At 47.9% G+C, this 141,867-nt stretch overlaps 1 protein-coding gene and 2 long non-coding RNA genes across 5 annotated transcripts; all 3 read left to right on the top strand.

The window, feature by feature from the left end:
• Positions 1 to 40,090: 40,090 nt before the first annotated feature.
• RYBP (RING1 and YY1 binding protein) lies at positions 40,091 to 81,863 on the top strand. 3 transcript variants are annotated; one of them, XM_068202313.1, is made up of 5 exons: positions 40,091 to 40,388; positions 41,215 to 41,340; positions 73,581 to 73,757; positions 73,872 to 73,970; positions 77,889 to 81,863. In XM_068202313.1, exons 1-5 carry the CDS (start codon positions 40,357 to 40,359, stop codon positions 78,139 to 78,141), a joined length of 687 nt encoding a protein of 228 aa, XP_068058414.1. In that variant the 5' UTR covers positions 40,091 to 40,356; the 3' UTR covers positions 78,142 to 81,863. The 3 variants fall into 3 exon arrangements, with proteins under 3 accessions (XP_068058414.1, XP_068058413.1, XP_068058412.1); XM_068202312.1 differs by lacking the exon at positions 40,091 to 40,388 and adding an exon at positions 40,481 to 40,607; XM_068202311.1 differs by lacking the exon at positions 40,091 to 40,388 and having other exon boundaries at positions 41,035 to 41,340.
• A 14,600-nt stretch (positions 81,864 to 96,463) lies between these two features.
• On the top strand, positions 96,464 to 101,452 carry LOC137480866 (uncharacterized). The gene is made up of 2 exons (XR_011003140.1): positions 96,464 to 96,587; positions 101,162 to 101,452. It is a non-coding gene; the product is annotated as an uncharacterized lncRNA (long non-coding RNA).
• A 2,534-nt stretch (positions 101,453 to 103,986) lies between these two features.
• On the top strand, positions 103,987 to 113,853 carry LOC137480865 (uncharacterized). The gene is made up of 4 exons (XR_011003139.1): positions 103,987 to 104,206; positions 112,028 to 112,116; positions 112,602 to 112,668; positions 113,517 to 113,853. It is a non-coding gene; the product is annotated as an uncharacterized lncRNA (long non-coding RNA).
• Positions 113,854 to 141,867: the final 28,014 nt, after the last annotated feature.

The raw sequence follows: 141,867 nt of genomic DNA, 5'->3' as shown, positions 1-141,867 counted from the left end.
TAAGAGTGGAGATTTTTTTCCAAATCCAGTGTTATTTGCTGCATTATCTGTAGACAACCTTCAGCATAATTACTATAAATGGCTTTAGGTTTTAACCCATCCCTGGGTGTGCTGAATGAGAAGGAAAACCAGGCAGCAAAGTGGCAGAAGCTGGGGAAGGAGATGATGGATGTGCTGGGACCCCACGGCCCCAGATCTCTGGGGTCTGTGGGGTGAGGGGAGCTGAGTCCAAGCCTGACCCAATTCACTGCCCATGGTCATCCCTGGGGACAGCTGCCCTGGACACCTGCAAGGTCCTACATGAGCACTGGATGTCTGAGTCCTGCAGTCCCTGCAGCGACAGCTCTGCTGGCCCCCCTGGGACCAGTGTTTGGGGGTGAAGGCTGTGGGTCCATGAGCAAGGTCTCCCCAAGTCCAGCCTGCCCTGCCCAAAACCCTGCACGGGTACAGGTGTCACCTCTGCACCCAGGGAGGGAACCTGGGCCACCATCCTCATGTTTGGGGTCAGTTCAGCACAGTCTGGCTCTCTGGGATGGATATTCCTGTTCCTTTGTTGTTGCTTTAGCCTTTACCTTGGTAACTCCCAATTTTCACCAATTTAAGCCAGAAAATGATGGTTTTTCATAATAATTGTCTGCTGCCCTGCAGAGCTCTGTTCCTTGGCTTCCTGTGCCAGAAGCATTGCAGTTCTGGCAATAAAGTTTTGGGATTTCTCTGCTCTGGGAACCACCTGTGCAGCTTTCACTGACCCACATTTTGCTCTTCTCCCTTTCCTTTTTTTTCCCTATTAGTCATTACTAAGGCTGTGGCTTAGAGAGTGCTCGGATTAAGTTTTGCTCTCTTCTGTAGCCAGCTCCCTGGAAAACCACCACGTCCCCTTGTGCAGCCCTCAGTGACAGCAGATGGAGCTTTCTGGAAACTCAACGAGGTGGAAGACCCCTCCCCCCAGCCTTGCAGCCCCCAGGAGTGTTTATCTCTGCCTCTTACCTCACTAAATGATGACAATCTCCTTCACCAGCATCAATGTTCAGTTTTCTGTGCCACCAGGCTGATGCAGGGAACTCCTGCAGCTCACCTGGGCTGGGGTGGCTCTGCTCTGATAAATGTCCCTTGCAGCCACCTGCCACAAGAGCTGGATCTAGATGGCCTTTAAGGTACCCACTAACCTAAACCATTCTCTAATTCTATGATTCTGTGCATTTGAAAGTCAGGAAATGACAAAACCAACCCACAATATTTTGAATTAATTGAAATATTTCTGTTTGTGAACAATTTTTTCTTGTTTTGTTAATAACTACAGAGGTACAGTTAAAAAAATAGCTCCTTCATGATATTAACTAGGAAGTTAAGTCTTTATCATAATATTAAATAGAATAAAATTTTGTGACTGGATTAAACAGTCTTTAATGCATTTATTCCTTTACAGTGGATTTCACCTTTTGGAGGTGGACATTTGGTAAGGGGAATGAGAACTAGAAAAAAAAAACTTTTAGGAAAATATTATAACTGCCTAAAAATAAACCCACTAGTCCTGAAATATTTACAAATACATTGTTGGTATTAATGGGATGATGCATTTTGGAGGAACTGAAGGAAGGAGGAATTTTCCTGACCAGTGTGCTGGGAGCCTGGCAGGTGATTTTCTATTCTAGATGCAGCTTTTGCAGGCGAGTGCAAGCGATGAAGGGCATTAGCTAAATAAGAGATGATTTAGTGGTGATGGCACTGTTGGTCCACAGATCCCACAGCTGCTAAATTTCAATATAAACTCCATAACTCTGGAGGCAGAAAGAACTGAACATGCACAAGAGACTGTTTCTGAATTTATTTTTTCCCCCTCTCTCCAATAAAAGGCACAAATAATAGCGTATTTTTCAAAGTGCAAAGCACTTTACATTGCAAATAGTTACATTAAATTTACATTTCATGGGTGAGTGGCCATAGCTGCTGCTTGCCACATCCTTGCTGGTGACACTGCAGCAGTCGTGCATGATCTAGTGCCCACTGGGCTGTGTGTGCCTGGATTGTCCAGGAGCAGAGGGGGCTGAGGGCAGAGCACTCTGGAGCTCCACGAGCACCTTGCACAACCTTGTCTTCAAAGCCAGAAGGGAGAGGAGTGGGAGCTCAGGGGAGCACGTGCTGGGAGAAGGCCTTGTGCAGCAAGGCACTGAATTCTGGGCAAAGCCAAGGGGAAATCCACTTTTCCAGTCCTGGAGGGACATGATTCCTGTGCCCTTAAGGCCGGGGGGAGCGAGACAAATCCTTTTTCCAGGGTAACAGCCAAGCCGCGCGCTCCCGCTCGGCAGCGGCCGGCCCGCGGATGCGCGGTGCTTCCCTGGAAAGGTCAGCACGCTCGCCGTCCCTGTTTTCTCCAGAGGTGATCGATGAGATGCAAACACTGTGCTGACAGTTGTTGTGGCCATGGAAAACTCATTTTCTGCTGCTCCTCACTGGGAGGTGCAGGATGGCCGCCGTTCCCTCGATAACGGCTGTGCCCCTCCTGCCACGCGCCACCTTTCTGATTTGTGTTGGCAGAGACAATTTTCATGGAATCACAGAATCATTTAGGTTGGAAAAGATCTCTAAGACCATCAAGTCCAACTGCTAACCCAGCACTGCCAGTGCCAGTCTCCAAGTGCCACATCCACATGTCTTAAATCCCACGTCTTCAAGTGCCACATCCACGTCTTCTAAATCCCTCCAGGGATGATGACTCCAGCAATGCCCTGAGCAGCCCGTTCCAGGGCTTGACAACCTTTCAAGTGAAGAACATTTTCCTAATAGCCAATCTCAGATAATTTCCTGTATAATATCCAATCTATGATTGATTTTCATGCCCTCCTTTGAGGAGCTCCCTGTTGAAGCCACCCTGGCAGTTACATGCTCCCTGATTATCCTGCCTAATCAGAAAAGGTTGCCCTCCCCTCCCTATCCCTGCAGACAATTGCTGCTGTGCCTGAGGCCACTGACTAAAACCTGGGTGCTCCCTGGGGCTGGGTGGGTTGTGGGGATGGGTGTGCAACCCCCTTGCTGTGGTCATGTCCCTCTGCAAAGTCCCTCTGCCACCAGCACGTGGTGTCAGACAGGAGCCCAGCGCTGCTTCACTGCCATAAGAAAATGTGGGGATTTTTTTTTTTTCTCTCCTTTCTTTGTTTATCTACAACATCCTTGATGACTTTTCTGGTCAGTCCATACTGTGACCTTCTCACTCAGTGCATTGTTTCATTTCTAGTCTCAAGGATTACAGTTTGCCATTTATCTGTGTTGGCTTTGGCACCTCTGAGCCCGGGGTCTGCCCCTGAGTCACTCCTCACCTGCAGGGACGATTCCTCATTAGTTTCTGTGCTGGCATTTACCATCCTGGCAGCCTCTAGAGCCTGCCTGGTGTGTGAGGCCAGGCTGAGTCACAGCTGGGTTTGCAGCCATGGAAAATTAGTGGAAACCTGAGAAGGCACAGTGGGGTCCGATCCCATCTCCAGAGAGCACAGCAGGACAGGGGTGCCATCACAGGGAGACCTGGTGGGAACCTGTCCACTCCAGGCATGGAACAAGCCTTGTTTCCTGTGGGATTTATCCTACTGTGGGTTTTGCCCACCAGTGTCCATACTCACAGATTAAAAACCCACATAGCTTTGCCAGCCTGTGCTGCAGCCACGACTTTGCTGATGTGAAACTGTAGCTGCCTGCTGGGATTTGCTCTTCTGGATTTGTTTGCAGGCTCCTGGGAGAGATCCCCCATTATATGAATCTTTTTCCTGCACACTGTGCTCCTGTTCCCTGGGAGCAGCAGCACAGCAGCACTGTGTCACTGAGCCTCACGCTGTGTCACAGCCTGTGCCACATCGCGGGGTCAGCTCCTGCTCGCAGCATCATCATTTCCAGAACGGTCCCTCTAGGAAAAAATCTCAAGCAGTTCCTTAATAAACTAGTTCAGCATATAAAGTATTTAACTGTTGTGTAATTTCCTGGCAAGCCAGCGGGTCCCCTAATAAATGCAGGAGCGTCGTGCTGGCTCCTGGCCAGCGCTCAGGCGTCCCTGGCCGCTTGCCCTGTGCCAGCTCGTAAAATCCTCCCATGCTGGCTCCCCTTCCTGCCCCACTCCCCACGCCAGATCCCTGTGGTGGCCCAGCCAGGTAGGGGGGTTCCTGTGAGCCCCAAGTGGTACTTAAAGCTCATTGTCCTGTGCTCTGCAGGGAGGAGGCTGGACAGTGTCACCCGGCCACCACGGCCCCAGCTCCTGTGTGACAGATCCAGTTTTTTCTCCCGTTTGCACACACGGAGCCCTTTCCCCGGGGTCAGAGGGTTTCTGGCGCCTGCAGCAAAGCCACAGGAAATATCACCGACTTCAGGGGTTTCTCTGGGTTTTAGCAGTTTCTCACCTTTCCGGGCAGGAGGAAAAGCGTGGAGAAGTGATTCATCCCACCCCTGAAAACCAAGCCAAAACCCACCAGGGAGCCGACCAAGGCTCAGGCAGCGAGTCAAACCTCCCCATGCTCTAATCTAAGCCAAGGTCACGGCTGTGGGGCCTGACTCACACACCTCACCCTTTAGGGTCTGATCCCAGGGGCCTTATGCTTCACCACAGTGGCCATGCCTTCTTTCTGTTTACTAATTCCCTCAATAACCCCCCGGCTCTGCCTTCCCCACAGCCTTCTCCCTCGAGGCACAGCTCCTGCTGCCGAGTGCCCGCGGGTCTGTTGGGGTGCTGGTGCATCTCCTGGGGTGTTGGTGGGTCTGCTGAAGTGCTGGTGGGTTTTTTGGGGTGCTGGTGGTCTGCCAGGGTGCTGCAGCTGCCCATCCATGTGCTGTCCCGATGTGCTGGCCAGCTGAGGGAGGCGTGCAGGCCATGTTTGAACCGGGAGGGAGGTGGGACCGGGATGCAGCTTCAAAGGCTCTGAACCGCTTGCCAAGAAGTTCAAAGTGGCAGATCTGGGGCTTGTCTCAACTCTTGACACCTTATTTTCTGAGCTGTTGGGATGCTGTGATGGGGTTTGGGAGGCTCTGGTGGCCTGGCTGGGTGTGTGGCTGGGAAACAGGTCCTGTGTTTGCTCAGACCCCTCCAGGCAGGGGATGATGCCTGACCCAGTGCTGCAGCCCCCAGCAAGCCTGGAGGAGAGAGGAGGAGGAGACCAGATGCCTTTATGTGTGCGGTGAATCCATCTGGCCACAGACAGACAGACAGACAGACATCCAACACCGAGCTGTGTGGGCCTGGGTGGGTGGCAGGGGCTCTCCAAGAAAAAGGATGGAGCGAGGAGGACATGGAGCTGGGCTGCCTGGAAACACCTGGGCTGTAATGTGAGAGGATTATTACTCACCTGGTGTGAGACTGGGCACACTGGGCACGCTGGGCTCCTTGTGACACCACCACAGAGGACAATGCTTGCATGGCAGGGGCAGCTGGAAGTCCTTCCTCTGCCTGGAATCAGTCGGGATTGTCCCCGATGATCTCTAGGGTCCCTTCTAAGCCTTCTAATGATTCTTTGATTCTACATTTTGCGTTTTTATTCTTCAGCTCCTCCACCTTGCTACAGGAACATCCATTTAGGGGTGAGCAAAGGTTAAGTTCCCACAGCTGTGCGTGGGCCTCCCCTGTTCAACCGCATGAAAACAAAGAGTGAAGGAGATCTGCTGGCACCAGGCCCTGTGCAAAGCTCACTGAGGCTGATGAGTTTTCCTGATAACTTTGAGGACTTTGGATGCTGCCCTTTGGCACTTGTGGCTGAGTGCCTTTAGAAGGAATTGATGGGTAAGAGAGGGAGCTGCTGGGAAGCCCCTTCCATTTTCTCATCCACAGAGGTTTTTTGTATTAACAGATGTGTTTGGGGTAGGGCAGATTAAACACACGCAACATCATTATCCATATTTCTGAAGGAGAATCACTTACAGGCTCTCTCACAGTGTTTGGAAGGATGTGCTGGCCTGAATCCGCTTGAGGGTGCAGTTATGCTGGGGGTAGTTTGGATCTGTTTGGATCACTTGTGCCAAGCCAGAGAAGCAGCAAAATCATCATGCTCTAAATGCTTATTGGAAGGATTTTGTTCTTGTGAGATTTCTGTTAATTGTCTTAGAAGAGGGTGGCATGTTTGAATTTGGCAGTTCCTACACTAAATGCACAAGAAGGCAAAATCTGCTGGCAGGCCTTCCCCTAGAAATGCTCCCAAACACCCACCTTGAACCATTCCTCATCAGTCCAGGTGATCATGGTCACATTTTACTCCTGTACATGTACGTGACTGGGACTTACATGTACATTCTGCCCCCAGGGAAGACCTGATCACCTGCTCAGTACCCTGCGGAGTCGCAGCTTCAGAGCACAGCTTTTGGCTGTGATACGAATGAGGATTTTATTCACTATTTTATACCAGAATTATCTGTACCTTGCTGCCTAATGTGGTGTTTTTCTCTCTTTCCAGGCCAATTTCAGACCAGTTTCTTTGCTTGCTTGTCCTGCATCTATTTGCTCCAGCCAGCTTCTACCATGGACGGTTTCGTTTGGAAGCACCATCCCACGAGGAAATCAATTGTGTTTTTGTTTGGAATTGCACAGTTCTCCATATTTCCTTATCTTTAGTTAAGTGGCCATCACCTCCTAATTATAGTTTCCTCTTTTTTTAACTACTGTGCTCAATGTACAGCCTAATTACTCTTACCTTGTTTGTTTAATGAAGCTTATATAATGATTCCTGTGATCTTCATGAAACGTTACGCTGGGATTTTACTTTTCACTTTATAAACTGTGATTTTATATTAATGTTTTTAACCTCAGGTTTCTAATCATAAAGTCATAGGGAGTTTAATTGATTTGAAACTGGCCATGCCCTGAAGTGTGTACATGTCAGATTGATTCAAATTGATCCAACGTGTTTAAATAAAACTGATGCCAAAAGCCCCTTGCACCTTATGCTACCAGATATTTGCCCAAAGCCCTCCGGTTACTTAATTATGCTGCCATCTCAGTGTAATAAATTATTGATTAGGATGTGTTTTTATGTGTGTTTGTTGTAGTTTGGGGAGCCAGAGAAGTCCCCCAGTCCCACAAGGCAGCACAGGCACATCATGTTGGAGGGAACTGGTGCAAATCCATGTGGTGCTGGAACTGGAGGCTCTGATTGCTGCTCACTGCAGCAATTTGCAAGTGTCTGGTCACATCCTCATGTCTGCTCACAGTTTGGGTCAGTTGGGGGGCTCTGAGAAGCTACCCCTGCAGTTTAAAGAAAGGAACGGGAGGCCAGAGGGAGAATACAAGGTGTGGACCCAAGCGGACACAGCAGCAGCATCTGATTTCAAACCCAGTGGTCTGCCTGGAAATCCTCGGTGTCTGATCTGCTGGGTCTGCTTTGCACATGGACCTGCACAATTTGTTGAGATCTGACAGACCCAAATGTTGCCAGCTCACAAACACTCAGCTCTCTCGTGACAGACACAGAGGCTGCAGTCCCCAAGGCAGCCCTGCAAACTGTGACCACCTGCCTCCCACAAGATGCTAAATTTGGTATCTCTGGCTGAGGGATGCAGCAGCCATTCCTGCTTTTGAAAATACCCAATAAATACCAAAAATCACTGCTTCATGGTGAACACCTTGAAGCCACAGAAATGCCTTTTGGAAAGTAAGATTTGATTCAAGAAACCCAAGATGTAATCAGCAAAATCAAATGCTGCATTTTCACCTGAACCTGCCCAAGCAGTGCTCAGGTCATGTCACCATCACCAGGGTCCCTATCCCTCCCCTGGAATTGTTTACATAGCTAGAAAAGCCTGATGAGCTGATTGACATGAGTACAAATCTGTGAAGTAAAATGAAGACAGTTCAATCTAGAAAGATGGCAACAGATTTTTCTCTTTAATTAGACCTCAGTATTACTATTGGATTTCTTATTTATTCTGTAGTTGGATTAGATTTTAATAAAATAGCTACATGTGTCAGTACAGATGAGCAGAGACAAAACTGCTGAGTGGCCTAAAACATGGCAAAGTTGATTACAGTGACTGGTACAGTCAGAAGTAATGAAGTCAGTTTTGGCTTTAACCATCTTGGATTATTTTATTAAAATTTATGCCAAGAAGCATTGGCTGAGCTATGATATATATTAATGCAAAGGTGCGTAAATAAATTTTAAAAAACCCAACAGGTGGATGTTGAAGCCCAGTAAATATGTCCTGGCACAGCCCTCTGTCACTGCCATGCCTCCTTCCCAGTCCCAGAGGTGAGAGGTTGTGCCTGGGCTGGAGAGTTTGAGCTGGGTGAGGAGAATCCCACAGAAAAATTTCCCTGGAGTCCTGGCCTTTGCTGATGTGCCAGGGCCAGCAGAGCAGGGGCAAACAGCAGGGGTGTAGTAAAATACAAAAATGCTTTTATCAGTCAAACACCTGATTTCCAAGTTTTGGGGTAGTTTTCCTGTGAGTTTCAAGTCTGTGCTCCAGAGTCTGAGTTTCAGAGTGCTCTTTTCTATGTAGATGACACTAATTAACTAAATGAGCTCTGTTCCTCACAGACAGGACTTGTGGATTCAAAGAAACCAGAAACTCGGAGCTCAGAAAAATCATGTTTGTTTGCTTTTATTTAACTGTTCATGCCCTCGAGACCACGGGTAAGGAAAGGCTTTGTGCACACAGAAAGTGCACTGCAGGTGTGACTACCTTGCTTGTGTGCTCCATGTGCCACCTTGGCCCACAACAGACAAAACCCACAAAATCCTGGCTTAGGTTGTCGTTTCTCCACAGGCCAAACAGAGGCGTTGTGCCTTGATTCCAGGGGAGAATTCCCCATGGAGCACTTGTGCTTCTGTTGCCCATGCCGGGGCAGCCCTCTGCACACAGTGTGTAAATCACACAGCTCTACGTTGCCTCGCTAGTAAAATACTGGAGCTCTAGAAATAATGTGCATTGCTCTCATGAGAATATTTTTTATCAATTGGCCCATAAAATCCACCAAGGAATTATGTGAGTACCAATATATCTCTACCATCCTCCCACTGATGAGAGCGTTTATTTGGTATAGACGAAATTGAATTTTAATTTGTTCTCCTTCACGCGGGCAGTTTTTTTCTCTGGGTGTAAATACAGTGCTTAAACAAAGCAATGAGTCTTCTGGGACGTGGGTTATGTGCATCACTCCTTCTCATGCCTTGGTGGCTGATGGCAAACACAGCAGCCTGTGGCCAGCCAGCTCTGTTTGAGCCTCCTGAGCAGCACACTCCTCGTGACCACTGCTGGACACATTGGAAGGGACAGATTTCCCTGGGTGGCCGTGGCAGCCCTTAGTGCCCTCAGCGCTGTCTGTGCCCACACTGCGGAGTTACGCGCGCTGCAGGCGGTGGCTGTCTCTCTCTGTTTGCACATCCTGAGATTTGCAGCAGGTTCTGGCACCTGAGGACATCCCTGTGCTGCCTTCATGGCTCTGACAGTCCACAAGTGCTGGTGGTGACATCGCCCACGTGGGGCCTGGGCTGCTCTGACAGCCCAGATGGTCACCGCTGTCCCCCAGCCCAGATGATCACCACTGTCCCAGATGGTCACTGCTGTCCCCCACTGCTGTCCCCCAGCCCAGATGATCACCACTGTCCCAGATGGTCACTGCTGTCCCCCACTGCTGTCCCCCAGCCCAGATGATCACCACTGTCCCCCAGCCCAGATGGTCACCACTGTCCCAGATGGTCACTGCTGTCCCCCACTGCTGTCCCCCAGCCCAGATGATCACCACTGTCCCCCAACCCAGATGGTCACTACTTGTCCCCCAGCCCAGACGGTCACCACTGTCCCCCAGCCCAGATGATCACTACTGTCCCCCAACCCACATGGTCACCACTGTCCCCCAACCCAGACGGTCACCACTGTCCCCCAGCCCAGATGATCACTACTGTCCCCCAACCCAGATGGTCACCACTGTCCCCCAACCCAGACGGTCACCACTGTCCCCCAGCCCAGATGATCACTACTGTCCCCCAACCCAGATGGTCACCACTGTCCCCCAACCCACATGGTCACCACTGTCCCCCAACCCACATGGTCACCACTGTCCCAGATGGTCACTGCTGTCCCCCACTGCTGTCCCCCAGCCCAGACAGTCACCACTGTCCCCCAGCCCAGATGGTCACCACTGTCCCCCAGCCCAGATGGTCACCACTGTCCCAGATGGTCACTGCTGTCCCCCACTGCTGTCCCCCAGCCCAGATGATCACCACTGTCCCCCAGCCCAGATGGTCACCACTGTCCCAGATGGTCACTGCTGTCCCCCACTGCTGTCCCCCAGCCCAGACAGTCACCACTGTCCCCCAGCCCAGATGGTCACCACTGTTCCCTAGCCCAGGTTGTCACCACTGTCTCTGCTCCACACCAAGCACAATGCCAACCCTGCCAGCCATGCTTTGGGCTGGAGCAAACCCTCTTTGCCCCAGCAATAGGGGAGGACCATGGAACCACAGAATTGTTTAGTTTGGAGAAGCCTTCTGAGATCATTGAGTCCAGCTGTCAGCTCAGCACCACCGTGTTCATCACTAAGCAATGTCCTCAAGTGCCACGTGCACACATCTTCTGAACACTGCCAGAGGTGGTGAATCCACACTTCCCTGGGCAGCCTGTTCTAGTGCCCGACCATCCTGAAGAAATTTTCCCGAATATCCATCCTAAATCTCTCCATACATTTGGAGAGATTTAGGTTGGATATTTGGGATTATCCATTTTGGGAATATCTCATTTGGCCCATGTGGTTTTCTGCATCTCATGGAGGGTCTGGGGCTGTCAAAGGTCTCAGGGGGAAATGTGTGTAGTGGAGCCAAATGTTTCCATGGTGTCCAGTGGTACAGCAGAGCAGCATCAGGTGCTGGGGGAGCTGATGGACATGGGAACCATGGGACCTGATGGGCAGCCAGGCTGAAGGCAAAAAGGGACAGTGACACCCAGGGAGCTGGTGATGGTGGTCTGCAGAAAAACAGGTATTGCCCAGCCAGCTCCTGACATCCAGCCTGAAAGCCAGCTGGTCCAAGCACTGGTTTTCCTGGTGCACATATTTAAGCTGCAGTCCCGATGGCTCTGTAGAACAGGGCATTCACAGCTGCGCTGTAAACTGAGCACTCCCTGCTTTCCCTCCCTGCAGGGAGAGCCCCAGGGTGATGGAAGCAGCCCCAGGCTCGCTCCGTGGCCCTGGCTGTGGCAGCTCAGTGGTGTGAGGGCTGGAAGGGGCCAGGCAGAGGTTAGGCCTAATGGCAGAGCGAGGACAGGATGATTTATCCCGAGTCCCTGCTGGGCAGGGGGATATCTTCATCTCTGCCGAGCCCCACAGCTGGCTGATAGAGCACAGCTCGCTCTCCTTGATAAGCATGTGGGCAGCATATATAATTCTTGCAGAGCTTTCCTGCTAACCTAAACAGAGATTCTGGAAACTTTATGTGCTTGGAAGATAAAAGGTAATGAGACTCCATACATTTCCTGGCTGAGCCCCTTTACCAACCTTTCAATTGCTTCCAAAATGCCCTGTCGTAACCTCTCCATTAGAAATAGATTGGCGGTCTTAATTCTCCTCTTATCACAGACAGCGCCCAGGGGAAAGAGTCATGTCCTTCCCCTGCTGCTCTCCGGGAGAGATCTGCTTCCCGATGCAGCTGTAACCCCGAGCAGGTCCTGTGCTGTGGCTGTGCCACACAGATGGGGAGGCGGCAGGGATTTCTGGCAGTTCATATATCTGCACTGATGGAGAAGAATTAAAGGAACAGGGGAGCATTGAAAACAGACAATTGTATTCCTGAGGTCGGGCTATTACATTTTATTTATCATTTTAAAGTACTGTGTCTGCTGCCCTTTGGAACCTGCTGAAATCCAGCCCTGCTGGTGCTGTCCTGGATTTGCAGAAAAGAGCAATTTCTGTTCCTCATTAAACAAAGATGCCATCCGCTCCATCAGCTTTTGGGTTTGGTTCCAAGCAGCTCAAAGCTATTTTATGCTTCCTGATTTTTTTAAACCATGGCTGATGACCACTTTTTTTTGCTCCTGACTCCCTGGTCAAGCCAGCGAGCAGAATCACATTGCTTTAGCCTGGTCCCATACTGGCTCAGGAATCCAGGGGCACGTCCCAGCCCTGAAGCAGTGATCCTGCTTCTAGCACTGAATTCTGTAATTCCTGTTCTGTTTCTGGAGGTAAATAAGCCAAGGTGAGGTAAATAAGCTGGTACCTGTGCTTTGTGCTCTGTAGTCTTTCTGGGTCAGCCTGTGGCTGATCCGTGAGCTGGTCCTGGTCCTGGGATGCTCCCTGCCTGCTCTCCTGCCTGCCACAGAGGCTCCAGGTACCCAGGCTCCACACTGGGGCCACCTGTTGCTGGTCTAGGCTGGGATGTGTTCCATATAAATCTGACATTTAAACCTCTCAGGGCTCTAGTGAGGCTGATGCGAGGTGTGCTCCCTCTTTTCCAGGACTTTCAGGATGGGTGTGCTGGGAGAAGTGGGATGTGCTCTGCCCGGATGGGAAGGATGCAGAGAGCCCAGGGGATGTTTCCAGGCTGCTCTCTGCCAGCTGATGGGCTGGGGCAGCTCCTTGGACAGGCACAAAATGAGACTCCTGAAGGTCTGGATGGATTTATCAGGCTGTGCTGCTCAAATGGCCTCAGAGTATCTGCCCAAGGCCAGTCTGACTCTTGCTGGTTTCTGCCTGCTCGGGAGGCTGGAGAATGGGAGCTGCTCCTCCCAAGGCATTGCGATGCAGCCAGCCAAGTGCCAGACTATCACCAAATGACTATTGATTTTCTAGCAGGGTGTCTGAGCAAGAGAACTGCTCTTTAGCCTGGCTGCCTGTGGTGAAGAAGAGGAAATCAGCAAAGTGTCACTTACAGATCCAGCGTGCCTTGCTGACCCCACACACCCTGGGTGCCAAAGAGAGTGTTACTCCCAGGGGTGGCAGCAGGCATTGGAGATGTTCTGTATCATGTGGATTGAACACTCTGAGGCCTGTGCAGGCAAAGGAGGCACATGGTGTTTTGCTTTTTTTGGGGGTTGTGCACACAGGCGGCACTGTGAAAGTGGCTGGGGAACACCCAAGGCTCCTGAGGCAGGGGTGCTGCAGGAAGGGGGCTCATGCCACAGAATCACAGAATGGTTTGTGTTGGAAGGGACCACCTCATTCCAACGCCCTGCCACAAGTAGGGACACCTTCCACTGGACCAGGCTGCTCCCAGCCCTGTCCAACCTGGCCTTGGCCACTTCCAGGGATGCCCAAGCCCTTGCCTGTGGGGTTTTGGTGGCCGCTGCTGCTCAGAGGTTTGTGCAGCGAGTTGCACTCTCTGAGGAGCAGCTGGGAGTTGTGTAACTGCTGCCATCAGGACGGTGCCTGTTGCTATAACTACAGCTCAGGATCCTGCCTGGCCAGCAGCACTCCCAGTGTGGAGGGAGCAGGAGGGCTTGTTTGATTCCACATTTATGGTATCAGTTATGGTGGAACTGCATCCTGAAATCAAATTCTAATAGATTTGTATCTGTGCTTCAGAGACCCCAGGAGGAGATTGGATCTCCAGTGTTTGGTGCTGGCTGGCACAGCTGGGGGTGTCCCACAGCCACTGTGTCACAGTGTTGGCAGCTCTGGCCCTGGTACAGTGCCTCCCTGAGCTGTAGGGCTGGCCTCCCGCAAGAGGCAGGTTCATCCACCAGGAGAGTTGTCTGTCTGGGTCAGGACACTGGAGCGATGCTCCTCCAGCACCTTGGGAACTGTTTGTGTTGCAGAGAGTGCTGCCTCAGTTTCCCTCCGTCTCCCCAGTAATCTCACACATACCCACGGTACAAACACAGCTCCTCCCCTCTTCTGTTTCTGAAGTGAAGGCCACTCTGACAGGTGTGGACAGTCCTGTCCTGGCTCCTCCATCCCCACTGCCCCCAGACATCCTGGAGAGCCCTGCCTGTCCCTGCCATGGCTGCTCCTGCTCAGGAATCTCGGCAGTGGGTCAGAGTTCCATTCCCCTCGGGCTGGAGGGGTTCCCCTGCAAGCCACGCTCCCAGCACGGTCTGATCACGATGCTCTGGCCCAGACTGGTACCTTTTGTGCATCCTGCTCCGAGCCCTCAATCCCAGGCATCGTCCCAGGGATGTTTTCCAGCAGGAAGAGCCTTGCGGCAGAAGGAAAAAGTCAGTTCTGCCTTGGCAAGTGCCCCATCAGGAGCGATGGCCAAAATCCACCACCATTTCTTCCACTCATTCTTGAAGCTGCAGCATCTGGGGCATGATGGGGGCAGCAGACAAAGCCCCCCAGGGCTGCTGCACCCCAAAGTGCATCCCTTGCTTTATTCCCATCTGCCCCAGAGCCCCAGAGTTGGCTGTGAGGGAGGTCAGAGGGCGTGAAACCCTCTGCAGAATGTGGCCAGGCTGGGTGAGGGTGGTTTGGAGCAGGGTTGATCTGCTCCCATCAGCTCCTCCTGCGCTGCAGCAGGATGAGGTGGTGGCTCTGCAGGGCCAGTGATTTGCAGCAGTGCTTCATTTGGGGCACTGGGGGTTTCTGGGATGAAGAAAGCCTAGCAGAGCACCTTGAAGAGATGTGTGTGCATCCTCTGCCGCCTTGCAGTGAAGATCTCAGGCGGATAATGACTTTGCTTGGCTAATTTAGCCCCTGCCCAACTCTGACTAATTACAAGCCCTTTTAGCTTTATTCTTGCATAACCATTTAAGTGTTTCCTTTGGAAAAGGCGTTGCTTGTGCTAAATGCAGAGCCTGTGAGCTTCTCAGAGCCTTTTTTCCAGGATAGCATCAGATGCAGGCTGCCAAGAAACCAGGCTGCAACACGTGTGGAAGTGCTGCTGAGCCAGCTCGGGAGTGCCCGGGGCAGGGATGGGGCCAACAGCAGCCAGCAACTTAATTTTCCTCCTCTCCTTTAGACAGAGGGAGGGAGGAAGGAGGAAATGTGTTGGACATCTTCTGACTGCACTTTGAACTGAGTAATAAAACTGTGCAGAGGGATTGATTTCTGGTGCCTCGAGGCATCTCTTGCAGGAGAGGTGTGGGATGTAAATTTTTCTGTTGGGTCAGGCTTTGCAGCCAGGCAAGGAGGGAGTGTGGGGCTGCTGCCCTGCTCCCTGCTCCAGCCCTGCTCCCACATCTGCAGGGTGATCCCGTGCCCAGGGCAGTTGTTTGTCACGGACTGGGTGGGGAAGTCACCAGCAGCCTGAGAAGCTTCCTCTCCCCCAGCTGTGCTCATGTAGGGCTGCTCCATGTGCAGAGGTGGGGGCTGCAGATGTGCACCCTGCATTTGGCAGTGTTTGATGAGCTGCAGGTCATTTAGATTAATTTTATAAATGAGATGGAGCAGGAAAGGGTCTCCCTGGGGAATACTCCCTGGAGGGAGCAGACCTTGGCTGTGGCTCCCTAAAACCAGCAGCCTGAGCAGCAGAGTCTGGTGCTGCCTCCTGCCCAGCACCCTGGCACGGGTTGGGGCAGCTCATGCCCACATCTGTCCCGATTTGGCAGCCTGGGGAGGCAAAGGCTGGGCAGGGAGGGGAGCTGACAGTGCCCTCCTGCTGGGCACCTGCAGGCTGTGATCCATGCATAGCCCGGGAAGTACACGGGCAGTGAAGGTGTTAAAATAAAAACAAATTGTGTGACATGGGCAAAGGCGATTTATGGCAATAAGCAGCTACCAGAGTTATGAGATGGGTCTGCCAATGGCTCGGTGTAATAAGCTGTGAGGGGAAGACGCAGGGGGGAACACGTGGCAGAGTTATGCAGGGATCAGCAACCCCTTCAAAATTCATTAACAGCAAAGATTCAGTCTTGATGTTTTAATTATCTGCTAGACACAATGCCCTGGACAACCAGTGGCTTATTTTCTCTCCTGGGCTCTAAAACAGGAATGGTTTTCTCTCTCTCCCAGTTTAAGAAGGGACGGAGCGCTGTCGGAAAAAGGCAGCATGCAGGCTGGGGAGATGGGGAAGGAGCTGGGTGTGTTCCCAGCATCACAATGTAACTTCTCCTGCAGCCCCGTGGAATATCTGGAACCCACCACACTTACAGGACAGGGAGGTGTGTGTGGCACGGCCGTGACAAGGAGATGTGTTTGTGAATGTAAAAGAGTTATTTAGCAAACTGCCTGAACTGGAGGCTAAGTGATGGTAAATGGAGCAGCTGTTGGCTTCTATTTTCCTCCAGCAGCTTATCAGAGATCATCTCTTCAATCAAAGGCACTTAAAAAATCTTTGACAATCAATTCATATTCTCCTCTGTGCCTGGGAGAGAAGAAATACTAATAAAAGACCTCCCATGATTGCCTCTGTAATTTCCTTTGTACAAGATAAGTTTAGGTCCCAGTTCATAAAGTACAACACGTAGGACATTAAGTTGTTGTTTTATTCAGAAAAATGCTGCCAGCCCCTAAAGAATTCAATTTTGTGATTCATAAAACCTTTATTCCACATCTCTATGTCACGCTCTTTGAATACATAATCCCAGACAGACTTGATTGGTGAAAAGATAGTCCTATTTTTAGCTTGGAGAAACATCTATACAACAGAAAGGAAAACTTTCCTAGCAGAGCAAGGAAAAATTTAAGGTCCTGAAACATTAGGTAATAACAAAACACTCATTAAAACTGATGGCTTTACAGAAGCTACCTGGAGCCAGGGAAAAGCCCGTTCATAAGTACTTGAACGGTTCTTTGTTGTGGCGTTTTCCCTTGTTATCCATGTCCTTGAAGTGTCTCCTGCAGGAGACAAGGTGCGTGTTGGGATCCCGTGGAGATGTGTGAGGCTGGTGCTCCCAGTGCCGGGGAGGATCTGCCCGGGGCACGGGAGGGGAGGGGAGGGGAGGAGCTGCTCTGCTGCTCACCTGGGCCAGCCAGGCAGCGCTTCTGCCCAAGGAGAGCAGGGGACACGACCCGAGGGGCTTCCAGCTTAAGATGTGACTATGCAGCTCGTTTTAACCTTTGCACCCCAGTGAAACAGGTTTGCAGACTTTGTGCTGCTCGGGGATCTGAGCTTTCCTCTTGAAGAATGGGATGGGGTCTGTAGTTTTATTGCCTTTTCCTTTTGGTCAAGGTCTGCACAAGAGGCTGGCTGCCCCAGAGCGCCGGAATTGGGATGCTTGGGATGCTTCAGAAAGCAGCTCCACTCCACCGGAGAAACAAGCCTAATAGGAAAATGCAAATTCTCCAGAGAGCAGGTATCAAGTGAAGATAGTCTCCCTGTCCAGGTGTTTGTGGTTAGAATACAGGCATTAAATGAGCCAGCTTGGATTTTGCTCTTTCTCCTAATTGTAAGTAATGGGAAAGCAGATGTTTAGGGCCATACTCAACAAGGCACTGAGGTATCTAATGGCCACTGAAGGGTTTGTGAGCCCCAAACACACATATTCAACTCCCTTCCTCCAAAACCTCAAATCCCAAAATGTTGGGGTTTTTTTTCACATGATGTTCTTTCATCAATTTGAGATCAAGCTATTGAGCAGATGGCAAAACTGCACCTGCAACACCTCTGCCAAAGCCTCCCCTGGACCCAGCTCCTGAGCCTCCCCAGCTCCTCCTGACAGATTTGGGGTTTTACTTTGTGATTTGAATTTTTTGACGTTCGGCAGCTTTGGGCAGACCGGTACAAAGGTGCCCGGCACTCCCATCCTGACCAGGACACCCCGTAAATCCCCAGGATCCCACTTCTGCCTCGCTTTCTGCCAGTCCTGCTGGGAACAGAGCTGTTTGTGTCTCCTGATTGATGGCAGGCATAAAACGCTGCCGCTGAGACGAGCGTGGTTTATTGCCCGGTAATTCATCCCCGGGGGGAGGTGGCTGCCCTGCGCCCCGGCCGTGGTACCCGGCTGTGCTGATGGATGCCTCGAAGGCCACCGCGTGCCCCGCGGTCCCCAGCTGTGCCCCGCGGTCCCCAGTTGTGCCCCGCGGTCCCCAGCTGTGCCCCGCGGTCCCCAGCTGTGCCCCGCGGTCCCCAGCTGTGCCCCGCGGTGGGACGGGGCTGGCAGCGAGGGGAGAAACCCCTGGCACTGCAGGTTCAGGCTGCTCGGGCTGGAGCTCTGCCATGCACAGTGCCAGGGGGTGCATGTATGCATTTTTATATATTGATGCATACGCATACATTTAAAAACCCTCTGCTCAGGCTGGGGGGGTCGAAAATCTCCCAGTTAGCTGGAAATCAGCCCCCGGGCCATGCAGGGAGCAGCAGCCTGTGGGCATCCGCAGCTGTCTCAGGGCAACAGGTAGCAGAGGCAGCGTGGTGGAGGAGCATCCCATCGCCTCACGCCTGACCTTTATCTGCCCGAGGAAGGAGAGTGATAACTCACCGGCAGCACTGCCACCTCCGGCTTAATTGGTCTCATCTCACGAGTGAAGATGAAGGTCGCCTCATGGCTGAGTTCAGCCAATATGTTCTCCATATGGACAAGAAATGTTGCTTTTGTGTTAGCCATGCGCTGAAATAGGGCTTTTTTTTTTTTTTCCACGGGGTTTAAAACTTCGATGTAGCTAAGCACCAGTCATTAAAAGTAGCTCCAGCTATGAGAAGAACTTATGGTATTTATAGGCAGTTAAAAGAAATCGCTGCTTCCCATTTAATGCTGCAGTTCAGTAAATCACTTAAGTGCACGTTCAAATTGCAGCGTGTATGAATCCTCCCCACGCTGGGCATGTGTGCACCTTCCCGTGCTCTCCGAGGGACTTAAGTGTGCTCTTAAGGATGGAAAAGCAATATTTATGGGCTTTACTCAGAGCTGGGCTGAATCGAGGCCGTTTTATTAGGAGAAAACGTAGCGATATTACATCAAAGCTGATGTTATTTATAAAGAGAAACAGTCCTCTCCTGATGACAAGACAATTGTAGGGAGTGATCAGAGAAGGTCTGAAAGCTACGGCGAAGGCATTGTTTGTGGTACACGGGAGAGGACTCCTCACCTCCCGCTTATCTGCTGCTGCTGCTCCCAAGCCAATATTGACACGGGCTCCCAAGCGCCGGCTGAAGGGCACCGCGTGTTTAAGTAGTGGCATTTAACATAACAAACACGCTAATCATGTATCAACACTCCTGCCGGGGAGATCTTGCATATCTGAGGAGGGCTGCAGCCCCCCGGGGCTGGCTTTGTCACGGTGAAGGGGGTGCCGGGGGCAGGGGAGCATCCTCTCCTGAGCCGGCTCTCGCACAGCGGGGGAACAGAGGTGCTCAGCAGCTCTCCATCCCCCGCCACGCTTCTCCAGCAAGCCCTGCGTGAGCAGGGCAGGGGCATCGAGGGGAACACGGATTTTGGATTCCTGACGCTGAGCACCGTGTCCCTGCCCTCCGAGGGGCATCGCTCCTCCGAGCTGGCGCCAGCAGCCGGGAACTGGAGGGTGCTGGGATGCTCATGCCCCGTGCAAGCAGCTGTGGGACATCTCCCACACCCTGCTGCCGCTGGGAACAGCTGAAACCTGGGCTAAAAAGGTGAAGTCCGAGTGCTAAAGCCCGTCCTGGAGCAAGGAGGCAGGGACAGGGTGAGGCATGAGCTGACATGGAAACGTGGGGTCCCTGGAGCCCAGCCCGGCAGGGACATTGCCTGCGGAGCCCCAGCGGCATGGGCCTGCCGGGACAGCAGGTGGGAAGGGGTGGGAGAAGGCAGGGAGGGAAGCCAGCCACCTTGTGCTGGGGAGTTCCCCTTCCATGTCCCAGGGTGCACGTCTAGGGATGGCAAAGCATTTCTGAAGGCTGTGTTGTGAGCCCACCTGCTCTGACTTTCTCGATCTTTTGCAAAAAAAAAAAGGGGAACATTTCCTCTTTTGGATTTCCCCCTGCCTTTTAAAGGATTTTTCCCTTTTCTTAGAGTGCTGGCTTTCTTCAAAGTATAAATGCCTGAATAATCTCAGCTGATCTTTCTTCACTCTCCTCTTGGGACTGAGGTGTGGAAGATAAAATTCCTCCCCCTCCTTCCTGGAGACACAGTTTATCCAAAGAAATCCTGTTGTTCTCTGAAGAAATGCTGTCCAGGGGAGCTCAGCACTGGTGCCCAGAGCAGGTGCCAGCCCTGGCCAGCCCGGGGAGGTGGGAGCAGGGCAGCACCCTGCAGGGATGGCCCCGGCGCCAGCCTGGGCTTTACGGGGGTTGAGGTGAAATTCGATTGCTTCCTTTGCAGATGGCAGTAAGGCTGTGACCCGAGGGCTCGGGAACATCTCCGGTTCCTGAATTTGCTTCCCTTCCAATTCTCAATGCCAAAGAAAAAAAAAAAAAAAAAAAGAAAAAAAGCAGCAAGATCCCAAGATGTTTTGGTCTCTCAGCACTGGGAGCTCAGAACCATTTGTGTGGGAGATGGTGAGGGCAGCACCACAGGGGTGGCGGGGCAGAGCCGCCTGGGAGGAGAAGCCTGCATCCAGGACCACTCCTCCTTCAGATATCTGTGAAGGCTTTGAGCCCTTGAAATCCATTATTAAAAACTCTCTTTGGCTTCAGCAGGAGCCGGATTTCATCTTTAGTCCGAGTTTTGAGCAGAGAAGGGATTTCAGCTTGGGGAAGCTGGGCTGGATTAATCTTTTGTGTATGAGCTTCAAACATCTTTCACATTCACTTTAGCCTTACCTGTGTTAAACCAGGAAATAAATAATGGATATGGGAAGTAGGGTAATGCATTGTGGCACTGAAACCCTGGAGATGGCTGAATAATAAATAAAAGCCTTTTATCAGTGGCTTATGTCCTTGCTGGCTGAGTATCAAGCTGGGCAGCGAGAAGAGCAGTGCAAGGGTGAAGGGAGAGGAGAGGAAAAGGCAGCAGGAGCACAGCGGCTCTGGGGGAAGCCCCTGGGACAAACCAAGAGCAGCAGCAGGCTGCCAGTGCACTGGCGAGGATGGGGGTCTGTGCCACAAAGCAGTGTCCCCCTCTCAGGGGGCTGTGACTGTTCACAGGCAGGATCTGGGGAGTTTTGCTCATTGCCTGGCTGGGAGGTCCCACTGAGCTCTGCCAGGGGAACACCAGCACCTCCAAAATTTAGAGGGGAATTCAGTTCAGAGGGACTAGTTTAGAGAAGAGTGGTAACTCCTGACCTCCATCAAGCCTGGAGTAATGAATTGCAGGAAATGCTGGGAGGGACCATGAGCGAGGGGAGGGCTGAGGGGGCAGCCTGAGGCTGAGCTGAACCCCAGGAGGAGAATGTGGTGTAAAGACCCCAGGACCCTTTTCCAGGGAAGCCTGTGGTCCCAGACCATGCTGCTGGGAGCTGTGTGTGTTTCCCAAGAGCCATCAGCTGCTTCACACAGAGATGCCTTGGAGCTGAAACGAGGCGTTGGCAGCTACAGGCGTGGATTGCTTCTCTCTCTGCACATCTGTCTCCAAACCCTGTAACTGCATTGTTGCTATTTGCAGCAAAACCCCCCTGTTTTCTACTTAATGTTTGTTTCTGAGCAGTGATCCCAGGAGGGCCGGCAGGTTTCTGGGGCCTCTTGCCCCTGTGTGTGCTCCTGGAGGGTTTGGGACATCTGAGAGCAGGAGCAGATGGGGATTCGCCCCACAGCACTGCTCGGGGGAGGAGGCACAGGGGGATGAAACCACTTCCCTACGGAGAGAAACACGTGGAGGAGTTTGTCTCCGTGAGACCTGCTGAATCCCAGATAATTCCTGCAAGTCTCCATGGCCGCTGGAGTTAATCGATGCCATTTGTTTGCCTTTGGGGCAGAGGGTATCGATCCCTTTGTCTCCCTCCCTCCTTGCGTGATGCCAGGTGTCTGAAACACGTCCAAGTTGTGCGGGTGCCAGGCCGAGTGGCAGCTGAATTATCACCTGGGTCACTCGGTTGCTGTTGGAAATGCACAATAAGCTCCCAGCCATGAAAGAGAGAGAAGAAAAAGCCAAACAAAGCCCCCAGCAGCTGCAAGCCCTCTGTGCGGGCTGGAGAAAAGCGTGGCCAGAACAATGCCCTGACCCGTGTGCTGGGCCTGCTGGAGAGGGTGTCCCCATTCCTTTGGGGCAGGGACCCCCTCCACGAGGGCTGCTGGCAGGGGCTGGCTCCATGTGGGTCTGCAGCCCTGGGAGGTGGCTGTGGCTCCCCAGCTGCCCCTTGGCATGGCTTTCCCTGCTCGGCAAGCTGCGGTGGCTGCGGCACAGCTCTCCCCCTGCTCCCCCTCCTTCTCCTCCTCCTCCCTGCAGCTCTGCTCTCATCCATAAACAGCCTAATGCAATTCCCTCCAGCCTGGCTCTGCAACAGGTACCAGCTTTAATGAGGATAACTCGAGGGGCTGTGTGCTGGCTCGTGAGCTGACTGAGCCTTCTCATTGCTGGGCTACTGGAGGTGTCCCTGCCATGGCACGGGGCTGGAACTGGAGGATTTTAAAGGTCCCTTCCAATCCACACCATTCTGTGAGTCTATGGTTCTGCTGGCTCGCAGAATGCCAGCTTCCCTGGCAAGGTTTGTGCAGCTGAAGGGGTCCATGGGCCACCTTGCTAGCAGTGGAATTCCACCCTGCCCAGCCAGAAAGGGGAGCAGGATGAGGCCATCGGTGCTGGCCCCATTAAGTGAGTGCTGTCTGTGATGTGTGTGGCCAGCTGTGTACGTCAGTGTGTCTCTGTATACGGGCTCTATACTGTGCATGTGCTGAGGGCACAGAGCAGCAGCAGCAGCCTCCCACCTCGGGCTGTTGGATCCAGCATGGTGAATTTTCCTCTGACCGTGAGGACTTTGCCAACTGCTTAAAACTATAAAGTGGGCGCTAGAAATGATCTAAGATTGGGATTCAAAAAAAAAAATTATTGCTACTTCATTCTTTTGTGCTGTGGTCAACTGAAACTCCGTGTGGACCAGGCTTTTTGGGGCAATTTGGAGAAGCAGAAGAGAACTGTACACAAGACAGAAACAGTCACAACACTGCTGGAGATGGAGGCTTGGTGCAAGGTGATTAGCATTAATTTCTCAATCAGCTAATGAGAGACAATACTGCCAGTGCCTTTTCAATGCTAGCAGAGCTGGTAAGAGCCAGGTCTGGTGGCTCCTCTGGTGCCAGCCAAGCCTGAGTGACCAGAATGGCTCAGCCCACATTAACTGCAGCTGGAGTCTCGCTCCTTTTTGAGCACAGGGATGATCTGGCAGCATCACAAAGCACCCAGCCTTTGGATGCCGGCATGTCTCAAGCTGGCTAAGGCACCCACAAGAGTGCTCAGAAACCCATCCCTTGAACAGCCCTGATTCAGTGGGAGTTGCCTGCGCAGCTCCGGGAGCGCAAACGAGCACTGAAGTAGCAAAGCGTGTTATTCCAGCAGAGCAGAAACCATCAGGAGTGCCCCTGCTAGGGCTGCAGAGGCAGCTTTAATGCCTTTTTTGATACACAGCAGAAGCATTAATAGGAAGCAAGGAGCATTTATCAAACACCTGAAGCATTCGCCTCTGTGTGGCTGATGGGAGCCAGCTGCAAATGTTTATATGTGTGCCCTTGCTGGGGAGCAGAGAGGGGTTTCTTCTGGTGCAAGGAAATGGTGTCAAAACTGTGAGTGTGTTTGGGCTGGGGCTGCTGGGCTCATGGATCTGTGATCTGTGACCCTTGGGCTGGGCAGTGGATGGGACATTACAGTGAGTCAGTGCTGAACTGTGAATAAATGGCCAAAGAGAGCTCAGCACAGGCTGGTTCTGGAGCTCTCCTCAGGTGTTACACCACGCTGACTCCGTCACCCCAGGCAGCAAGGGGAAATCCCAAACCAGAGATGAATTTTCACCACAGCAGATGGAATGCTTGCACTCACATTCCTCGATTGCTCCTTTTCATTTTCCTGTGGGAAATTGTAGAAAATGCCTTCCCCCTGTGCCATGTGCCACTGGGGAGCTCCCAGTTTCCCTGTGCAGCTGGGAACGTCTCTTAGCAGTGCCAGGCATCTCACCCCCACAGCGTGGCCCTTGGGTACCCGTGCTGTGGGAGGCAGGAGCTGCAGGGCCCTCGGGAGCTGCAGGGCTCTTGGAAGAAGCATCTTGCAGATGTCATGTTAGCAGCCTGATTTGCACTGCCAGCTTCTGTGTCCCCAGGCACCTTCCCTGTAAGAGGATGTGGGGGGATGAGTGACACAGGAGCAGCAGCACCCACGAGTGCTGGGGGTGGTCACCACGTTTGTGCTCCTGCTGCTCAGCCAAGCATCGAGTTCCACAGCTGCTCTCTAGACAGGGTTTAAAATCCTGAGCACACGTTATTGCCATTCACCAAAAGGTATTTTGACAGGGCTTTGTGATACACTAATTAGAAACAGTCACTTAAAATCCACATCTGAAATGCATTGTGGAATTGAGGTTCAAGCAGTGCAGGTTTGCTACAGACACCAGATTCCTAAAGAACAATTTCCCACACCTAAATAATGATGTTTTCCATCATGTTACATCCATTAGCTATAACCTGGCAGTTGCATCCATCATAATATGGTATTTCAGAGAAATAAATGAGTGTATTTTTCTCTGTGAGAACCAAGGCAAAAATATCTGGCTGCTGAAATATCGAGCAGGTTTATACAGTGAGACCAAGTGCAGATTCCTGCTCTAATACATTGATTCAGCCATTAACATGCAGCATAGACTAGTCTGCTTTCTCCTAATCCTGTAACTTCAAAACTAACATTTTTGTAGTTACTTCTTATTAAGGCTGCTTTTAAACCATGCAATCAGCTTTCCAGCAATGTTATTAAACAATATCATGACAGAAGCAGCCTGTATTTGTGGCTGTTCCCAGTAGCTGAAGTGCTTTTTAGTCTCCTTGTCTTGGGAGGGTGTTGGCTTTCCCTTTGCTTTTTAAAAGCATTTAAATTGAATTTTCCAAGTTCTTTCCCACCATACGTATGTACCAGCAGGTCCCTGATTTTCTATTTCCAGAATGGGGACTGGGTGGTGCATTTCAGGAAGAAGAGTGACACAATTCCACACACATATGCTTCCCCTGTTTTCCCTGTGCTGTTGATGGGAAGAGCATTGACATTCCCGTCGTCCTCCGTCAGCGTCACTTCTGCTTTGCGTTGGAGCGGGATGTGCTGCTCCGGTGGGATGAGCCAAGGAGGAGGAGCAGTGGAGGGTTTTGCTGTGCCCCGAGCAGCACCCCTCACGTGTGCTGCCCGGCTGTCCCTGGGTGCCTGTCCTCTTGCATTTTTCCAGCTGGAAACCGGGAATGCAGGCAGTCCTTCGCGGGAGGGATTAACAAGCAGCTGGCAGCACAGGGAGCGCTGGTAAAAGCTGCACCTTGCCAGGCTGAGGGTCTTCCCCAACACCTCGGAGGTCGGTGGGATTTGAAGGGGATTTACCACCCCTTGGAAGGAGGAGAGGGATCATCTGGGCTTGATTTAAAACTGGCCCAGGCTGTAGTTTAACAGCATCCATGAGACTGCTGATGTGAAACTGCTCATTTGGGAGGAGAAGGAGGAGGAAGCAGCAGCTGCCAGATGGGCACTGCCTGTCCCCTACAAGCCTCTGGCCCTTCAAGGGATGGTACATCATGTGCTGGGCTGCAACTGAGTTGTGGGTGAGGTGAACAACACTGAACAGGAATGAGCAATCAAATATAGCACTCCTTCCATGCTCCAGCCCCAGAATTTGCCAGCTGGGAATCCTTTCCCTGAACAACAGTGGGGAAAAAATGCGTTGGAGATTGGGGATTGTAGTGGGGTGTCACTCTATCTTGCTCTGGGACTGGCACCCAGGAAATGTTGTATGGAAACAAGTGTGTTGAGGGATGGAGAACCCTGGGATGATTGATAAACAAACCACATACAAAGAGCACAGCCTTTGGAAAATATGCCAGTTAAAGATTTCCAGTGGTATAATCACAGGATATTTAAAAAGCTTGATTCTCAGCAAGCCTAATAAAAGGGCGGTTCCTGAACCTCAGCTACAAAGCGAGACCACATGCTGGAACAACACGAGCACTAATCTCAGGCTTTAATAGACTACAAGAGCTAAAAAATGCTCCTGGGACGACGGCAGCAGATACCTCATGGAGCGAGTGAGCAGCAGAGAGAAACAGGCTCTGGAATCAGCACCTTCCTCTCTTCCACCGGGTGCTGATACAGGAGATGGGGAAACACCAGTGGGATCTTCTGCTTCCAACAGTGCAGCCCCCATTGATTGCTAAAGCAATAAAATCAGCCTTTAGTCAAGCACTGCAAAGTTGCATAAAGCATATTTGATGGATTACACCTATCAAAACTTTTAGCGAGAGGAACAGTTACAATTAACAGGCTGCGAACAGGATCTTCTCTGCAATTTTTTCCTTGACATCATCAGTAATTACCTGCACTAAACGTGCTGCTGCTGCTTGGCGGGGGCTTGTCAATCAAGAGGCAGCTCAGACCCAGAAGATCATAAATTTGCTGTCGTAAACTTTGCTGCCAAACTGAGGGAGAAGCACTGACAGAAGGGTATGAAGCATCTGCAGGGCTTTGCATCTCTCCCCGTGCCCTTGTGGTTGAGGATGAGGAGCGAAATTACTCCAGGGCTGTGCCACACACATGGGCTGAAAATGCCAGTACTTCCAGCTCTCCAGAAGAGCCATCCCACAATTACCTTCTGTGAGCCTGGCAGTTCCCTCCGCTGGAGAGATACAAGGTTATTAAGCAAATATGATTAATGAATAAAAGAACCTCTGGCATGCTGGAACGAGGCCTGTTGGGCTCCGGGAGGATTCATCGACTTGTGCTTTGGGAACTGCGTCAGATTTCTGCAGTAATATGATTAACACGCTGTGTAATGGGCTAAATCCATCCCAAGTGTCCCTCCAGTTAAGCCTCTGTGTGGACACCTGGGATGAATTTGGCCCTTTTACAGTGGATGCACTTGACAGAGCTGGAAGAAGGAAGGTACTGAGTTACTACTACAGCTGGGAAAGGGATTGCAAAAAGGATGGAGAGGAGGGATGGGTCTGGGAAGGGATCCAGAGCAGCCCCTGCCCTCAGCACCCTCCTGAAGCACAGGAGGGCTGTGGGTTGGAGCAGATGTGTGTGGAGCCTGTGTGCCTGCTCTGCCATCCCCATGGACAGCTGCCGCTCCGTGGCACCTTCCGGCCAGAGCCGTGGGACTCGGCCACGCTCTCGCCTGCCACGTGGCGCTGCCGTCCCCAGCTCCAGAAAACGCGGAGCTGCCAGACCTCACCGGCTGCAGGAACGGGAAGGATGGGGAGCGCTGCCTTCCTTATCTGCGGGGCCAGATTGCGAGCAGCTGCGGGCAGATAAAGAGCGATGGAGATCGGCTGGAGGAAGGCGTTTGCTTCCCCTGCGAAGCACACTCGCTCTCCCTTTTCCCAGCGTACCCTGGCAGCAGCCAGGCTGCCTTCTGGGCAGGGAATCTTCTCTGCCGCAGGGGTAAAAGCAGGGGGTGTGTGATGTAAGAGCCGGAACCTGAGTGACCGATCTCAGTTTATTTGCAGAGTACTGCTTTATCTCACCCTGTCTGGGTCGCTGCTGCTTCCTATCTGCCCCAGGCCAGGATGGGTGTCCCCCAGCACACTTGCCAGGCTTGGCCGCAGGTTTTGCTCCAGTACTGGAATGCTGTTTCATAGGTAGGCTCTGTCTTGCTCTCATGTCCTGCACTGCCTTAATTGCAATATCATATTTCTTACTCGTTCCGATGTACCTTCCATTCTGGGTAAGTTCCATATTTTTGTGCTGTTTTAATAATTTCCAACGAGTACCTTTGTTTTCCATCCTTGGATGGTTTCATCTGTGTGTTCATTGTGGTCTCTTACAGTTCACTTTAGTCTTGTAATTCCTGAGCAAGGAATGGAGTCTTTAGAGGAGGTGCCTAGAAAGGGATTAATCGCAGCCAGACCTCGTTAAAATCCTGTTGCCACACCAATTCCCCACACTCACAGAACCTGACCACAGTGTGAAAATTAATATTTATGCCGAGGAGTGTCAATGCACTGCCTGTGCACTGTTCCCTGATTTACTGTCCTCTGGGGGTGTGAGCTCTGGGGACGCCAGTGAGATGTGCTGGTCCATTTCCAAGCCCCCAAAAATGAAATAACTGCCCATCTGGGCCCTTCAGCACCAAATGTGATCAGCACATTAATGCTGCTGGATTCTGTGGATGATCAGCCTCCAGCTTTATTGCCTGATTTCTTGCAGCCTGGTTCCTGCAACTTGTTGAACTACTGTTGTAGCAGTACAGCCAGATTTTGCAATAGGGACTGAAAATCTGCTTTAAATTCATTTCTCTCAGTCTGTGTTCTCCCTCTGTTCTGCTGGATAATGGGGTACAGCCTTGGCACATTGGTGATCGATTTCCAAGGAGACCCAAACCACTGGGGAAAGTTTTTCCAGAGGGGACATGACCCTCCAGGATTTGTGGAGACTTGTCTTTTCCCTGGGCACCACATCCCGTGGCTGGCTGAAGAGTGCTCCTCCCCCAAGGTCTACAATGGGTTCCAGAGTTTGTTGAAACTGATAAAAATCTCTCTTAGCTACCAGGATTATGACACAACAAAATAGAAATTTTTGTGATTTTTCTCTACAGTGGAAAAATTCTGCAAAATCAGTGTCTGTTGGCTTTGAAAGTCCCTCGCTCCAATACTCTTACCAGATGGCCGACGGCTCACAGGGATGCGGCTGGTCCGTGTTTGCAACCCTTTAGCTCCCGTGGAGACGTGGCTGTTTTGTCAGGAACAGCAAGATCTGCCTGAGATAGTGGCTGTGGCCTCTGTGGCTTTTCAGGGTGCAAGAAGGGAGCATGGGAACCCCACATACCACACCTGGCAGGGCACAGCCTGCCCAGCCCCGTGAAATACCCAAGGCACTGCTGTGGCAGTGACACCCTGCAGCTTTTCCATGGGTTGCTGCTGTGGCCTGGAAGAGCATCTTGCCAAAAAGGATGCCCGGGCACACACACTGGAGTAGGGGCAATAGGTGCTGAGAGTTCTAATGGTCCTGGTGTGACCAATAACGGATCTGTTAACATAGTGTCTGCAACTAGGAAAGACAGGCTTATTTCTGTACCTCCCAGGAGACAGGCTGCAGCTATTATAAAGTTATTAAGCTATTATTATACACAGGTATTAAGGCTGAATGAAGAAGTCAAGTGATAGGAGGGCATAAAAAAGAGAAACCTCAGAGGTGTGCAGCAGAGTCAGGCAGAGAGATGGGGAGGCATTTGTTGTGGGAAGGGGCTGGTGTATCTGTGGGATCAGCCAGAGCCAGAGGAGATAAACCGTAAGTCACCTCTGAGCTCCTGACAAGGTGTGTAAACCATTTTCTTCTGCCATATGGCTGATTTGTGAGGATTCCTGCAGGGAGCTGAGCCAAAGGGCCCTTGTGCTGAGGACATCCTAGTCACCAGAGCACTAAATGCTGTTGTGCTCTGCAGCATGAGCTGGGACCAGCCAAGCTCCAAAACCCAGGGGAAAGACCACCTGGGATTGTGTTTGTTATGGGCCTCTGCAAGGTTATGTCATAGTGTGCAAAGCTTGTGGTTTTGGTGTGAGCAAACGTACAAAGCCTTTAAGATCTGAATTCAAGCAGCCAGCTGGAGGAGGGAAGCTCAGCGAGAAAGGAAGATGCCCCAAAACCCAGTGTAGGTAGTGTCCTGGATCCACTCAGAGCTTAGAAGTTCTAAACACAGTGAGATACAGCAGCTGGATCTTTTTCCAGCAATCTGAGCATCTACCACAGGGAACAGAGCCAGGGCTGTGACAAACAAGTGCAAAATGTTAGTCAGGACAAATGGAATGTGAAAAACCACCAGAAACTCCCAAAGTGGGTCAAATTCCTTGATGCATCTAACAATAGAGGTAGGATGGGAAGGACAGGGTGGATTCAGTTGCGTGCCCTCCTGTGCCTCCTAAAATTTGGGCTGCACTGTGGGCCTGAGTCTGTGGTGCTGAAGTTCAAAGCAGGTGGCTGAAATTGTGGAAGTGGAGGCTCTGGCTCTGCCTCTGCCTCCTCCACCTGGGCCTGCCTGGCATAATATTATCTTCACGCCTGAGCGAGGAGGACTTGGCTTATTAAACTTGCAAACCTGCCTTGCGCTCGCCCTTGGGTATCCAGGACTGCCGGGTCTCTGGGGCAGCATGTTCTAATGCTCCTTTTATGCCACGTCTACCACAACGAGGCCTCCTTAATTGGCTTGTGGTTCCCACCAGCACTGCCAGCACAGAGCGAGCGATGCAGGAAAAGCTGCCAGCCACAGCTCCCGCTCGGTGTTGGTGCATCATTAGCTCACATGTTGTCTCTCTCCCCAAAGACAAACACACTGTGTAGCCAAAAAGGTCTGTGGGGAGGATGCACAGCAAGATCCAAGCACAAGAAGTAGTGGGAGCACAGGTAGTTCTCGTTCCCTTGCCACATTTGGTTTCTCCACTCTGCCAAATCCCAGATTTTCAGTGGCTTGGGGGAGACTTGCAGTGAAACATCCTTTTTTTTTTTTCTCTCTTTTTTTAAAAGTACTTCCTCCCCCTTCCTTGCTTTAATCACTTTAAAACAACCCTAGAGGAGCAAGACTTGGGTAAATAAATGTGGGAACCAGGGGAGTTCTTGAACTGTTAAAGAAATCAATATAAATCAGAGTAACCTTGCCCTGATGTCTTCCTTATCACCTCTGAAGCTCTACCTGCCTTTGTCTAACAACAATCTCAGTTAATTAGATAATTAATCTAATTATCTAATTAGGTGGAATCACTAATAGCTATTCCACCTAATTAGGCCAGTGGCTGTATCTCAGCAGTGGTGGTTCTCTCTTTCTGGCTAACCCTCCACCTTCTGCCATGCCTTGAAACCAGGCTCTGACACAATTCACAGCTCTTTGTTTGTTTTAACCAAAACCACCTGGAAGCAGTTTTACATTTTTTTACTCAGACTTTCCTTGAATGAAAGCAAGGTGGCCAGTTGGAAAGTAGAAAAGGAAGCTCTCAGAAGATTATTTTTTTTTTAGCAATGAATGCAGGAAGCTCTTCATTGTTTTAATTCATTCTCCTGGTGTAAGATTAATTTTAGCTCTGAACACAACAACCTGTTATGAATTGATCCTAGGGAAGTATATTGCTCTGAAGCTGGGGAAACAACATAAGTAGCTTTTCCCCCCTCTTTATTTGGACAAGTTTAGCTAACTCATGGCTGCAGTCCTAACTACAGTCTCTTCCCTGCGGAAATGTGGATTGTGCTCCTGCTGCAGCTTTCCCAATCCATCCCCTGCATGACAGCACGAGGGAGCCGGCAAGAATTAAAGAATTAAAACCAGCCTAAGGCCATTGGTCCCCTGGCAGCAGAGTCCCACTGCTCCTCTCTGCAGGGATGCTGTGGTTGGCAGCACCGACCACGATGGCAGCTTGGTTTGGATCACCTCTGTCCCTTCACAAGCTGTAGGTGCCTTCGGGGCTGCAAAGCTGCCATAAGGCACTCATGGGGTATTTTCCCTTTAATGTCTAAATTGGATTTCAGGGTGTTTTGGTTCATTCCAAAACAAATCAACATCTGTCTGTAAAACAGCCAGACTTGGCTCTGAGAAGAGATGGATGTGCTCACCCCTCGCACCCAGAGCTCTGCTTCCCTGGGATCCCACCTCATGCATCAGGAAAAGCCATTCAACATCTGAGTGGTCAGGAACTGAGACTCTTCCAGCCCCAGAAATGTTAAATGGTTCACTCCATCCCTACCTGTCACTGGAGAGCACTGCTGGCTCTCCTCTGACACCTACAGCCTTAGTGGGCATGACTTGGAGCACCACTCTGGTTGGGCTCAGTCACAGAGACCATGGGAACCCTGGCTGGTGTCTGGGTGAGGTAAAAGGTCCAGGTAGGTTCTGCAAGAGCATTTATGCAGTGAACCCCTTCTCTCACCTGGAAATGCTTCCTTTCTGTAGTGCTCTCAGGTTAATCTGCTGCAATAGCATCCAGATCTATGATCTGGTTCTGGGGAGAGTCCTGTTCCTGCCTGACTGGAATGATGGGCAACTCACAAATCCACAGCTTTTCATTTTGTTTTATTCTGTATTTGGTTGGGTTTTTTTTCTATATGTATATGTAACTGAAATACCATAAAATGTCTCCTTGGGGTAGTTGGATTTTTCTTTTTAAAAAACAAGTTATATATTATATTTTTTTTTTTTGAGCTGCTTGGAGCAAAGTTGTCTCAGCATTCTCATTTTGAAACCCCCATATTGAGGTGTTTATTACAGAGTCGTGTAAATCCACATTTAGTTGAAACTTGGTGAATGTTTTTTGGCTTGAAGCATGTTTTCTTTGAAGGAGTTTACTATTAAGTGTTTAAGGGTTTTTTCCCCTTTCTCTCTATTTTTCTTTTGAAAATGCAACACCTTCCAGAACTGGGTTCAGAAGCAGAAGGCCAGCTCTGCAGCAAGTGTGAAATCTATGAGCTGAGCACAGAGCTTCAGCCATTCATGCTTTTTTCTGACATCTGTTAAGAGAATGGGAGGAAGGGAAATCAGCTGTACTCTATGAGAAAAGAGGCTTTTTTGTTGTTGCTGTTTTGGTGAGCCATGAGTAGCTGCACTCCCCCAGATGCTGCTGATCCCAATGCCAGCTGCACAGAGCACAGCATCTCTGGCTGCCTGGAGCTGGTGCCTTCACACACCCCAGAGCAAGCCAGATCTGCTGTACCTGGGAGAAAACTGAGGGTGCAGCAGGCTTGTTGCTGTTGTGTGACTTAGATGTGTATTGAACAACAACATTCCTGACCTGGGCTGGGATCATGTTGTTACAGTTCCACTGGAGTAACACAGCCAGTGCTGCTCTGGTTTGTGCTGTGGCTCGATACCCATGACAGTCCATACCTGGCTTTATGCTCCCAAGCTTCTCTGCTTTTTCAGGTGTGCAGACCCATTGTTTCCAAAGTGAGGCTGTGCAGGTGGATAACCACGTTGATGCAACCCCTGCTAGCAAACTGCACATCCCACAGAGCCAGGAGCAGGAGTCACTGGTGGGAAATGGCTGTTGCTGTCCAGGGAAGCCCTGCCAAACTCCTCTGCCCCTTTTCAGCCTGCAAGCTGGGAGACAGGTGAACATGTGGATGGCCAGAGCAGACAACCAGATCTCAGGCTGCACATCAGCAGGACCAGCCTTGACCTTGTGTTTGCTTATGGAAGTGGACAAACATCTCCATAGAGAGCCAGGACCTCCCTGCTGCCTGAGCTGGTTCCTGAACTTGAACCCAAATAGGACGGCTTCTGAGATTCTGAAATACTGTAGACAAAGCTGACTGGGGATTTTTCCCCCTACTTTTTCCCCACTTCCAGTTTCTGGCAGCAGCTAGAAGTGGGAGTACCAAAGTCTCCGGAGTGAGCCTGCTTTCTCTGACTCTACCTTGCAAACTCAGGAAGTTTGAGGAGGTCTGATAATCACCCTTACCTTGCTTATTTATCAGCTTAGTCTCCACCCAAGGGCGTTCCCAGTGCCCTACCTGAGCTGGCTTTGCTCACACCACCGTGCTGGCTGGCTGCCACTCCAGTGCTCACTGTGGTAGGAATACACAGCATCGGTACTTTTGGTCCCATCCTCCTGTGCTTTTTCCATTTTTGCTCTCCTGTTGAAGGTGCTTCAACAAAATGGTGTTTGTGCTGTGGAGATAGCAATGGACTGCCACCACTTTGTATCACAGATAGGAAAATTTCACTGCAGCATTTAAGGTGCCTGGCTCAAATACTTGTGGCTGGACAACTGTGAATTTGACTTTACCTGTACTGGGATTTTTCAGCCCCTGCCACAATGCATAATTCACTTAGGTGATTGAATTGCAATGTTGACTTCCCTCGCTCATGTCATCCTAATATTTTTTAATACATTTTATCAGGAGTTATTTTTTGATACTGTGCCCCCACGGATCATTGCTGTGCAGATGTTACACAGATCTAATGACCATTTTCCATTTGTTGGGTGTCACCAGTCTGTCCTGCAACTTCGTGTGTTTCCTTATCACAGGCTTCAGTGTTCTACAAACAGTGTGGACCTAGGAGATCACAGTGCTTTTTCTTGGTTGCCAGCATCTAGCCCAAAGGGGGAGGCAGGTTTGGAGATGTTGCTTGTTTCTATGGATAATAATCAATAAGACCCATTAGGGAGACAAGTACATACATCACTAAACTTTGACCTCTGCTCTCCAGATCAGTCCCAAGATGCCTATTCATATGCTGGTGACATCCAGATTGCGCTGTTGCAAAAGCCTCTTTGCTCGGGAAGGGATTACAGATTTAAATTGCACAGCCTTTGCTATCTGTAGAGTACAGCATGCAGGATGCTTAGCTAGAGCCTCTAGTTTTTGTTGGCTTTCTTTACTGCTCAGCCGAGTTTTATATTTAACGCTGTTGCATGCAGAGTGTTTTATGCTTCTCTACCTTTCAGGCTGTTTTTCACTCCAGTCTGTCTGGCATTTTAAGGGTTTACAGACCGTGGGGATTCCTGGCACTGGCTGCTGCTTGCATATTGCTCCTCATCTTTCAGATCCTTTTTCTCCTTGCTCTTCGGCAGGCTGTTTCTGATAGAAAGTTTTGGCTTGCTGTTTGAAGTTCCTGATAGTCGGCATTTGATCACTTGCTAATTCAGTTCTACAACTTTTTTCCAAAGAAACCATGAAAGACTATCTAAAAATAGATTTAAAAAAAAAAAAAAAAAAGAAAACTTTAAAAACACCCTTATTTTGCTGAATACAAGAAGTTTTAAGTTTTCTGGGAGGAAAAAACCCACATACCAAATTTAGAAGCAAATCAGAGATCCCAGGATGTTTGAGAAATCCATTTCTAGGCACGAAAGCTGGATGAAGAGTTTTCTTCTCCCTGTACATCTTCCCTTCCCTTGAGAGAACATCTACTGGAATCTGTTAGCTGGGAACAAGCCAGATGAGATTCTTTGGTGTGGGTGGGTGAGAAGGGAGAGACAGGACTCTGGTGACAGCATCGGGGCCTGACCTCAGCGGGATCACAGGGACTGTGAGCTGCTCTGCCGGGTGATTCCTTCTGCAAATGATCAAGGTCCATCTTTACATTGAGTGCCTCTGCTCCTCCCACTGCAAAGCTGTTTCTGTTCTGTGTTCCTCTGAAGGTTAGAAACAGATGTCTAGTTTCCATCCCACATGTCCAGCATGGATCAGTTGCGCTCTTCATTCTTGTCTAAGAGCTCTTTCATTGCTGCAATGTGCTGCCTCCTTCCCCAGTGTATTTTACAGTGGCCATATCTCCTTCTTTGTTTCCCCAGGCTGAGAAAGTTGAGTTTGTAGAGACTCCTTTCATAAAACAGGTTTTCCATTCCCCTGAACATCCTAGAAACTCTTCTCCATGTTTGTTCCTGCTTGAATGTATTTTTGTCTTCAACTGGAGAATTGTCTGGAGAATTCCAACAAGATCTTGCCTGTGCACTGTTCAGTGGTGTTAAATGCTTCCTTGTCTCTATTCATTGGTATTTCTGACACCCCTGCTTGGCACTGGCCTTTCCAGGAGCTAAGTCACACCAGTGGCACTCAAACACCTGGGGCAGGTCTTCTCCCTCCTGTGTGCCACACCAATGAGCTTCTGCTCCAGGTGAGAAAGGCTGATTACAAGCAGCCAGCTGTCAAAGTCAGTAGCAGCATATTTCACCCCATTTCCATTTTGCTCTGTCAAAGTTGCTCTCTTTTTCCAGTGTGACACTCTCATCTTCATGTTATAAGCACAATCCCTCCTTTTCCTAATGGAGTCACTAAAGGAAGTATCAAGTAATGTTCATCCCAGGCAGTTTTATAAGGACCTCTACCAATTATCTCTCCAGCTCCTTCTTGCTTCATCCCTTGCCCACTTTGCTATGCTTGTGCTCCCAGCACAACTAAAAATAGCCCATCTGACCTTGCATCCAACTCATTCCTGAAATCTGGAAAATGGAACACTGTGTGATAACTTCTGCTTATTGTTTCCTCACTGCCTCAGTTATCAGTGGAGTCTCTGAGTGTCCCTGCAGTAAGGCAAAATGGTTGTTAATTCAGTAAATTTTGCTGGAGCATGCATTCATCTCTGTGTTGCACCAGGGCCATCCATCTGCCAGCTCTGTTTACACAATCCCTAGTACAACGCTTTTCCCAAAAAGCTTATGAACTCAGTCTGGGCCATATATTCAAAGGTGTTGTCAAGTGCTAGGTGAGATTTCCAAGAATATTTTCCTCCCGACTTCTCTCTGGCATTGATACTCGAACCCCATGGCAGTTAACGTGCTTTGAAAGCAAGAGAGGGTGCAGTATGCTGGCCACCAGTGCCTCTGGGCAATGCTTGTTTTCTGGTTTGGTATTTTATTTTGTGGTGAAGACTTCCAGGCTTCTGAGCACAGGCTCCTGCCTGCCTTGCCAAGGATGCTCTTATGTATGGCAAACATTATGCTGCTTTGTGTGAAGTCTGCCGGCTTTCACACAGCCTCTTTTTCTTCCACCCCTGGACGGCTTCTCCTCATGCTGGAAACCTGCGGAGGCTAAGCACATTTAACCCTCTTCAGGAGGACACAGCAAAATGAATGCTGGCTGTTAAGGCGCTCTTGTGTAGCTGGTTCACCATTTCTACCCTCAATTGCTAATTTCCCTTTCTACCCACTTCTACTAAAAGGTGCTAATTGTGTGGTGATACGCAACTTCCCTGCCCCGGAGAGCGGCAGCATCACTTCTGATCCTTTTAGGTCTGGGTAAACTAATAGAGAGATCTGTGTCCTGAGCCTGATTCCAACGCCTATATAACAAATTCTTTATTAAATCCACAGAAAAGTCACTTACTAGTGGTTAGACTTTGGGCTGTTCAGGGCAGCAGCCACTTCTGAGAAATTACACATGTCTGATGCAAAATTACAAAAATGTGTATTTACCACAGTGACCAAGGGGGCTGAGAAGCTCAAGTTAATATTTATATTTGGCATTGAACCTTATGCAAAAATAGTGACTTTGGCTGGGTGCAGCGTCCCCATTTATTTTTAAATCCTTTTATACTGATGGTCCAGGTGCAGGGAATTACCTCTGAGCTCTTGGCACCCCAGGTTTTGGAGGTCTCGCTGTGCTAAGAAGCTGCTAACAGGGTGTTTATCTCAGGAGTGCATCTCGGAGCATCTCTGGCCAGTTGCTCTGGGGAGGGGTATGGGCTGCCACCCTGTGGGTTTGAACTGTTGCCTGTTTTCAGGGCTGAAGCAGGGAAGCAGGAGTAGCAGTGATACCACTGGGGAAAGGGGAATGCTGAGCTGCAGAGGGGGAATGAAGCTCCATCTGTTTCATCCCAACATCTCCGTACAGATATAAAGGATGTACTGAAGTAGTTTGCTCTGGACCTCCCAGCATAGGCTGTGGCTGCTGGGTTGGCCCAAGAGGTTTGTGGCCTGTGCTGTGAACCTGCCTTCCCCACTGCCGTGTCTCTTGTGCCCTGCAAACACCTGCAGCCAGCGTCTCTTTACAAGGATTTTGTCATTAAAAATCCACGTGGTGAGGGAAGGGTGGGAAGAAGTAGGTTAACAGGGCCCTCTTGCAGAAGAGAGTACTCTCAAACAACACACATTTGGCATCAATGAGAAAGTGGCATCTTCTGGAGGCAAGGGTGGGAATTCCTTCAGGCGGATTTAGGACCTGCTGAACATCACTGTGAAGTTCAAACCATTTAGCTGGAATGAGTTTGAAAACTTGTGCCATGTGGGAGCCCAGAAAATACATTCCTTACAGTTTTGAAATCCAGACTACTGGAGTTAAGAAGTGTTAAATAACTTGCCCAAGGCTGCCTTGTGAGGCCATGAGTGCAGACTCCATTAAAAATCCTCAAATGCTCAGAGGGATGCACTACCTGTGCCACCTCAGTGAATTTTGAGGCTGGCAGGATAACTCACTGTGCTAATACCAAAGTGTGAAAGAAATACCCCCACCAAGGCAATTGCCCTTTAGGTTTGACTATATTTTCAGCCCCGACTTCTGCCAGTGGTTCCTGTCTTGGTGTGTTGGTGTCTGGAGAGGGCAGCAGGGAAGTGCTGCTTGCCGGACTTCCCAAAAGCATCCCAAAAGCTCCGGCTGGACCAGCCCACCAGTGGCCATGGCACTCCTCCAGAACCCTCCATGAAGGAAGAGACCCCAAACTGTGGCTTGAAGGGTGTTTAACAAATTGGGAATGATCACCTCCTGATGGATGTATGGGATTGAATGAAGTCATGCTGTGCTTGGCTTGCCAAGTTTTTAACACGTGACGTTATTTGCCAAGGAAGGAAGGTTTCCAGGGGAATTGATAACGAAGGATGTAGCAGGTTTTTGGAAAGAAAACAACTTTTGCTATGAAAACAGCAACCCTGAAACTTTTTTTGAGGAGATAAACTGCTTTCTAAAAATGGGCCACAGCTCCCTGCTGTTTCCACAAAAACTTACTTTATGCCTGTGGTGGCTGTCACTCTGCTTAACACAACACTGGAGCTAAGGGCAACACCTGTGGCAGAAAATGGAAGCTGGGCCATGCCTAAGTCAAAATTTCAGTGCTTTCTGCCTTTCTGTGCTTCTCACCTTCTCCACCGACCTTGTCCCCGAGAATGGTGCTGTTCTTGTCCCCACACTCTCCATTGTCCCAAAGGTCTGGAAGTGATTGCACACCAGGTCTCTGCTTACCAGACCCCACAAGCACTGCCGAGTTCCTGTTCCCACACAGATTCCCAAAGCAAACGTTACAGCTATAATCTAAAAGAGCAAAAATGTTTGGAAAACAGCAGATGCAATGGGAAAATGACACTTCCTACATGTGATAATTGTGCAACCTTAACTCTGCCCTTGGAGTATGTCTGCGTCTTGCTGCATTGTTCAGGAACTTGTGTGGTGAAGAAAAAAGTCACTGGAAGTCTGTCTGGAAATTAAAGTGTTTGGTGGAGGTGCCAGCAAGGGTTAAATTACCTGTGTGGGCATGGGGGGGCTGGGTAGGGTAAATGGATTACACAAGGCTCTTAAATACAGGAGGGAACTCTTTCAGCATGATTTGACTGTTAAAATAGGCATCGGTGGAGGGAAAAACCCTCTGTGGCTCGTGAGTCCAGATTCCTGAAGCTTTAATGCACAGGACACAATGTTATGTTCCCTCCTGCCATGTAGGTGCCTATCCTCTTTAAGCCACTTACACTGGTTTGCTTTTAAGCAATTTTTTTTTTTCCCCCTGGTACTCAGCCATGGATTAACTCTGCTCAGACTGTCTCCACGCTCTCCCTGCAGCCCCACTCACCACTCTCTTAGGTACAGCCCTGTGCAGCCCACATCCCTCCTGTCTGCCCTGTGTCTTGCCTGGGGATGAAGTTTGCTGTTCACTGATGGGAGGCGTTTGCCTGGCTTAGTCACCACTGAGAAAGTGGGAAAGCACAGTGAAAAGCACAGTGAAAGAATGCCCGCACTGCAAGCCGTGTGTGGCTGTACCAACTTTTTTGCCTCCACTCATCGCCCCTTGCGCCATCGTTCCTCAGCTGCTCACGGCCCCCATCCCCTCAGCTGCTGCAGAGGAAGCAGCCCCATGTGAGAGGGGCTCAGCAAAGACTCTGACAGCTCACGCTTGGCATGTCACCATCCCAGCCCGCCCTGCCAGCGCTTCCACAGGCCCCAGGGGGCCGCGGGGAATCTCAGGGCAGAACCGCTGCTTTTCGGGAAACGCCACTTTTTGAGAATGCCACTTTTTAGGGACGCCACGTTTTGCCACCTCAGGAGTTTTGCAGAACCACAGCTCGTGCTTGGTGGAGTCGACAGATCACTGAGGGACTGATGGGAACATTTCTGGAAGCAGCACTACAGCAGCGCTGTCGAAACACCTTGGCCTCTGGGCGGGCCGCTGCCCTGACCCCGAGCCCGAAGCCAGCTCACAGAGGTGGCAGCCGAGGCATCCGTGAGGGCACCGGGAGCCCGTCCCCGAGGTCAGGGCACGCAGCAGGAGTTGTCTCCCTCTGCCCAGCCGCTCCGGCACTCCCAGCGCAGCCACCGGGCGGGCGAGCCGGCTCTGGCCGCCCTTCCCCTCACGGAGCGGGCCTGCCGTCCCCCGTGCGCCGCCGTCCCGCCCGCGGCAGCCCCGCTCCCCGGGGGACAGGCGGGCGACGAGCCCTCCGAGGGGGCAGGGACGGGAAGGGAAGGGGCCACCCGCGGGCTGCGCGGAGCCCGAGCCCGGAGGGGCCGCGGCGCGGGAGAGGCGGCCCGCGGGGGCTCCGTGCGGGCGGGGGTGGGACCCGGCGGGGCGGCGCAGGGGGCGCTCCCGGCTCCCCCCCGCTCCCTCCCCGGTAGGGCCGGCGGCGGGGCCGCCCCCATTGGCCGCGGCGCGGCAGCAGCTCCGCCCGCCGGAGCGGCGCGGCGCGGGGAGGGAGAGAGGGAGGAGGAGGAGGAGGAGGAGGGAGGGCGCCGGGCTGCGCTGCGCTGCTAGTCCGGAGCGGAGCCTGGCAGCGGCAGGATCGGCGGCGCGGGGTGCGCAGCAGCCGGAGCCTGCTGGACGGAGGCAGCCCCGTCCCCCCGCCCTCCCTCCCCTCGCCTCTTTCTTTGTGCGCAGGGCAGGGGCGGCCCCGATCCATGGTCATGGGCGACAAGAAGAGCCCGACCAGGTGAGCGGGGGCGCGGGGGCGGGCGGGGAGAGGCGGTAAGATGGAGGGAGCGCGGCGCGGCCGCCTCTGCCCCGGCCCCGGCCGAGGGGATGGCGGCGGGTAGGCCCTGGTTGGCAGCCGCCGGCGTGTGCTCGGCCCCGGCGGGGGGAGGCGGCGAGGGGCGCCTAAGATGGAGGGAGCGAACGGGGAGGGGGCGGCGAGCCCGCGCCGCCCCGCCAGGTACGCGGGGGGCCGGGGCGGGGGGGGGGGGGGGGGCCGCGGGCGGGGAGAGAGTGAGGGAGGCTCCTAAGATGGAGGGAGCGTGGAAGGGCAGCAGGAGGAGGAGTGCCGGTGTCTCCCAGCCTGCCGCCGGTGCCAGGGCTGGTGCGGTGCGAGCGCAGCCATGGCGGCTCCGCTCGCTCGCACTCCCCGCTCCGCGCACTCGCCGCTCCCAGACAAAGGGAGGTTTAACAAGGTGGAGGAGGGAACGCGCCTCCCAGCCAGCAAACTCGCCCACCCACCCTCCCACCCTCCCGCCGCGGGCGGGGGGACGCGGGCGGCCCGGCCCGGCGGGTTCGGCCCGGCGGGGCCGGGGCGGAGCTCGCGCCCCCCGCACCTCTCGGGGCCCGGCCCCGGTCGGGGTTTGTCGGCTGCTCCCGGCCCCGCGGGAGAGCGGCGGTGCGAGCAGGCGCTGGGTTTCGGGGCTCTGTAACATGGTTTCTCATGTGTGTGTTTTCTTTCTCTCCTCCTCCTCCTTCTCTCTCTCTCCTCCTCCTGCCGCCTCTCTCCTCCTCCCCAAACACACACGTACACACACACGCTTCCCCTCTCCCTCCCCCTCCTCAAGGCCGAAAAGGCAAGCCAAACCTGCAGCCGACGAAGGCTTTTGGGATTGTAGTGTGTGCACCTTCAGGAACAGCGCCGAAGCCTTCAAATGCAGCATCTGCGATGTCAGGAAAGGCACCTCCACAAGGTACGTCCGCACCTTTGAACGCGGCTCGTGCTCCGCGCTGGGCTGCGCCGACTTGTTGATTTTTTTCGCTGTTGCCTGGATATCGGCTGCTTGCATCCCCTCTCTCCCCCGATGTGGTCCCTTCTGTCCCTGTTCAAAAGCTTGCGGATTTTAAAAATTCTCTTTCAAGCGTTTAATTGGAGCTGGAAGACATGTTTTGTGGATGTGGCAGCAACCTGAATCTTTTTGTTCTGTGCTTTTTTTTTTTTTTTTGTTGCTGGTGTACAGAGAACCTTTTGGAGATGCACAGCCAGCCAGAAATGCTCTGGCTGTGGTTTGAGTCAGACGGTTTTTTGTGGTTTGGGTGGAGGTTTACCTGTGTTCTCTACAGGAGTAGAAATGATTTAGGATTAGGGAGCGGGAAAGGGAACGGCTGAAACTAAAGATGCAGTGAGAACAACTCTCTCCCTGAGATGTTGATCTCTCGGTGACTGTTGTCATCAGAAAGGAATCGGCTTTGTGCTCAGTGTGGGAATGGTGTGGGTTTTTGAAAGCTTTAGCTGTCAGGTCTCTCTGATTGCCTTACTCTGAGAAACTGGAGGTCTTTGTGAGGTGGTGAGTCTGACATGCAGTAGTTAATTTAATCTCAAAAAAAGCCCCCAAACTTGCTATTTCTCAGTTAGAGGGTTTGGAAAGTTTGTCCTGGTGGTATCAGTTGATGCTATAGCAGGCATGTGGTGCTGTGCCTTTCCTTGATTTCTGTGATTTGTTCTACCATGTTGATTTCTGATTTTGTTCATATTGTACCGTCCAAATTTGAGTTCCCATTGCAGTGCTCTGCCAAAGAAATAGTCTGTGAGGTTTCCATTGTGAGAGGCGTTGTTTTCCTTGAGTGCAGCTCTGTATTGAGGTGCTCTCATCAGCAGGCTGTTTGCATGACTTGGCTGTCTTGGCTTGATTGACAAAGGAGGTGAAAGCGTGTTGGACTGTTATTGTTCGCACTGTGCTTTAGACAATGTGAAGTGCCTACATTTTTAATGGGGAGCATGTTTGCGGGCCATTGAAACTCTCTGAGTTACAGTAACAGAGCGCTGAAGTGCTTCACTCTGCGTTTTGTGATGCAAGTCAGCTAGAAGTATCTGTGCTTTTTACAAAATGTACAGAGGTGTTGAACTTAAACCAGTAAATAGTATGGTTAGAGCATTGAGTAAGGTGGAGCTTTGGGACAGCAGTGTTGGGTGTGCACCTGGAGCTGATTCTTGAGTGGCTCTTGACTTATTTAGTCTGCAGCTGAACCTTCCCAGCACGTTTGATTCCTCTGGGCAGGCTCCGGAGGAACGTGTTGCTCCTGCAGTCGCCTGGTCCTGAGCCGCTCCTCCAGAGCGTGGCCATGCCGTCCCCACACGCTCCCAGTGTCACACCAGTGACACTGGTGACCAGTGAAAAAATTCCAGTGTCAACACCAGTGACACTGGTGACCAGTGAAGAGATTCCAGTGTCACACCAGTGACACTGGTGACCAGTGAAAAGATTCCAGTGTCACACCAGTGACACTGGTGACCAGTGAAGAGATTCCAGTGTCACACCAGTGACACTGGTGACCAGTGAAAAGATTCCAGTGTCACACCAGTGACACTGGTGACCAGTGAAAAGATTCCAGTGTCACACCAGTGGCACTGGTGACCAGTGAAAAGATTCCAGTGTCACACCAGTGCCTGGGTGTCAGTGGGAGCAGAGCCCTAATGAAATGTAGGAGCCCAGATGGGATCTATCCTGTATCAGACACTATTATTTTCATTGGCCACCATGCTGCTGTTCATTTGGAGAGCAGCAGCCTGCTCTCACAAGCCCTTGCATTTTTTTAAGATAATTTTCAAACTGTTTGTTGCAGTAGTATGAGGGTTTGTCTTTTAAAGGGCCATTAAGAGCGATAGCAGTCGATGATTTCAGGTTAAGAGCTGTAGCCTTACTTGCAGATGTGATCCTCGGGTCTAGAACATTGTAATTCTGTTTCGCTTTTAATGGACCCTTATGAATGGCTTCTAATTTTAATTCATTTAATTCATCAGCTTTCTATTCATTTTTGCTGCTTTTAAAATGGCTTTTGTTTGTAGAATTTGAGAAAGTATTTAAAATATTCAATGGCCCATCATGTCTTCTTGCATATTTGTATAATTTATGAATAAATATAACAGAAAGCAGGAGTGATTGAGTGTTGTGAGAGAGCATTGTGTATTGGGAAGTTCTGGGAGGTCAGAGCTATTTGTGGTGTTACTTTGAATTTTATAGTATGTGATGTACGAGTCAATGCTGGGAAATTATTCCGAATTTTTAAAATAAATGACTGATGTAAAGATACTTAATGAGTTATGATTGATAATTTATTACTTGAAATATAAGGTGTCTGATGAGCTTGACTTTTAAGTTGCAATTTGACAAGTTGATGACGCTTTTCCACAGTTAAAACTGCTTTGCTTCATTGTGACTTACTTCAGTAACACTTACGGAAATTTATCAAACTCACTTTAAAAAAAAAAAAAAAAACTCAACCCAGTAGTGAAAGACATGGTGAGGCAACTGTTTCTCATCAAATTATTGTGTGCAATCACAGCATGCCCAGGGATTTTTTTAAGATCTGATATGACCTACTTCCCCCCTCCCTCCACTGTGAAGCCAGTTATTTGTTGTGGAATTTACTTTGGCTGATAAATATTCTCTTATTTAAGAACTGGTGAGGCCCTGAGCTAATTCTCACTGTGTGTATATTTTTTCAGACTCAATATAATCTATTGGTGTGTGGGAGGGGTGGCTGGCAGCAGTTAGAAGTTTTATCTTCTCAGATCCAACTATCTCCTTTCCCTAGGATCTCATAAAAGGCGCTTCAAACAGCAGTGAGTAGAGCTGACCTGCCAAGTCAAGATCATTGTAGATGCTAAACAGTTAAATTGCACTCGACTGTTTTTTCAAGGAGCTGTTTATAAATATTTCAGGTGCACTTTTAAATAAAAATTAGGTCAAATCCATCTCTGAAGAATTGTTGTGCAAAGATTATATTAAACCCGTAGCATTTGAATACTGGATTTGTTACAGTATGTCACCAACTTCGTTTTCTCACCTGGATTCTTGCTATTTTATGGTTAAACTTTTATTACTTTCTATCTAGGCAAGTATGATGAGGTTTTTTACTGTTTTCCTTCTGTGAGGATGATGGCAAAGACACTAGCTCTGTTCAACACAGAGCTCAGCTGGGTGAGATGATTTAGCTGGCTGCAGAGTGAGCAGTGGGGAGCTGTTTGCTGGGGCTTACAGTGCCTTATTCCTTTCCTGGAGATTTTTATTGGTGTTAGAGCACAGGGAACTGGTGCTGGTCATCACTTTCACTTGTGTCCTGTGGCTCTTCTGGTGGTTTGCTCTGGTGTAGCAACACCAGCTCCTCCACTCAGGAGAAGACTGGAATTGAAACTTCTGTCAGGAAGTTTGCTCCACAGACACATGTTCCTTTCCAATATCCATTACTTCTTCAAACACGGAAGGAAAGTTTACTTTGGATTTCCTAAGAATGTGAGGGCAGGATTTGGCCTTGTATTTCCTGTCAGTTCCTACTTGAGGGTAGGTGATGGCTCTCTGTTTCTATTTGTTTTTCTTTAATGGCAGTCTGGCTCCTCTTCTCCTTTGGTTTGCTGATAGTTTACGTATATTGTGTTCCTGTACACCTCTTGTAACTTCCTCTCTCTTCCCAGGCAGGGCTGTAAGTGTTTCTACATGGGATTGTTTTCAGACTTCGTTGTGAAGGTGAATATTTGCTCCCCTCCTTATGATTTCAGGGAAACTGGTTTTTGAAACTTTCTTTTTGGATGAATAGGCAAGTGGTGCGATGTGGTGGAGCTCCTCTAATGTTAATTTTTCTCTAAATTTGGGAAGAATGCTTTTCTTTTCCAAACTCCATATCTTCTTATGAATGTGCCTTGAGTACAGAGAAATTCCACTTAAAGTCAGTGGAAAATGTGAAAGCAACAAATGGATGTCTGATATGCAAATTAACAAAACAATGGGAACTTTTACTACAGAATTGGATTGAAATATGTGTGTCCTCTGCAAGTATTAATTGAGCAAGAATTTCTGTTTTACTTGTTGCTAATACCTGTATGCTTGAAGTGCAAGGTTTGGAGTTTGCATCAAGTGATGTGAATGTACACTTCATTGTGGAGTGCCCAAGGACTGATGACAGTAGTGCTTCACCGTTTTGCCATCCTTATTTTTGAGGGGAGGCTGAGCTAAAACTGTTTATATACTGAATTCTCTTGTATGGAACAGATGTCTCAGATACTGGCTTTTGTTTCCCTTTAGTTCTGCTGAAAATTTTCATGTTTGCAGGCTCTGAACTAACACCTTGAAGGATGCAAACTACTGTCCATGCTACCATGGAAAAGTATTCTCTTCTTCATCCATGCTGGGCTGACCAGAATAGGCACCAGATAGTCCTGCTATTCCTGGAATGAGGAATCAGGCTTATGATCCTGACCTTCATACAAATAATATGTGCTCTGCTTATTTGCTGTGTGTTTGCAGGACTGTTCTGAAAACTCTTGAAGTGATGTGTGGCTGTGGTGTAGGTTGGAAGCTATGTGTTTTAATTTGGTTCTCTCAAATTAGTTAGCTTTCACTTGTATAAAGGTGGGTTTTATTTAGCATCAAAGCTGGTCTTTAAATGGCTTGATTTCTATAAAAATGGAATATGTAACTTGTCTAAAAAAAGCTGTTGTGGAAGCAGCGTTGGTGCTTTTAGTCTGGAATATTTGTTTTATTATTTGGCTGTTTGACTCTATTGTTAAATCATCCCTGTTTTTCCTGTTGATTGCTGAATTTAAGTGACTGTTGGATTAGGAGGAGTGAGGCATGGGCTGTACCAGCCTGGAGCTGTGGCAGTGTTCCACTGGAGCATCCGCATCCTGAGGATGTGTCCCCTCAAGGAACTGCTGTTCGGGTAGGGGAGGGTGCAGTGTAACTCTGCCTTGGTACTGCTGGGTGCTGGAATGCACAATACCTATTTGCAAAATGTTTGCCCACGTGCCAGGAGTTCTCGAGATCCTTTTTGTCTCATCCCTTATTCACCAGCACTGCCTAAAAGTAAGTGGCTGTTACTTTGTGGATTTGGGGAGTGCTGCTGCTAGGTCTGGCAAACCCACCAGGGCAGAGGAGCCAAGGGCAGGAGCAAACACCATCTGACAAGCAGACAATGCTGATGGTTCACAGCAAACCCTGAATTCTGGGGCTGTGGTTTGACAACACACCAAGTTTGAATCTGTGACTTGTATTGCAGAACCACATGTGTCTCAGCCACATGGCTTGAAGTATTGATCCATTATGAACTGACTTCTGGTACAGATTCATGCTGCACTTATTTTTTTAAACCAGCTTGGAGTTAGTCTTTGAGTCTTCAACTGAGCAGATGAAGCTGTTCAGCTTCAGATCAGCTATTATCTGTCAGCCTGGTGCAAGCATAACCCTGGCATAAGATCTGTGTCTTGTACTTTGGCTGTTTGAAAGAAGTGAGAGTTGTGTCCTGATTTGCTCTTTGCGGTGTTTGGCTCTGATTAATGATCTCATTACCATCACCCCAGGATTTCTCTTAGATCTCAGCACCTCTGGGAAATCATTCTCAGCAGGGAGAATCCTCAGTGTTGATGTGCAGCACCAAGGCAATACCCCTTTGCTATGGTTGTCAGATTTGGGTACCTGAGAAGCTGTGGGTGGCAAATTCAGTAAGGGACTATGGTGGTTCTCGTGACTCACTTTGCTTCTACCACTTTTTTTCTGAATGTCCTACTAAGTAACAATAGCTATACCTGGTTGTTTTCCTTTTTTCATTAGAATAAAAAGATCTTTTGGTTAAAACAAATAATAAAATCTTCAACATGGAAACGGGATGTCGATAATATTTATGTAGCGTACGTTTAGATTAATTGTGGGTGGTAGGGTTTAATCTCTGATTTCTTGTGGAGACTCTCTGAAGATCTAACGGATAAACTGCAACACCGAGTGTGTTAATACATCACTGATAATATGCAGCGTGGATATTATTCATTTTTCCCTTCCTCCATAGGCTGCTTTTCTGGGAGATGGCAATCTAAATCAAAGTGTGTATGTGCGTGTAGGAGGAGAGGGCATGCAGCTCTCTTTTATTGCTGTGAACAGACGTGGTGTCCACTGGGATGCTGACCCCTGGCTCCCAACAGGTCCTGGTGGGGAGCTGGTAGGCAGAGGAATGCAGAGCAACTTTCTCTGCATGCCTTTCTTAATTGCCCTGATTGTTTCATGTTCCCATCAGCTGCTGCTGCCTTTGCAGGGCTGGTGGGTGTGTTTGCACCCTGATGTGGGGTTTGTCTTGTAAGAGGAATTGGTTGAACTGGAAATAAGACAGTGTGCAGTGCTGCCCAGAGTGATAGTTGAGAGGAGGGAGGTGGTGGATGCAAAGTGTGGGTCCCTGTGGCATCCTGGCTGAGTGTCCTGTGCTCAGTGTTGGCATTCCCCAGCAGCATGCAGCACTCTGAGACTCTGTTTTGGCTGAATTTTTAGGTTCCTGAAGAAAGTGCATGAGACCCAAGACCCTCATGAGGGGTGAAAGGAGTCGAGAAATGTGCTGTGGGCTGGATGGATTGTTTTGGCTGGCTACACCTGGCTTTTGTGCTGTAGTCTGCACACCCCTGCCTTAACTCCAGGCGAGTTCAGTGCTCATCTTGAATCGGGCGTCACTCATACTCCAGCTGCTTTGTGGTGTTGGTAGGCTTACTGTTCCTTGCCGTGGCACTGCTCCTTTTCTTCCTGCTCCATTGTTCTTGAGCAGACAGGTCCTTTGAGGGTCCCTTGGTGAGGAACACAGAAGTTCACAGCACTTCTGGGGAGTCCTGCTGTCTGCAGGAATATGGGAGCAGAGCGCGACACACGGCTCCTGAGTCAGGCAAAGCGTGTGCTCTGCTTGTCCTTTATTTCATGTGCATCTCTCCTTGTCTGGGGAATTCTAATTTGGAGGAAACCCACTGACCTATTTTGTGGGATTTCAGGTGGTTCTGTAGGTTAGTGGGTTCCAGTCCTGCAATGTAGGTCACTTGCAAGGTGTGCTGGAGTTTTGTAATACATAGCTCTGACCTGAAATAGGATTCATACAAACTCTCTCTGTGGCTGTGTCTTGCAGCTGTACTTTGTCTCTTTGCACTGGGCCATTTCTTCCCAAGGTAAAAGGAGGTATTCGGCCATTTCCAGAGGGAAGGGGTCTTACAGGAGGGTTTATGAATGTTTATTTAAAGCTGTTTCAGACAGGTAAGGGCAAATTTCCCTTATTGCCACTTATGTTAAGGGCACAGCAAAAAAAGCAGACCAGGAACACTGAGTAGCCCATCCATGCTACCTAAGCAGATGTCCAGGATTACAGGATACAACAGAAATAATGTGGAAATACCTCCATTACGTTTATGTAAGTTCCTTTTACAGCTGACATATGCTAAATACATTGATTGTCTCTTTGTGCAGACAGATTTCCTTTACATCAAGCAGAGCTCCTTTTGCACTTTTTGGTGCATCTGGAGGTACAACCAGATCCTTAACATTGCTCTTCCCATAAACCAGCTATTAATTAGGAGCATGTTCTTAGTAGCAGAGTGCTAATTGGTACACCAGCAAAATCACTGCCTGTTAAACATGGGAAAGGTAGTAATTCTGACTGGCTCAAATATAAGTGAGAGAGAAAAGCATCACTTGTTTTTGCTGGCCCGCTGGGTTTTGTTTGACTGTTCAGTAACTCATTGTATTCCAAATCATGTGAATCTCAACTTCTCCCAAAATTAATTGCTTAAAACTGGGTATGGCTTTGATAATATTTTATTCCTGAAGTTCTCTCTGTGTTTCTGAAAGTTCAAAGTACACCCACAGCCAATCTGTTAAATAGTACTGGAAATTCACAAGGAAAAGGGCTTGTAGGGATCTAAAATATGGATCATGAAACCAGGAGACCTGATTTGAACTATGTGTGGTCTTTCCTGAGACACTGGCTGGGGACTGTGGAGCACATCCTTATGCTACAAGGATAAAGGTACTAAAAACTTGGAGAGGGAATTTTTGCAAGGGTTTGAAGGTACAGGACAAGGGGAATGCTTCAAACTGGACAGAGGGCAGGGTTAGGTTAGGTATTAGGAAGAAACTCTTCATAGTGAGGGTGGTGAGGCCCTGCACAGGTTGCCCAGAGAAGCTGTGGATGCCCCATGCCTTGAAATGTTCCAGACCAGGTTGGACAGGGCTTGGAGCACACTGGGATAGTGGAAAGTGTACCTGCCCATGGCAGAGTGGTTGGAACAAGGTGATCTTTAGAATCCCATTCAAATCCAGGCCATTTTATAATTCTCTGTTCAGAAGTTCCAAAAACTTTAGTTTTAGGATCATACCAGATTGGTTGTCTTTAAATAAAATGGAAGCAAAACAAGTCAGTTTTGGATTTTGTTTAGGGCTAAACAAGGAATAAATGTTTAGACATGTTTTCTCGAGCAGATTGTTTATGGGGATTTCAGAGTTATAATGAATTGTTTGTAACATGCAGAGGTGCTAAGTGAGATGAAATATCTTGCCTGAGATAAAGCTGTCTTCTTCAGATTTATATTTTTGAGTAGACAGAATTGAGACTGATCATAATCTAAAATACTTTATCTGAACTAAATTATTTTGTGCATGTGGAACTGTGTCTGGGTAATTCATGTGCAGCTTCACGTGGTTGATTTGGGGAGGTGGACAGAGGATGCAGGACTCCTGGGATTTGGTGGCTTCAGTGGTGTAAAGTTGATCAGAAAACTGCCCCCAATGAGTGGAGAGTGTGGGTTATTCCCTGCACCCCAGTCTCATATGTGCAGTGTTTTATAAATTATAGGGATACTTATTAATGGAATAGAATTGCTGTCTTTTTTTTTGTATTGTTATCTATGTAGCAAATAAATTCATGGCGGGATTCATATTTTCTTTCACTTCTGTTTGCAGATGACAGTGGGGCTTGTATGATGTTAATGTGATTTAAGCCTGTGTAAGAGATGCTGGAATTCACCCTTTAGCAAGTCAGCTGGCTAAATATCCTCAGGATGCCATTTTTTAATCTGTATGATTATATTCACTGTCTGTATTATAATTTCATCAAGAAATTTATGTCTGTGGTACGTGTTTCATTCCTTTATTTAATTAAAAAGAAAAAATATCTAGTTTAGCAGAAGGATGTAAATCTTACTTGTCTTGGGTGGACAAAGCATGCTGATCTGTTCAGGTTGCTGGAAATGTGTGTCCCTGCTGAAATATTTGGCTCTCATTACATATCTTGGAGCTCTTATTCTGAAAGTGCTTTCACTGTTTTTTTCGGAAGTGGCACAGAGCACTTTCTCTTCCTGAGATGAGATTTCAATAAGAGAGGCAATACATTGATGGATGATGGCCCTGTGATGGAGTCAATCAGCCAGTGCAGTCATTTGTCTCCTGGGGATACAGGGTAGAGCACATCATTAGCAACAGAAGGGGAGGCTTTCCTCTGTAATGCTAATAGGGCCAGGGAGCTGGTTGGTGCCTGTTTGCTGCCATTGCTCCCTTATTACAGGTGCCCTGAAGAGAAATAAAACCATTTTCATTTGTTATCTATGGGTGTGGATCAATTTAACAGAAATATTTAATAAGCTTTAGGAAATGTTTGTGATTCAGCGTAATCTTAGCAATTTGTAAACCTGCATCATGTAAAAATGCTGCCCATAAAAATGTTGAATTATTCTGAATTATTTTTCACACAGGTAGCTTGACGAGTGGAGAAGAGACAGGCAGCTGGCTGATTTGAAGGGCAGTGGGTCTTAATTGCAGGAGAAGTGTTGAAAGGGAAGCCCTTGGGTTGCAGAAGTTACTGCAGCAGTCTGGTGGCACTGAGTTTCTGTCAGAGCAAAAGGCAAAGCACGAGGCAGTGAGGGAGGGTGGCTTGTCCAGAGACAGCTGGGGCTGTGCTGGTGTGTGACAGCAGCACTGAACTGGATTCAAGGTAGCTTGGTGTGCTGGACATCATCCAGCTTTGCCCAGGGAGGGTGAGTTAACCTGCAAACCGCTGTTCTTTCATGGCTACTTTGCTCCTTTCTGGGCTTTTGGGAGCCACAGCAATGATCCCATCAGGAGCAAGCATGGACTTCCCTGAAGGTGGGCAGGAGTGCTCCTGTTGTGGGATACAAGGCTGCAAACCTCGTGTAAGCAGAATCTGTGTCCAGAGATGGTCAGTTCCAACAGGGCACACACAGAAGCTGGGAAACGTTGGGAGGACAGGGTTGTTCTGAGTGGCTGGTGGGTGTTTCTGTACCCTCCAGCACTGTGAGCAGGGGCCTGGCAGCTTGGACATGACTTTTTTTGGGGAAAAAAAGCTTTAACTTGCTGTGAATCTGGACATTTAGGTCACTCACCTGCATACATCTACCTGTCTGTACAATAAATGCACTGTGAAGTCCACATACAGACTGTAGGAGGTAAAGTTCATTTTTGGGAAGCCCTTTAGGTTCTGAAATGTCTTCTCAAAAACTGCATGTGAAGTCAGACTTTGAACAAACAGTGTTTATCTTCCTTTCTCTGAACAGTATAGATAATAGTTATTAAAAAAGAGCAAGGGCAGCCAGAAAGCAACTGATGTTGAGCTGCTGGAATGGTGTGGTGGGTACTTTTTGTACACTTCTTTTCTCTCGTGTTTGCTCCTGAAGAGGAATGGCTTAGCTGTGTGTTACTAAAGGCATGGGGTTGTCAGAGTTGTGCAATTTTACATAGGGGTTAGGAGAGCATGCTTTGTCATGGGATACAGGGCTCTGGCAGCAATTAAGAGTCATTAATTAGGAGTACTTATTGCCGGATGTGAGTCAAGTTAGTTGTAAGTTGCTTAACTTCTGAGGTCAGGAAGATCTGATGCATCTGAGACATGCTTTGTTAGCATCCATGGGACTGTGGGGCTGTCCACAGGGACGGGCTGGAATAGCAGAGCTCGAACTGAAATTTTGAGCTTCATTAGATGAATTAGTGACAGTGACAGTTTGGCAGCACCTCAGGCAGCTGGGACCACACATTTGCATTCAGAGCTGTAGACCTCTGAAGGGTTCCTTGAGGTTCCTGGCTTCCATCAGCTGGGAATGTACAAGGAATTTACACTGCTGGGCTGAGACACCTGAATCAGCATTCAAAAAAGCAACAGTGAAACTTTGTGGTGAGGAAAAGCTGTTCTGTCTCTATGAAGGGGATGAATTTTTTTCCAATTACAGGTTAACAAATTGATAGAAAAATCAATGACAAACAGAGCATGGGTAGGATATCATGTCCGTGTGCTGCATACCTGCTCTGCGAGTGCATGGACAATCACACCTTCATGTTCAGCCTGTGCACTTAAAAAGATGTAAAACATGAGGACAGTCTCACTTCTTGTGCCTGAAAGCGGCATTTGTGCTGCCAGTGGCCCAGCATGTCAAGCAAGTAATGGAATAAGATCTGTAATAATGTACCTGTTATAGTTCTCAGGGTTTTCCCTAATGCGCAGGGACAGTGAAGGATAGCACTGAGCAGTAGTTTGGTTTTATTTCCATCTCTCTAGTTTTTCCTGTCTTGCCATTTTTTTTGGGTTTTAAGTCAGACTAACTTTCCCACTGGCACTCTGAATTCAAAACTCTGAAGTTGTACAGCTGTGTACTGCACTTACTAGTTTATAAAAGCTGTCACAAGCATGAGTGGTTTGTTTTTTTTTTTTTCCCACAAAGGTGTAGTGTGAGGAGGAGGTTTATTTCGTCACGGGTGTGGAAATACAGACATTGTGCTTAGAAATAAATTTAATAACAGTTGGTTGCTTTATTTCTGAGTGTGCTGGCATCTGCAAGTCTGTCTTGGTTCAACAGGTAGTTGATGCTTGGGGAGAATGTGACCTTTTGCTCCTTGCATTGATTTTTTGAGTCATGTCCAGAGGCTGCAGAAGTCAGCGCAGCACTTTGCTGTCAGCTGCAAGGGCTGGATCAGGCCTCTGGGATTGATGCACTGAGAAGAAAGGGAGTAAGTTGAGATGAAACTTAACATGGTTGTCTTTTGTGATCTTGCTTTTTTTCCCCAAGACTGTTTGTTCACGTAGATGTTTTTAATAGATAAAAAAGATTTGAGAAATGTGTTGAATGAAGCCCTAAACAAAAACTTCAGGAAATAGCATTTTCTGTGTCCATGTAAGCAGAGCAGTCCTCAGACTACTCTTTGCTCTTGGTCTTCCTGGAGCCTCTTAAATCTGAACAGGGCCTGAGACTGCTACAATTCTGGATCTGGTTATTTTCTGTTTGTTTTGGGGTTTGTTTTTTTTTTTAAAGAGAGCACGTCTGTGACCAAACATTTTCTTGTTTTCAAGCAGAATATAACAAAATACCCAGAAAAACCCAAGAGATTCACCAAATTTTGCAGAGCTACAGTTTTCAACGAGCCTCATCTATGTGTTCACTTGTATCAAAAAGATTACATTCCTTCTCCCTGGAGTTGTATCCATGTCTCTGCTTGTATAGCCAGCAGATTCTTAGTAGGTAAGACAGGTCGATTATCGTGACTTGCTGCTTGTGCCAGTTCAGGGTATTATTGTTAACAGCTTTTAAAGTGAAGTTCCTCCTGGAAGAATTGCTGGCTCCAGGCAGAAAAAGTTTTCCAACCAGTTCTGAACTACTGGGACTGTTGAATTTTTTGAAATGCTGCTAACTGCTTCGAGTGCACCTTGAATCATGCATAGCCTGAAGAGCATCCTGGGGGTAGGGAGACATAAATAATTGTTTAATTGCTCTGCTGTGTAGCTTACATCATGTTGAGTATATAGAAAAAACTGATTCTAAACAGTGCTTTACGGTAACAGTTCTGTGAGTCTGAAGATGAGCATTTATCCCAGTAAAGTTTAATGTGGTGGTAAGCAAGACATGCAAATGTGTCTTGACTTGAGTTTAAGTTTGTTAATAAAAATGTTGCCAGTCTCTCAGCTTTCAGATGTTTCAAAATTATGCTAACTGAAATCTTGAAGAGTTTTAAAAGGAAAACATCATTCTATTAGAAGGAAAAACGTTGTCATTAGCATGTACAAATTGTTAATAACTATTTTCAAATTTCATTAGATTAATGAATAAACATGTCTTCTGTGGTTGTTAGCAGATACATCAGAAATCAAGTAATATACTAACATTGTTTTAATTAAGAATACATTGATAATTCTAAAAATTCACTTTTGACATCCAGCTCTTAGGCTTGAAATGAATCAAACTTGGGCTTTTTTATACTCCAGGAAAATATGCTCTTTTCTCAAAACATGCAGCAAAAGCAAGCTCACAAAAATCAGTATAACAGTACAGCCATTGCAAAATATCATTACAATAGTTAAGTAATTATCCCACAGCATGACTTAGCAGGAGGGATAAATAATGCATGTAGAATTGTGTTGGAGCTTGCAGGGAAGGTCCCGGCTGGGAAGGGCAGAGCCCGTGTCCAAGGAGGGTGTGTGCTGGGTCCAGGAGCTGATGGCTGAAACCTTTCAATGCCTCCGAGGAAATGCAAACCAGACCCAATTTTCTCTTTTCCCTATAAATTTGAAGGTGGCCATTGGGAAGAAATCTTCCTTTGCTGTATTAGCCCAGCTTGGCTCCTGCTGCTGCCCAGAGCCTGTCCGTGGACAGCGTGTCGCAGCCCCTGATGGAGCTGTGGGTCTGGTCAGCAGGAATATTGGCTCGTTTTGCAGCAGACAGATGAGAGGTTTGATTTGTCTTCCTTTCAGCTAGAACTGAATATTCTGAATCTGTCAGTTGCTGTCAAGAGGATTGTACTTTGGATTAGTGAGCTCCTGGAAGCAGTTTGAATCATTGCAGTTAAAAGCACGCCGAACAGCGGTGTAATTAATAGTTATATAATGTACCCAACAAGCTTAGGAAGCCAGGATGTAACTTGGAAAGAAACACAGCCCCATGCAATCCTTGCATTGCCTGAAGACCACTGTGCATTTCAGGGTGATGCTTTTTGTCCAGGACCATTATGGTCAGGGCAGGTTTGTTGCTGATATGTCAGTTCCCTCACAAGACTTGTGGAGGAATCTTTCTGCACCTTTCCCCTTCCCTTCCTTTTCTCTGATGTCCTTCTCATCAGGCCCAGGTCAACCCAAGAGCATTGCTCATGTTAGACTTACTTGTTGGAACTATTCTTTGCTTCTGTGTTTGCAGAAATCTTTGGCTGCTGTGTAATTATGGATGCCACATGAAAAAACTCCCCAGCTCCTGAGAATAATACTCATTTCTGTTGTGGAGTTTTTGAATAGGCATTTCAGGGCAATTATGCAATACCTTTCTGCTATGCAGTACCTGTCAGCCCTTAACCGCTTGTGTTTTTAGGGGAGCTGAAATGGCTATTGAGCCTTCCAGAGTAATTTCTGCTTTGTGACAAGCTCAAACCTGTCAGGCAAAGCTGTGTATTTCAGCAAGGCAGCAGGTGAGTCGGTGCACCTCAGACCTCCTGTCTTGTAGGGATTGGATTGGAGGTGTAATGCTTTCAAGTTTTTTATATTAATGTCTGTGAATATCTTATGCACACAGAGATGGTGATCAAAATTCTGAGGTGTTGGTCTAATTCTGGGTGAATTTGATAAAAAATTAATGCAATTTTCTTCCTTTAGCTGACTGCTGAACACTTCAGTTGTCTTAAACCTTTGCACTCCAACATCTAAAAATGTTTTTTTTCTCTTGGCTGATGTGTAGGTGCGGTGTTTGGAGACATGGTTTAGTGGTGGACCTGGCACTGAAGGGTTGAGCTCTATCTTAAAGATCTATTCCAACCTGTGTGATTTTGTGGAAAAGGCAGAATTTTTCTGGTACAGAACTTTGTATTTCTGTTTCTAAAAAGGTACCTTATCAAATGTGATTGGTTGGTTGGTGATTGATTGGTGATTAATTAGAAAGTAATTGTTATCTCTAAAAAGAGCTACTTTATTTTAAAATGGGATACTATTGCTAATCAAATGTCAGGTTGCCTGCTCTCCTGGTGTCTATCTATATTGCTTCCCCAATTCAGTTTGCTCAATATTCACTGCCACTGACCTTAGATAATTAAGAAAAAAGTCTGCTGTTCTGAGATGATAAATGCAGCTTCTGTTTGGAATGAGACTGATTAGCTCAGTTGTGTCATTGAATGTCTGTAGTTTCTGGAGGGATGGATGCTGTCTCTGCCAGGGTTGATGTCCCTCCTCTGCTCCCTGATACCCAGCTGAAGCTGTTGCTGAAAATCCCCTGGGCCTCCAAGATCTGAAACTTGCAGCGGACCTCTTCAATTTTCAGTGAAAATGAATTTAAGGCTTCTTTTCCTTTCTGGATCACTGACACTTCCAGCATATTCCCAGTGCAGCTCCAAGGCTGCAGTTGTGCCCGGGTAGAGGTTTGAGATTCCTGCTTGGAGCAGCAGCTGGAGCAGGACTTGGTTGTTCCTGTTCCACAGCAGGGTCGATGTCCCTGCCAGCCCTGTGCACTGGGGGCTGAGTGGAGACCACTGAAACACCAGTGGAGAGAAAATGCCAAGTCACAAAAACAACAAAAAAAGTTCAGGAGAAGAAAATTTTTTTCAGACCTGTGAAAATATTTGTCAGAATTTCTGCTGGACAAGTCCCTTGCCTCTTATTTTTCTCTGTGCTGCTGCTTGGGCTTCATTCTTTACTTCTCTGTTTTTGCTCTCTGAGTTACTTGGATTGTTTATGACTTAAAATACCTGCTTGTTTACAGTGTGAAGGCTGTTTGTTTTTTAAACATCTTCATGTTGATCATTCAGTTGCATGATATTTTAGTGGGCTTTTTTCTTAGTCTAGGCTTTCCACATGAGACACTCACTACTGTATTTGTTCTGGCAAAGTACTCCAGGCTGAAGATGGTTCATAAAATTGTGTTTCGGTGATCTTTTTTGGTTTTGTTTTTCTTTAGCTGGTGTCAGCCTCTTCTTTAGAGATTATACACTGGTGGTAAATTGTGTATTTTGTTATTACACAGTGGATGACTGTTCCTGATGGGATCTTTGGGTGCTGATGTGGTGGCAATAATTATCAGTGAGATTTTGAATGGCATGTGGACTCTTGGCTTTTGAAGCCAGATCTGCAGCCTTGAAAATCTTCAAGTCATCATAATCTTCCCCCCTTACAAAGGTAGAAATTTATTTGGGAAATTGCATAAGACTTGTTATGCAAGCAGTCTCTTTTTAGCCTCTGTGTAAAGTGTATTACAGAAAAAGGTGTTATTTTTTTTTTCAAATTCAGGCAGCAAGTGGCACAAAAATCTCACAACTGAGAGGTTTTAATGAAGGCTGTGTTGTGTTTGGAACAGAGGTAAAGCAGAACTGCACACAGCTCCAGCAGATGCTCACACCTGTTCCCACAAAGAGATTCAATTCCCACCACGCATCCAGTTCCAAGGAACACTGATTGAGTGGACAGACTGTAGATAAAATCACCATAGGTCTGTTAATTGAAATACTTTTTTCCTGGAATGTTGCTAGTAAACAACTACTTAAATGAAATCTATCCATACCTTACTTTACATCTCATTTAAGGATTTGCTGCTTACCCTAAGTTCTAGGTCATTTTTCACATGTCTGTGCATGTCCTGAAGCAACTCATTTTGTAGACATCTCTCCCTTTCCTCTGCAGGCTGATGCATGGCTTTGTTTCTGAGTTTCCCTGAGAACCTGGTTTTAAATAGAATGAGTGGATACAGTGAAGTATTGCTGGGGTTGTAGGAGGACACCGGACCCCTGGTCCACTTCACACCTTTAACTCCCCAGCATTAAGTGGCTGTTTCCCAGCATCAGGGGCCTTATGGGTTTTACATTCAGGTTGTAGCTGTGTGCCTTGAATAAGTGTTTAGTTGAGGAAGGGCTGTTTCATGTAATATGTCTGAGTGGAAGAGTTACTTGAACAAAAGAGACTTAAAATGAAGCTGTTAATTGTCACAGCCGGTGACTTTTTTCTGTGCATTGCTGCCAGCTGAGAGCACTTTAAACTCCCATCTGAGGTATGAGAAGGCCCATGCCTCTTATCTGCACCTCCCTGAGTAAGGAAAGCAGTTGTTCAATTATTCTCTATAATTAGTGTGCTTCAGTGGGTAGGCAGGTATTAGTTATTCACAGCCTCTTTCACTCCTGCTTTTCCAGGAGTGTTTGCCTACCAGTCTTCTCCCTTCTCTGTCCTGAGGCTCTGGATGAACCTTACCTGCCAAGACCTGGGTAGTGGGTGGGCTGTTCATAACAGTTGTGAAAAGGAGGAAGTTCAGATCAGTACAAAAATCAGTCCAGCTGATAGAAGAATGTCTTACCTAGGCTGAAAGAATTTGAGAGATGCTGTGATTGCAATAATGAATGAAATATTTAGAATAATTTCTCCAGTTTTCTGTGGTTCCCTTGAAAGGAGGCATGCAAGTCTGAGGGTTTATTTTTCAACTTCATGGGGTAGATTTAGACTAAGCTTGTATGTTCCTGTAGATATTATTGAACTTAAACCAACAGATCATCACAACTTTAGCACTACTGTTGTTGCTGCTTTCTATGAAATGCTTGTTGCAAAGTATTGCAGGATCCAAAGGGTTTCTCATCACTTGTAACTCAGGCAGGTTTGTTGTGCACCTGTGTGTGCTGTGGAGGGTATGTGCATACAGGATTAGCATAGTTTATCTGCACGGAGAACTTTGTGGTCTGTAAAATTCTGACAGAAAACTTAGACCCTGTTTTATGGGAATGATACTCTCCTGTGAGTTGACCAAAGGGAATATATGACCTGATTTTCTTGCTGAAACCTGTGTTAAGAAAGAAGCTGAGTGTGAAGCTGTTGTGGTGACTTTTTGTTTTTTAAGCAGTGAAGAAATAGCTTGTCAGAGGCTTTGTGTCCGGGTTTTGCAGTGGGCAATGTAGATGCTGCCCATTAACAAGTCAGCTTCTTTAAACTTTATCATTCAAAGTTCTTTTATAAGCATATCAGGTATTTCATGTCAGTCATTGAGATGGTATCTTTTGAGACAACATCTGTTTAGATTAAAAATCCACTTTCCTGAGAAAAACCTTTTCTTGGAGACTTCGTTGACCAAGTACTTTGATGGGAATCTGTCTGCTTTGGTGAAACTTGTGTGTCAGCCCCTACTGTAAAGAAAAGGGTACTGTTGGGGCAGAACAGTGATGGAAAAGCACATTGCATTTTTGTTGGCTGAGTGTACCTGAGATTAGGAGAATGAGGGTCCCAGATTTATACCATAATGCAAGCAAACCATTCCAAAGGGAAGCAGAGCAAAAAAGAGCACTGCTGTGGATGTCAAAATGAGCAAAAGATGTTTAGTATCCAGGTTTTCTGCTAAAAAATGTATTTAAAAGGTTCATGTTACTCTTCCTTCAGCCCTGATCCCTCAGTCCACTGCCTGTGTAAGGCAAAGAAGTTTGCTTGAACCTGGTGGAATTGGTGTCACTGAAGTTAAACTTCATTGTAGGATGCGTTATCTGAAACACCAGCGAAGTGCATTTGTCTGTGAGCAGAGAAGCCAGATGCTTCCCAAGCATTTGGTATCTGGACCAGCATCTCTGGGAAATGTCTGCAGCCTCCAGGGAAGAAGCAAAGGATTCTCTTCCAACTCACACTGGTAGTTTTTTAACCACCGTGTGAGTGGCATTTCAGCTACATCAAGCTTTGACTGTATAACTTGTTGGCTTTTCCCTCTTCACCTCCACCACCTTCTTTGAGCTTACCATGAGCTTGGGGTCAAACATCGGAATTCTTTCAAGGAAGCTCTGAGGTGTTTTGCTGCCTTTTCCTTTAGAGGAGACTTGAAGCTTTTTCCAGGTTCACAAGGACACTGGCTATCTGTTTCAAAGAGCAGCATGGAGTGGCTGTCACGATCAAGGGCTGCTTGTTGGTTTTGGATGGAGCTTCCTGGCCGTGCTGCCCTGGCTGCCACCAGGAGAGGGAAGAAGCTGAATAAACAGGGAAACTGAAATAAACAGAAACAAAACCAAACCAAGCCCCTGCCTCGGGGCGTGGGCTCAAGTCAGTCAAACGGACTTTCTTTTGTTAAAAGGAGGCACATAAAAGCTTTTCTGCTTTTGTTTTTGTGCCATAATGATAATTTCCATGTGTTTTTCTGTGGTATTTGATTGCTTTCAATTTCTTCTGAGGAAACTTGGTGAAAAAGCAAAAATTTGTGTTACTGCAGATGAAGGGGTTGCTTCAACCTTTTCTGCCACACATACCTCAGCTTTTAGTAGAAGTGATCAATTTCAAGTAGTCAGCTTAATCCTGCATGTTTTTCCAAGTTGCTGCTCAGCTTTTAAAGATGTTATTAGACATTTTAGATTCCAGGTCAGGCTGTAAATACTCATTCTGGGGCTTCAGTACTCAGAACCTTCCTCACTATTTACCGTGAATGACAAACTGCCGCTGCACTGGTGCCAGCCCCTGTGGCTCTGTGGGTTCATCAAGGGAGAATAGGTGGGTTTGGGAAGCAGGAATGGCAGGAACAGGCAGGGCTGTCTCATGCAGACAGTGCAGACAGATGGGGGAGGTTTGTTTGGTTTGAATCCTGGCACTTGCTGCTGCTCTAAGTGACTCCAGGCATTTCAAAAAGAGATGGTGATGAAAAATATTTTCTTGTTTTTCCTCTAGATGGTTCATATGTGCGTAATTGCTCACAAAGTTATGCTAACCCCAAAGCTTGTGCTCTTTTACTCCCCAGTTTTGGTGCAGAGTGCGGGTAGGAGCTCCTTAGGAAGTGGTTGCTCAACTCTGTTTTCTGCAATGCGTTCGAGTGAAAACAAGGTTCTGTTTTTAGCTTGCTTTAACTTGGAAATTCTAGTGATAAGCATTTAGCTGCACAAATTCAGTAAGAAATTAGAGGAAGAAGCAGCATAACACAGTAGAATCCCACTGAGTCATTTTTGCAAATCTCCAGAAGCGAGTAATTTCTCTAATCTGGTAGATGTGTATCACCAGTGGGGTGTAGTCCCAGAGCTCAAAAAACCTTCCCCTGTAGTTAAATGGAAATAAACCCTAACCAAGGGGTATCTTAATAAGTACACCAGAGATTGAGGTGCCTGGGTATTGTGGTGCTGGAAGCTGGATGATTCACTTGAACTAGAACCCAACCCAGTGTAGTTTAGTAGTGTCAATTATTCTAGATTAGCAAACATGGTAACAAAACAATTTGTTCTGTTAACAAAACAACTTTGCTACTGTGTTTGCTAGTCTAAAAGAACTTGTATGTGTTTATTAGCACCAAAAAAAATTTGTAATATGTTGTCTAAAAATCCCTATATTTAGTTACATAGTTGGTAGTTTTATCTTACTCTGCTCATATAATTCACAAAATCTCTGTAACACGACATCAGATATAAAGTAGAAAATGTTGGTGTGTCAGGGCAGTGTGTGTTGTCTGAGGAGGTTGTAGAGGCTGTGCCATGTGCTGTTCTTGAGCTTTCTGTTCTCTTTTGTTGTACAGAGGAAATGAAACTTCAGCTGTGTTCTGAGTATTCTTTTCTTCAATTTCCAAGTAAGATCTCTGCCGGCTTCTGTATTTCATTCATCTACAAACCAGTTTCACTTTTCATTACACTTCTTAGTTACACATGATGGTAAATTTGCATTTATTTGCTATTTGCATGTTGCATGGTATTTCCTGTTGTATATTCATCCTGTCAGAATTTACAGTGGGATTTACAGGGCTGATGCATTGTCTCACACCTAAAAATACCTCAGTATATCTTTTATACAGAAAAATGCCCAAGTGTCATTTCTTTCTGTCCTGACTAATTGGCGGGCATAGGGACAGTTTAACAACAGAACCTTCAACTTAATGAGTGGCAACTGACTTGGTCACAAATAATTTTTGAGTCCATATCTTTGAATTTTCACCGTCATTATTTAGTTTAACAGAAGGTAGGTTATATAAAAAGAAATTACTCAGATCTATATTCTTGATGTGCAGATTTTGAGTCATTGCAAGACAACAGTCAAGTGAGGACGGATGTTTTGTACGAGAAATCCTTGTGTTGACTCTCCAGCCTTTGGTTAAAGGATTGTGCTGGATGCTGCTGTTCTTACCTTATGTATTTGCCTCTCGGAAATCAAACGGTGGCAAACACCCAGACACTCACTTCTGTACCTCTTTTCCCACCAGGGCTGGGAGGTGAAGTAGCTGGAAGTGTTGGGAGGCGTGGGGGCCTGCTTCGCCCCGAGCCTGTGCAGATGACAGAGTGCATTAGGCTGACAAACCCACACGTGTTGCGGGTCAGGCAGGCTGCCAAGAGCTCCGTGCTTGGCCAGCGGGGAGAGAAGCATTAGGAATCCCAATAATCCACACATCAGTCTCTGTGTGCTGCCTGGTCAGTGGAGACAGAGCGAGTGAGCTGTGGAGAGATTGTGGGTATTAAGTGGGATGGGTAATGAAAGGCTGTGCTGGCGCTGATGTGAGAGTCTTTAAATGGAAAATGACTTTAAATGATGGTGCCAGGGCAGTTGGAGTGATTTGCCGCTGGCACAGGATCACAGTGTAACCGGTAGTTTTCAGTGAGACTAACCGCTTCTCCAGGGTGGAACACCAGAGTTGTTTGAAGAATTAAGAAGCGGGGGGGAAAAGAACTCTTCACTGAATTTGCCTGCTTTCCCTCCTTGGGACTTGTACCAAATTGATGGCAGTTCAGGATTTTGGTTGGGTGTGTTCATGTACGTACAAATAAACACAAGCCATGTGAGTATATGCAAAGCTGCAAAGTAGGACTCAACAGGATGAAAACAGTGGTAGGACAATAAAATCAGAATTTAGGCTCAAGATTATCTTATCTGAGAACTTTCTTGAAAAATGATAGTTTGTCTGGACAAGTAGTTATCATTGTTATCCACAGGTCAGAAGTTGGCTCGCAGAGAACTCGGAAATGTTTCTGTTGTTGTAATTAGTTATCCCTGGGTTTTTGTTGTGTAGGAGAACACTCTCTGGTAGTTTTATTTATAAAGGTAGCTGCGTTGCCCTGTTCTACATCATGCCTAGGCACTTACAGGTAACTGGAACTCCAAGTGGGAACCAAAGTTTACTAAATAGCTTCTTCTAAGGCTTTCTAGAGGAAGAGCTTTCAAACTAAGTAATTGTAATATTGTTTCCTGGCAAATTTTGCAACCATCTTGGTCAGTTCCTCACGCCCAGGAGTAATAATTCTGAAAGCAAAAGTTGCAGTGCTCTGGAGCTGTGTTGTTCCCACGGTGCCTGCACAGCAGCTATCGACGGCAGCCTGATTTTCCCTGCGGCTTTCCCGGGCAGCGGCAGCGTGTGCAGGATTGCTGGAGCTGGACACCCCAAATGTCACTGGTACATCTGTGTTCACTTATCACATTGTGTTCAGAGAACACAATGGAGAAAAAGAGCTCCTCTGAGCACATGGTGGCCTTTTGAAAACGCATGTCTGCCTGCCCCGTCCTTCAGAGCAGCTTTTATTTCTTGGTGTGTTTAGAAAAGCAAGCTGGGTTATTGAGCAGTGAGGTTTTCTCTAAACCACTGGCAGTGACCTTTTCTCTGCTGATGGTGCTGGGACAGAGGTGTGAAGGAGTAGGTGGGGGACCAGTGGGACCAGCTCCTTGTGCTGCTTCCTGGGCAGTGTCTGCTCCACCTTGGAGCAGCCCTGATGTCTCTCTCAAAGTGCACGGCTGCTGCAGGCTGGGGCTTTGTCATGAAGCTGCATTCCTGGCTGTTCAAGTGCTCTTGAGATGCTGCTTTCATATGAAAGGAAATCCTATCATTGATGTTCTTTTAATAAAAAGGAGGTTTGGCTTGCTGGAAAAGTTCAAGTTTTGCTCATTTAGGTAAAGCCTGCAGTGTCTGATGTAGCTGAATTGAAATTACTGCCTTGCTCAATTGGCACTTTTTTCTTTTAGTGGCATCCCTAGAGATTTAGGGCCTATTAAGTTTATTCCAAATCTGTGGTAGAAATGGTAGTTTGTAATTTTGCTTCTATCTGGACTTATTCTGGTTGGTAAATGATAGAGAAATCTTCATTTTAAAGTGTAAGGTATTCCAGTGTCATGCAAGTGTAGCAGAATTTTGCTCTGATAAACCAGCCCACGTATTTTGAGGGCACTTTGCAAGAGTTGCTTAGTAGAAGTTCTTTCATTGTTTTTAAGAAAAGTCTCTCTATCCACTGTTAGGGTATTCAAGTGATTTGCATTTTTCACACAGTAAATATGTGCATTTAAGCACTATTCTCCAAATTCTGGACTGGTGATAAGGGATCAGCTTGAGAATTTAACTGACATATCTTTTTTTTTAGGGAGCATATTTTCTCGGCATCTCTCTTTTTTGTTCCTTGTTTTCCAAGTTTGGTCTCTCTTCTGGTGTGATTTTGAAGTGTGATACTCGTGTATCCCAAAACCTGGAGGCAGATGCTCACAGATGGGACATGTCAAGCTGGATTATATGTGACAATTTCCATTACTGGTCAGGATTTCAGTGTCTGAAACAGAAATACATATATTGGCTCCAGTGATAAGGTACTTTTATAACACCAAGCCTGGTATTCCTAGCTTTAGTGCTAAAAACTATTATTTTCCTCATATTTTTGTTATTTGAATTTATAATACAAAAACCACGAGCAGTTGCTTTGGAAATCTACATGTTAAATTTTTGTCAGACTCATTTATCCCCTCATGTTGCCCAGGTGCACTTTGTTGCTCACCAGGAAGTCTTGAGCCAGTGTGCTTTTCTCAGGATTACATGTAACTTAATAAACAGTTAAATAAGAAGTATTTTAAGTAATTGTTTTTGTAGCAAATGCGTGCATTTTATTATACACATCTTGATTGCTGCCAGCTTTATGAACAGTTTTCAAATTTTTGCTAGTGAGAGCAGCTTATTTTTGTCAAGCAAGTAAAATGGCCTTAGTTTTATCGTCATTCTGGTGCTTGTATGCAAGTAAATTTTGTGCTGAGATCAGTGATTTTCCATAACAACTTTGTAAGTCCCTGTAAATCATGGAACGTTTGGTATTTTGCAGTCAGGTATGGCCATAGATGAAAACACCAGAAGCAGCTGGATGATAAATTCTCCTCTTTGGGAGTGCGAAGTAGCGATTGGAATTTTCAGTGATGGATTAAACTGAAGCTCCAAGTGGATCTGTGATGGGTCAATAGCACGAGCAGGGCAGTTGCAGTAAGTTTCCAGAAATTAAGCTCGTGCAGCACAACATAGAACTGAAAATATTGGTGACCAAGGAAATTGGCATACCTAAGTGGAATGATTTTGAAATCTCAAGGCCATCTTTTCAAATCTGGGCTCAGGATGATCTTTGTTTCCCTTTGCATCTCATTTCAGTCATGTTTTGTGTGTATATTCACACAATTTTTCTGTTGCTGTAGAATTTCTTCCCTGTACATGCAATAAATGAATAGGAAGCAATGCTCTTTCTGGAATGCATAGGCCTGGACCAAACCACTGCTGGTGGTAGAGGGCAAGAAGGAGAGTTGTAAAGTTGTTTTTATTCAGCTGGAATTTAGGGTGATGTTGCAATTGGGAGTTGATGCCATTTTAATCTATTACATATTGTGAGTTTTGTTTTAAGCGGAAGAGATGTATTGTGCTGTATTTTCTTAATTTATGATTTTTTTTTAAATGGATCATTAAAAAAATCTTAATAGAAACTTTTTTTTTTTTTTTAAGTAAAATAGTGGAGCAAGAAATCATCTGAAAAACTGTATTTCTGGCTATGTACTTTAGTCTTACAGAGTCACAGAATCCTGGAATGGTTTGGGTGGGAAGATACCTTAAAGGTCATCTTGTTCCACCCCCCTGCCATGGGCAGGGACACCTTTCACTAGGCCAGGTTGCTTAAAGCCTTGTCCACCTTGGCCTTGAACACTCCCAGGGAGGGAATATTTTGTATGTAGTCATGAATCAGAAGTAGTAATTTTATAGTATTTGTAAGCATAATGAAGTTGTGATCACTTGGACAGTTCTGCTTCCCCATCAAACAAGACAAAAATGATCTTAAAACATGGTAAATTTGGTGGTTTGCCAATTCCTTACTAATTTTATACTTATTTAATTAAGGGTGTTAAACCCCTTATTTAAGGAAATGTTACTTTTTTAATGAATGCAGAAGAAGCTATTTCACACATTTCCCCACTCTAGTCCTTAAAAGATATTCCTGTTGGAAGTTAACTCCAGCAGATGAGCACAGAACAATCCTTAGTTAGAGTACACAGCTCTTCAGCACTGTCCTGCTGGGTGTGGTGTGTGAATATATTTATTTATACACACCCAGAGCTCCTGCACTGCCCACTGACAGGGAGCTGTGGGGGCTGCAGCTCCAGGGGTGAGCTGGGACTGGCTGGGGCCATCCAAGTAAATGTTTTCCAGGGATTTGGACTAGTCAGGGACTGTGGGACCAGCCTCTGCTGGGCAGCCTCAGGGCTTTCGCTGGCACTCATTAGTACAGGTTAGATATGAAATAATCTGCTTAGATGGGTGCTGCAGGTGAGCAGGCAGGTGAGGCTGCCAGCACAGACTGTGCTTCCAGGCAGGCTTTTCCTCTGAAAGGAGGAACAGCAGCCTTTCTTCCAGAACTTCAGTGTGACTTTTGTTTTGCCTCCTGCAGACACAGTAAGTTAAATTTCACGGTATTAGCACTTAAGTAAACGTCAGGCTCTGTTCCAATAACTGATGCTCAGCATTGCTACTCATCGTCACTGCTATTTGCAGTCCTCACTCCAGTAGCAAAGAAGCCTGAAGAACGACTTCTGTTTAACTCCTGCTTTTGGCTCTGTGTTCTCCAGAGTGTACAGAGGCTGCTGTTTGCTGCTGTCTTGAAACTGCTTGGTATCAGGGACCCTCCAGAGAGGATTGAACACAGGGTTAACCCTCCACAGGATAAACCTGTGCTCCAAAGTTCATGCACCTAGATAACTCTTTTTGAATGATTTTATAGTGTTGTGTGATAGGCATGGACAAAGAGCAGAGCCCGTGGGATTTGGTAGAACGGACCCAGGTTTGTGGTCACTCAGGTTCAGCCCTTTTTAACCAGAAAGCCCACTCTGTGATTTATCAATTTCCCAGTGGGGAAAAAAAACCAAAACAAACCAAAAGAGAGGCCAAATGCTTGCAAAAATGCAAACAGTGATGCTTCTCTGCTGAAAGTTTTCCAACAAAATCCCAAAGAGCTCAATTTTCTGGCTCAGGGCTCCTTTCTTGCTGGCTGCCCACCAGGTCTTAAGTCCAGCTGTGCAAGAAGCACCATATATGATGTTTCTTAATTTGATAGGAGGTGAATGGTCCAGATTTACTTTCATGTCTGCATTTTGTTTGCAGTTTCTCGTTCTGTACTGTATTAGAGTGGGTGTTTTGAGGAGTTCTGTGAGTACTTCGTTTTGGGGTGGCAAAATTCTGGTCGAACTGCTTCCAAAAACATCTTACAGCCCTGACTTCAGATTTTTGTCATGAGATTATGTGGAACAATGTATATTAAAAAAGAACTGGAAAAGTACTGAAAAACTTATTACACTGTGCTGTTGAGCAGTCATAGTGGAATAGTTTATAGAGCAGTTCTGGGACTCTCTTAGAACTGTTTTTGCACGTTTTCACTAAAAAAAATATCAGAAACTTGAGCTGCAGAATCTGTGCAGTGACACCTCTGGGCATAAACCTCTTTTATTTATACACTTAGATTTGTAAACATGCACAAATATTTTTTAAAAAGTAGTGCTGGGGCTCCTGTAACAAGCAAGAATGGAGTATTTTTTTACAGGCATCATTCAGAGTTTCAACCCTCTTCTGGTGGCACTGACCAGACACTTCCCAGCAGCCAGGAATACCTGTCCTGTTCTGTATATGCCAGTGGCAGCTTTCATTTCATTTAATAATGTTCTCTTTCTTATTTGATTCAAAAGAAAATTGGGGGAAATAGAGGAAAAGCAGGTTTTCACTCAAAAAGGCAAAGAGCTTTGTGTGAGCCCAGTAAATATTAACTACTGCAAATAATTCTGAGCTTTTTAAAGTTTACAAACATAAGTATGGGATGGTGTGGGGGCGGGGGAAGATTGTTGAATCTGAGAAGTGACCTGAAGTCTAAAAACTTCTGGTGGAGAAACAAAAAGTTTAAAACACTCTTCTGAAATGTGAAACAGCTCAAGGTTTGTAATCATGGCCAGGAATAGTTATCAGCAAAGCTGAGGCTTCTTTATCTCTGTTGCCTGTTCTTTACTCTTCCAAGGAGGTGGAAGACAGGGACTGGATGGTCAAGGAGAACTGAACATTTGAACAGATTTTGGAGGTGACTGTACACTTTCAAATGTACTTAGTTTATTTTGTGACAAATAGTTGCTTTCTTTATGTGAAGCTGTTGTTTCTTTCACATTTTTTCTAGAATATTCAGACTTATACTCTGAGTCTTGTTGCTGTGCCCAGCACCTGGGGCCCACAAGTGGATGTTCCTTAGATGGACTTCTGTATTTTTAAATGTCTGTCTTCTAAACAAAAACACAGTGCTAGCACATCAGTGTTTAAGGAAAATCTGTTCTTCCACCAAAATATTGCTCAGTCACTTATTTCTAGTCTACTGTTGCTATTGTTGCTTTGTTTCCTGGGTCTCATGGAGAACTGGAGATAAATGTATACAGCTTCCATACTGCTTTGCAGTTCTGCTCTAAGGACAATGTGTCCGTTCATCCTTGTTCTTGTTGCTAAAAAGGACCCTGTGGTCATCACAAATGAGCTGAAAAATATTCATGTAGGAAAGGGGGCTCACCCCATCATGTTTACAGCTTAATTTCTCCAAAGCTTTGGTTCTTCTGGATGTTAAATTCTTTTGAGGAGATGTTAATTTAGCTTGTGCTTGTGGGTTAGTTTCTAATCCTGCTTCATGCTCAGAAGGATGCTTGTTGTATAAGTGTTTTGGCACTAACTGTTTTATAAACACTGTAAATACTTTTAGTCTTGTTTTCTTGTTTTTCTTTGAGCGAAGATATATTCATGTGTGACTGGGGTTATTAAAATAATCATGTACTTCACACTGCACAGTGCATGAAACGCATTTTCTCAAAGCACCGCGGAGCCGCGCAGAGGTCGGCTGGTATCACCGCGTGCATCAAAGCCAGAACAGCATGAAATTATCCAAATCCTCCCTACTTCACGTTACATGAGGCTTTTCACTCTGAAATCCCACTCGATGCCACTTTCATTCTTCTGATAACATAGTTGTAGGGAAGTCAGAGCAGTTGTAATTGGATCCACGTTCCTGGGGATTGCCGGGTCCCTCCAGGTCTGTGGTGCTGCAGGGATAAAGCCCAGTCACTTCCCTGTTCCGTGGTGTCTGCAGGAGACAGGTGCCTTCCCTTTTCTCAAGGCAGCGGGGCCAGAGAAATCCCAAACAGATACAGAAATTAGTCGCATGAAAAATGAGGTGCAGCTTACCCTCCTATATCCCTCTTGAATTCCAGGACTGAGTAACTCCTGTGTTGGATGTGTGGTGATTTGTGCTGCTGCACTCCTAAGCCTGCTTGCAGGGGTTATGCCTGGAGCAGCAGAATTCCTTGGTGTCCATGCTCCTGGATTTGGTTCTGAGGCATGCTTTAAAGGGAAGCTTTGAGATACAGAAGGAAATGCAAGTAGTGAAGCACTACTTACCAGAACCTTAAAGTTACACTTCGCTTTTTAATTTATTAAAAGAGAACAGCAGTGCAGGTAGTGAGCCCTTCAGAAAAGTTGTGCATTTATTCCTCTTCCCATGAGTGAAACATTCCAGTGTCACTTCACTTGGCAATCTGAGGGTACAATATTTGCATAGTGTGTGTGTATATATATATATATATATGTATATATGTATATTTGCATATAGTTTATATTTGCAGGCACAGTGTTTCTGTGAACTAAAAAGTAATAAAGAGTATTTGTGTGCATCATTTACTGGAGTTGATGGTGAAGAGACCCAGGTGCCACAGCCATTCTTAGAGCAGACAAATATATTTCAGCTTTTTCATGCAGCAGCGTGTCCTTGCTGCAGAGGTCATGAGTTGTGCAAATGTGAGCTGGGGTTTGATTTTGTCACTTAGGTGTAATCTCTGTATACCTGAACACTTGAATATTGCAGAAAGTAAACCCATGAGACGATTTGGGGATAAGAAATGGTTAATACCTGTTTCTGTAGCTGCTTATTCTTAAAAATAAAGTTTAGAAGTAGCAGCAACTTTCTGTTCAGATTGTTCTGCCTAAGTGATAACTACTTTAATATAATAGAGGTGTATTTGGGTTGAAGCATTCGCTTTGGAGGTGGCCAAATAAATGATTTTTGGTAGGCAGGGAAACTTGGAGTAAGTTTTGGATGTTGCAGCTGCTTTGCTCAATTGTGGTTCCTATGGTTATAGTTTGCTGTGGTTAAAAATGTGCTACTCAACTTGCTTTGCTTGGCTTTTTAGTAAAGGGCTTTTAACCAGTGTGTCCTGGCTGTACTGGCAGTGTGGGCCTTACTTGAAGGATTTTATTACTGCTATAATTATTACTATTACTATGCCAGTTACTTAAATTACCTGGTTTTTACCCTTTTCCTAAGCTTGCTGCTGGCATGGGTGAAACAGTCAGATTAGGAACTGGAACGTTGTTGGGTTATTTGCATTATTTAAAAAAAAATCTGCTCTAGTAGTGCAGCAGACCTTGAAAGATGCTCAGTGTTGACTAAAGTCTCAGCAGCTTTGTGCTCCCTCCCTCATGGCAGGAGCAAACCCATAGGCAGGGCTGGTTCTCCTTCTCACAAGACCCTGGCTGCTTCCTGCTCTCTTCCCTTCCAGTTTTGGCTTTGCCCTTACCAGCAAACCATCCTGGTGGGTAAGAGGGAATATGTAAATATGGATTTTGCAGAAGCTGTGCTGGTTAGGTCAGTGACTGGCCAGAAAATGATGAAATTTAATGAATGCAGTGTGCTGTCACAGGTACAGATAAGGAGCAGAAGAGCACGGGGCAGTGTCTCCACAGGAGTGCTTTAAGGCTGGTCTTTTTGCCATTCCAGCCTTCTCTAGGGAAATACAGTGGGACATATTTATATAGGTTTGGTTTTTATTTTAGTTTGCATTTTTAAATTTGTATCTCTCTTCAAGCAGTGCAGCCCTCCTGCAACAGGAAGGGCAGCTGCACAGGCTGGGCACAAGGCTTGGAGATCACATCAGAGTTGTGTAAAGTGGGAAAACCTCTCAGATTCATGAACTGGGATTTCCCATGAATGGTTCAGGTTTCTGACTTAGCTGGTTGTGTAAACAGCAAATAACTGTAAGTCTGGGCAGAAGTGGCAGCTTCAAGCAGTGAGTTAATCATGCATAATCATGCAGGGAGATGGTATCTGCCCTCTCTTTGAAGATTTCTTGACATTTTATCTTTTTTTTAGTAGGTGGTGAGCAGGTTGCTTGACACAAGTTACTGTTGTCAGCTTTTAGTGTGGTTGCATCAATCTGAAAATCTTTTCCGTGCAACCAAACCACTTCTTTTTACGTGTTTCTTCTCAGTCATACACACAGAAATTGCTGTGTACTGGATTTCAAGGGTGCTAAGTATCTTCACTGTTCTGTGGAACAGGTAACTGCTTGATCTGATCTACAAATGTTCCAGTATCACAGTTATTTAAGGCTGAAGACCAGATCATTGTTCACTCAGAGGTGTATGCAGATTGTAGCATCACCTGAGTTACAGTTTCTGTGTTGGGTGAAAAGTCCAAATGCCAGACGTGTTGAGATGGGTCAGGGGCCTGATTTCAGCTTGTTGCATAGACTTTATAATAATCTGTGGTAGAAAAATGAAATACTTGGGTATATCTGGCTTTAGTAAAAACATGTTGGTACCATTACACAGGAAACCAGTACCAAGAGAGGCTTAGCAGATACTTGGATTTTCCCATGACAGGGAGTAGAAATTCTCTGGGTGTTCCCTTGCATGTATAATCTCTCAATGCAAATGTTGTGTGTGAACAATTAATGTTTTATACTTTTTTCAACACATCACACCCCTAAGTAGGTGCTTGAAACCTCTCTGGATGTTTGTAGTAAAAGCTGGGTGCAGGTACAGAGCCCTGCAGCACAAACCCCTGGGGTTCTGTGTGCCAGCTGTAGAGCTGATGGTACTTGGGTGCAGCTTTCACTGGCAATCTGTTGTAGTCTGATCTGTGTGCAAAATTTGAATTGTATTTATGAACAATTTAACAGCTCTGGACAAGCCTGGGCAACTGTTGCAATTAGTATTTGATTTATTATGGACGACTAAGGGAGTTGATTACCTCTTTTTGTTCCTCTCCCACGAGCTGTGTTCACAGGGAGCATAGATCTTTCTGGAGTGTTGAAGAATTCAAACTGATCATGAATAGCCAAAGTATTCAGAGTATAAATTCCTTTGTGATACGCCAGGGGGGAAAGTTTTTGAGTTGTCAAGAGAGAACATCAGAGTTTGGATGAGGAATGCAGGAGAGACAAAGGTACCGATTCCAGGGGGATATGAGAGGATCAATAACCAAGATATTGGTTACATGCAAAGCTCCTCTCTGTGTCAGCCATAACTTGCAGTGGAAGCTGCCTTTGGAAAGCAGCTCGCTTGTGTTTTTTGTCTGAGCACACTGGGGACTGGGGACAATGGTGTGAGGACGGTGTGTCGGAGGCTGGCACGGCTGTTCCCAGTGCCAGTGTGAATGCCCACTTGTCTCCTGTGCTCCTGCCAGCCTGGCCCTCGGGACAAAGTCATCTCAGTTACCTTCTCTTGTTCTTTGTTATTTGTGCAAGGTTTGCTGCTGCTGGCCCAGAAGCTTATTTGAGAAATTAAACTGAAGGATATGAAGGAGGCTGATGTTTATCAGGAAACTTCTTTTTGTCACATTCTGTTCCTTTTCTTAAAGTGTATGGCTGGCAGCTTCTTGAAAGCTGATTTTTCACTATTGTCCCCCCCAAAATTGGCTGTGATTTCATGACATAGATGAAGAAAGGGAGCATTATACTTAATAATGTTAGATGCTAAAATCTGATGAAACAGCAGTTGAGAGTATTTCTTTCTTTTAACGTTTCTGTCTTGTTTGGTAACAGCAGTAGTACTTCACATCAAATAAGGACATCCATTTGGTTCTTTAAGTGGAGTGTTCTTCCCTGGTTGATGAAATAAATCTTCATACTGCTCTCAGTGTAGTTATTTTTACTGTGTAAGACTGACTGTAGATCTCTCTTTTCATTGTCATTATAGAAAACCTAGAATAAACTCTCAGTTGGTGGCACAGCAAGTTGCCCAGCAATATGCAACCCCACCACCACCTAAGAAGGAGAAGAAGGAGAAAGTGGAAAAGCAAGACAAAGAAAAACCTGACAAAGAGAAGGAAATTAGTCCAAGTGTTACAAAGAAGAACACTAACAAGAAGACTAAGTAAGTTTGAAGGATGCAGTATTAAATGTGATGTGATTTCAGTAGCACTGTGCATTGGTTAATTGTGCAGTTAAACCAACATCATAATCTCCCTCTTCCCTCCAATTCTCACAGACCAAAGTCAGATATTGTGAAAGATCCTCCTAGTGAAGCAAACAGCATACAGTCTGGGAATACTACAACAAAGACCAGCGACTCAAATCACACTTCAAGGTAACTCTAGACTAAAGTTGAGCCTGTGGTATCTGAGAACTGTGTTAAAAAGCAAACGCTTCTTTTTTTGATGTGTGAGCACTTGAACGCCCTGCTAGTGAGGACAGATTCAGGCTTTGGAAATAGTAACTCTGTTGTCCATTCCGTTTTCATTTCTCTGCTAAAATTATTGTATTGTCAGCTGTGTAGTAATGCTTTTTATTGTAGACACCGTGGAGGAAAAACATTAACTAGCAATCGTATCAAATTCTTATCATCACTCGATAGCAGTAACAAAGGTTACTTTTTTACTTCCTTATCCGTAATTCAGTCACTGTAATTGTCAAGATAATTTTCCAAGTATACAGGAACTAAGCATACATGAGCAGATTTGCTGGGATCTTGCTATCAACAAAAAGCACAAATGGCTGGTTTGATATTTGTCTAAGTTTGAAATGAGCGTATGCAGAGAGGTTTATTCCTAGTCTTGCCTGTACTGTTCTTCCATTTTTTAAAATCAGAAATTCAGCATCACAGAAGAGTTTTTGTATTACTGAACTTGAGAGCTACAAGAGGCAGCACTGAACTGGGTGCTTTGCCTGTATGAGCTGTGTAAGAATTGCATCTGTCTTTAAAATGTGCTGCAATAGGTGTTTTATAGTGAAGCCACATGACCTGAGGCAGTATTAGCTGCAAACACTTGTAAAGCACATGGGAAATATGGTTGGCACTGCTGATGGCATTCAAGTTGGCAAGGTGTGACAGCAGAAAACTCTTATCTTGGAAGTTTTTCAATTACAGCATGAAAATCTTTAAAAAGAGGGAATATCCTTTGCACAGGAACCCACTGGAGTGTAGTGAGGGCAGTGTGAAATCTGCTGGGCTACAAGACTGAGCTGTTTGCAGAGACTGCTCTTAGCTCTTCCTCAGCCCCCAAAGAGAGAAGTGTCCATTCCTGATTTGATTGCAGAGAGGCAGCTTTATTGCAATGACTCTTTTGTTGTCCTGTTCTTCTTTAAATTGTACTTATTTTGAGACATAGGATGCAGGAAACTTGATGTACTTGACTAGAAGCATAATAACAAATTGAGAGATTACATCAAATAATTGTTTTTACTCATTAAAGGAGTCACTCTGTCTACTGCAAAGTCTTTTAGCCCGTGTTTTGTGGCGAGCTTTTGCCAGGCCTAATTAAGCCTTAATAGTACCAGGTCTAGCTGGGTATTTTTAAAGGATACCACATCTCCTTTACTACTTAAACTGTCTTTTTAAGTGTTTTATTTAGTGGAACTTTTCTTACAATTCACTGTTCTCAGGAGTGCTGTCAAGAGTCTTTTTCTGATTTTTACAGAATGCTAAGTTTTTTTTCATGCCCAGATTGCTTAATGGTTTTTCTGGGATTTTTTTTTTTGTAAATTGTCTTTTAGGGCTCTCTGGATTTTTAAGAAATCTTGTTTAAATTTCTTGGATACCATGCCTGTTTCTGACAATATGTCTTGGTTTATACCATGCCTTCCTGTGTACTTTCAGATTGAATGTTTTGAAACACTTCACTTATTTGGCCATAAAACCCTTTTGCTATAAACCTGAAGCATCAGGGTGTTTAATTTTGCAAAATAACATGAGTGGGCCAATCCCTTTCTTCTATAAGAAGCAAAAATTGTATGCATGTGCTGAAGAGATTGGTGGTTTCCATCTGTGCTTAATCAACTCTTTGTACAGGGGAAACCCTGAAAACCTCCCAGAGAAATGGTTGGGAGGCTCAGTTCTAAAAGTGATAATGTGAATGTTTGTGAGTGGGACTGTGGGGAAATCCTATACCTCAGCCCTTCTTCCCACAGCTTTTCCATGTTACTTTGTCCTGGCATTTAAAGATGCATGGGCAGTTCCATTTTTTCTTTTTTTTTAAGCTAATTACTACTCTCAGAGCTGCCTTTTAACAAGCAATAGCCAGAGTTCACATCCAACCCTGTAGGAAGGCAGAGGCAGCAGGCTCTGTTCCGGTATCTGGGCCAGCATTTTGGCTGTTTCTGAGTACAAGAGGAAACAAATGACCGAGGCAAATTACAGGAAGAACTGGGTTTCCTAGAGGAACTCTGGGCTCGGGGAGGAAAATACGTCCTCGTACTACGCTTCCGGGAACACCGGCGGCCGCGCGGGGGATCTGCCGGGACGCTACCGGAGCGCCGGCGGAAACCACAAAACCTGCTGAGCCAGCTGGCCTTTCTTGTAAGCCACAAATGAGGTGGCATCATTTCATCTCCCCGTGGTTGCCTGTGCAGCTTGGCAGCTCCTCTGAGTGTGTCTGTGCAGCGTGGGTGCATCTCCCTGCCCCGGGAATCCAGAGCTCCAGGCTTGGAAAGGCCAGTCCTGGAGTGAAGGGGCTGCTGCAAGTAGGAGTTTTACTGAGTGTTAGCCCCATGCAGTAGTATTTGGGGTTTTTGTTGTATTTTCTGTGTATTAAAAATGGTTTTCCTGTGGTACTTGTTAAAAATTGCAGCAGCCTCCTAGGTTAGATAAGAAAATACTATTTTTGGTGCGGTAACTTTATTTTTGGTGAGGAAGTTTGCAGAAATACAATTGTTCTATTTTGGAAGCTGTACATCTGTCCTCAATGCATTTTCCTGTTCTGATTCTGGAATACCACTTGGATAACTGCTGCTTAAGGACTTTCTCCTTGTTAACTTCCCACTGCAAGCCATTGAGTATTCACGGCGGGTAGAAAATGAGCTTAATTCCCTCTTTTTCTGTTTTACTGCACTAGCCTTGTGTGCTGCAAGTGAGGAGGAGAAAAGGCAGAGTGGTTTAAAAGCTGGAGCTTGATCCCAAAATAAATTAACCTTCCCTCCATCCCTCTCAATAAGGCAGCTCTCAGCAAGCTACTTTTCACTGATGTATAAAGACTCTCCTTTTTAATTTCCCTATTGGGAATATTCTGCTGCTTAAGTCTGACCCTTAATTAGGAGCAAAAGCTGTAAATTACAGCACTCTCTGCAGCTGACTTGGAATTTGCTGGTAGCTGAAGGAGTGTCCAAGGCTTGTTGAAGCAGAGCTTTGGACCAGCCCGTGAAATGTGCTTGAATGTCCGCTTCCTTAGAGCTTCGACCCTTATTAGCTACATTACTAATTGAATGATAGCACAGCATGCAAATTACCAAGATAATCCTAAGCAATAAATACCAGTCGGTTCTTTTTGGGTGTTTTGTGGTTTTTTTCTGTCCCCTTTTCTTTTTCCCTTAACCAAAAGCTCTGGCTGCAAAAACTACCACTGTACATTTTGGATTTTATTTACAATAGCCTCAATTCCAGAGGGAACATTATGAGCTATTTTATCCATAGGCTGATTGGGCATCTGATTTGTATAAGCTCAAAGCAGTTGAAAGAGAAGCCAAGTTGTCCCAGTGCCTGTGTTGTTTGCAGCTGCAGAGTTCCAGCATGGGGAATGAAAGAGCCGTGGCCGAATGCTTTCATGTGGTTTTGTATTGCAGAGTCACAGCCTTGTCTCATAACATCAGGGCACATGATGAGATGGTGAATTTAGATAAGAGAAGTCTTTCATCTGCCCCCTGGGGAGGAGATCCTTTGCTCTGTCTGGCTTGGCTCTGCTGTGGTGTCCTCCTTTCTGGCAGGGTTGGATAGGGAGAAGCCTGCAAGAGACTCCCTGTGCAGAGCTCTGAGAGACAGGTTGTTCTCTGTGGCTGAGTGTGCCCCGCTGCCCTCAGAGGCACAGGGAGCCTGGCTGGCACAGGGAGCAGGTCACACCTTCATCCTGTGCTCTGCAGCACTCTGCCTGCCTGGGTTCTCCTCCCAGCCACTGCCATCTGCACAGGCAAGGCAGCACGAGTCACACCGAGTTTGTTTTCAAATGCTTTTCCTAATAAACTTTCCCTTTCTCCTTTACTTTTATCCTTTTAATAAATGTTTTCTCATTCGTTTTAGACCCAGACTGAAAAATGTGGACAGAAGTACCGCACAACAGCTGGCAGTCACAGTGGGAAATGTCACAGTAATTATCACAGACTTTAAAGAAAAGACTCGCTCTTCATCCACGTCGTCTTCTACAGTGACCTCCAGTGCAGGATCAGAACAACAGAATCAGAGCAGCTCGGGCTCTGAGAGCACAGACAAGGGCTCGTCCCGTTCCTCCACACCCAAGGGGGACATGTCGGCAGTCAACGACGAATCTTTCTGAAAAATTGCACATGGAGTTGTGGAAACTATGAATCAGGGTATGAAATTCAAACACTCCACCTGCCCATGCTGTTCAAATCCTGGAGAGCCTCTTCTGTGCTTGAACAACTTTCTCGGACATCGACCTCTTACTGATGCAACCAGGATAATTTCTGCTTGCCGTGGGCATCTGGCCACCAAGGAATTTCTCACCCTAGCGATTACTCTTGACACTTTTATGTATTCCATTGTTTTATATGATTTTCCTAACAATCATTTATAATTGGATGTGCTCCTGAATCTACTTTTTTATAATATCTGCTGTGCACAATTTTCCATGAACATGACAACTTTTTGTTTTGGGATAGGGAGTGGGTGGGTGGGAAGGGGGCTTTATTTATTGCATTCACAAACTCCATCCTCTTTCAACATATCCTTTTTAAGTTCAGTTCTTCTTCCAGTTATACTGTGTACTATCAGTTTTGATATAAATTATATATAAATATATATATAAATAAATATATATAAAGGGTTATTTGAAACCAATACATGGAAACGCTGGTGCTTGAAACACTGTGAAGTGATAAAATAATTGAACAGTTCAAGATCTGGGACAGTCTCCTTCTGTGAAAGTACTGAAACTGAAATGGAACTGGTCTTAGGTGAAAAGTGTTCCTGAAGGTTTGAACCTGGATGGGACCTGTTCTCTCTATTGTTCCTTCCCCGTTTCTTCCCTAAGCAATGGCTAAAGTGTACTGGACACGGTTTTAATTGTTGCAGCTTGGGATCTGAGATGAGAGAGGATTGCTCCAGGTAGCTGGTGTTTCCCCTAGGGTCACTCAGGTTGGTGATGTGCAGGTCCATGCCCAGCTGGAGCGGAAGCAATCCCAACCAGACTGCTGGTGTTACACCCCAGATCCGTGTGTTTGCTAACATGAGCATGCCAGTCCCACACATGGTGGTGGTGTTCCTGAATTCCAGCCAGCAGCCTCAGTGCCTGAGGTAACTAGAATTGGAATGTTTGCTGTGGGTTGACGGCAGCCTGGGAGCAATCTCTAGTTCAGGAGCCGAGCTGGTGCTCGCCTCAGCCGCAGGTGGGTCAGTGCTTGTCAGCCCTGTTCCGTCTGTCCCGTCCATGCTGTTGGGGTGGCTCTTATCCTTGAAGTCCATCTGTGTCCCAAGAGTGGTTTCTGAACAGCATCTTGTCCAGTGATGGGCTTGTCAGCGTTGGGACACTTCCGAGTCTCCTGCTGTGGGAGCAAAAGTAGGGAAAAGTTTTCATGCTGGCAAGTGAGCGACGTGTGGCTCATGCTCATGACCAGCATCTCCCTCATTCTTACTCTAAAGCTATCCAGACTATGATTTCTTTTCCTGGCCTGTTAGTATTGCTTTACAGTTTACCTTCCATGCATTATCCTGCTAAAACACTCTGCTGAAGAGGTGAAACAAACTTGTTTTAAAAAGCAAAACAAATGCCAAACCTCTTTGGCTTTTCATCTTTATTTAGTGGCCCCAGGGTGCTTTGCAGTAATTTCAGGTGCAGAGGCTGTGGCTTCATCTGACATCAAATGCATAACTTTTGGGCATGATGAAAGAGGGCCACATTTTGACAACTTTGTGCCTGCTTGTTATATTGTGAATTATTTGCTTGGCAAGAGAAATTTCTCTTTGTGGAGGCAACTGATTTAAGATTTCTTTTAAAATCTGTGTGGTTTTGAGTAGCAGATGTAGGTTCCTTTCACACTGGCGACAGAAATGTGTGAGTAAGGGATCTGGTAGGGCCCCTGCTTGAAGGCATGTGCAGTGGCAGTGCCTTGGCAGCAGTGGTTTAATTCTGAACATTAGCATGGGCACCCCAACTTAATTCTGCTTATATTCACAGTATAGGCTGTCTTTTGTAAGCATTTTTAAAAGTATTAACCAAAGGAAAACAGATGCTTCCTATAAGCATCAAGACAATTTATTATACATAGTTTTAAATACTATGAATATCTCAATCCACATTTTAACATTAGTGGGATATTGCAAAGACATTCCTTTTCCAGTTTTTACTATTCCTTTAAGGGTCTCAGGGAGGGTAAACTGGTCAGCCATATTTATTTATTTTACTGAAATGTATTGGAATAATTTTTTAAGAGAGATTTTTTGAAGATGCCCCTGAACTTGTATATTTTGCACTGCTTTATAAATGATCCATTATCAATTAGGCTTGCGTGCATCTCGGCCGTGATCCAGCCAAGAGCGTGAGCGAGTGGCAGGTCCCGCTGGCCTCAGCAGGGCTCATTCTGGTGCTTCAAGTCAAACCACGTGCTCACCTTCTTTGTTGGATCTGGGAATTTGTGCAAAAAAAAAAAAAAAGAAAAAAAAAATAGCATTGTGTGTACCAGGAAATTGCTTCTTTTTCAAGTGAAACTAGACCTGTAGATCAGTTGAAAAGCTTTAATGCCGTACCCATCTACTCGTGGTGAAGTCGGTAACATCTGTTCCTTTGGCGTGCCTCCTCGGTGAAGTAGCTTGCTATAAACAGATGGGAAAATTTCTTTGGAACGAGTGACCTGTAATTCTGCAATCAGTTAGGAAGTGCTAGCTAAGCATTGAACCCCCCAGCCTCATCCGTAGCTGTTGTGTTGTGGTTTGAAGGACAGCGTTTGCTTTCACAATTCCAGAAGTTGGCGTTCCCGCGGCACCGCAGGCGGGGTTCCCTCCGCGCCGTGGCCGTGGGCCGGCCCGCCCTTGGTGGGGAAGGTGTTCCAGAACCAAGCCAAGCAAACACTAGTGTAGGGAAGGACCAGATTCACGGTGTTCAGTGGCACAGAACGCAGGTAAGTGAAGCACAGTGTTACGATGGCAAAGTTTCGACTCTTACACAGACACACACACACAGACACCGACACAGCTTGCCTGACTCGCTCAGTTGATGTAGTTCTGCAAAGGAAAGGTGACAGCGTTTTACACCACCAGGCTATTTATTTCAATTGGAACTTTGCTTCAGATTGGACAGATCCAAAATTTGGCAGCAGCTTCTGTGAGTTTATTTCCACTGAGATGTTTTCACCTGCCTTACCAAGATCATTCTCAGTCTACTTTTTTAAGCTCTACCATAAACTTAAATTATTGAAAATTTATTAATTGCTGACTATATAATAACCTTTGCTTGTATGTAACCGAATGGTTTTAAGAGCCAACATTTAGAGTATGACAATGGAGCTGAACAGTTTTTAATGCGCAAGCAGTTCTGTTCTTGTGTATGACTTGTAACCTTAATTTACTGTGTAAAGATGGTTACATTATTTCCTTAGCTTTGTTTGTTGGAGACAAATATAGATTGCTTGTTTAAGTATGTCAAAACATAATCTTATCTTGTGGATTTTTATGTTAATGTATTATACGAGCTCTATTTTTCATTTGCCCAGAAAGACAGCTTGTATAACGCTTCTGAAAGTTTTTCCGCTCTGTAAAGTCTTTAGAGCTGACAGTCCTGTTAGGTTTGTTTTAATCTTCATGCTAAAGTGTCAATGGTGGTTTTGTGAACTGGTCAGAAATTCACAGGTCTTAAATGTTTTTGGGAAATTTATATTGGACACTGCTCTTTGTCTAGCAAATAAAAGATGTTAATATATTCCTGTTACTGGCATGTGCACGACTGTTATTAGAAGCCACTTTATCATTTTCCTGCTTTAAATAGAAATGTCTATTTATGAATTCTGCTTGTAGTTTTTTCACAAATAAAATAGTAAAATTTAATTACATCTGCAAGCTCTCTTTTTTGGGAGATGCCAGTATTCAGAAAAGGTGGAGAGTCCTGTTGTTGGAGCAGCTCCTCAGTGTGCCTCGCTGGTTCCTGAGCCACCGCTCGAGCACCCACTTCTGCAAACACAGGTTGTGCCCGTGGAAAACCTCAGTCAAGCGAGTCAATCCAGTTTGTTCCCTGGGACTCACGACTTGGGGAGACTTTGTGGCAGATGTGTCTGCAGAATTTGGGTTTCTGGTCCCTGGAAATAATATTTTTTCCCCTTTCTGTAGCTGCAGGAGTGGCAAGGCTGAGTGCGGAGGAATTAGTGAGACCCCTTGGGAGTTCCTTCGCCTGTCTTGCACTGACAAAATCCCAGGAGTAAATTTAATAAAATGTAATTGAGAGTCTAATTGTATTTTTGTAGCATAAAAATACTGCTATTTTGCGAGCGGTGTTTTGGTTCTCTGCCTAGGAAACAAGGTGATGTGAATTACTGTGCTCTTTCTAGTTTGTGTTTCCCCTCCACCACCAAGATGGGAGATGTGTGATGTAACTGTTCAAATATGAAGTTGAAATTTGAAAACAAAGCAACGGATAAAATGCCAAGGAGACAGAATATTTTTCCTGGGAATAGGAAGGCAGTTCCTAAAGGAAAAGGCATTTGGATACTTTTAGGTATGCTGAGGGAAGTGTGTGTTAGAAAGAGAGGTCGCTTTAGAAAACCCCATGTGCAAACAGACGCTTGAATGCTTTTAACCTCAGCTGGAAGCGATTCAGGTGCTTTTGTGCCAAGAATGAGAAGAAACAGGAAAGGTAGTGGTTGTTTCACAGCCCTGAAAAGCACTTGCTTGGCATGCTGAGCACAGGAGAGGAACAGTCCCTGTCCTCAACTTGTGACCCGCCAAAGCTGCCAGAGCCATCCTTGGGGGCAAAGCATAAGAGCTGCAGGGAGAGGAGGAGGTGGCTGCATCTTCATCACCTTGATGCTGAATATGAAGGTAAAAGCTTGAATGGAGCCAGCAAAAGACTTCCATGGCAGTGTTGTCTCCCACAGAGCCTGCCCAGTCACCCCTTTGCTGGGATTTCAGGTGACTGGTCCGGAAATTCCTTGCCTTGGAGCCACGTGAGCCAAGGGCCTCCTCCAGTGCTGGAGCTGCAGTTCTCCCTGCCACTGGCTGTCACTGTATGAAGAAGATGCAGTGCCACACTCATGGATTTGTGGATCCCTCCAGGATGCACATGTTTAGATTCAAGCTGGTGGCTTGCCTGGCAGCAGTCTGGATGGATTCCTACAGCTCCACTTGGTTGTTTAAAGGTAAACCTGAGTCTATAATGCCTTAAACAGAGCAGAGCTGTGAAACTTCACTAGTGATTCACAAACTGATCAGATTAAAAGAAAACCAGAACAAACTGATCTGGAGAACCAGCAGGATCTGGAAGGAAGTGGGAGACTGGCTGCATTTGGTGGCACCTGGATGCCCTCATGCCTTTTGTAGTTGTAGCAAGGAGGGGGAAATGTCAGCTCTTTCTGCCTGCCTTTCTCTCGGCTGTTCCTTGAATGTTTACGTGCCCAAGTCTTGCTTGCCTTTGCTCCTGCTGTCAGCAGACACAGCAAGGCTTGTTCACTGTTTTCCCTTACGATGATGGATTGCTTGATATTTGTGTGGAGCCTTTTTCCAGACAGGGTTGGGGCTGATGCTGATTCCAGCTGAACCCATCTAATAGGAAGTCACTGGAAACTTCAGCTGTGTTTTCTCATTGTTTATTCTCAGCAGAGAAAAACCTGCATGCAGAGATCACCAATAACGTCAAAGGCTGTTTCAGAATTTCCTAATCAAAGCACTTCACACCACTGCAATTGTCCCACTTGCAGAACTTCCCTGTGGCAGAGCATGGAAGCCTGTGACAGCGAAGAGCACTCAGTGTCTAACTCTGGTCTGCAGTTAGTATTGATAGTAAAGGCAAAAATGCTGTCTTCCTGCAGCCAGTGCTGCACATCTCAGCACCAGCCTGCAATCCCCTGTTGCTCCTCAGACAGGGATCACTCCTCACTCTGCAGGAACTGATCTGGCAGCCCCGGCTGTGCAGGAAGCACGGAAGGCACGAGCCAGTTGTGCTTCCTAAATGAGGAGTCAAGAACAAATGCTCCCTTGTTCTCCTCTGTCTCCATACAAAAGGAAAAAGAAAAGAGGGAGACATTGCTCTCCACCATGACTATTTATTGTTCCCAGGATACTGGAATTTCATTACTTTCTAACATTCTTAATTTTTTCCAACTTCTTTTCCTTCATTTTTAGGAGTTGTCAAAAGTGTTCTGACATCCTTAAGAGACTGTTCTGCTCCCCCCTTCTCCAAAACCATTCTGAGAAGGACTGAAAATGGCACAGTGGCAACCAGAGAGTCCCAGAGTGAGAATCCCTGCTGCTCCACATCCCTGCCTTGGCAATCCTCCCTGCCTCCTGCCAGCAGGTGAGGCAGAGGCATCCAAAGCTGATATTCCCTTAAATACTGTGAAATTCCCAGTGTATACACACTTGATAACAGCACATCAAAAGCTTTTTAGGAAGCTTTTTAATTTGCCACAGCTACTGGAGCTGGACAGAGTTTGAGGGGGGAGATCTGAAGTGTTTAAACTAATTTTCTCTCAAGTGTTGGAAAAAAAAACAAGTGTGGGAGTTGAATTTGGGTACAGAATATCCCTGTGAGCAGGAGGAGGCTGGAATGCTGTAGCAACAGCACGCGGTGGCCCAGGTAAGTAGAATGGGAATGGATAAAGCTGATTTTTGTTCCTCCTCATGCTGTGCTGTGCTGTCTGATTCATGTTGCCCAGGAGGTTTGGTGTGGATTTGGCAGAAGGGGTTTTCCATGTTTGTGTGTGTATTTTAGGAGGGATTAAAGCTCACAGTAGAGAAGCAGAACCACTGAAATTTTAATTCTGCCTTTGCCCAGGAATTGATACCTATCTAATACATACAAGCTATAATCTTAAATATAGATGGTAAATTTTTACATAGGTCGTAGAGATATTCTACAGGATAGGCTAAAGGTGCAGTGAAGTTTAAAAGCACAACTTGTCAAAAGTTGTCTCTGATTGGGATTCACTCTTTTTCTGAGTCTAGAGAAATCACCAGCATAAGCCAAGAGTAAATAGGGCCAACAATCCCTCCCACCCCTTTTGGGTGGTTATTACTGTCTTACTCTGCAAATTGGCTTCCACAGCAAGTAGGCTGTCTCTGTTCATATGCTTTACTTCCCTATGGGGTTTATAAAAATAAGATGAAGAAAGGGCAGGAAAAAAAGTAGCTTTCCATTAAATTAATTTCCTTCTGATCCAAGAAAGACAAAATCATGGAGCAGCAGAAGGAACTGGTTAGGGCTCAAGGCTGATGCCACTCTCTGGGTGGGTTAATTTATTTATACATCCAGATTTTTTTCAAAGGTTTGAAGAGACATCCATCAGCCTTGAGCCTCCCAATGGCTTTGGAAGAGGCTCCTGGATGGAGAAGCTGCCCCACAGCCAGGGGAAGCCCTGTGGGTGCCTCTGCCCAGGAGCAAACGACTCGTGCCTTTCAACCTTTCTCACTTTTCTTCATTCCCAGCAAGGAGAAGCCTCTGAAATCTCACAATCTCTCTGCTCAGCCTTTGTGAGAGGTTGAGGCTTTGGCTGAGGGTTAGGGCTGCATCCAGGCTTTAACAGAATCGATAGCGGAGCCTGCGGAAGGCTGGCAGCATCCCTGCAAGCCCAGGACTTGTGCTCGCTGCCAGGAGACAGGGGATGGAAATGTATTTAGCCGCTCCTATTGTTCTCCTTATTCAAGGCAAGTTGTGTTGGTGTGAAGTTAAGGGAGGGAAATGTGGACGGGAGTTACGGAAGCGTTCCCTGGAAAAGGAATGCGGTGATTCCTGGGGGGCGGGATTGGTGCGGCAGCGCGGGATGCGCTGCCTGTGTGACAGCTACAATGTGCTACAATGGCTCGGGGAAAATGAGTGATGGGAGCCTCCCCTGACTGCAGAGCTCCCGAACTGTGATGACACTCACAGCGGGAGAAAGCCTGGCGGGGGCCGGGAGAGGCTGACGGGGGTGCCAGGTTTTGGGAATTGCTGCAGGCTGGTGTCTCTGACTCAGCCCTGGCTGCTGTCTGTGTTGGCTGCCTCCACCTTCCCACTCATCCCTGGAGGGTCTGCCTTTCCTCTGCCATCCCCCTGGCCTTGGCAGGGTCTGCCATCCCCCTGCCATCCCCCTGCCATTCCTCTGCCATCCCCCTGGCCTTGGCAGGGTCTGCCATGCCCCTGCTATTCCTCTGCCTTTCCTCTGCCATCCCCCTGGCCTTGGCAGGTCTGCCATGCCCCTGCCATCCCCCTGCCATCCCCCTAGCCTTTGCAGGGTCTGCCATCCCCCTGCCATCCCCCTGCCATTCCTCTGCCATCCCCCTGGCCTTGGCAGGGTCTGCCATGCCCCTGCCATCCCCCTGCCATCCTCCTGCCATCCCCCTGGCCTTTGCAGGGTCTGCCATCCCCCTGCCTTTCCTCTGCCATCCCCCTGGCCTTGGCAGGGTCTGCCATGCCCCTGCCATCCCCCTGCTTTTCCTCTGCCATCCCCCTGGCCTTGGCAGGGTCTGCCATCCCCCTGTCATCCCCCTGGCCTTGGCAGGGTCTGCCATGCCCCTGCCATCCCCCTGGCCTTGGCAGGAGGAGCCAGGCTGCAGCAGCAGCAGGAGAGCAGCCTGTGCTCTGTTTCTCCGTGCTGCTGTGCTGCTCCAGCAGTCCTGGAGCAAGCTTGGGGAGATGGCCCTGCTGGACACCCCTCGCCCACAGCTTTGTCAAGCTTTACACTCATTTCCTGCGTCAGTTTATCTTGCCATGCAGGACCAGCTCTGGTTTTGGGTCCTCATGAGACCACATATCCTCTGCAAGTCCTATTAGAGATGCCAATGTCATTTTCCTTCTGTGCCAAGTTATAAATCCCACAGATTTATATATCCAAAGTCCTTGTCAATCAAAAGATTGGGTGAAAGGCAGTGAGTTAAAACAAGTGGGAGGTGACTCCACTGAGAGCAGTGAGGAGCCACTGTGGAGCTCCCTCCTGTAGAGCCGGTGATTCCCCTGAGGTGGGTGTTGTGGGCTCACTCTGCCCTCTCTGCCAGCCAGAGAGCTTAACCAGTGGAGAAAAGGGTTGTATCTAAAGGATTTCATCGGAGTGGTCCCTTTCCTCCCCACATCCATACACTGCCTGAGAAGCAGGAGCTGGATGGAGCAGGATGTGAAGCTCTCAGACCCCTGGTGTCCTGGCTGAAACCAGAAGGCAGACCACCATCCTTCCTTGTCCTGGGGAGGAGCCTGCCCTGGGCCACTGGAGTTATTCCTGCTGGTGTGTTGAGTTCTGTATTTTACACATGGCTGGGAGTGACTCTCCGTGCAGGAAGGGAGGTGGTGCCTTGTCCTGCTGGACACTGGGAGATGCTTTTCCCAACAGCAGATCAGAAGTTTATTTGTAGTGGGTTAATGACTCTCCTGGTGCTCAACAGGTTCTCCTTCATGTTGGGTTTGCCAGAAGGGGGTTGGCATTCCTGAAAGCTGGGATGGTGGAGTGGATCTCAAACAGCGCTGAAATCCAGTGATGCTTTTCTCTTTTCTCACCTTTATCTAGCATTAACAATACTCTTGACATCTGGACAAGGTAAATAGAGATTTTTTTTGGGGGGGGGGGGATTGTATCTCTGCATCTGGATTATTTCCATGCTGCTGGCAAAGCTGGAGGTAATCTGTTCCTGCAGGGACAGGAACCTGGGATCTGGTCACAGACCTGGTGACACCACAGAAGCAGAGGGTGAGCAGGGAAAGCTGCCTCTCTGCTCCAGTCATCCCTGGCTTGTCATGTGTGTTTGGACCTTGAGATGCTCCTCCTGAGGCTTTCACAAGCTCTCTCTTGGGATTTTGGCCAGTGCCAGTAATTCCACTTGGGAGTCTTAAAAGTGCTGTCCGGGGAGGCAGAGCTCAGCCTGCAGCTCTGAGTGAATATATCCTTGCTATTCCATGGATTAAAAAAAAATAATAAAATAAACAGTGGTGCTCTTACCTCAGGCTATCCATTAGGAGTGTGATTTAGTGCAGGGAGGGCTATAAAAGCAGTTGATAAATCTTCTGTGCAGCACAAATAAAATCTCTTGCAGGAGGAGGAAGGCCCCTGGATAACGGAGCGGGCAGGGAACAGCCCTTTCTCCCTTGTCTAATTAGGCTGTCCAGGAGGAGTTAATATAAAATAATAGATCTGGAAAGCCCAAATCTTCCCAGCCTCAGGAAGGACTTCATCCCCTTAAATTACGAGGCTAAGACCTCACTGAACAATGCTTTGAAGGAGATCAACTGGCAGTGCTATTCACGGCGGCTCCGGGCTTGGGCGCGGGCGCTGCGTGATTGCAGCATCTTCTGAAGAGAAGAGCTCGCTCCTGTTCCCATTGAATGCTACTATTTTTATCCTCCTTAATTTCTAGAAGGTATTTCCAAGTGGGAAGCAGAGCAGAGAATAGCAGATCTTAACTCTGCTCCGTGTAACAATTGCTGTAAAAAGGAGGGAGAAATGTTTGAAATAGCTTGCGTCTATTTTTGGTGCCACCAATGTGGTAGCAAAGCACCTGTGGAGGTGTTTGCAGCCCCTGGCACCCTGAGGGTGAAGGGGTCACTGCTGGCCCTGTCTCCCATGGGGTTCACAGGCTCCTGACTCTGCCTGGAGCCAGAGGTTCCCGGGGATGTCTCGGGGGGGCCATGGGGAAGGGTGATGCTGGCAGGGAAAAGGGGATGTCTCTGCTTGACTTATCCCCCTCCCAGCCCAGGAGACCCCTCCTGTCTCACCCCTCCTGGCCCCCCTTGCTTTTGGAGTGTGGTGGGAGAGCTTTGATCCTTTTCCATATGGGAGGCAGAAGAGCAGAGGGACTTAATTAGGTGCAGTTACCTCACCCACTGCAGAGCAGCCAGGCCTGTTGGCATGAGGTCAAAGAGGAAATCCAGGGCCCACCAGGGCCAAAGTGGAGGAGTTTTGGGGGGTGCCTTGGACCTTGTGCTCTCTCCCGCTGAGCTGTAAAAGGCTCAAAGTCTTCCAGCATCATGGAAAGGCTGGAGAGCTCAGGACTGACCCACACTGACCCCTGGATCGCTGTTGGAGCTGTGGGGTGAGGGGAGTGCTTTGGGAAGAGGATGAAATAGGATGGATCCTGGCAAACACAGCCTGGGGCTGAGCATTGTGCAAGGGGGCAAACAGGGACAGTGAATTGTGAGTCCCCATTTCAGTTTGTGACCCTGGCCACGCAGTTTTGGATGTGTAACAGGGCTTTTATCTTGTGATTATCCCTTCTGCAGCCACAGCTTTTGCTTCTCTACATGCCCAGGCTCTCTGAAGCTGCTGAACACAATGTTGGCACACACAGCTCTTGTGCTGGACAGAAGCGTCCTGCTTCACTTGAACATGAAATATAAATCAGAGATCAAGTGAATTATTGTGCCATGCTGCTGCTCAGGCAATAGGGAGTCTTTAAATCAATCAGGCCTCAAATAAATAAATAAACGTGCAGCAGACATGCTGGAGTGCATGTCTGATTCCTATCAGAGGCAGTAATTCAAGGCAGATGCTTGCAGTTCTCTGCTTCCCACTCTGTTACCTGGGCTGCTGGAGTCACAGGAGACAGAAAGCAGATTTTTTTCTAAGCTTTCATTATTGTTGCCAAAGAAACCATTTCATTTGCTTGCCACGTGTGCAGCAAATCTGGTTCAATCCATCTGGATGCCAAGGGATGAAGGAGAAGGGCTCTGGGGAGGAAAATCTGTAGAGTCCAGGCACCTCAATGCCCGTGATGCTCCATGAGCCTGGGGATGGGGCTGGGAGCTGCAGGAGGGAGAGTTGTGCTGCTGCCTGGGGAGGCTGCAAGGGTCCCACTTCAAGGGTTTGACCTACACGAGCATCTCCACAGCAGCGTGGACAGCTGGGTGAGCTGAGGCTGGAGGGCTCATCCCTCAGAGACCCTCCAGACACCAGCCCAGGGAGCAGCACTGCTGCTGGGAGTGCCTGCCTGGAAGATCCTTCCACCCTCCGGCACTAAGACTTCCCTGGTTTTCCTTTCAGCTCACACTGGCACTCAGGAGAGAAACATTTGAAGTGTTTGATCTTTCTGGGCTGCTCTTTCCCTCCCGCAGGTGCCGGGCTCAGGAGCAGAGATCCCTGGAGTTCTGAGTCTGCCTGGCACCATCCTGCTCCTCCCATGGCTGGCACCATCCTGCTCCCCCCATGGCTGGCACCATCCTGCTCCCCCCATGGCTGGCACCATCCTGATCCCTCCTGGCTGGCACCATCCTGCTCTCCCCATGGCTGGCACCATCCTGATCCCTCCTGCCTGGCACCATCCTGCTCCCCCCATGGCTGGCACCATCCTGCTCCCCCCATGGCTGGCACCATCCTGATCCCTCCTGGCTGGCACCATCCTGTTACCCCCATGGCTGGCATCATCCTGCTCCTCCCATGGCTGGCACCATCCTGCTCCCCCCATGACCAACACCATCCTGCTCCCCCCATGACCAACACCATCCTGCTCCCCCCATGACCAACACCATCCTGCTCCCCCCATGACCAACACCATCCAGATCCCCCCATGACCCACACCATCCTGCTCTCTCTGTGCTGGCAGCCTGGGCAGGAGCATGGAGGGTGCTCTGGGTGACTCTCTCCATCGCTGCCCAGCCCTGGAGATGGTTCCAACACCAGCAGTGAACATGGGCAGCCAAGCCTGGGCTGGAGGGGACTGGGATGACCCAAGCTGTGCTAGCCAGGCAGAGCAGAGGCTGTGAGGTGGGTGTGCTGCCCCAGGAAGGTGGCACTGGGAGCTTAGTCCCTTTTCCAGGGCATTTTTTGTCACTTGCAAATGGTCCTGGGCCCCTGTCACCAGCCCCTGAGGCTGGAGGTGTGTATTTGGATTTCACAGGAGCTTTGCTGGCAGCTGCAGTCTCTGCCCTTGTGTGCCCAGTGCTTTATAAAGGCAAAGGAGCCCTGACGCTGATGGGAGGCTGCTGGCACAGCAGGGCGCTCCCTCACACCCTTCCATCTGTCCTGAGCAGACCTGGCAACATCAGTCCAAGGGGGTGATATTTCACTAAGGCAGGGCCTCTTCTCCCTTCAGCTCCCCCAGGAGAGTGTTGAAAGTGAACCTTGGACCAGTGGAGCTGACACTTTGTGATGAAAGATAAAGCGGTTTCGACACTGGGGATTCAGCCTGGATTTCTGAAGATTTATCCCCAGGGGAGAGCTGAACTGACACATGGGTAAGGTTTTTCCTCCTAAAACTCCACTTGTAACCCCAAAAGAATAAAGGTCAATCAGTTAAACCCGCTCAGCACATAATCCTGTGCCCTTCTGAGTTAGCACAATCTGTGTAAGAACAAGGCAGGCTGATGCACATATTTGTGCTGGATTTATCCCCCAGCAGGTTCAGCCCTCAGCTCTGAGTGCCATTTCTGGTGTGCTCCTCCTCCAGCAGCTCATCCCAGCCCTGGACAGCAGTATAAATCCTTCTTTGCAAATCATTGACCCAATAGGTCATAAAAGTTCCTTTATGGCCTGTCAAGACAAGCGAGGTTCTTTACGTGCACCCTAAGTCAGCACAGTAAAACTTTTATGGTGTTTTCAATAACAAGAGCTACTGCACATGAACAGCAACTAATTTTTAAAGCCTTGGTATTTCAGCTGAGATGAGGTTTTTTCCTCTCTTCTGTTGGAAAAACACTTAGATTAGTGTGCTCAGCAGTCAGTGCCTGGAACTGACCTCTCTGCCTGACGTGGTGCTCCAACTTCCACAATTACTGAGCACCCCTGGAAAGGAGCTTCTGCAAACCAGGCTCCTCTTCTGGTAACATCTGTGCAAGTGGAGAAGCTGAGCTTCAGGTTCCCAGGTGCCTTTGGGCAGCAGGAATCCCCAGTCCCAGCCACTGCAGCACCCAAGGGTTGAGTGTGGAGATACCCAAAGGGAGGGAGGCAAGGGGCACAGAGGGGCACACGCCATCCTGGGACACCTTCATCAGTGAGTTAACAGGGTTTATTCAGAGTGCTCACCTTGTTACAGTCATGATTTCATGCCTCTGATGTTGCTGCTGTGGCCATGAGTGCCTGCTCCACCCCATTGTCCAGTCTGGGCAGAGATGATGGGATTTGCTGACCTGGACAAAGGAGTTGCTTTTTTGTGGTGTTGTTGTTGTGTTTTGGTTTTTGGAGTTTTTTTATAAGAGAATGACATCCTTTTCTGAGCTCTGCCAGGCCTGAGCTGTCCTGGCTCTGCATCTGACCTGAGATGTCCTTTAATTACCTGGTGGGAATGACCATGCCCTAAATTCACACTGCAGCAGCCAGGGGTTGTAACTTCTCTCCTCTTTACTGGAGCCTCAGCCACTTCATTGCTTCTCTTCGCTCCTTTGCCCCAGTTGCAGCCTTTGCCTCCTGGGACTCAGGCTTGCTTGAAGCTGTGCTGCCCCATGACCCCAAAGTGGAGATCCACACGTGCCCCTGACCCCAGTGGGTTACAGGATTGGGTCTGTGGTCCCATGCCAGCAGTGGGATCCCTGCTGGCTGGAGCCTCAGCCCTCAGTGCTGTTCATGCGGGATGAGCAGAGAAGCTCCAGGCACTGGGGTGGGAATCAGTGCTGGGACAGTCAGCACTGATCTCCCAACCCTGACAGGGAGCAGAAGGTGAGAGAGGTCCTGCTGTTGGGGTTTGGTTTGGACTGATTTCACCACATTTTCACAGATAAACTCTTTGGGTTTTTTTTTTTTTTTTTTTTTTTAAGAAATCCTCCTTTCAAGAAATGCGCAAACATGTGGAAACCTTTCCTCTCTCAGGTCTGCCCCTGCACAGTTTGGGGGCTGTGGGTGCTACATCACAGCCCAGACCAGGACCTGTGGTCTGGGGTGCAGGGGATGCTCCTGGTGCTGCTCCCAGCTATGGGTGGATGTGCTTCTGGTCTCTCAGCTGGGTTCAGCTGGGCCTCCAGGAGGGCTGGAGCCAGGGGAGCCCCTCCATCTGTGTGCAGAATTTGGTCTTTTTCCCCATGTCAGGAGCGACAGTGATGCTGGAGCAGCAGCACAGCAAAGGCTGGGAATGCTCAGGGGAGCTTCAGGGAGGAACTGTTGCTGTCGATCTGTTAATTAAGATTAATGTGCTAGCTGATAAGGATGACTCTGCGCCAATTGCTATTGCGAGCCAAGATCCTGCAAGGCAGCGAGCAGCACATTCCTGCTTCCTCAGCAGTTGGAGCCTCTGCCTTGCAGCCTGAGGTTCAGGGCAGAAAGGGGGATCTGCACAGCTCCCCAGACTCTTGAGGGCCCCTGGGCTCACTTGCTCTGCTGGTGGGATTCTCGACAACTTGGTCTTGTGCTCTCTTGGCAAAGGAAGAGTTTCATCTTTCCAGAGGGTGTTAAGGCAGAGCTCTGCATCCTCTCCTCCTAGGATTAGTGTTGAAATTTCTCCACGCAAAAAGTGCATGAAATGAGGGTCATCACTGAAAAATATATGTGTGAATACATAATTTTTTTTTGCCCTCTCAGGTGGGATCTCAGAAGAAGCTGGATGTGCCTGCTGCAGTAGAATGTGATGAATTAGGACTTGGTTTGCCTTTGTCACAGCAGTCGGTGCAGGATTTTGGAGCAGAGGCTGCTTGCTGAGCACCACAGCACCCCATTCCACCTTGGGAAGAGCCTGCTGAATCAACACCTGCACAGTCCCTGAGGGAACCCAAAAAGCCAGCAGAGCCACTGAAACTGAACAGCTGCAGGTGACCGTGTGCTCAAGGCTTCAGAGCATCACAGATTGTTGAGGAGCTCATTTTTATGTTCTTTACCCACCTTGCTTTAACAGCCTCCTCATTCCCTTGGTTTCTGTGTCTGGTACCAGCTGCATTTAAGGGCAGAATTTGTGTAACCAGCCTCATTAAAGCCAACAGGTTTGCTAAAGCCTCAAAGTTCACCTCTTTGCATAGCATCACTTCATTAGTAAAAGGTAGCAGTGGAAGGAGTGCTCCCTGAGTCCCGGATGAATTTCCCCCTGCTCAGTCCCCTCCTGCCTTCTCCCCTTCCCGGCCTGACAGCTCCTGCAGCTGCTTTCATTTCCCTGCTGTTCCCCACAAAGGCCTCTGGCACCAGCCCTAATGAGTAAGTGCAATTAACCTGTGACACAGCGCAGTGCCTGCCAGCAGCGGGGGGACAGGGACCATCCTGCCCTGCTGCCCTGAGATGCAGCACTGGTGCAGCCGGGCAAGGACCAGCCCCGGCTGTTTGGGGCATCACCTCGGGCCATGGGCAGTATCTGCTGTCAAACAGAACAAAGACTTTGCTGAAATAACACTGCCCTGGGGGAGGAAATGCCATTTTCCCTGCCATCAAAGCAATTCACCTCACATCAAAGGGGGAAGCTATTTTTTTTTAACTTTGGAGTGGGATATAATTTTGAAACCTCTGCTGTCCCACAATTTGTTTTTCCTTACAGGCACTGCTCAATGGCCTCGCCAGCATCCCCTTCCCACCCTGTTCCTGAGCTCCATCAGTTTCAAAGTTGAGCCAAATTCTTCTCGCCCTGAGAGTCTGGAGTCCACACGAAGATGCCTGGGTCACACATGCAGAAGGAGACAACCTTATCACAGCACCCTGCACCCATCAGTCACTCCTGTGACTGCCAGCTCCTTGCAGACAGAGGAATCTCCTAGCAACCTTGCACTGGCTCTTTGGATGCAGCCTAATTCAGTTTCTGGTCATCCAGAACAAAACCTCATGAAGGCATCTGGCAACCAGAGTGACAGACAGGCTGTGGTGGAGTGCTGGAGCATCTGGCATGGCGATTATTTCAGCAAAATCCCTGCTTGGGGCTGATTTTGAGGTTTTTAAATTGAGCCTGGTGGGGGCTCTGCATCATCCTGCTGAGTGCTGGGTACCACCTACCTGAGCTGAGTGCTCAAAGGAATGATCCTGGTGCCAGTGAGGGTGCTCCTGCTTCTCTTTCTTTCATCCTTGTTTCCTGGCAAAAAGGAGTGAGAGAATGTGCTGATGGTTGTGATGGCATCGAAAAAAGAGGAAAGAGAGGAGGAGTGAGGAAAAGGGTGGCATTTCTGTAGCCTAGGGGAACAACACATCCAGCACAAAACATTTGAAAAATTTGGCAGTCTTCCACTGCCAGTAGATTTGTTGGTGAACTGCAGTGGAAGGATTTTAGCCACATCTGCTCTCATGTCTGTAGGTGAGTCACAGTGATGCCCAGTAACTTGCTGGGCACTGGGAGCGGCTTTAGTGGAAAATTTGAGCACTGCTGTCTTACAGTGCCAAGTTCTGACTTGGCAGGATGGGTTATGGAACCCAAATTTCCAGCATTTACTGACTGGCGAGCATTTGGCTCTGGGATCTGAGTACTGGTCTTTGCTCGTGCTTCCCATACAGAATCCATACAGGCAAAGCAGTAAGTCTTGCTGAAATAAATTAAATACTGATGCTCGTTTAGAAAGGATTTATAGGAGGCAGTGTGTAGCTCCAGCTGGCAGTGCAGGAATGGGAAGTGGAGCACGAGGCAGGGATGGGGGCAGGACAGGGAGCTCGGGGTCACCCCGTACCCCAGGTGGCAGCTGCTGTGGCTGGAGCGTGGCTCTGTGCCTGTACCCTGTGGGGACACAGCTGTCCCATCCCACAGGTCACCGTGCTCCTGTTAACAATGCCCAGCATTGCCCAGCTCCCTGGGAACTGCCTGGAGTTGTGTGGTCAGTGAGTGCTCAGTCTGGGGATGTTAAAATTTAAGTATGAGCCATTTCCCGTGGAGGGGTGAGAGCCCTTTGCTGCTGTCATTGAGCTCAGTGACTCCCACCAGGGATGGCTCGTGCCGCTGGATTTACTCCTGATCTGGAACCCCTCCAGAGGTGTCCAAATCCCAGGCTTGGAGCCAGCCCTCTGACCCAGCACCAGCTGAAGATCTGAATTTAAATCCAGACACAACATTTGGGGATGCAGAGACGGAGGGGTTACCTGTGGGCTCACCCCAAACTGAAACCTCCAACTAACATTCCACCAGCCGGTGCTGGATGTCTGGAGAGCTTTGCGCCCCTCTGCCCCAGCTCCCCCATCCCTCCATGAAGTGGCTCCAGGTCCAATCCTGCACACACAGAACGCTCTGGCACCGGCTGATTCTCTGCAGCTCTGCAGGGGAGGCTTTCCTCACACAGTGCTGTGCTCTGGGGCAGTTTATTCTCTGGTTTTACCCTGCCCTGGCTGCTCACAGAGGGTTTCAGAGAACAAGGGGCTGGTTTCAGATCTTGCTATTACAACCTCACATTCAAGAATTACTACTACTATTATTTCCAAGGAAACAGGGACTCACACTCGTATCTTTTATGTGAATTCTCACATCCGGAGGTTCTCACGTGACTTTGCTGCCTATTTTTAGCTCCTCAAACATCTCTGCCAGGATGAAAGCTTTAAAGAAAACCCACCCTTGAAAGGGATGAAACAGGCATTTGCTTTAGTGGTAAATTTGTGACTGTGACCCCCCGAATCCCTGCATTTCAGCAGCCTGTGGAGAGCAGGCAGGAACATCAGGCTGCAGTTAACTGTTTCTGTGTTTGCTGTTACACCCTCCTTCTTCAGACAGCAAAGGCTTGTTGTAAAACAGAGCTGTTTCTAGAACCAGATCCACCTACAAGTCATTTAAAAGCCTCCTACCTCAATTTTGCAGGTAAAATGTTAGTCTAGCAGGAATTGAGAGGAGGGATTTTCCCCTCTATCTGCTTCTTGACTAGTTTGGGGGAGAAAAAAAAGCCACCCTGGCTGTTTTCACTTGCAGTACCCACCTTGGGGTGGGATGGGTGAGGATGGGACCCCTCTGTCTCGTGGGCTTGGGGTGGCTGTGGGCACCCCCCTGGTTCTGCCCATTCCAGCACATTGGATGCAAAGCTTGGCATTTCCTTTGGATGCCTCACAGGAAGCATCCTATTTAAAAAACCCAGCCATAAATAACACATACTTGTACCCAGCTATTAGAGCGAGAGGAAAATTGTTTGCATTGTCACAAACTTTCATTTCCATTTTTGTCTCAATTTCAGCTTCATTAACACACGCTGACCTGCCTTATCAGTTGCAGCTATTTCTAGTGCGGGCATTTTGGTAATTGGCATCAGAATGTCAGGACAGCCAGTTGGAGCTCTCTGGGTACAGAAACCTCAGCAGTGCCTCTCGCTGATTACAAGCTCCAGTAATTAGTGATCAGCGAGTGCCACCCTCGCTGCCACAGCTGCAAAGTCCCCGTGGTACCACACTGGAAGCAAAGCCCCGGTGCTCCCTCCTAGGACACCACGGGTCACTGAGCACAGATCAGGGTGGCAACCAGCCCCTCCCTGGCACCCCAGAGCCACACAGAGCTGTGCACCCCGACAAGCTCCGCTGGTGGTGGCAAATTTATCCCGGATGAGTCAGGGCTAAATCCGTTCTCCTTCCCCGAGCTTGCAGCGCGCAGCCCAAGCTTTGCTCTGGCTGCCCCCGTTCCTTTTCTCCTCTGGGTTTAGGGTCAGAGCCCTGGAGCTGTCTGAGCTGTTGGGGTAATGGTGGAGCCTGTTCCTGGGGGAGGAGGAGGCATGGAGGGGTTCAGCATTCCGAGAGACTGGCAGCTTGGGGGTGCTGGGCTGTAGGAGCGATGAGCTGGGAGCTGGAACAAGCTCCTGCCAGACAACTAATTGAGGCTGCTGCAGCAGTGGGAGGTGGAGATTTTATAGGGCCTCTTGGTGTTTGGTTTCCTTTTAACTACTGGTCTCCAGGGCAGAGGCTCTGCTGCCTGCAGAAAGCACAGCAGAATGAGAGGAGCAAGGTTTGGACCCGCCTGTCTGCAGCAGGGCTGTGCTTCAGGGCTGGCATTAGATGTGGTCTGGGTAGGTCACTGCTGAGCATTGCCTCTGCCAAATTTTCTTTTCCTTCAGGAAGCTGGGATGAGGAGAGGCTTCTGCCTCCATCTGAGGGGTTCACTGCTCTATGTCCCTGCTCTGGGGCCAGTCTCTTGCAGGGAAGGGACAGCTCTGAGCGCTGCTGGGCACTGCAGATATATTTACCTTTCCATGCTGAAACTACAAAGCTGTGGAGACCTGGTGACCCCGTGTCACACGCTGCCCTGCCAGAGGGACAGGGCTAATTGAGACGTGACAGCCTGTGAAAACAAACTTCTCCTCAGAGGTCAAGAAGGCAAAGCTGATGAACAGATGCAAAACCTGACACTTTGAGAAGCTCCTGGAAGAGCATCACAAACAAGTGAAGGTGCATCCTAGCCGTGCTTCTCTGTGCAGACAGGGAATGTGGGCAAATGCCTGCAAAAACCTTGGAGTTTTTGTGGCTGGATGCTGTGGAGACCTGGGATGGCTGATTCTTAGGAGGTGGGCATGGAAGGGCTGCAGAGGCACTGGCTGAAGCAGGCAGATAACACAGATCATCAGATGATTTGGGAGGGAAAGATGGGAGAGCAATCCTGACCACCCAGAGAAACCCTGAACTCCTGTGTCTGAGGTAAATTAAAATGGAACGAGAAGATCTGCCTGGCTGAGGTGGATTGTGTGTGTGTGTGCCTGTATTTCCCTTCAGCAGCAAAAAAAGCGTCAACAAAATCGAGCTAACAAAAAGCTGCCAACATTTTGAAACGAGGCAAGGCTATAATTCCCAAGAAACAGCCCGGCCCACAGGGTGCAGGGGACCCTGTGCCAGCTGCCCTCTCCCATCAGCAGCAGCACTGAGCACAGCCAGCAGCCTGTTATCAGGGTGACATCCCCGAGATAAATGACTCCCATTATTGCCTTCGTTCCCGGGCAGTCCCCTGAGGCCCCTGCACTGCCCTGGCAGCTGTGGCAGCTCCGGCAGGGTGACAGAGGTGCTCAGGGCTCTTCCCAGCAAATCCTCCCGGCTCTGCCTGTTTGTGCAGGTGGGGCTGGCAAGGGCTCTGAAAGTCTGAGCCACGCTCTGGGAGAGAGCTGAGGCTGCTGCAGTGCTTTACCAAGAGCAAGCCTGCTGCCAAGATCCCCTGGATTGGGAGAGAACATGTGTCTGGCCCTTCTGGAGGGGTTTTTTGTGGCACCTCCCTCTGCTCAAGTTTTACAGCTGGGATGGGGCAGTGAGGTGCCATGGCATGCTGTGGTGCTGTGCACTGCAGCCATCAGAAGCACGCCTGCTGCTCTGTCTCAATCTTTTCCCGTTATTTGCCTCCATTCCCCACCTTGTCTTTCTGTTTGCTGTGGCCCACAGTGACCTTTCTCACCCACTGGGGTAGAAGAGCGGGTAAAACTCTGCAAGCCACAGCAAAAGGCACGGCAGAGTTTGGGCTCGTTACCGTCAGCACGGGTGGAAAATGGCTTTGGGGTTAAATCATCCTCACAATGATCAGGTTTCACAAATATCCCCCTGTGCCTGGAACTAGCATGAATTTATTTGTGCAAAGAAGTCCTTTATGGAGGTAGGGGCTACCTTGGCTTTCTAGAAACAGAGACGCTTCCTGCACAAACATGGGTGCAGAGATCCTGACTTCCTGATCTCTCCTCGAGACACCCCACAAGAAGCTGTACATGAGCAGGCTGGGCTCAGAACCAGCACCCATTTCTGCTGCCAGCTGGGGGTGCGGGCTTGGCTCCCACCCCAGGGGATGCTGAGAGTTCAGAGATGTGATCTGAGTGGTTTAATTCTATTACTCATGAGCTCTGAATAGCTGCTTTAGACACCCTTGACCTTCTGCTGCAGAGCAGATCAAAGCAAATCTGTCTGTAGTGATATACTTTATCTGATTCAAAGGGGAAGCATCCAATGAAGCGCTTGTTTTGAAAACATTATTTTACGTTGTGCCCCATTAAATTGTTGACATGTTGCCCTCTGGCTATTTGGCATTAGTTATACTCAAATGCTATCTACAGCCTTAATCTAATTTCTCCTTTCCTCATCTTTATTCCTTGATCTTCATATTACACTGTTTAACAAATCTGTTCAAGGACAAAATTGTTTCAAGACGGGGTTTGATAAGCCGAGGGAAGGGGCTGCAGAGCCAGGCAGGAATTGTGTCTCAGGTCCCAGGCACTGGAATTTAGAGCAGCCAGAAGGGGCCTGCTTTATCTAAATGCTGCTCCTTCCCTGCGCGAGTCCAGATTTCTGCTGGTCACGAGCTGTGCCAGGAGGGGTTTGTGGTTTGTGCCATTGATGGATATCTGACTTTGGGGTGGTTTTTGTGCCCCTCCCTTTGAGGAGCTGCAGAGCTGTGCGGGTGCTCTGGGACAGGCTCTGTGCCCTGTCCCCGTGGGTGGCACTGCTCCAGGGACGGTTGCTTTGTTCTTCTTCACAGCTTGTGCTACAGCTCTGCAGGCTGGATCACCTACACATTTCAACAAATCCCCTGCTGGTTCAGGGGTGTTGGTGGTGCTCTGTGCCCCTCCTGAGCCCTGACAGTCCTGGGCTTTGGTGATGTTTTGCTGGGCTGCTGCTGCTGCTGAAGGAATCATCACTTCAGCAGGGCTGGACCCCAGTTGCCATCATTTTTGGTGTAAATCCACTAAGAAATCAGCAGGGAGAAAGAGGATACAGCTCCTTCCAGCCACTGAACCACCAGTCTGGAGGGAGGGCCTTTTGCTACCACCCCTCCAAGCTGCTCCATGCCCTGGAGGGTTTATGCTGGGTATTGAGTCATATTTATTCTGTGCTCCTTTGTGATAAGCCACAGGATTTGGTGGGGAATTTGGGAAAAGTGAGCCCTGCTGTGCTGGAAGTGTGCTGGATGCTCTCACTCCTTGCGTTGCAAGTCCAGATTGGAACCAGGTGAAAAAACGTGCTCACAAAGCAGCCAGTGGAAAAAAATAGCTTGATTTTAAAAGTGTTTCATTTTGAAAAAGGGAAGAAAAGCTAAACAATCAGTGCTGTTAAAATTTTCCATCACTATCCTTTTCATGCAATAGGACTTTTCCCGTGCTCCAAAGCTCCAGCTCCAGCAGCAGCACACAGCTCCTGGGAAACAGCTTTCATTAGAGAGGCATGGAAAAGGTCCTCAGAAGTGGACCAGGGGCTTGCAAAATGGAAACAACAGTTTTCATTAAATCCTTTTCCACCTTTGTAGTCCTTTCTGGGGGGTTATAGTGGATCCTCCTTGTGCTGGCCCCCATCGTCCCCAAAAATCCACAGCATCAGGAATGGAATTCTCCAAATGACAGCCTGGCAACCCTGTCAGTCCCTTCAAGAGCTTCAGACAGGGATCCTCGCAATGTTCCTAGGAGTAAAACATAAATTTATACTTTCTGTTTCCAGTAAACTGTCATGGGAATAAAAAAATAATAGCCCCTGACAAGATAAGAAGACCCAAGATGTTAAAAATCCTTTGGCGATGCAAAGAGCTGAATGAAACCCCAACACACTGGACATGTTTAGCACCAGCTCATCTCTTTCTGACATCCAAGCAGTTGGAAATATAGATATAATTAAAAGGATTTGCAAAGCCAGCATAACACTAAGAAGACTATTTTACATTATTTTTATAATGAACTTTAGTATTTACTCTATTGAAGCAGGAATCCAAATAAATGTTCGTGGTTTATATCTTTTCTGCCTCCAGTACACTGACTTTGGTTAAACAGCTATATTTATCAGTGCAGTGCTGGCTATAAAAGTGAAAGAAACAAACCATAAAATGTCCAGTGAAGCTGTGTATTTCTTTAGGTGGGTGGGTACACGGGGAGTTCGTAGTTCTGGGGGTGGTAGCCACCTTTATTGCACATGAACAATGTCATCTACAGTGATGGTACAGATTTACAAAGGTTTTAAAGACTCAAAAGTAATAGATATGTGTTTATCAGGATCATGAAATGGCTGAGGTTGGAAGGGACCTTAAAGATCATCTGGTTCCAAGCCCCTGCCATGGTCAGGGACGTCACTCACTGCACCACAGCTGCTTGGGAAACCCAGTCCTCCCTGTGTGGAGAGGACAAACATGGGGAGGTACATCTGGGTACCTGCTGGGTGACCCTGCCTTCCTGATGGGAATGAATAACATGAGGCTGACTATAACTCTGATTTTTTAAAGATTCAGTCCTTCACCTGATGTAAAGGGGAAGACAGTGCTGCAGAGGCAAGAATGAAGAGCAGCTCCAAAACTAACAAATGAGCAAAAAGGCCCCAGAAGGAGGAGTAAGGAGCCAGATCCCAAAAAGACACAATGGTTTAGGTGGCCTCCAGCCCCACAGGTTTTCTATGCAGTAAAATGCCAGAGAATGAAAGATAAGGATCATTCTTCACTCCTTATACTCTGCCTAATTCTGAAATGGTCCATGGTGAATGGTCCATAGCTTTGCTCTTGAAGTGATGGTTCTGGCTGGGGTTTAACATCCTTTGTTCTCATCCAGGAATTTCTCCTGAACTGTGGACCTGGAGCATCCCTGTTATGGGCTTTGCAGGAGCCTGTCCCCACACCAGGAGCAGAGCAGAGTCCAGGCTCTTACAGGGCTGGGCAAGCAGACAAATACGTGGGGGTTTTTTGGAAAGGAAAAAAAATAAGTAAAAAAAAAAAATCTTTGTGGAATGCCTGGTTGAGTTACAGTAAATCTTAGGAAGCAAGAGCAGAGGGCAGCTCCTTACATCTGGGTTAAAACTAATTGATCACTTTCCCTCAGCACACAGACCTGTCTTTATACTGAGCCTGTAAAGAAAAGTTCCCTGAAAGTCACCGGAGACAAATAATCCTTCAGGAGTCAGTGCTGACACAGAATTACATTTTCAGTCATTTTTCAGTTGTATGCGTCTCCATCCTGTCACATTAGTTTGCTAACACTTCCAATGCAACAATGAGACAAACAGAGCATTGTGCTGGTCCAAGCCAAACATTCATCTCTGCTTGGCACCGGTTCAACAGGCCTGTCAAAACTGCTGGCGAGCTGGCCAAAGCTCATTAAGTGGTTGGATGCATATTTAGCATGGAAAAGAGCTTTACCCAGGGCTCTGAGTAATGTGCGGAGCGAGCGGGCAGGAAAGAGGAGAGATGGTAGGAAGGAGAGAGCGGGATGTGCTCCTTGTGGATTGTACCTAAGCTGGAATAAAAGAAGAATGTAAATATCTATTGAGGGAACATATTTCAAGGCAGAACAGAAGTGAATTGCAAAATCCCCAGGCCCAAAGCCAACCTGAAATGTGTCTCAGCAGAGACATCGACGTTACTGCTCCTCGATGTGCGCAAAGTTACCGGAATGGTTTCCCTGGGATGGGAGCTGATCTGCTGGCCTGAGCTTTCCTTCCCAGCCTGAGCTTGGTGGGTTTGGAGAGGTCTGACCAGAGGCTTCCCTTGCACACTGACTTCACCAAAGTCCACGGAAGAATCTGGTTTTTGGGAATCCAGCACGAGCCAGTGTAAAGCATCCCGAGGTGCTGGCAGGAGCCTGGCTCAGCCCCCTGCAACCTGACACAGCTGTTAACAGCTGGTGAAGCATTTCCTCAGGAGGAGACCAATTAAGAGAGAGATTTAATTGCAGAGCCTGAATGTTTGTGTTGCCTTCTGGTGTTGAGCTGATGTCAAGGAAAGAATGATCAGGGTACAAGTGGCACTTCCCAACTCGTCCACATGCCCGTGCCTTTGCTTTCTGGACTGCTCAGTTTCAGTACATCTCTGCAGCAGACTTTTCAACCTGCAGGAATGCTGCTGATTTTCACAGGCAAATGGTCAAATATTGAAGAAATTTACCACCAAATAGGTATACACATGACAGAAAAATTCCTTTCCTTCTTCATGTATCCATGTTGATATTGCGGGGTCTACATAAACCTGGGTTTCCTAAAATCATGCCTAAAACTCCCAGCAGCGTTCCATTAAGTGCTCACTCTTGGACAAGGAACAATGAATGACAAAAAAAACCCATAAATCTTGCAAGGGGGGAAAGAGAGAGAAAAACTTACTAGTTAAGAAATAAATTTTTCTGTGTGAATAAAATTTCTGAGATGATCCAATATGAAGGCAAATAATTAAGATGTTGGAATTGAGAAATCCTTTATTACAGATGAAGAAAGAAGCCATTCATGGACTAATTAACAGAATGCTTCAAGCAAATGTTAAGGATTAACCAATTGAGTATTTAAAGGTGTGGTTTATTTTAAACCTAGCACCTCTGATTGCTTACTTGCTTGCACACTTGCAAACAATTGCTCTGTTCATGCAGCTTGTCTTCTTCCTCCACCTTTTTTTTTTCTCTAAATTCTTGCAGGGCCTTAGAACGGGTCCTTTAGTTTACAGTGATGCCCATGCTGATCTATGTAAGAAATTCAGGATCATCCAGGACTGTGGTCTCTGTGCCAGGATCCATCCTTGCCAAGGTGAGCATCTCCTGAGATCTCTTTGGAAGGTGCTGAGAGGTTATTGCTGCTGGATTTTGTTGTAGCTGTCAATCAACTATGAATTGTTGAGGTTCAGTGTCTGTGATTTTAAAACGGAAGTTAATTATGCTTAAAAGTGTGCAGAACTATCAGAACTGATTTAAAGTCTGCGAAAGGGTTCAGTCTTCCTTATCTAAGAGCTTAATGAGCATATCTAGGAGCAAGGTACTTTCCTGGATAACTGTGATGACTTCTGGTGCATGGGAGGTGAAGTGAGTCTGGCTGTAAGAGAAGACGAGCAGATCATGTTACCCTGGCTGTTACCAACCCCTCCTGTGTCTGATTCACCCGGGGACAGGGTGGGTAGTCTGAGCTCATTGCTTCAAGTCTGGCTGGGAATGGCTTTGTGGTACAGGTGAGCATGGCCAGGTGAAGACAGGATTTATTTTTTTCTCCTCATGGAATCACATCAGGATGGAGAGTGGCAGAGATGTGCTGGAGTTTGATTAGTTCAACCACTCCTCAAGGCAGAACTTCAAGCTCACAGCAGATATTCCTGTAATCTGCCTCTTGTAAAGCCCCTTTTTGGCTGAGGGATAAGATCCCATCCCTCTCCAGGCTTTGGGGAGTTAACAGGCTGCAATGTTTCATTTCCACAAACCGGAGACATGAGCTCTGAGAAGTCATCCCGAGCAGGATTTGCTTTATCTCTCTGGCCTTTGGGTGACTTTTTCTCTCACTGTGGTGAGCATTGTTCCCTCTGCGTGCAGTTACCTGACACACTTACCTGGCACTTCATCACTGCTGCCTGGGGTTGCTGTTCTGCTGGGTGTGCTCAGCAAAAGAGTGCCTCGGAGGCAGAAATCTTTGGCAAGGGTGAAACCCCCCTCAGAGCTTGTGTTTGGGAAATTCTTTTTGCCCCCACTTCTCAAGGGCTTATTATTGAGGGACTCCAGGCTCAATTAGACCATGAAAGCTGCCTGACATTGTGATTTATGAGATCTTAAAAGTGAGTGCTTCTTATCAGCGCCGGAGTGTAGCGGGGGCCGTGTCTCAGCGCTGTTCCTGCAGGATGGAGCAGGGCTCTGCAGCGAGGGAGCCTTGGGAATTCTGCTGGGGAGAAGGTCCAAAGCCCACCTGAAGGGCTGGACCACACTGAACAAGAGGGAAGGAGCGAGGACACAGCCACTGATGGATGGCACAGGCACTGCTGCTGCCTGTGCATCCACAAGGAAGGATGTCAGGGGTGCCCAGCTCCAGCACGCTGTGATTCAGAGCTAAGGATGTGCTTCTCAGGAGTGTCCTTCCTTTTGCAGCATTTGGGAGTTTCTTCATTCTAAAGGCTCTGCACTGTCTGGAGTGACTGGGAAAGCACAGCCCCATCACAGAAGTACTATTCTGATGTGTTTTAGCTTTTCTCCAGCTGACAGATTAGTTGAAACGTGTCCCTTCTCACAGCTGGCCAGAAACCTACTCAATTAAATTGCTGTGCGTTTTTTTAATCAGCATCTTTAAACCAGTTGCTTTTTTGAAATCACAGGTACCTCTGGTGCTCCTCTGCAGCACTTGCAGGAGCTGCAGCCACAGCTCAGTCACAGCTGGCACACTGGGACCCTTGTGGCAGCTGTCCCTGCATTCCTGCCTGTCCCTGCATTCCTGCCTGTCTCCTCTCCTCTCTGGCTCCTCCAAACATCCCTCTGCTCTGGCTGTGTGGCCAGAGGGAGGTGAGTTGTTGCTGTGACTCACAGCATTCCCATTCTGCCTTCCCCAGCCAGGACGGGGTTTCTCTGCCCACAGGGAGGCAGGAAGGTGTTTGACAGCCCTGTAGTTAGATGCCTTTGTGACAAGCCCAGTCCTAACAGCTCCAGGTCTAAGGTTGCTTTTAAATGTATTATAAATTAAATTATTTATTTTTTTGCCCAGGGTTCAAGCATCTTAATGTGCTATGAAAGAAGTACCTCATGACTAAATACTGTTCTTCCACAATAGATGCCATAGCATGGAGCTGCTGGCTCCAGCACAACATCTGTTAAGAATCTACACATTATAGCTGACGGGATTTTTCACCTTAAATGAGGTTTCTGTGATCTGCATAGTTTTGTTCATGGTCCTCAGGTGGTGAGGGAAAATGTAGCTGCATGACTTTGATCTCCAGTGTGCTCTTATCCCAAACCACTGTTGAGAGGCTTAATTGTACAAGATGCAAAATAAAACCTCTGTTAAAGCAGCACTTAGATGTTTTAAGTAGACTTAGATCTGCAGTTACAATAACAAAAACTACAAAGGATACCAAAAGATAAGGTTCCAACAGTGTTGGCTTGGTTTTGTTGTATACCCTGTGTATTTTTTTGACGTGGATCCCAATAAACACATATTACCCCAAGCCCTTGGGTTTAATATTAGGTTGCTTGTGAAAATTCATTCCACAATGTGAGCCCCCCTGGCTGGTGGGGGAGCACAGGGCTGAGCATCCCATGGCCAGGTAGACCTGACCCTTGTCCACACCTGGTGAAGAACAGGGCTCTGGCAGCCTCTGGAGCACCCTCTGAGCTGGGATGCTGCCTCCTTCCATCTTCCCCTGTGGGCAGATTCTCTCTGGCTTTCACCCTGGCTTTTCATCCCTCTCTCTACCTCCAAAACTGCATCAGAGTTGGCTTGGTTTGGTGTTCCAACCTCTTGTCTTCACCTTTTCACAGTCCTAGAGTACTAAGCTGTGTCATGCAACACCAAGTTATGGCACATTAAATCATTTCCCCAAAGAATTTTAAATGTCTCCAAACTAGAGAGTTCAATCTGATAGCTCCTAGCCAAAGTACAAAGTTATTTTTCTACATGTGTATGTTTCAGGTTGGGGGATTTTTTGGATGGAAAATAGAGTAAAAGGAAGCCCACGTGGTGACTGAAGCTGGAGTATCCTGGAGGAGCAGAAAGATGTGGCCCCAGGCAGATGCAAGGGGAGGGGAATGCTGGCAGGTGACAAGGGGAGATAAAGTAGGTGATGCTGGGGCTGGAGTGGACAGCTGCAGGATAAAACTATGAGATATAAAACAGCACAAGAGTAAAATTTTGTCTCTGGTAATAAGATTTGTACTGGGGAAAGGGAAGAGCAGTAAAGACTTTTAAGAGTTACTATGAAACTTCAGGGTTTTTTAAAAATATATTACTTTGTCCTTCAAAGAGACTGACTTTATTTTTATTTTTTTTTAATAATGCAATAATCAATAATAGATTAAATCTCCATTCCACTACAAATCCTTTTGCACAGTAACAACAGAGCCAAAAATCTCTGGTGGTACATTAGAAAACGTAATTTGAACCCAAATCTGGCTGGATTATGCTTTATTCCAGGCCTAGCAAGACTGTCTGCTCAGACCTTTCTCTTTCACAGGCTGTGCATTTGATGAAGGCCTGTCTGGAAAGCCACAGACTGTGAGTCCTACCCAGCCCCCTCATTAGATTTAGCCCTGCAGCAGAGGCTCAGAGACATCAGTGCCTGTAAATTAATTTTCAAAGTCTCTCCAGCCTCTGGGATGGGCTGCCAGCAGGAAGAGCTTGGTATGTTCCTGGAGTGCCAAGGATGGCCTGCAACATGACCAGAAAAACAATGGGCAGCTGCAGGGTCCAGCTTGAGGGGTGCTGGAAGTCCTGTGTGTCTTTCAAACCCAACAGATTTCTTCTCCATTGGCTTCTTGCCTCCCCCTACTCTCCTCCCCACCCTCAAGAAAATTCCATGCACTGAAGCTGCTCTGGCTGGTCTCCTGCAAGACATGAACACAAGGTTTCTATCCGGGCAGGATGGCTCAGAGAGTGGGAATGGTGAAGGAGAGTTGCCTCGTTCCTCATTACAGGCGCAGTGGGACAGTGAGAGAAAAAAGTGCTCCCTGCTCTGCCCATATGTCCGGGAGGGTTTTTGTGGCAATTATCCCTGCTGCTGGGGAACGTGCTATCTCCTCTGGAAGCAGAAAATTCCACTTTCCCATGCTGTCTGACTGCATCTCCCCAGAGTATTAACATTAGCTCATAAAGAAGTGTTTGTGAAGGAGAGACAAAGCCCAAAACCGCTTACTCGGCGAAACGAAGGGAAAGCGCGGGGGAAGGAGGACGCGCATTGGTGGACCTTGAGCTTCTGACACACGCTGATGCTGAAGCACATGTGGGAGACGTTTCTCCTAGTGACATCTTAAAAATGCCTACTAAGCACAGGCCAGGATGCAGATAAGTGTGGGGCTGATGAATGCTTGCATGGTGGGGGCGTAGCTGGACACCATATGGCCAAAAAACGTGCAGGCGGAGAGCGGGTCCGGCAGGTATTTCTCCAGCAAAGCCTCTGTTAACTTGGCATTTTGCTGCCAGGTCCTTGGGTTGGGGATGGCTCCCAGAGCTGGGTGACAGGCACTGTCCAGCTGTGCCAGCCTGGGCTGAGCTATCTGCCCTGGAACCAGGCTGCCTCTGGTACCCACAGCAGATCCTTCGCCTGGTTTAGCTTCACGCCAGCATCTCTCAGGTATCTCAGTATCTCTTACCAATGATGTCAAACACGAGGGTGACTCTCCTTCAGCAGTGTTTGCACAAGGTCCTGAGCAGCAGCTGTGTCACTGAGGATGCTGCTGTTCTTTTCTGGGACATGTGTCTCTCCTGGACAGAGAGGTTGATAAATCCCATCAAATGCCAAATGTTTTATTAATCACCAGAGTAAACCAACATATAAAACCTATGGAGCTCGTTGGCAAGAAAGCAGGTCACTGCTGCCCAAGCCTGGGGTAACGTTTGCTGCTTTCCTTTCACAAACTGTGTTTTCCTGCAGCTCTGCAGGATATCAAACCCTTTGGGAAAGGGCGTGTGTGTTTGTGTGTGCACACGTGTGTGTCGACTCCCAGCCTGGATTCTTTGAAGCACCTTGTCCCCGTGGTGTGCGTGCTGAAGGAAAAGCTGAATTTAACATCTGTCTGGCTGTGACACAAGGTTTCCATGTGAAAATGCATCCAGCAAAGCAGAGAGCAGGGTGGAATTCCTGCCCTCATTGAAGTCAGTGGGAATTTTGCCACTGACCTTGATGGATCCCGGCTTTCACCCCTGACTATACAGTAGCTGTTCCAGCCCTTTTGTCCATCAATCTCCTGGCAGCAAGTGCCTCTATAAATTGCTCCTTGAAAGAGAAGAAAGGACATGACTTCAAAGTCTCCCCTCACAGCGTTGTCCTGCAGAGGCTGGTCCTGGCTGGGGCTCTTTTGAGGGAGATGTGGCTTCTGACACATGCAAAGCACTCGGCATCGAGTCACAGGGATTTTCATCCACCAGCAAGAAGTGGGGAGTCCATGGGGCAGATTTACTGCCCATGTCACTGGCTGGGAAAGCCAGGCACTGCTCCCAAAAGTGACACCACTTATTTTTAACACAGGTGTCAGAGCAATGGCTGGGTGCTCTCTCAGTCACAGAGGGTGCAGCAGGTTACAGAGCGAGCTTTGGAGCATCCCGCTGGTTTGCACTGAGCACGGAGCAGCTGGTGGGGTTTTTCAAGAAGCATCTGCTTGTTGGCTTAGTTAAAAGTCTTTTTACTAATTTGGATGTGACATTCAGACAGGGTATTGCCTCTGCTATGAGTTTGGTATCCTCTGGTCCAAAGGGAAACCTGTGGAGGGCAACTACGAGTGCAGCTGCCCTGAAATCGTTTCGGAGCAGAAGGGGATGCAGAAGCTGCAGGACACCGGCTGCAGGGAGCTGCCCATCCCACCAGGCAAGGGCTGCCTTTACAAAATGCCATCCAGACAGTGGTTTGCAGGGCTGACAAAATAATAAAAGGACCCCAGCAACAGGGCAGGCTGTTCCCACTTTGCAAAGCACTTTCTTCACCTCACAATATCCTCAGGGCTGCTGGAGTTTTTTCCCCCATCATGAGCCCCCACTGACTTGTGGGCCTCTCGCTGGCAATTTGGGCAGAATCTGCTTTGTTAGATGGCCTCCTGCTGCTCTTTTCTTTCCTTCTCTCTCCACCCCTTTCTCTTTTCTTTAAAAGCTTTATTGCAAAGCAATAAGTCGTTTCCCACCTCCCTGCTTCTCCCTTCCCAGACTAAGTCACTGGGAATTTTTTCACCTATACATGTAAGTTGACTCAAACAACATTCACCCTACTGTCAGTTCTCAGCTCATAAAATAAACAGATTGTTATGGAAGTCAGAAGTTTAAAAAGTTGTGGGTTTGGCTTCCTTTACTGTCCATTTTTTTGCAAGGGGTCTTGTGCTGCTGCATATGATGATTGAGAGAGAAAATGCATACTCGGGGCCCAGACAGTGCTTGGACAGAGCTAATTAAAATAATAATCCAACTTTTCACAGCAGCCGAAATGTCTGTAGGCTCACCATACCCCTCCAGAGGCACAGGCACTTCCCTTGGCTGAACCCAGGAGCATTCCTCACCTCCCCAAGCACGGGCAGTGGGTGTCCCTGAATGCCTTCATTAGAAGCTGCTAATGGATTAAATGAGACATTTTGGTCAGCCTGGGCGCCAGAGCTGCAGAGGCTCTTGCCAGTGTTGGGCACCTGGACTGTAGGAAGGAGCAGGACCGGGAAGTGTCTGATGCTAGGGAACGAGGCACAATTACAGCAGGGCTGTGTGATAACGAGAAGGCAAAACTCCCTGGGATGGGGACAGTGGTGCCTGCTCTCAAGGGCCATTTGTGACCATCCAGAGCTGTCTGAGACCCTCCCACATGCCTCTTGCTCACCAAGGTGACCCCCCCAGTCTCCATTGCTGTCAGTGCTAATTTGTGTGGAATAAATGAGCCACTGGAGTACAAAATGTGTCTCTGCTGCTCAAAGAGAGCAAAAAAGTGACATGAGGTCTAGGGCAAAAGTCCTAAGAGCTTCACTTGCCTCTTCCCAGAGTAACAACTGCCATTATAAATAATTTTCTCCTTTCATTATAGCTCCAGTAAAAAGAAAATTGCCTTCAAAATTTCAGATGTAAAGTACTAAATTGGAGGAGAGGTTAGCTGGAGAAAGAGCTTTTCCAAAGGAGCCTTTTTGGGCAGCCCTTCAGATGGCATTAACTGTCATCCTTGGGGAAGAACTCACCTAGGGCCTGTTTGATCCAAGTCCCATATTGTGTCATTTAGGACACCACAGCACAAAGCTCCAGAGCTGGGAGGAAAGAATTAAAACAGGCAATGCAGTTTTCACCTCTGCCTCTTTCCCAGACAGGCTGTTCGCTGACTGGAGGCACTGTTATTATTCCATCCACGGCGAGGTCCCATTCCGCTCACAGGAACAGTGCTCCAGTCTCCCTCTTTTTCTACAGGCAGAGCTTTGGTACCAGCTTCAGGTGCCCTGTAAAGATAATGATCTTTTTCTTGGGCTAATTCAGCCTGTTTCCCAGTTTTTATCCTTTCAAAGCTGTTTTCTGTCTCAGTCCAAGGGACTCTCCTGCTGCCATGGACAGCACAGAGAACCTGCCCAGCAGGATACAGAGAAAATTTCCCTCCTGAGAAATCTCTTCTAGCTTCTGATAGTCCTTAATTTATCTGGTAAAGGCCAAATTGTAAACAACCTAAAACCCCTCGGGCCTCACAAATCCTTCTAATTATTAGAACCAGAAGGAAGGTAAGTTAGATTCCTTCTCCACCGAGCTGGGGGGATTATTTCCCCTTCCAGGCCTCTCCCTAATTTTTTAACAGCAGCGTGTTTGGATCTGTTCTGGTAACCAACAATAAATTCTAGGTCTTTGCTGGATGCTCTTAATTTATTGGATCTATGGGCACCACAGACTTATTTTGATGCCTTGTGGAACGTTGTCCTGAGCTAGGGTTTTGTGATTTACCACTTTCAGCTGGGGGAATACAAAGAATGCAAAGAAAGTACATGGAGAAACTCTGCGGTTTTTTGTGCCCTCCTATTTCTCTTGTTCATTCCTCACAGGTAAAGAGTTCTCTTTCTTCCCAGCCTCTTTTTATCTCAGAAGCTGTAATATTCATAACTGAAAAAAAAAAAAAAAAGGAAGAAAAGGCAAATGTAAAGAGGTAAATCTCCAAAGTCTGGAGACCACAGAGCTGCTGAATAAGACAGAGCTGCATGAAGGTAATTGCAGGGGGATAAAGGATGGCTGTGTTGTAGGATGTCCTCGTTGTAGGATGTGGTTGTCAGATACACACTTGCTATATTTTATGACATTTCAAGATATTCAGAGTGAGTTTTGTCAGTCAGCTGGAGCTGCAGGGTCTGCATAAACCAGCTGTGTGTATTTAAGGGATTCAGTTATCTGGACGCACAGATCTGTGTTTTTTCCCCAAAATGAAGGGCAAAAGGTGCATTTCCCCTTGTACCTGCAGCCAGGTCTTTTGTTTGCTCTTGTGTGCCCAAAGCTGTCATGTACTTTTTAAATCAGCTTTGAATTTGCATTCCAGATGGAATTCCAGAGTTTAAAATGTGACTGTGGCAGATCAGAGGGTCCTGAGGAACAGCATGGCTCAGGTAAGGACAGTCTTATCCTGGTCTGTGCAAAATATTCATTGCTCATCCAGTATTTGCACAGACTTCACCCTCTCTCCATTCTGTCCTTCTCAGCTGCCCAGGAGAGTTCCTGTTCCTTTCTGCCCTTTTTCTCACTCATGCCTCCCCTCCTTCCCTTGGATCCACTTAGGATTTCTTCCAAAATAACATTTTTTGGAGAGGGGGTCACTTTCCCAGTGGGTTCCACATCAGTACATTGCTTTGATCTGGAGCTGCTCTCGTCAGCCACCCCCTGATGCCGTTTGGCACCACTGAGAAGAGCTGTCTGTAGGTGCCAGCCCCTGTGCTGCTGCTGGCAGTGCCCACAGCCACTGTCCCTGTGCCAGCCTTGGCTCTGCCCGCTCCCCCCGGCAGCAATCCCTGCCACCGGCTGCAGCACTGGGTGCATTCCAAGCTGCTGCTGGCAAAAACATCCCTGGATTTTGGAGGTCTGAGGCTCCAGTGCTCAGCGGGTGAAGGGAGCAGCCCTGGCAGGAAGGGTGAGCACCACTGTGGGGAGGGAAACACCAGAGCTAAACACTGGTACTGGGCAGTGAGTTTGCTCCTGATCTGTGGAATATCTCTCCTGTGCCTCCCTGGTGTCCTGTTCAGGGGCTCAGAGGCAGGTTTGGAAGCTGGTTAAGTGTCTTTCTTTCACAAAACTGGGCTGTCAGGGCAGCATTTGCCTTCTTCACCAGAGTTTGCTGTGGTCTGGGCTGTTTCTTGGCACCAGCACAGGGGGTCAGGGCACTGCCAGCTGTCTCCATCTCTTGTCTTTTTAGTGGCATTTCAGTATCTAATTACTTTATTTATGGTCCTTCTTAAAGCAGCTGTTTGCTGGAGGTTGTCAGAGCTACTGGAAGTGCTGGGTGTTTCTGTAAACACCTCAATCCAAGCACCCTCATGGTTAGATTGAGGCCAGCTTGCTGCTGACTCCTGCCTCTGCCAGAAGGGCTCAGACTGGAGAATATGAGCATTTCACAGATGAGATTAAGCACAAGTCACTCCTGTGCCCATTTTTACCAGTCCCTTCAGGAGATGTGTTTGTCTGGAGCTGCTGGAAATCAAGCATTCCCCAGTATGTAGCTTATTTCAGTGCTGTTCCAAAGGCTGCTGGAATGCAAGAGACTTCCAGAGTATTTTAATAAATATAAAAATTTAAAACAAGTGCAGACGTGCTGGTTCCTGCCAATTCTCCTTCCTTTCCCATTCCGGGTGTGTGTTGCATTACTTTTTTCTTAAAGCACCAGCTGAGGAAAGAGCAAGGCAGGCTGTAACCGTGTGGGAGAAAAAAACATCCCTGCCCTGCTCCTCATTTCCCTCCAACCTCTGTGAATAGCTCATCCCATGCCTCTCTGTCCCCCCTGCAAGCAACCAACCACGTTTTCCCACAGGGAGCGTCTTTGGGACTAGAAAGACGAGATTTTCATCCGGAGCGTGTTTGTTTCTGTGATCAGGCAGGACCACAATGGCCGGGTCAATCACTTCTCAGGGAGGGCTGTGCCCAGCGGGGAGCGTGGCACGGGCAGCTCTCTCCCTGTGCCCCCGGACTGCTCCATTCCCCTCCCGACCACGCTGGGCATCGGCCCCGGGGGCTGTTGAGTGTCCCTGGCCGGGGATGCGGGATGTGGGATGCGGGATGCGGGATGAGGGATGTGGGATGCGGGATGTGGAATGCGGGATGTGGGATGCGGGATGCGGGATGTGGGATGAGGGATGTGGGATGAGGGATGTGGGATGCGGGATGTGGGATGCGGGATGTGGGATGCAGGATGCGGGATGCGGGATGTGGGATGCGGGATGTGGGATGCGGGATGCGGGATGTGGGATGCGGGATGTGGGATGCGGGATGTGGGATGCGGGATGCGGGATGCGGGATGCGGGATGTGGGATGAGGGCTGCGGGATGAGGGCTGCGGGATGTGGGATGTGGGATGCGGGATGCGGGATGCGGGATGCGGGATGTGGGATGTGGGATGAGGGATGCGGGATGCGGGATGCGGGATGCGGGATGCAGGATGCGGGATGCAGGATGCGGGATGCAGGATGCTCAGCCGCGCTCCTGCCGCTGCCCGCGTCCCGGTGGCCGCTCCAAGGACGCGTGTCGCCCGGAGTGACCAGGAACAGCCCGTCCCACACCTTTCCTGCTGCACATCTGCTGCTCCTCACCCCCTCTCCGCTTCCCGACCCGCCACGGGGCTCAGCGCTCTGCCGAGCGACTGAAATTGCTGTGAAATGAGGGCAACGCTAATTAGTGCAATTAGTCCTTTGCTCTTTCCCTGATGGAAAATGAAGGCAGCGGTGGCCCGGCGAAGCCAGGCGTAGCTTTGCCCGGGGCTGCGAGGGTGTGCGCAGCGGGGACGCGCTGGCACCTCCCTGTGCCTGCCGAGCTGACCCGGGGTTAATTGAGAGCAGGTCTCTTAACCCATTTCGCTAAGACAAATTTGTTGCCCGTGTCCCTCCCGGCTGTGGGATTATGGCTTTCTCGCCTTGCTGGTGTCCCGCCAGCTCCAGGGCAATCTGTGGGCTCTCTCGCCTGGAAAGGGGATGAGGCAGCGGGAACATCCCCAAGCCAGAAATTAATCCAGCTCCACGCGACCAGAAACTTATGCTCTGTAGCTGCAGAGATGAGCTTCCCCCCACCATTCCAGAGCTAATCCTGCCCAGAGCTGGTTTAGCAGAGTCTCGCCTCCCCGGTATCTACAGGCACGGAAACTCAGCCATTTTGACATTTCTGGCTGCGAATCCTGCCCTTAGCAAACACACTTGATGCTGATACAAGGTCTCTTGGCTGCCTGTGCTCGTACCCATCTGTCGCGGTGGCACCGTGCCCGTGAGCAAGATGCTCTGCTATATTTGCCGCAGCATAGGTGCCAAGCAGACCAGATGTTTTCAGCAGGAAAGTGAAACGGGGAGGCCGGGTCCTTTTTTAAAACTCCTGGCTCTCTTGGCAGCTCTGCGGGGTGCAAGTGTGTGATGGCCCCTTGCCTGTCCCTGCCAGCCCCGGCCACGTACCCCGGGTCTTTGGGGTGTTGGCTGAGGCAGCCCCAGGGCTGCTGCCTGCGGAGGGGCAGTCTCAAACTGCCTTCGGCTGCCCGAGGAGCCTGGAGGCACAAGGTCCCGTTTCGGGTGCTCGGGGACAGCCGGAGGGACGGTGTGGGCAGCGGTGCCAGGACAGGTGCAGGGAGTGGTGTGGGGCTCTGCCAGCGCCGAGGAGAGCGCACAGCGCACAGCTGGGATTTGCATTTCGGCACCTCTCCGCAGCCTGTGAGTCAGCACTTGCTCAGCCCTCAGACGAGTCCCAGGAGAGACGGTAAATAAGATGTTATTTTCCTCTCCGGCAGAGCAGTAATTTTCTGCCAGCCCACACGAGCAGGGAATTGCAGCGCCTAATCGCAGCCCCTTATCCCCTCGGCAGCGCTGCTCAGCCCCGGGAGAGCCCGGCAGCAGGGCAGAGCCAGACACGGGGTACAAACACGGGGTACAAACACCGAGCAGGGAGAGGAGGATGCTCTGCCTGCATCTGGAGTCTCCTCTGGCAGATGGGCTGCACCCAGCTGTGCCTTTTGGGGCAAAACGCAACGCAGGCTTGTGCCCCATAGCCTCGAGAGCAGGCAGAGCCTTCCCGAAGCTGGGGGAGAAAGCAGGGGGAGCGTCTGGCTCCTGGTTGCTCTGAGGAACTCGGAGTTTTTCAGGCAAAGTTAAAAAAAAAAAAAAAAAAAAAAAAAAAAGCATCAGTAGCAGTTGGGAGTGTTTCAGGAAACAACTCGTTGGTATCTGCCTCACCAGTGAGAGAAAAATCAACCCGACAGGATTACAGCCTGCTTAAATCCGGGAATAAAAGGTGTTTGAAGTTCGTCTCTATTAACAAAACCCCTGGAGTTTTTTTTCTTGATATTGTTGTCAGGGAAATGTTGAGGTTGGAGATATCCGCCCCGTGCGTATTCTGGCTCGCCTGTCAGATGGGAGAGCTGGAAGAAATGTGTGTGGGAGCTTTTTCCTAGTGCTGCGACCACTGAATGAGACAAATTCCAGGTAAACTGAAGACTGGCCACCTATAGCCGAAAAAGGAATGTGCTTCTTCAGGGTTACTTACTGACAAAATAGAAAAATTGCATGTAAAACACAAAGCAGGGAAAATGTTTGATTAATTCTTGTGAAAATCTGGTTGGTTCAATGTTTATTGTTCTGATTGACTTAAAAACTGAGCTGCATCTGTGTTATTCTAATTAAGCAGCTCAGTGCTTCTGCAGTGTCGTAGCGAGCATCTTGTCATGCAGTCGAACTCTGGAAAACAGTTTGAGGGCTCCTGAGACCAAAACCTGTATTTTTATTGCTTTTGGCTGCTGATGTTTGTGGAAGTTGGAGCAATGACCTGATAATTTGCCAATCACCATGAAACATGCGCTGTTAAACTTCTCTCCCGGGTGTCCCACGTGAAATCTCGGCTGCTTTAGATGCTTTGTTAAATACAACTGAGCTTTTTTAATTTATGGGCAGTTGTGATAGACCTGGGAAACTGATGATGCTGGCTTTCATACAGATGAAACTGGGTTTTTTCAGTGCAGAAAGATTGAACTTGCACTTTGTATTAGCTAGCGCCTATGAGGTCTAAGCCAATTTGCTGAGCCAACTCCCGAGCTTGCAGCATTTGTTTGTTTTAAAGTAGTGCTGGCCAGAAAACAAAGATCCTGTAATACTACTGTAGTGAGGCCTTGGGTTTCCGTACCTTTAATTACAAAACCTTGGAAAACTTTTTCTACTGGAATTAAAAACTGTTGAGAGACAGAAATTCATCTTCTGTGGACAACAAATGCCTATGGAAGAGCCACTGCCTGCTACTGCTGCTGGAGGTTCTCATCAGCAATTCTGTTCATCAAAGCTGACATGGTTCCCTCAAAATAAGCTGGTTTCAGTAAATCAGTGCACTTTTTTCCCCACCCCCTTTCAAATCCAGCACCCAGGAGGATTCAGAATGATTTCTGACCTGCCTGAAGCAGAGAAGGACAAGTCCCTGTGAAGCCTGTTCCTGATGCAGGGAGGCTGGAGCAAGGTTAAAGGCAAGAAAAAGACTCCTCCTGGCAAAATTAAGCCTCAAGGTGTATTTAATGAGATTAAAGTTCCCTGGTTGCTCTCTCTTGCTTTCTTCCTGTCCTACTTAATTTCCAGCTGAGCTCCCTTCCCAAGCCAGTGACCTCACAGGAGCCACTGGGGATTCTGTGGGAGCCCTGCTGGGTTGGAGAGGTGGCTGTTCCTCTGCAGCACCCACAGGTGACAGGGTGGAACCCCCCAGGGTGCCTGAATATCACCTGCTGTGCAGGATCCTCTTTCTCCCAGCAGGATCTGGTGCCCCAGGGACACAGAAGACCCCAGGAGTGGAGCAGGGCTTCAGGCACAGCCACAACCCCAGGATGGGGCATGGAAGCACTTCAGCGTTCAGGACCTGCCCTCTTGCCCATGGCTAGTTTTGTCGTGAGTCGGTAATTTGGAGCAGAGGAACAATTTGTTACTGTTCCAGCAGAGGAATAAATTGGTGCTATTTCTTCTCCCCACCCCTTGGTCTCAGCCCCTGCCCTCCTCACACCTCTGCTAAGATGCTGTGATGAAGCTGCTGACCCGTTTCTGGGACCTTTCCCATGATTCCCAGCATGGCTGGGGAAGGATTTATGTCAGCAGAGATGCTGCTCATGTTTCTCCCACGTGGTGCAGATGCCCAGGGGAGGTGGGCATGGAGGATTCACCCTGCAGGGCCAGCCCAGGGCTGGGCCATCAGCCATCAGCCATCAGCCCAGGTCCTGTGCTGCAGCCTTGGAGCAGAGGAGACATGAGAAGTTGGAGAGGATTTGCTTTACCTGGCAAATGAAAGGACGAGGCAATGCATGAGACACCAGCTGGACCCCCATCCCCTCTGCCAAGGGGCAGACAGGGTGTTCCTGGGCTCTTCCCACCTCCCCTCTGCCAAGGGCTGCTCTTGGATGAGACTGTCCAATCTGCTCTTCCCCACCCCAGCCGGTCATTCCCTGAACCCTTTTGAAAAGCTGGGACCTGTGCAGCCCCCAGTGCTGTGAGGCCCTGGCTCAGGATTGAGCCCCTGGCGTGGTGAATCCTTGGGAGAGGCTGGAGAAACCCGAACACAGCAGCAGCAGCTGCCTGCCAGGTGCCCTGGCCAGCCCTGGCTGCCCGCCCAGCACTGCCAGGGCTGTGGGATCTCTGCTGGCACTGGCATGTGCCACCACTCACTCCAGACCTGAGGGCACCTGGGAGGGGCAGATGCTGTCCTGGGGAGTTGAAGGTGCTCTCCTGGGGCATCCTCCTTCCCAGGGATGCTGTCCCTGTGTCCCATTCGCCCCTGGCACTGCTGAAGGGGAACCCATCATTGAAGGGTATTTTTAACATCACCTTGGTAAAGTGTAAAGGCTCCAAGGCTGTTGGCAGACAGAGAGCTATTCTTCTCATTTTGATGAAGAAACTATTTCCTTGTACATCTGGTTCATATTTTTCTTTAGGTTTCTGCCAGAAACAATTCTGAAAACAAAACGCAGAGCCGAGCAGAGTGAATGTATACATTCCTGAATGATTCCTTCACCACTCCTCTCCGACCCAAACCTACCAGTCCTCTTCACAAACCTTCTCTTTTTTTTTTTTTCTTTTCATTTTTCATTTCTTTTTAATTAGTTTTCTTTTCAAAATGTGGAAACATATGGCCTGATTAGCTCTGGAACACTGCTGCCTGCATCATATATAATGATCTACATTTAGAAAATAATTACAGCAAATAGGACGAGAAAATACTCCATCACAGAATTCTTTTAAATTTTTTTTTCTTTTTCTAATTGTTTAAGCCTATTATCTCTCCAGTCAGATTTGTCTGGAAAGCCTTATTAATGACTGTGTGACACGAGCCTCACGCTGGGGCCTTGTGGCTCAGAGATGTGTTTTTCTTCAAAACGCAGGTTTCAGGCCAGAAAAGGGGAAGCAGCAGCGAGTGGAGTTTGAGGCCACGCTGGGCTGCACACATCCTGCTTTGGTCCACGGCCACAAGCAAACGTGGGCAACTGGCCAGGGGGGCTTTGCTGCTGCAAACCTGGGTGGGTTGGGCTGTGAAAAAAGATTTAAACAAAGGGGAATAAAAAAACCCCAAAGGGAGAGTGATCCCCCAGATGCAGCCTACCTAAGCGGCAGTAATTGAGAGGGACGGGCCAGGGAGGTCACGGGTGGGTGCACCCCGAGGCTGGCGGTGCCACCTGTGAGATGGATGGCACCCACAGCGTTGTCATAGCACCACACTCCCTCTCCCAGAGCCGCTGCCGAGGGAGCTGAGAGCCGCCGGCTTTGCCTCACTGGGAGCAGAGGCAGTGTGCTAAGGGAGACATGTGCAGCCCCAAATTATTTCTGCTGCTGGTGGGAGGAGTGCAGTTCCGTGTGGCAGTCAGTCTCCACGCCCTCACCGAGGTATCCAAGGGATGCCAGGGCTGGAAGACCACGTGTTGTGCAGGTGATGCTGTGGAAATGCTTGAAAACCTTTTATTGAGGCAGGTTTGTGTTGTGAGAAAGAAATCAGCCTCGGGAGTAGGACCCCCCCCTTTACCTCCTGCACAAACATCTCCAGGTTTTCCTTGCTGGCCTAGTGAGGCGGCAGTGCCGGGTTAGGATAGAAGAGGCGAGTGGCTGGGACACGACCTGCAAAGCGCTCACTGTGTCTCGCCTTGCTCTTAAGCCCCTGTAGAAATGTTTATTTGAATGCCTGTGGAAGTGCAGGGAGTCCTGTTTGCAGAGAAATGGGCTGGCTCTGGAGGTGGGGACACCTTTGCTCAGGGGCTGCGTGATGTGCCCTGTGGGACAAGAGGAGGGCTGCGGGTGCTGGCAGGGTTATGAACCGCAGCCTGCTCCTTCCCTGCAGAGAGCTGCCTGCTTTCACTCCCGTAATTGCACGCTTGGAAACGCTCCTGCTAAAAGACCAAAATGACTGATTGCAAAAATTGGAAAGGATTAAAATCTCTAAAACAATGCAAAAGGGAAGAAAATAGATGAACTAGCGAGGGAATGGGCTTATCGCTTCTTGAGCAAACAAACAAGTGAAAGCTAATTTTCTGAGCCAGCAAATGAATGATTAATGAACCAAGCCACGATTAACCCTTCATCGGGAGCTCACCTCCTCGGGTGACTGCTCTGCACAGCTATCGCTCTGCTTCACATTGGAATAAAGACACAGTTTGATGGTCATAAATCTGTTGCTCAGGTTGTATTTCAAAGGGCTCTGGCGTAGCAGGTATATCTGGGGAAGGAAGAAAATATGGTTTAAAGATGTTCCAGATGTACAGTGGGATGTGATGTTGTTTCAAGAGCCACCCATTTTTGTGTCTTTCCCAGCACGGTAATAAACAAGCCCCCTTGACAGAGGCACAACATATTTTGAAATATGAACTTGTCTTTTCACCGCATTTTGTTAAATGATTAATTTGCCTTATATTAACTTAAAATGAGCTCATTAAAAGATTTCTTTTTTTCTTTGAAAGCACAGCTCATTATATTATCATTTTAAGTAATTAAATCAGAATAAATGGCTCTGTGAAGCTATTTTAATGTAACATCTAATTATATCTGACCTAGACACTGAACTATAATCATTAACTACATGAACTGTGTAATGTTCTGCAGACTCTTTAATAATTTATATGGGCTGGATTCAGCTGCGTGGAGTTGTAAGCTGAAGTGGTTGGATGCTGTGCACCTGTAGTGGTGCGGCACAGCTGATGGCAGTTTGCTTCTCAGGCAGTTTCCAGCCTTTTCTTGGCTTTTGGAAGTTTTTCCTGTGAAGCTGTGCAGGCCACAGGCTTGGTTGGACCTGGCTGGGGCTGCTCCTCCTTTATTGTGTGTACAGAGATCGGGCACATGTGTGGTGTGATGCTCTGTAGGATGCTCTAGTCAAGGTAATATACAATATATTTAAACTGTATTAGATTGTGATTTGGATGTTCTCACACGAGTGGCCAGCCTCAGCTACAAGAAGTTTTGGGTTTGCTGTGTTAAATTGTGTGCTTGCTGTGTCTCCTGCAGAGGCTTATTCTGTCCTTCCATTTCAAGAAATTTTTTCTGATCTGTTTGCATACAGCTTCCAGACTCATATTCCCTGAAAGACTCATTTGAGTTAGGCTTAATCCTGGAAATAAGTTTGTTTGGGGAAGGAAAAATTGGTTTGTGGGAGTTTTAACCTTTCCTTCCTCAAGGGAAAAAGAGAGGGGCTGGGTGCTGCCATGGCAATAGATTGTCCATCCATCTTCCCTGCCCCGCCATGGGCTGGGTGCCTTGTGGCAAGGGAGCAGATGTACCATGTTGTAGCACATCCAAAAATTGCTGGTGCCACCTATTGGTGGAAACCTGCAGATTAAAACGTGATTAATGTGTGTGATTATGCCCTCTGCTTATCTCTCCCCAGCTGACAGGTGGGTCAGACCAGTTCTGCTGTTAGTTTTTGTATCGGTGACTGTTGGCAAACATTGCTGGCATTCCTGGTGTATCTTGGGTGTGATTTGCAAACAGGAGGCTTTGCTGCGGGCAGGCAGCTGCCAGGGGACACGTGCAGCCCCAGGGATGCCTCTGAGGACAGGGCAGGTAGGCAGCTCTGCAGTGGAGGGCAGAATGAAAAACCAGTCAATGGTGCTGCTGGATGTGACAATAAACCCACTGGGCTTAGAGAAATTTTGGGTATTCCTACAGAAATTCTGGGTATTCCGTGCAGGGGGAGAGGTGGTGTGGTGTACCCGGTGTGGGTGATGATGCAGAGCTGCCTCGGGGGCCCCACAGGCAGGGCACAGAGATGGATAATCTCTCCAGCCACGGGAGATCTGGGTATGGATGCAAAGGCTTTGCTGTGGAGCCTCTGCTCTGTGGATATTTCCAGCCTCAGGGGGTTTTCCAGCCTTGCAAAGGAGGTGGGGGAAAGCTGAATCCCTGCCTAGGGCCCTGCTTCCTCCTGCCTTCTTGCAGGGGACCTTTAGCCAAGCCCTGATAGCCACAAAAAGCCCTGCTGGCCTCCTGCCTGGTACGCTTAAGCAGTTTTATAGCTGTCATATAGAACAGCCCTATATTAGCTTCAGGTTTAGTGCTCCCAGGAAACATCCAGCCACAGCACTGACATCATGGACTAAAGGCTCCAAAGGTTCACTTGCTTAAGTGGCTATTTGTAATAGAGTCTTTTAATAAAATCTCATTAAAGGAGAGCTCCTGCCCAAGCCCTGGTTCCTGAGATTGCTGGAACACAGCACCAAGGCCAGCCTCAAGCTGCTGCAAGAGGCAGGGGAGAGTAAAAGGGGCCCTGCAAGGCTCTAGTGAGGGTTGGAGAGAAGTGCTCGGTGCTCATCCATGCTGCTCCTCTCTGGATCCAGAGGAGTAGAAGAGCCTTGTAGACTGCAGAGTAAAGGATGAGCAGTGCAGAGGGAAGGAGAGAGAGTTACTCCCAGCTTTTGCACAGGGACAACCCTGGATAGGAAGGACTGGTGGGAGACAAGAAGGGCTCAGACTTGTCTTCAGTTTTCCCTCCCCACCACAAGCTCAGAAATGCTGATTATCTCAGCCCCTGAGCAATGGGCAGAGGATTCAGGCTGCACCTGAGTGAAGACACTGTGCTCTGGTGCTCCCAGGACTTTATGTTTCCTGTTGCAGTTTGGCTGATCCATTTTACTCTGTGCTTGAAGAATAATCTGAATTCCAGGGAAGAGTTTTCTAAACACTTGTCTCCTCTGTAATTTTACTGTCATGTCATAGAGAGGAGCTGCTTGAAAGACTTCAGGAAAGAAATTATTCTCTACTTCAATCCTTGGGGTTTTTTTTGTTGTTTTTATTTTTTTTAAGTACCTAAAAAAAATACCCTTTGATGTGAAAATTATATGCACTTAGAGATATGCTAATAAGAAAATGATTGGAGAAATGTTGAACATGGAGAACAGCTCATTTCCGGGCTCTTCCCTTCACCACCTGCACCCCTGACAACCTCAGTCCCACCTTTCCACATGCACATCTCTCTCTAAAACTCTTCTAAAAGCTGCTCTTATTTTCTCTGGGTTCATAAGCAGATCCCTTGTTTTAACTGGGGGGATTTTTAAAAATTCTTTTTCAAGTGAAGGGCTTCACACCCATTCTGTGGATTTGCCAGAAGGATGGTGGTAAAATTCCTGCTCAGGAGATGCTGAAGGACCAGCAGTTCTTTCCCAATCTGGACTTGGGCTGTGCACTGATCCCAAAGCCATCACCAGTTGTGGCAGAGCTAAAGCCTCTCAGCAGATCCCTGTGATCCTTAGGGGTCCCCAGCCTCCCTTCCTTAGGCACGGATTAAAAACCTGCTGCTGAACGAATGCAAGCTGCCTGTGCTGGCCCCTGATTTGGAGGGGATGCAGCATGCTCTGGTGTCTGCTTGCTTTCAGAGATGCCTTGCCTGTGGTTCTTTACATATGTGAAATGAGATAAGCCAGGGGGAAAAAAGGATGGTTGAAGAGTGGCAGCCAGGATTGCATCTTCTTGTTTTCTTCCCTTGCTGTCTTCAAAAGCAGAATTTTAGAGTCAACAAAGGCAGAGCCGGTATCATCGCAGCTGAGGGTGGGTTTGTTTATAGCAGGTGCCCTGCTGTGTGCCTGGTGTGCTGCTGCAGATAGGAAAAGCTCTTCCAGAGAGCCTGAAAAGCACGAGATGTGGCCTGTCTGTGAAGTGGGATGGTGGCTACCAAGGGCTGAGGTTTAATGTGCCTCTGCTGTGGTGTCCTGCTCTCTCCGTGTCCCAAGTTCCTGCTGGCATCGCTGGCTGATGTCAGGGCAGCAGCTCCTCAGGCCATGGGTGGTGGTCGGTGCCATTAACACAGAAATTAGAGCAACTGCTGCTCTTCCTTCAGAGACCAACACGGTGTTACAGTGAAAACTTCCAGTGGCAGCTCCTGCCTGTGCTCACAGCCTGAAAGGGGCAGGGAAGGCATCCTTTCACTGATTAGCTCTGATTCCCCTGCTGGGGAATAGCCTGACTTACTTTATTAGTGGTTTTCCAGGTGGAATTCTCAGTAGATAATATGCCTGCGGGACTTAGCACGAGGCAGAGGCTGCTGCTGCAGTCTTACCTCGTGTTGTCATCGCTCCTGTGCTCTCCTGGTGTGTCCCTTTCCTGGCTCACCCCTCAGGGAGCCCTCCTGCATCCCTCCTGCACCCCTGTGGCTGCCCCAGATGCCCTTCCTGTTTGTGGGGAGTGATCAGCAGCCTCCAGCACATCCCAGTTTCCTGGAAATCCATGTCCTTGTGTTGTCTTTCCCCTGCTGTTGGAATCTGGGGTGAGGGGGGAATACTCTTCTTGTGTCTTCCTTTTCCGACTTGCTTTTTTTTGTATGAACATCTGTTGAACCACAGGTAATCATGTCAGGAAAAAAAAACCTAAAAAAACTCTTCAAAAGAACCCCAATGTATTGAATTTCATCCTGTTTTACAGGGCTGCTCCAAATCAACTGGTTGCATTAATTAATTAAAAGAACTTTGGTTTCACAGGTCCCCAGAGTTTATACCTGAATTCCATGAAAGTATGCAAATCGTATGTAGCAAATGTTGCCCTTGCTCATGTATTATTTGCTTCCATATTTTTTCTAATTGAGAGAGGCATTTAAAAATATCTATGAAATGTAAAATATACATTATAAGATGTGGCAGCTTTGGCACCAAAGGAACTCTGGATATAGGAGTGCACATGCACCCACCGCATCTGTTCCAGGGAAAGCTGCTGAGCACTGTAGGGTTGGTGACCAATGCTCAGAGTTACATTATACATTCATCCTAGTCCAGCAAAATCTGGTAATTTGGGGTGGAGATGCTCTTCATGCCTGGTTTCCTTTGGCAACTTGCTCCATGCTCGTTTTTGTTTCTGGCAGGAGCACAGTGGGCTCTCTGTTTGCTCAGGCCCTGGTCCTGCAGATGGTTCAGATCCCCAGGCTCCAGCTTGGGCTTTGCTCTGCATCAGTGTTAAACAAATCAGTTCATGGAAAACTTGCATCTGGGTTTGAGGGCTTGGCTGTAGGCAAAAAAATTCTGCTTTCAGTCCTAAATTCAAATCACTTGGAGACACGAGTAAATTTTTGACCTTGACAATGGGCAGAGGAACAGGTGAAATTTCCCTGCTAACAAGACCAACTTTGGATGGGCTGGGCCTTTCTGGGGGGGTAAATAACATCCTAATTATTTACATATACATACATATATATATATACACACGCACCCACACCAGGCACTGCAGAAACAAGCCCTATTTATGAAGCCTTGTATTCAATAAATCCGTTGTAACAAGCTCTGACTTTCCCATAAATGTGCCAAACTATGAAGTAACTTGCATAGGGTTGCACAAGTGCTTTTGGAAGGTTGCTGTTACCTGTCACGTGGAGGCAGTTTTGATCCTAGGATCTCAGGTTTCATCTGGGAATGGAGATATTCTGGCTGTAGAGAGGCTATTAGAGGAAAGGTATTTTAAATGGCAAAGATGTGTGTGTTGTGAATGTATTTAAACCTGTCGGTACTTGGAGCCTGGTACCTGTGCAGCAATGAATCACAATAAATAAATGCAAATGTCCAGAAGAACAAAAGGAACATTAAACAGATAACAAACGCTTCACTGGGAAACAGCACAGTTTCAGAGTCCATAAATAAAACCCCCTAATCTAATAAATGTTCTGGAGATAACTGGAAAAAATACGGAAATGGTCACTTGGTTGTAAGGGAGCATATTTCACTTGTGCCTAGCAAAAGGACCCGAAGCCTCTGCAGCCGAGTTGATTCATGGCCCTCTGTGATGTCCTGGTTATCCCCAGTCGCAGCAGGTTTCACGCAGCAAGTACTCCAGTATGTCATTGTCGAGTTAATATTTTAAGGACAAGGGAGAACAACCAGATTGTAGATTGCTGATGGGTCTTTTCCTTCCCCCCCCCCACCCCCCTTTCTTGTTTTTAGGAAACGGGCTACTGATAAGGGAAGGAGCTGCACAGCAAGGACTGCCTGATGGGCTAATCGCTGGGAAGATGCAACTTCCTTTGAACTGGCCAGGAAGAGGAGGTGAGTCACGGTGGATGGATGGTCTGAACGTGTGCCAGGATGGAGCAAACAACACCAGCTCCCGTGGGACTCCAGTTAAAATGCTGGGCCAAGCTGGTGTGAAAGGCCTGCCTGGTAAATTTGTGATGTGTGCAGGAAAACCGGAGAGCTTTGGCTGCAGCACTTCTTTTATTGTGGGAGTTCCTTCTCATCTTCCTGCTTGTAGCCAACGCAGTCTGCATCCCTGTACTTCACAAAACCCCAGGAATCCCTGGTGGGTCCTGGCTGGGACAGGTGACAACAGCCTGTTTCCAGCGCAGTGGTGCTCAGAGGGTCGCGTGTGCTCGTCTGCCTTCGCCGTTCCCCCCTTTCCTCTCACAGGTGACTTCATCTGATGCTGGTGTCACCCTGGGCATGGTGCACATCTCCATCAGAGAGAAACTCAGATGCTGCTCATGGGCTTCCTCATCCCAAATCTGCCAGAAGCCCTGTGGGCTGGTTGCTGCTGAGGAAGGATGTGTTGGGTGTTTTGCTTGGGTTCTTTTCATGCTGAGCTGAGGAAGGCTGAATTTGGTGTGTGGTCTGTGCATTTCCATGAGGAAATGCTCTCAGTGATCTGTATCTGCTCTGGCCCTGGTGTTTAGCCAGGGAAGGATGGTTCCTGCTGTCTCCTTAGGGTGTGTTTAAGTTGTTTGAACAGCAGCATGCAGTGCAAAGCACCTGGTGCCAAATCTGCCATCACTGAGCTGTAAGGGCTGTCCCTTCTGCTGCCAACTTTGTGTTCTTTTCCAGGCACAACTCACCTGAGAACGCGCCTGATGAGTTATTAGAGGGGGGGAAATCAGCAGAAAGAGGTGTGGGGTGTGTGCCAGGAGCAAGGGCACGCTGTGTACCTACAGGTGTGTCCCTCCCTCTGGGGCCAGAGGAGCCTTTGGGGACAGAGCCCTTTGGGGAGGTGGCAGACACGGGATTTGCCTGGCAGCTGCTCCGTGCCTGCTGCTGAGATCCAAAGCTGCCTGTGTGTAACGCTCACGCTGTGCTCTCGAGTTAGCTGTGTCTGAACTGAAGAGACTCCTCAGAAGTCTATATTAAGCACGTTAAAAGCTGAAACAGGCTCGGGCGGGTGCTTTGATTGATTTTCTGACTGTGCGTAGCGTGACGTTACAGCAGGGAAAAGACTCCCAGCCTCGGCTGATTCTCCCCCTTTGCTCTGAGTGTGGTTTTTTGCTGTGAGTGATGGGGATGGTGAGACAAGCTCGTGCAGACACCGACCTGCGTGCTCTGTGTGAATGCAGAACTTCCATTAACCCCTCTGGATCACCTGCAGCAACAGATCCCTGGCTCCTGCTGTCCCTGGGCAGCTTGGAGGAAGAGTATGGTTGGATAATAAATTGCAATTACAGATCTCTTTATTCACTGTAGTCGGTTAATGTTGATTATTATATTTGTAGATATTTTGAATTTATTTTGGTAGAAGTGAGACAGAGTCCATGCAGCTTGCATTTCTCCAAGCAATGGTCCCAGAGCACGACAGTGTGTACCTGTGCAAATGCAATTTAACAGCATTTTAGAGTGCTGATAGTGACTTAGATGGAGTTTAAAAAAAAATATTTTTTCCTTAAAGAACTCAAACACAAAACAATGTGATTCCAGAGCAGCGATGCTTTTCCAGGGCTGTTTGTCACAGTTCAAGCACCGGTGGGGATGGGGAGGAGTTTGGGATCTGGGCACCTGGAAAAGGCATCGGCTCAGAGACGAGCTGAGAAAAGTGAGAAATTGTGAGGTGTTGGTTTTGGCAGAGCTGCCCTGTGCTCTGGGGGGCTTTTCAGAGCCTGTATTCCCATTTTCTTTTGGGAGGCCTTCGCTGGGTGAAGGCTTTACACCCAGAAACATCGTTTTGTGTGCTGCCTGTTGTCAGGGCTACAGAGACTTGCAGACGTGCATGTGTGAAAAATGCTCAGTAAACAACCAGAGATTTCAGGTGGAGGGTTTTAAGAGCATCACATCCTGTTAACACACACTTAACACCTTCTGCTGGTGTGGTCGTGCAGGTTTCACCCTGTCAGTGATTGCTGGCTGGAGCAGGGATGTTTAATGGTACTGGGTGACCAGGCAGCTCCATCCATGGGAAGTTCACAGCTCCCTGCCCGTGAAATCCCTGCCCATGCAGCCCCAGAACCCCTCCATGTGTGTGATATGGGGTACAGGACCTGCTTTATCTGCTGCCTCTTGTCAAAAGGTCCTTTCCCCCTTCACACACCATCCTCAATGCCGTGTTTAGCTCTTGGCTTTCTCAGCCTTTCAGCGTCCAAGTGATAACATCTGGTCTAGCACCAAAAGGGGAATAGCACTTGTAGGAGATCATCGGGAAAAAGATGAAACTCTGGGTTAGAGTTGGAGCCTGCAGTTAATTCCCTGCTTTCAAATAGTGTTTTCTGAGTAGGTGATAATCACTGGGCCTTTCCCGATTAATTAAAGGGCTTTACAAAGCAAATGATGTGGAGAATATGCAGCCTGGGAGAGCAGTGGGTAGGAGAGGCTGTTGGTGTCCGTGTGATTTTCATCTGGTCTGACAGCCTGCCTTGGTGGGTGGAAAGGGGGAGGGAAAGTTCACTCCTGGGAAACAGCCTGAGCCTTTCCCTAGCTGATTTTGGGGCAGGAAGAGGAATTTGTAAGGTGGAAAGTGGGTGAGGCACTACATCACTGGTTAACTGGGAAAGATTGAGCCTCCAGTGGAGAAGCAAACCACAGTCCTGCTGCTCCTGCCAGTGGGAGGCAAGGTTGTGTCACCATCAAATATTAATGTGTGATCTCCAGACGATGCTTCAGAAATGTACACCAATGCTCTTCGTGTTTCTTTAAAATCCATGGGAGCTTTGCCACTGAATTCTATAAGAAAGAGACGATATTCCAAGGTTGCTAATTTAAAAACTTTTCATCAGTAGCACTGCAAAATTAAAAAAAAAAAATCAAAGCTGTAACTGTTGCAAGAATCAAACTTGGATTTGAGGAGGTTTGGTGGTTCTGGTTCTGTGTGTAAGAAAAATAATCTCAGATAAATTCTGAGCTTGTTCTCCATTGTGCCTTTTACCACCTCTGCAGTCTCTCTCAGAGACACTCAGCCCCTTGAACTGAGGGTCTTCCTGGGTGTCATTTTAGTTCTTTAAACTTCCAACTTCACTGCTAATATTTTACTGTTGGACTTGAGAGTCTTAAAGGTCTTTTCCAACCTAAATGATTCTGCAATTCTACGTGGTAAATGTTGAAGGTCTGGAGGTTTAATTGAGAAGGAAGCCTACCTGCACAGAGACTTTTGTAAGAAGAAAACTTTATTTCTCAGGTGGGATCACATTACCCACCTTCAGTCTTTTACCCACGTTTGGGACCTGGGTGAATATGGCAGCACTGGTAATTAGTGTGCCGTGGCCAAGGAGGGTTGTTTGACACTAAGGTTTTACATTAAGACTGCAGGAAGTGTTCCTGGACTCTCAGCATGACTGTGATCAGATCCATATGAGGACAGGGATATCAAATTCCCCAGCTCCCCGCAAAAATGTTGTGATTAATCACGCTGAGAGTTGCAATTAGACCAAATAAAAGCAGCATGTTAAAGAAGCCAAGAAGGAGGTGAAGTGAATGTTATTTATGAGCAGGAGGTTTTGGGTTTGTGGAGCTTGCTTGAAATGTGTCAAACAAATAGAACCGAGATAAATGTAAAATCAGCTGACTGCATATTACCCTGGAGGATTTGAAATGAGTGTTGGGGAGGGGAAGGAAGATCATAATTACCCAGAGGAAAAGGACTAAATCTGTGGAGTGGAATAGTTATTCATGTTAATTGTGTCATCATTGCACAGATGCCGAGGGCGATGCGCTGTGCGGTTTGGCTTGCACGCTGTACCAGGGGATGGTTAATGGGGTGGGACTTTACAGAGCCTTGAAGGAGATGGTCCATCAGACCCCTTCTGAATGTTCATCCCTGCTAGAGGAGAGCTGTACAGGGATGTGGGAGTTGAGGAGGGGGGAATCTCTGCTATTAGTACGGCACCATATTTGCAGAAATTATCCCAAACTTGGCTTGTCCTGTTTTCAGCTGCTCTTCAGAAGCTTTTCCATCAGCAGAGTGATTATCATTGATTAAGATCTATTGTGGCTTAATTAAGCTATCATATGGCACCTTTTCTGCAACTTTCTTAAACTGACAGCAATGCTTCATCTGGCTTTCTTTGCCTCTTCTTCCCTTAGTTATAAACCTTGTATTGGGTGGATTTTATGTTGGTTCTTTCCAGCATATTTTATGGCTCTTCAGCTTTCCTTATCTGTTTTTGTGCTGTGTGCTTGCAGAGATTTATGGGCTGAAGTATTAGATGCAGAGCAGGAAAGGGGGAAACAGAGCTAAACCCATTAAAATCCTGGAATCCAAGCATTGAGGCATCAAGTCTCTTAAAGAAATGAGAGGAAAGCCTGAACTAGGACATGTATGTGAAATCCCTGTGCTCTGGTCTCTGGAAAGAGCAGGCTGGGATTGTCATCCATGTCCTGTGGTTCAGGCTGGGGAGATTAGAAAACTGGCAGAAGGGGCTATGCTGGAGCTGCTCACTGTCACTGCAGTTACTGGCTCTTCGTGTGCTTGCAGAGTTGGGCTGGACAGGGTGCATTTAGGGGGTGTTACTGCTGGGGAGAGCTGGTGATGGAAACTGAAGGGACTCCGAGCAGCCTGGTCTAGTGAAAGTTGTCCCCACCCATGACTGGGACATGGAAACCGGGCGATCCTTAAGGGCCCCTCCAACCCCAACCATTCTGTGAGACTTTCTGTGGGCCCAGACCCATCCCCTTGTGCTGAGTTCACCAGGCTGAAGCTCTGTCTTGGAGAAAAAGTTGAGGCTTTACCTGTGTGCACACCGCTGACTGACAGAAGTAATGGCTTCTGGCTGGGCTCTCCAGAGGAACAAACCCGCTCTGGGCTTTGAGGACAAGCTCTGCTGCTGCCCTGCCTCTGTCACTGCTCAGTGCTGGCCCTCAGGAAACTCCTCCTCTGCTTTGACGTCCCCTTTGCCTCAGCCATGTGAGTGGCTTCCTCCTGCTTCCTCGGCCTCAAGGTCAAGTCTGCTCCTCTTGGTTTAATGGGTTTTTTGTCATATTTATTAGGTGTTTGCATGTGTCTACCACTCAGCCTTTGAAGCTGTCCTCTCCCCTACCTGAGTCTGGTTCATTCATCTGCACAGTTATTGGTCGTGTTTGGGTATTATCTGAGAGTGAATGCTGTAGTTGTTAATTTGGGCTTTAAAAATAAACTCAGAAATTGCAGAACACTGAGGGAAGCAAGAGCTAAGTACATTGGCTCACGGCCCCTTCCCAGCCAGGCTGGGGTGGCAAATGTCTCTTAACTGCAGAGTACAAGTCATTTGCACTGCTATCCTGCCATAAAAACAAAGGACTCTTCTTTCCAAGTGATAAAGCCTGGGGTTCACAGTTTCTAGCTCAAACAGACCAGAAACTTTCAGCCTTTTTATTGCACTTCTTCAAAACTCTTTTGCAATTCTCACTACTCAGCATTTTATTGCAGTGATTTTGCATCCTGTGCTGTTGACCTGGGCCACTGCTGCTCTCTGTGTCCCCTGACACAGCCCACAAGGTGCTCTGGTGTTTATCTTGCTGATGGCACTGACTTCATCCAACTTGTCAAGTGTCTCCAATCTGCTTTCAATGCCTCTTCCTTATGGGTGCAGCCACTTACCTGCTTAAATATCTCCCAAACGCTCATTTTAAGTTAATCTAGAGCAGATGCCTGAGTGCATCTTGGAGAAAATCGCTCGTGGCTGTGGACCTGTCATCGCTCTGCTCGCAGGCACGTTTTCCCTCGCTCATGTGGTGACCACCTGGAGCTGGTGGTAACACGCCGAGGGCTTCCACCTCCAAAACCCGACCTCTGTCTTTGCTCTGCTGCTCATGAGATTTCTTCCCATGATCCGGGGCCTCGCGTGAGCGTGGAGGCCACACAGCCCCATCTCCCACGCGTCTCTGTCTGAGCACCGGTGCAAAGCTGGCTTCTTTCTGCCCGACAAATGTGTTACGACAAGGTTCTGCAGCAGCACTGGCTGGCTGCTTTGCTGACTCTCATCTCAACAGAGCTGATCTCCAGCTGACATCAACTGACCCATCTCTCAGTCCCTCAAGCCTGAAGAAGCTACATTTTCTTGTGTGGCCTTTAGCTTTATGCCTCTTCCTCAGAGTTCAGCTTCTGGAATGGTCCTTCCTTGCCTGTGCAGCTCTGGGGATCGTTGGCACAAGTGAAATTTCAGCCAGTGCCAAGGAGCAGATCTTGGGGAAGGTGGGAAGCCACACAGTAGCCAGTGTGACAACATGGGAATAGCTTTTCCAAAGATGCAGGTGGGAGTCCAGGCCCTCCAGGGCCAGGAGCAAATGACAGATATTGAAAGCTGCTTTTTACAAAATGAGTTGGCTTTTATTTATTTTTGTAGCTGCTGTAAGTCAAGGGAGAGGCCTTGAGTTTTTAATCAATATATTGGTTTGCTCTGCTGCCTTGCAGACCCATAAGGAGGGTGGAAACTTGCTCCCTGCTCCATCCTGATGGCTCTGCTGTCTCAGCAATGATTAAATTCTTCCCTGAAGAAAGCAGAGGAAGTAGAAGAAGCTTTATAGGGAGAAGAGGCTTTATATGGAAACATCTCTTCCCACTCTCCTGTTAATATACATCAAATTCAGGGGGCAAATTGGATGCAACAAAGATGTCTCAGAACTGTAAGAGACTGTTTGGATGAATCTTTCATGTCAGAGTTATGGTTTTTGTCTTGCATGAACATCTGTGATACTTTTGAGTGTGATGTGTCTCTCCTGAAAATAGCAGAGTGTAGAGACATCTCAGGCGAGTGCTAATATTGAGAGCTGTGGGTAGATACTGTTTTATCAGATGTTTCCTTTGTAGACAGAAGTCCAAGAAAAGCCAGGCTTTTGCAATGGAAGCAGAGGTGTGAGCCTGTCCCAGCTCCATGTCCAGCAGGACCTGAGGGAACCTTAAACTATGAGAGGCAGCTAAGTGACACAACACTGTTGTTGGGAATCCAGTCCCCAGTGGCCTGCCTGAACCTCCACTGGGAAACTTCTACATCCCACAAAGTCAAAAGAAGGTCAAACCCTGCTTTGAAGCAACAGAACTTTTTTATTCCAAGTTGACAGGTGATAAATTTGGTGTCCTTGGCCAGATGTGGGACATATTCAGTCATCTTTACCCAAAGAAACACTGGTGCTCTTGTTCTGGGCAGATCCTCATGCCATGCCCTCCTTTGCAGCCTTCTGGTCCAGCACTTGGCTCATGCCTGTGACTCCTTGGTCATGGGTGCCATCTCCGCTGTGAATGCAGCTCCTTGATGAGTGCTAGGAAGTGTCAAATGAGACTTCAGTGCAGGGAAGAAAAACATGCAGGTGGAAAATAAGTCAGAAGGACTTTTCACCTAGGAAAAGGCTCTGCTGCAGCTCTCCTCCCCAGCTCCAAGCTGCTGAGCTTCCTCGGCATCACTCTCCAACCCTCTCTCTCCTCTGTGCCACTCTGCAGCCCTGTTGCTTACATCTTTGCATACATGATCTCATGTGGCCAGAGATCCCCCAGCAGCCTTGACTTTCCTCTGACCCATCGTATGGGAGAAATTTAAGATAGCTTAAGTGGATTTTGTTTATTTATTCTGCACCTCGGCCATCAGAGACTGCCAGTGCCAGGGTGTGAATTGCAGTAAAATAAATAAATGCGCTAATTGCTGCTGCTTTTTATTGGAGGCCATTCCTGCTTATGAAAACATCTCAAAAGGTGCAGAAAGGAGACACATCCGCTCCAGACCAGGAAAATCAACTGTCTTAATGAACCATTAAAACGGGCTGGTAAAAAACCCACTCTGAACCCAGGTGAAGTTCCCACATTGGTCTCTGAGCTTTGGGTGAAGCTCGTGATGTTCATCTTATTACAAACAGAGAACTGTTGGTGGAACAGTGTGAATAGAAATAGAAGAAGAACAAAACAAGGGAGAGGTGACTCAAGTTTATGCCATGAAGGAATTCACACCCACTGGAGTTGTATGCATGGCTGTAATCACGTTCTGCTGCAGCCCCTGAGCCAAAAAAATTGACACAAAAAGAAAGGATGGAGTGTGGGGGGGAGGGGAAATGTTAATCACCATCTTTCCTTTCCTACAAATGTGTTAATGGTTTAGTAAGTGTTTCCAAAAATGTCTGTGTGGGATTAAAATAGAAGCCATGGCCAAGTTTAAAATGAGCTCTTGGATGGGGAGCAGACAGGAGGGTAAATCCTGGTGATCCCATCCAAGGCAGAGGGAAATGTGCAAATTCCTGTCCAGCACAGGAGGATGGAGAGGGTGAAGTGTTTGTGCTGGGAACTTTCTGTTGGCTCTTTGGGGAGCTTGGTCATCCCAGCAAGCGGGAACAGTGCTCCACATAAGCAAAAAGTACCACGTACCAAAGCATGTGAGGGTTGCCATGGAAATCAGGAGTTGTTACTGAAAAAGCAGGAAAATCATGAATGATCTGGAAAACCACGGATTGTTGGAGATTCCTGTCTTCTGCTATGTAAAACCCCACCCCAGATTGCTGAATTCCTTTCTGGGAAGATGTTTGTCCCTGCTGCTGCTGCAGCTGCATGGGACAGCAGGTTGTACACGCATTTATGGGGGGCACATAACCCTCACTTTTCATTGCAGCTCTGGGCTCTGGCCCACTGGCTGGTCCAGAGGAGGAGGTAGGAACTGTAACCAGGGCATGGAAATTACCTGGGAAGCCTCTGCTATGGGTCACAGCAGGGTGTGGCAAACCCCAGGCAGAAAAACCCCCAAATTATCCATGAGCATCTCATCTGGAAGGTTTGTCCAGACCTGTTCCCAGGGAAGAGAGTGAACCAGGAGATAGGATCAGAAAGCTGGGGATAGTCTCCATAACTCACCAGTGGCTGGTGGAAGACGGCCTCCATGTAAAGGGTGGGAGGGGAGTGTAGCTTGCCAGAGGATCTGGGAAAACACTCCTGTTCCCAGTATCCACAGCGTTCAGAGACCCACACCCGTGGCGAGCAGGAAACACTCAGGAACTGACTCCAGGACAGATCAGATGGAAGCCATTCTTAAGTGAATATAATGATGTATGGAAGTAAAATGTTATTTTTGAACTAAAAGTTTAAATATATATAACAGTAACGAAGGCAGGAGATCTGCGTTGGGAATGCCAGCACACTTGCTGCTTCCAAGGTTTTATTTTAATGTCAGGATACTGTAAATGCTGTTCAGCATGTTTCCAATGAGCTGCTAGGCTCCCTGGAAGTGCTAGGGCCATGTTTACTAAGAAACTGCATGGTAGGTCCTGCTGGAGACTGTTTGGGAGCTACTGACAGCCACAGGGTTTCACCTTTGGTAGTTTGGTGGCTGAACTCTGTGCAAAGCCATCCAAAGGACAGAGGCTGTAGGATGAAGAGGTTTCTCCTTTCTGGGCAATAATGGGAGCAAAAGCCCTGGAATCACTCACTGCACCTGCAGTTGTCCCCCTGCCCCACCTGCGTCAGTGCCCCTGGGACAGGAGTGTCCTTATTCTGGTCCATTCCAGGGACTCTGTTGCCTTCCTTGGCACTGCAGGGCAGTGTCCCAGCCCCTCACTGCTACTGCTGCAGAGGTCAGAGGTTTTTCTGGGTAGGACACACCTACAGGGATGGATCCATTGCTCCCACTGTGCTGCTGGGATATTTTTATTATTGTTGTGATTAACTTTCTGCTGTCAACTTCTGCCTGTGGGCTTGTCAACTCATGCTGTCCATTTGCTACAGGTCTCAAAGCATCATCTTACAAGGAGAGAAAGAATTTTCATTTATAATCCATGAGACCTATTCAGGGATGTGCTGTCCTACCCCTCCCTCTGCCAATAGACCCCTAAGTGAACAAACAAATGTCTGGAAATACAGGCAATTTAGCTCAGAAGAGATATCATCAGTGGGGTTCAGAGGTTAATGGGCATGGAGGATTTATAACAACCCAGGCCTATTAAAAAAAAAAAAAAAGGGAAAAAAGGAAGAGGAGAAAAGAAAAAAAGGAGCGGGTAGTAATCTAGTTGACATCTATTGTTCTTTGTATAACAGCTCATCTGTATTCTATCTGGTCCAGGGTATTGCAAAGAGAATTTAAAAGCACATGTGTGCAAGTACACACACACACACACACACACACACACACATCTATCTATATATATATGTGCACATATAAACTGAAATATAATGAGGGAAAAAGCCCCTGCAAGTTCGAACCAACAACAGCAACCCATATATCTTTATTTGCTGCCAACATCCAAGTGCTGAACTCTCAAGGAGCCTGGATCTCTGCCATCATCTGTCCGTGTCTGATCTCTTTGGTAAATACGACGGCTGCCAAGAATGAGGCGAACGAAAAGCGCTCGCAGATTAGAAAGAAACACATGGCAGCCACTGACCTGCTGAAATCATAAAATACGTCATGAAGTAAGAAAAGAGGGGAAACAAATCATCCTCTCAGGGACTGCCCATCTGCTCACATAAAGCCACAATCATTATTGCAAATAAATACGTTCAGGCCAGAGAAGTCTGGGAATAATTTGGGGGAGGTGGGTACCTTTTGTGTGTGTGTCTTTGGAACCCTCTGGAAATTTTCCTACATAAACAAGGTGAGATCATCATCCAGAAACAGATATCTATCAATTAATTATGTAGGGAGCAAATCCTTATTTTATGGGTACAATTAGGGGAAAAAAAATATTCCAAGACAGGTTGGGGCCGTAGCGTTGGAAAGGAACCCCCCGTGGAAATTGGAGGTCCATGTTTTTCCAATGAAGGATGGATCAGTATTCATCATCTGAAAGACTTTGCAGTGTGACTATTGGCTGTGTTTTTGCTATGAAATGAAAGGATGCACATCTTGCTCTGCCTTTTTATTCCCTTGGTGTTCCACAGGGATTTATCCAGATATTAGATTCAATGCAAGAGTCTTGCTTGGGTTGGTTTGGGGTTAGATTCTTTTTGTTGGTGGTTTTTTTGGTTTTTTAGGACTTAACAGATTAAATTTGACTGGAGCCTGCTAGAGGCCTGGTGTAGTACACGTGTCTTCCTAAAATCCAGGATTCTGGGGTGAATAGGGGCTGATTCAAACACGCAGGAGGAGAAGGCTGGAAACAGGAGCTACTTTAGAAGTTGACTATTTCTTTTTCTTCCCCTTTGTTCTTTCCCACCAAACTGTGGTGAAAACCTTTACTTTGAGGGTTATCCTGTGTTTGATGGTACCCCATTCCTGCCCAAGACAAAGTTGCAGGTACAAGGTTTTTTGTAACTCAGGAATATTTTCCTAAATATGCACACAAGGGTGTCCAGGATGGACTGAGCCTGCAGTGGGTCTGTGAGTTCCCTCATGTTCCCACCACAGGACTCAAACCATGTGTTTTGGGTAAGGGAAAAAAAACATTTGAGGATGGGATTTCCTGTGAGGGTGTCCTGCTTTGGCATCTAAAGGTCTCCATAGGAAATCCCACCCTCAAATGTTTTTTTCTTCACTCAAAACACGTGGTTTGAGTCCTGTGGTGAGAACACGAGGGCAATGTGTTTTTGTGCATCCTCATTTCCCATGGGGGGCATCTGGTGGTGTCTGGGGAAATCAAAGAAATGGATTTTGTGGGTATTTAGCCAAGTGTCTTTCTGAAATGCATGGGTCAGGCAAAGCGAAGTTTCAAAACCACCAGAACAGAGAGAAAAAGGTGGTTACAGGTTTATTCCTTCCCATCTGGGTAAGCAGCTGAGCTCGTGGTGTTGGCACCTTCAAGCTCCCATGGACCTGCTGTGTGTCTGTGCACACATGTGGACAGACCTGAGAGGTGTTTGGTGATGGCAGAAATGCTCACCTGAGGTTGCTGTGTCCTGGTGGTTTGGTCACCTGGCTGTGCTCGTGTGCAGGTTGTGCCTCAGGGTGCATTTGTGCTGCCCAGGGAGGTGCCGAAAGCCCAGGGCAGCTGCAGCCCTGTGTGGTGCTCAGCCACCTTTGAGCTGCAAATCCAACTGCTCCTATCACACCTGACCAGTGGTACTGGTAGGGCATCATATGCCCAGAGCTGCTTGAACTAGGAAAAACACCAAACCGCTCTGAACAGGCTTTTTCATGATGCACTACAGACCTCCACGTGCAGCACCAAACCTGTGCACTCCAACCTCTGCTTGATGTAAACCAAAACCCTCATTTTACCATTCGGTGATGCTAAAATCTCAGGTTTTGAGAGGTTACATGTTCCTGGATGTTCAGCAGATCTCTCAAGAGCCCATGTGAAATCTGGGGCAGGATGAGAAGGAACTGGCCAGCTGCCCCTGGGCATCCTGCCAGCTCTGCCCTGTCCACTTACTTCCCCTTGAGTGGTGATGCTGTAAGCCTTAAAGTCTAAAAGCGCCACGAAGTCACAACCTTCCCAGTCTCATTTCAGGGTTTCGAGAGTTAAGAGAGCAGCAGTTATACCAAGAGGGACTTTGCTACAAGATGACTTAGCAGAGTCAGGAAGAAAATGAGGGAAAATTCCCCAGCTCTGAGTACAGGCTGGCTCCGTGACCCCTATCTCCTGGGAAAGCCAGCAGGGTAGTGGAATCACGATGTGCTAATGTACAGGTTCCTCCCCAATATCTAAAATTGAAGATTTCACGCCTGGTGCCAAGCAACCCTAAAAGAGGGGGGTTCCCATCTCTGTTGGCTGCTGCTTTTGTTATGCTGTTGTGCCTTTAAAACTGCATGAAGGATCCCAGCTTTCTGTATTCTCCGAATTTATTTTTAATATTACTCAGCTTTCCACTCTTTGCCTTTATCTCCAGATTCCTCTGGGAGTTTTTTCTCCATGGGTAAATCCCAGTGCAGGCCACAGTGTCCCCCTCTGCCGGAGATAACCTGCTGCAGTGGGTACCCAGCCATTCTTCTGCCTGATTATAAAACCAGAAGGTGTTTTAGTGTAATCTCCTGAGCATTTGTTAGCCTGTATTATTTCCCTTGGATTTATGATTATCTTTACACACTTTGCAATTATTTTCTGATCTTGTAATTCTCTTAGCTTCTCCTAACGTTCAAGCTAACTTGATAAATTACATCTTTGCTTAACCCTTTGCCAGCTGTTGGCAAGGAAAGCTGGTGGTGTCCTCTTCCTCTCTTGTTCTACAGGACTGGAATTTCTGGGTTATATTTTTAGTAGATGGCTCTTTACCAGTATTTCTTAGTTTGTGGAATGGCAGAAATTAAATTTTTCTCTTTGACTTACTTCATGCCAAAATTTTTATCCTTAGTGACAATAGGAATCTAGATATATAACATGAGCTGCAATATGTCATCTTCAGAAAATAATGATCCGGCCTATTTATCATATTTTTAGTTTCCTCTTTATGGATCCCAGGGGGTGCTCTGTTTTGTTTTCCTTTGTTTTTTTGTCTTTGTTCCAAGAACAGTGATGAAATGACATATCTTACTTACTCCCTCGAGATCCTGGGCTTGCATGCTTGCTGTGCTACAAAGTCAAAGCTCCTCATTCCCTCAGGGAATGTTGTCTCCCAGTTGCTCAAGCCTTCATGGGGCTTTGTGCCAAACTGTGCTGGATAGCACGTTCCAGCTCTTGTAAAGCCAAGGATGGGGCTTAGAATGTTGGGATTTTGCTCCAGCCCCCCTCAGCCTTGCTCCTGAGGATGTTTCTCCCAGGAGCTGATACCTCAGGTGCTGATTCCAGCCCGCCCTCCCTTGCTGCTACAAAATCCAGCTGAGCTGGGGACCTCAGCTGGCTTTAAAATAACCCTGTGTTATGGTGAGGAGCAAGGAGTTGATTTCAGGAAGCCCTGCAGCTGCTTTCGCTCTCCTGGCTCCCAAAACGCCCTCCCAGTGCAGAAGCAGGAGTGGTGGAGGGCGGTGTGTGTGTGAAGGGGCTGCAGGAATTGCTGCAGGAGGGATTGCTCCGGGGTCACTGCCTGCTCCCTGCTCCCTCACCCTGCCCCACACCTTCCCACCCCATCCATTCATGTCTCAGCCACAGCCTGGAAGTTGCTCTGTTAATCTCATCACCGAAACGAGCTGAATTTTTGAAAAAGAGGAGAAAATGTATCTCTGTTTCTGGTGCATAGGGACATCCCAAATAAGCTTTGCCAGGAGAAGATGTTGGTGGGATGGCACCTCTGTCCTGCTTCTGTTAGAGGGGCTTCACTGAGGGGATCCAGCTCTCTGGGGAAGTCAGAAGGAACTGACTTTTCCTTCTCAATGGTGAGATTATTTAAGGCTGCTAACCTGAACTTTTAGGTAGCTGTTTAACCTTGGTCACTGTAAATAGAGATGAGTGCAGGCTGTCAAGCTTCATGCTGAAAATGAAGCAAATCCTACTGATATGGGGCGGTCCCAGGCTTGCTGGGGAGGTGACCCTCCTGCCCACAGCACCGTGGGTGGGGTGCTGAGGTGAGGCTGCTCAGCTCTGGTCCAGGGCAGGAAGGGGACCATAGAATCCCTAAGGTTGATGTAAGATTGATGTAAAAACCTTAGAGATCATCGGGTCCAGCCATTAACCCAGCAGAGACACATGTGAGTTCTCTCTGAGCCCGGGGCACGTCGGGCTGAGCTGCACTGAGGCTGCTGCAAGGATTGCTTGGAAACCCAACCAGATCCTGTGTCTGTTCTCTCCTGCACCTCTTGCAGCCCGTTTGGGTGCTTTAAGGGAATGCTGATCCCGTGCCAGATCACATGCTGATGAACCATGTTGGGCTGTTATGAAAATCATTGCATTATAAAGCATAACATTGGCAAAGGTTCTGTTCTTTAAAAGTGCATCCTGGGGAAATGGTATGTCTCACTTCAGCTGAGAGCAAAGTCTTGCTTTGAGCCCCCAGCTATTTAAGCATGTTCTCTTTCCCATATGGCTGTGGTGGGAAATGGAGTCAGGCCAGAAATGTGGATCTGTGTTGTCCCCCTGTCCTGGAGCTGGGCAGGAATCAGACTCTTGCATCCTCTCTGTTAAAGGAGGTGACTGTTGCCCTTGCTCTTTTAAAAATTTTAAAGTTCTTTTAAAAGTTTTCCATGCCTTCTGATGTTTACATATTTCTCCTGGAGTTCTCACAC

This window comes from Anomalospiza imberbis, chromosome 11 (genome assembly GCF_031753505.1).
Source record: "Anomalospiza imberbis isolate Cuckoo-Finch-1a 21T00152 chromosome 11, ASM3175350v1, whole genome shotgun sequence".
NCBI classification, from domain to species: Eukaryota; Metazoa; Chordata; class Aves; order Passeriformes; family Viduidae; genus Anomalospiza; species Anomalospiza imberbis.
The sequence above is the reverse complement of the archived record's forward strand: the minus strand, read 5'-3'. Positions and strand labels throughout refer to the sequence as shown.

Excerpts from the sequence above, each read along its gene's own strand:
- RYBP (XM_068202311.1), top strand. The coding sequence starts at position 41,081 with ATGGTTTCTCATGTGTGTGTTTTCTTTCTCTCCTCCTCCTCCTTCTCT. Across the intron at positions 73,758-73,871 it reads AACACTAACAAGAAGACTAA|ACCAAAGTCAGATATTGTGA; the intron begins GTAAGTTTGAAG and ends CAATTCTCACAG. Across the intron at positions 73,971-77,888 it reads GACTCAAATCACACTTCAAG|ACCCAGACTGAAAAATGTGG; the intron begins GTAACTCTAGAC and ends CATTCGTTTTAG.